The sequence below is a fragment of the Ochotona princeps genome, chromosome 10 (assembly GCF_030435755.1).
Source record: "Ochotona princeps isolate mOchPri1 chromosome 10, mOchPri1.hap1, whole genome shotgun sequence".
In the NCBI taxonomy this organism is placed as follows: Eukaryota; Metazoa; Chordata; class Mammalia; order Lagomorpha; family Ochotonidae; genus Ochotona; species Ochotona princeps.
The window spans coordinates 19,109,686-19,253,864 of NC_080841.1; positions in this window are offsets into that span (position 1 = coordinate 19,109,686).

Genomic DNA, 144,179 nt, shown 5'->3' on the forward strand with positions numbered 1-144,179 from the left:
GCATCTCAGTGGATGCCTAGTCTTGGGAGTGGAGCGAGAGTGGGGCAGGTTGGGAGCAGTGAGTAAACACTTCACTCCACGTGGATCAGCAGCCGTGTTCTGTTTCACTGCCGTTGCTCATGGAGTCTCAGTGGCCAGCCAGAAGAAATCTGCAGGCTGGTCACATTCATCACCAGGAAGAGGCCTGGATTTTCTGCTGCTGTTGTGCTTGGTGGCTCGTTTTAATTAGCGTCTGGAAAATTGATCAGTTTTAAGCCTCCCAAGCACAGACTCAGACTTAGGGTCTTATTGGTCTTATCCCTTTCGCCACCATTATAAAAATTAATTTTCTACAATTCTTCAGCTGCATCAGCACTTTGACCCCAAGTTCACATGAATTCCAAACAGCTGGCCAAGTTGGTCAATACAAACAGGAAAATTCAGAAAATGAAGTCAAGAAAAATCACTATTTCCATCAAAAAGTTGATCTTAATGCAATAAAAGTCAAAAGCCTACCCCTTTCACCAGAAGCAGAGGGCTGTGAGGAATTTATTCTGAAAGCATCTTATTTCTGTGAAGCAAAACCTCAGATAAGGAGAACGTTTTTTAAAATGTCACTATCTCAACACCCTGAAGAGCCGATGGCACAATTCCTACGTGTGTCCTTTTAACAGTGAGTGAGTTTGGCATTCTCTAAGCACACGTCTGTACTTCCGCTCTCCACTCCAGTACACACACACAAAACAAGACAAAGCCCCTAGTTCCAGATGCAAGGATGGCCCTCTATCTCCAGCAGATCCATTCCTTGTTTAATGGAATCTGTTCTTGTGGTAGCAAATTTTTACAATGGCATCCAGTGTAACATTGACTGGCCTTTCAGAAAGCACAGCAATGCGCTTGGCCTAGAATTGAAAACCACAAGGAGCAAGAGAAAGAGAAGATGGATTGAACAGGAAAAGGTCTTCTTGGATGATGACAATAAAACTGATATCATTTGTAAATGACAGCCAAACAATTTCCCAGTCCTTTATGAAGTTTCTCTGATTACAGACTAGGAGAGAATGTTAGAAGACACTAGCAATACCGTGGTTATGCCTGGCATGTTAGAAAGAGAATCCTGGAGTGTTACTAAGGGACTTCACATGTGGCCTTGGTGCCAACCAGCCTTACGGGACACTGACCAGGCGCCATGCCCTGTTTGGACCTTGCCTTCCCCATCTGTAAAATCAGCAAGGTCATTCACATCACACTTGCTCAAAATGTGTTTGCCAGAACTCTAGTCCACAGGATGGCGAGAGTAGGAGGTGAAAAAAAAAGCAGACTTGAATTCAATGAAACGTTGTCAAGTCAAATGAAGTAAGAAAATACTGGTTTAACAAAGTCAAACAGTTGTCTTTACTGCACAGCTTCTCAGCTTCCTGGCACTCCGTATTAGATCCCACTGGAACAATCCCCCAACACATACCAGAGTCCTGCGTGTTAAGATCACCCACCTTCTCTTTCTAGTGGGACGGTCAGCGCCATGAGAACCAAGGCCTTGTTCTCCTTGAAAGGTTGCTATCCTGGTGAGTGACCTCAACAGCTGGCCAGGTCCGCATGCTCAGAAGAGCCCCGCACATTGTCCTGTGTCCTGTTGTTGCTATCTTGAAATTTGTACCAAAAAAAAAAAAAATTCAGCCAAGGACCTCTGGTTTTCATGTCCCACCTTCCCCGAGGATTATGTGGCCTGCCCTGGACTTCTCGAAGCGCACCGCCTTGAGAGCCAGAGCGCTTGCTTCAGACACCCCAGGGACCTGGTGACTTTTGGTATGTCCCACTCACCTTACTAGCCCTCAGTTTCCTCATCTGTTATTTGGAGGGTGACAATGGTAAAGCATATTCATAGGACAGTTGCCACCTTTAGTGTTGGTATAGCAAGACACTTCAGAGAGGGTTTGTCTGGCCCACTGAAAGTATTATAAGCACCTTAGTAACTGAGGCCTGGCACCTGCCACCTGCTATGGAGAGTCACTGGTATACAGTAACACTCTGCAGATACTGATTAATTTAATGAATACATGGCCCACAAAGTTCATGAATAATCTCTCCAATAGAAAGACAGGATCAATATTTGAACAGTATCCTTCCACACTGGAAACGGTGCTGTCTCAGACTCCAGATTATATAGGTACAATGAAGACGTCTTTTCCCCAAGGTTTTCTGCTAATTATATCACACTTTTCCCTGGAAAGATCTAATGTTGTTATTAAGATTCTTAAGTATATTTTGGATGTTCCATAACATCTACAGCAAAACGTATCCAGCCATCCCTCCACATCCACGAGGGATTTATTCCAGGACGCCCAAGGTTGCCAACATCTGTGCATGCTCCAGTCCCTCATAAAAATTTGGCAGAGCATTTGTGTAGAACTTGTGAATATCCTCACATAAACACTAAATCATCTCCAGATTGCTTATAAGAACTAATATAATGTAAATGCTTTATAAGTAGTTGTTGCATTGCATTGTTTAGGGAATCAGGATGTGTTCACTACAGACACAGCCATGCTAGGGCTACCTGCTTGGTACACAAAGCCGAGATGCAAGGTGAAGCACTCGCGACAGCAGGTGCAGAGGGGAGACAGGATGCGGACGGCAGGAGGCTACAGCAGGGCCTGTCTGCACATCCATCACTTCGTTTCTGGAGATTCAGCGTGGTGCCCCATGTGTGGCAAATTCAAGTTGTCAAGTTTGGAACATGCTGGAATTTCTATTCTGAATGTTTCTATCCTTAGTTGATTGTATGTGTATAGTATATTTTTATATGGAGAATAAATAGATGTATGCATGCATGAATGTGTATATACATACATATATATACAAGTATATATACACATGCACATATATATACAAGTTAATATATGTATTATATATTCAATTTAAGATCCAAGATTATTTATGGATGCAATGCATCACATGATACAGACCTGGTATCACTTAATGGAAAAGTCACCCACTAATGGGTATTCAGATCATTTCTAATCTTTTGATATGGATAATGTTGCTTTACAGACGTATCCATGTGTGACAACAGCTACAGAATGCATTTCTAGAAGCAGAGTGTACAGTCGAGGATATACTGTCCATGTTGGCAAGCAGGATGTTTTTTGCCAGCTTGCTCACACTGAGTGATGGAGAAGTTTGCTACACTCTGCCAACACAGCGTATCTTCAAACTTCAACAAACACAGTTTGAAACAGATATCAGTTAATTTTAACTCACATTTATATATAATATTACATATCTTCTATGCTTAAGGGAAACCTTTGTATTTCTTTTTCCTTTTTTGTGTGTGAATTCTTTGTTCATATTCTCTGCACAACTTCATAGTTGAACTACTTATCTCTGATTTTATTATTAAGTTCTATGCATTATTTACATACTTGGAGAGCATGCCTTTGTGATGTGAATTGAAAATAACCTACCAGTTCATTGGGGTTTTTTTTTCTATTTTCTTTATTTCTAATAGTTTATCACATGCACAAGTTTCCACTTTCATGAAGTTACACTGGGACTTCTCACTCAAAACCACCTTCCTCTACAGTTCATTTGGCACATGTTGTGTTGAATAGGCTAAGAAGCATCATGTACTATCATCATGAGTAAGAGACCCTTTTTCATGCCCAGTTGACAGATGGGATAAACGAGGCTCATAATGTATAAGGACCTGGCCATGCAGTCAGGGAGTAGCAAAGCTCACATTCAGCCTACATCCTTTTCATTACAGTCCATGCGCTTAGCTTTGTGGTCATGTTATCGCCTCGAATACCACCCCCCGCCTCTGTTTTTTGGTATTGTCTCAGTACCCAACATGGCTAGGCACATCGATTTTCAATGATTGATGGACTGCCCCCATCCCCATCACTACCTCCACCTCTCCCTCTTTAAAAAAAAAAATCAGCTTTTACAGTAGCTCATGCTAACTTCCTTTCAGCCTCTTGTATTGATTTTGAAGAAATCCACAAAGTCCCCAGATAAGAGAGAACACACAGGAAGGCAAACACCAGACACAGAATAGCTGAAGGACATTTGCTTTTAGAATAGTCTAGGGTGGCTTCATTTGGCCAGCTAAATGTTTTCACTTTAATGGGAAACAAAGACTTTAGCTGCACACAGACAACTAGGTTTCCCATAATTACACGTTCACTTCTGGAAAGCTGGAGGCCTAGCATGGAGCCAGTGCCATTTTCCAACACAAAAACCCCCGATCTGGAAATCCCAGGCTACGGGCCATGGCCACAGCCCCTGGCTGGAAGGCAGTCATTCCTGCTATCTCGTTTTGAGCATAGCCGTGGCTTCTCACCAACACCTAGGGGCCCTCCTCCACCAGGGACTTCCAGCCGCTGCCACTGTGTATTTTTTCAACACCATCCATCAAATAGATGGGTGTCTATTCTCACACCAACCAGTTCCTTAACTTTTTGGTCACCAACTGGGTGTCCTTCAATCTGAATCAATCCTGGTAGCAACTGCTGTCACTGGTACAGCTGGGAGCTAGTGCAGATCCACAGTTTGAGGGCTTGTGTTGCCACCTGTGTTGGGAACAAATTGGTTACGAGCTGGGCTCCCACCAACTCAAGTCCAACAATTTTCTGCAATGGCTTAGGAAATTCTTCTGACCAGTTCATCATAAAGGATCCAAGTGGACAGTCTGAAGGAGGGATCAGGGCAGGGACCCCAACACAACAGCTTCTGTTCCCAACGAGTTGGGAGTATACACCTTATATGCACATGTTCAGGGTTTGGGCTTAGCTGGAGGTTCCAGTAAAAAGACAGAATCGCTGGTGACTAAACACCATCTTCATCTCCATCTTCATCGCCTCCTCCCCCAGCCCACGTGCCCTCAGGGACCAAAAGTTCCAGCCCTCGAATTCTCAAGTTCTCTAGGAACCCCTAATAGTTGCCTCAGTAACATACACAACGGTAATGGTTAGAGGGGCCTTGTTGGAAAGACCTACGGTGGCTCATCACCCCCCGTCATTCAGGAAGTTATGAGAATTTAAGGCACGCTGGGCCAGGGATCAAAGACCAAATATTTATTTCTTCTTACAACACAAGTGACTAGCCTGACTAGTCCTTGGAAGCTCAGCTATGCTGTATTTGCTGAATTCACGGCCTTGGAGAGAAGGCAGAACCTGGAAGGCAGTGGCCAAAAGCTTGGTGCATCCACACCCCCCCACCACCCCGGACCCCCAACCTAAACGTCAGCCCCACAGAGAGATGAGCCAAGGCAGGGCCCCTGTGCAGAGACACCTCAAGCGTTCCGCAGGCAGAATCACCGTTCAGCGCCCTCTCCTGGAGGGAAGGGTTTAGGGCAGGGAGGATTTTCTATTCTGGCTGCAACCTCCTGGGCCTCCCCGTCAGACCTCTGAATGCTTACTAATCAGAGCCTGAAAGGGAACAGGGGAAGCAATCTGGTATTATGATTACAACTGTTTATGCTTCTTAATATTATCATCATCATGCGGATCATTTCTGTTGTTATTCTTATTTAATGTCTAGGCGGCCCACGGGGTTCCGGGATGCACACAGAGGAGCTGCCAAGGAAAGCTGCGGTGGTGCCTGAGGTCACACCCACGGGCTGGCAGAGGCGGCGGTGAGAGTCACCCCCTGTCACTCTGCACCACCGGCTTCCCCCAACAGCTCCTCATTCCTTATGCCAGTCCTAAGTCATTTCCTGGGGACTTGAGGGAATTGCAAATTTATTCTCCAGCCGCTAGATGGCAGGCAACGCGACGTGCATTTTCCAAGCAAGATCTGACCGGCAGTCAGAACCGATCTCTCTGTCTCCAAGCACGTACTCCTGCAATAAAATCAGTATGTCTCGACCTCGCATTTCAGGTTTTAAGCCCAACTTGCTCTGAGAGCATCCCAGGCCCGTGTCTGCCCTTCAGGTTTTCATAAGCCCTGATCATGCAAACCCGTGTGTCTCCTGCGTGTTAGAGTTTACATGGGACTGGTAACCTCTTCTGCATGCAGGATCTCATTTAACAAGTGGATGTACATTCACACCAAGAGCAGCCTTAACGCAGCTTCATGGCAAGGGTGAACACTGGCCTACCGAGCCATTTGCACCTGCTTCACAGAACAGTGGACACCACCAGGCTTCAACGGCAGCGAGTTAAGGCACTCAGCAAAGAACAGGCCTCGCGTGAACCCAGCCTCTCTGCGACCGGAAGCTGCACCTCCACTGGGAGGCAGCAGCTGAAAGGTCAAAGCCATGGGATCATTTGACCTGGGTCTGCTCTGTTTTCTCCTCAAAAGTGGAAACCAGCCACCTCTTGCCATTTGTCAGCAGAAATTAAGTCACCCTTGCCCACCAGGAACAACTGAGTTCATTTAACAAGAGACTGCATCGCATACACACTTGTCTGAGGTTATTTTCGACCATCCCAGGGTTTTATCATTTGGTCTGTATTGACAAGGAAAGGTTGTTCGTTGTAGAGACACCAATGGCACACAGCACATTTGTAGCTCATGAAATCAGCATCAAAGCCCAAAATGTACCGGCTTGAGGGATCAATTTGTCCATCAGTGGAACATCTTATTAGTGTAGCTATCCAGCTGTGGTGGGGGAAAAAAAATCACTGTTTCCTAGTAATTAAGTAGCGCAGGTGAGTGCTATGACTCCCACATTAGAAGCTGGTATTTACATATTGCATATATTTTATTATCAGGCTGGAGGGAAATGAATTTTGCATAACTTTCTAAAAATGCTAATGGAAGGGGAAGGTTCCAGAAAGGCATGTTTGCTTCTGTAGCCTGATCCTTGGTCAAAGCCCCTCGTGTACCACCAGCCCGTCAGCCTACCGTGTTCCATGTTTGAGGGTCACTCACTGTACCGGGCCTCCCAGCCCCACCCTCAGGTGCCTTTCACAGCAAGGTGCATGGCAGGTGCGACTCTGGTGATGGGATTTGCAGAATGGACAACGCAAAACCTCGCCAGTTTCATTTCATCTGTGCCCCAAGCAGACTTTATAAAGCAATAAAGACTCAATGTCTAAGGAGTTAAAAGAAATGTGCTGTGTTATCATCATCAATTTATGAAACTCCCACAAGGAAGCAGACATGATACAAAACACACAAATTGTAACGGTTGCAGCCTCCGGAAGTTTCCATGGCAAAGAACAAAATGTCAAAGTTGGATATTACTTTTGCTCTCACCTCCTCTTTCCGGCTTGCCCTCCTTTTTCGTTTTCCTTTCCCTTCTGCCTCGCAGTTGAAGGCTTCCCTTTGGCAGTTAGAGCTGGCAGGAAGATGTGAGTGAACGCACTGGCTGGGAAGACAGTGAACTGCTCGCAGCCAGTTGTAAACACTGGGAGGAGGCAAGGCAGCAAGAGTGAACTATAAAAGGTGTGTGTGTGGTGTGCAAGCATGTGTGGTGTGCATGCATGTGGGTGTTGTGCATGTGTGGTGTGTACATGCATGTGTGTGGTGTGCATGTGTGTGGGTGGGTGGTGTGCATGTGTGTGTGTGGGTGTTGTGTGCATGTGTGGGTGGTGTGCATGTGTGTGGTGTGCATATGTGTGTGGTGTGCATGTGTGTGGTGTACATGTGTGTGGCGTACATGTGTGTGGTGTGCATGTGTGTGGTGTACATGTGTGGGTGGTGTACATGTGTGTGTGGTATACATGTGTGGGTGGTGTGCATGTGTGGGTGGTGTACATGTGTGTGGTGTGCATGTGTGGGTGTTGTGCATGCATGTGTGCGGGTGTTGTGCACACACGTGTCCATGTGTGTGTTGAAGGAAGGTCCAAGTTACACGAGCACAAGAAAGCAGGGAGAGCTGTTAACTGGGCTGTGTTCACTGTTGGTATGACAGCCTTGCTCCCTCCGTCCAAGTCACTGCCTCTTCCTTTGAGAGCTATCGGCCTTGGGCCCCCATCAGGATCTCTGTGCAGGACCATGACGCTCACACTGCCTCCACAGACACTCCTGTGTGGGGAGTTGTGGGAACACAGAGGAGCAAGGTACACACAAGAAGATAGGTCCATATGTTCTAAGAGGACTTCACAAAGTGCAGTGGGCAATGACTCTCGGGACAGCCTCAGGGGACGGTGTGTCCAACAAAGAGCTGAAGGCACTCAAGGAAGTTTGCAGCATTCCTGGCTCAGAGAAGGATGTACACGCTGCCGAGAGCCGCCCAGCCACCTCCTGCGGAGGGCAGACCCCGGCGAGGACTCTCAGAAGCCGGAGGTGTGGAGCTGAGGTCTGTGTGGACTGTGTCAGAGGCTGCAATTAGCCAAGCCCATTAAACTGTGACTTCAACTTAGGTTTGGGGCACTTTTAAGGGATATTATTGCAGAACTAGTAAAGTGTCCCAGGAGACTCAGAAACAGAAATACACATACATACACATTTAAAAAATAAACGCCGGAATCTTCTAAGCATCAGAAATGACTGGAAGCAGAGGCTTGAACATGGTCAGTTGTCCAAAAATCTCCCTCCCCATTACAAATTCCGGCTGCTCTCTCTGCAGTGTGCCTCCCTCCCTTCCCCGCCCCCTCCTGCTGCACCTCTGTGTTCTTTTGAGACAGGTTACTTTGCAGTCCTAAAGATGAGAACCATGACGGAAGCTCCACTTTCAATCTGGCCATCCACGATCCGAAGGCAGGTTGGCATCTCACCAATGTTAGTGCCAAAACCCAAAGCAGATTTGGATTGATGCATGTTTGCAGAGCTGGAACAATCTGCTATGGACAAGGGGCATTAGGATGTTTGAACCAGCTTGACTCAGATGCCAAGTCCTCAACCAGTGGCATGCAAATGGGCACTGGGGTGAGTTGTGGTAATAGGGCTACTTTGTGGCGGCCTAGAGATGGAGACAGGGCCAACCCCTAAATAAAAGAAAGGACCACCGGGCCAGAGACCCCAGATTCTGGTCGAAGCACTAGGGAAATATCACCAGCTTCCAGGAGTCAGTAACACTGTGCTCCCACGAGATGACAACAATTCTGCTTGCAATTCATTATAACATCTAATAACTTTATTGTCAGGAAGTATTTCTTTACAGCTGACCTGTTGTGGTCTGAACTCCCTTTAGAGAATATGAATTAGTCACCTCATGACCACAGACTCAAAGACGGCTACTAAGTGCTCCTAAAACTTGTCCCCTCTAATCAAGCACTGCTGAATAGTGGCATTCGGCTGAGTTCTGGAGCTGTAAGGGTGAGTGGGGTTCAATTAATGCTGACAAGGGACTGAAGCCTGCAAGGCAAACGCAGCTCCCGCCAGTTAGCATCCGGGAACCTGGTTAAATTCCCTTGCACCCTTCTGCAGACACCCCTCTGGGGGGTTAGAACCACCCCTTCCCCCCCACCACACACACACTTGCCCACCCCAGGCCAGCTTCCAGCAGCTTCCATGCTGGCTGGGCTGGAGAGCCCCTCCCCCACTAATAGGTACTCCACATTTCACTGGGGAAGTTCCCTTTGGCTCCACTTCTCCTGTGCCTGAATCTACAGTGCCCTGGGAAACCTGAAAACCGGGACGCCTTGGGTCGCAGTCACAGGAAGGAAGAGGCAGGGAAATAGCGCTGGGAAACAGAGGAACCAGAAAGGGCAAGGGCAACCAAGCTAGGCCGATGCTACATCCGCTCGATGCACGTGGGTGGCCCTTGCTGTGAGCTCTTCTGGTTCCCGCTGTGACTTGGAACTCTACCACCCCAAGGAGCAGGGGCAGGTCCAAGAGCCAAGGGCTTCAGCAACCCACCTGCAACTATAACCCAACCAGCTGAGTTAAAACAAAGTCCTTGCCCTTTGAAGCTGTGGGGGGAGAACGGAGGCAGGAGTTGGCACTATTTTCTCCACAATGGCCGGAATCTGAAAGCTTTGTTTTAGCAGAGGTGGGAGCCTGAGCACTTGGCAGAGGTTTGAGGAAGACACCAGCGTGGTCCTTGCTCAACATGAGCTCAGCGCGCCCTCTGGTGGTCGCTGTGCTCCCTGCAGGGCGCCGGACACAGCTGGCCACCACATACAAATGGACTCTGCGTAGTTAAGCTGTCAGGTCTAATGTATTTATTTGACTCTCTGCTGCTAAAATGATTTCTCTGCAGCACTGCAGTTATTTACGACTATTGTCAGTACAAGGCGATGAGAAGGCAGCAGCAGAACAAAACAACAGCAGCTGAAGGAAAGGTCCTGTCTGGGGAGGCCGAGGGGCTTGGTCACAGCCTTGGGGACAGTAGCGACCGCCTGTTTGTTTAGTCTGCAGCTGGGGCGGAGGGCATGAGGCTCTGCATTATAGATGAGTGGGCTCTGAAAGCAGCTCTGAAGAGCCTCTGGCGCACCAGCTCTGGCCCAGAGAGGACACTCCGTGCTCTCCTGGGTTTTAAACAATTTCACAGAGACCCACGGAATGACCCTACTGCTTTGCTATAGCCCAGGTCAAAGCCTTCCTGAGACAGCAGCAGCAGAGTCTGCGGCGTGTGGACCTAGCACGGAGGCATCCTCCGACTTTCCCACGTTCTAGTTCAAGTGACTGCTTGACTTGCAGCAGCTGCTCCACCTGGGAATGATCTAGGAGTGTCCATTCAGAGCCCAGATGTAAGGAATGGAAATTCTGGGTGGCAATCGGCCTCCATGTTGTGACAGGTCCCTCGGGGATTCTGATGCAAGTTCAAGTTTGAAACGCACTGCTGCAGTGATCTCAAGGAAAGAGTGCCCATGAGTTTCCAGGAGGAAATGACCCAGGGTTCCTGTCCCCCACACCTCTGCTCCCAGAGGCCACTTGGGTCCCAGCCTCCCCTGCAGCTGATTTGGAAAAAGGTCTTTGATTTTAGGAGTGCTTTGAGGTCAGCCAGCCAGCAGGGTCATGGTTAATAGCACTGGTCCCACACTGTGTATCTGTGCATAGATTTGAGGAATGCTGCCTGCCAGCCACGTGGCCCCAAGGAAAGGTTCACCATGACAGCCTGATGGAGAGGCAGAGAGAGGCTGTGTTAATCCATGCTAGCTGCTCTTGCATCCCCGGTTCAGATCCAGCTCTGAACTGCGGGTGGTGCTCCACGCCGGTACTCGGCCTCTGGGCTCCTGGGCCTCGACGCGGGTACTCTGCCTCTGGGCTCCTCGGCCTCGAGCCCTCGGATTACACCGCTCAGCGTCTGTGTGCCTCAGACTGCTCTTCTGAAAATCAATACCACCTCAAGTTTTCCTATAAGTTATGCTACTTACTCCTCACACCAGCCTTTACTCTAAGACAGGGCAGGACTGTTAGGATGCCTGTGCGTCCTACAGCGACTGGGTGGAGGAATTGAGCTGGGAACGCATGTCATCTTAGTCCAGGTGGAGTGAGCGTGAGAGCCCTCGGCACCTGCTGCGGATTCTCGTCGTTGTTTTGGAAGGACGATCAGAAGAAAGGCATCTCAATTTCTGAATATGTATTTGAGAAATTAAAACCAGCAACCAGACTTCCTCCCGGACAAAATGAAATCAGTAATACATAAAAGAAGGAAAGGAACAGCAGCAAATACAGTGGACGGCATTCTGCTACGGAGACTAAATAGCAAAAATAAATGGAGAGATGACACCGGCACTTCCCCTCCTCGGGAGACACACCTCTGTTCAGGAGAGGCACAGAACTGACAGCAGGAGCTCACGGCCTGTTTATCCCGGGACAGGGAGCCTGGTCTGTTTAGCATTTAAATAGTGCTATCTCCCCTCCACGGGCCACCCCTGGGAACATAGGGCGCCTAGGTGGGTCCCTGAGCAGCACCTAAGGGTCTCCCAGCTCCACCAGTCCTTCTCTGAGTGATGAGAACACGTGGGGAGCTTCCGGAGCCCCAGAGGAGCCTCCCCATGTCACTCATTAGCCGGGGATTCCTGGATCGGGAAGCCAGGAGGGGCCGAGCCCCCCACCGCTTCCACCCCCGAGGAGGGGCTCCCTGCAGGTGGCTGCCCTGGGAGCTGGGGCCTTCTGGAAAGACCTTCCTCCAGCCCTTCTCCAGGGAATTAGCCCTAAATCTCCAGTCCAGCCCCACCTCCCCACATCCTCCCTGGACTCCTGTGCCCTGCTCAGCCCTTCTCGGTTTCTCCCCCTCCTTTCCACTCCTGCTCTGTTCTAGTCTGATCCTAGCTCCCTGGACTCTCAAGGGTGATCTTCACATTAGTTGCTTCCTTGATGGAGTGACAAGAGCAGGAGACCCAAAGGTGAGGGCCTCCCCCGAACTTCCCAGTGTGGGCCCATCAACCATACACCTCTGGGCCCCTAACTCCTTCCATGTCATGGGTTCTTCAGCTGCAGGATGGTGGTGGGGAGGGACGTTATGGAAGTCAAAATCCTAGGGCACCTGCTTTGTGCCATTCTTTGGCTTCTTAGGAGTTTTTCCAAAGATTCCATCCTGCCCTGGGGGACAACAAGACAGGTTATTTTTAACCAGGAATGCCAAGAGTTCAGAGTCGGCTATTATCTTTAGAAAAAAGACTTTCCCATCCAGATGAGGGTCACTGCCTTGTGCTGTATTTTTTCTGGATTTCTCCCTGGCCATTTTTCAGTGTGGTGAGACGTTGCAGTTCATGGAATTCCCCTGGCTCTGCAGCTGAGCTGTGTCTCTCACTGCTCTATAGACGAAGGGAGTTATTTGGCAAAGGATCCAAGTAGTGATGGGAAAGGGAGACAGAGAGAGGGACGGAGACAAGAAACAGCAGCTGGGCTTGGCGCCCTGGGCTGTATGCACCTGCCTTCCTGCTTTGCTCACTCATCTGCCGGGAGCTCCGGTCCTGGCAGGTGCCTCCCAGGCTGCTCCTGGTTCCAGCTACCTTGGGCAGACTCTGCAGTGCAGCCTGGGGAGGCAGGTGGAACGCCTGCAGCCTGAGCTTCCTGGGCTTCCTTGTGTTGTAATGACCTCCGTGTCAGCAGTGAGCTGGGAGGGCTGCTGAGCTGCTTCCTCCCCGACCCCTGACAGGCCCACCATGGGGCTCACTGTGACAAGGAAAGGGAGGCCCACAGCAGAGGAGGGAAGATGGAGGTCATGGCCGAGATCAAGCAGGAGTTTCAAGCATGCAGGCTGGAGCTGGGGTAGGGGTGAGTCAGAACAGACTGCTGGCTTGGTCTTACCCAACCCAGAGAATAACTCAATCTCCAGCAACCAATAGAGCACCCAGCTACCAGTAAATATAAATCCCTATTTACTGTGCTACCCCAAAGCCAGGTAGCAACTCCCGCCACCCTGACTGGTCATGAACCCCTCCACACACCAAGCACCCTACCCAAAAAGAAAAGCAAGAATAGAGGAGACCAAGTTTCAGCACATGCTGAGCCTTACCTCCAGGGAGTGTCTAAAACCACAGTGTGTCTCCAGTTCTACACCACGGTAGATTAAGCATACATCTCTTAACCACCACTCAAGGGACCGAGGGCTTGGAGGGAGAGCAAAGGAGACAGAGACCACATTGGCTGACTGAGTCATGGCTAAGGAATCGCCACGCAGCCAGTGACTCGACCCCACAGAAGCTAACCTGACCTTCAGCTCCCTGCACCCATTGCCTCCTTGGTACCTGGGCAGCTTTCATCCCGTCCAGCTGCCTCTTGGGCTTTCTGGCATCCTCATCATAGCCCTGTGCTTCAGGGGCCATGTCTGAGCCCTCCACCCTCACGAGAGGCCCTCCCTTCCCTTCCTCGTTTTCTTCCTTCCCTTGGGATCCACCTGTCAATCTCCGGCAATGCCTGTGTGCATCAGGCACTGGGGACACTGGGGACCTCAGACAGGAGGCATGTCCAGATGAGCAGATGACCTGGAGTCCCACTGCCCCTGGAGGCGGATGCCAGTCACACAAGCATACATGGTTGCTAATGTTTTGCACAAAGTTGATCCCTAATCAACATGGTTTGAATGAGTGAAGGACAAATTCTACTTTCTTTGCCTCTGTGGGTTCTTCTGGGCAGACATCAGGCCAAGCAGCACACACACACACACACACACACACACTTCCAACAGGGCAGGAGACAGTGAGCCTCCCATCTTCACACTGGGCTGCAGCAAGTACTCCAACTGCACCCCTGTCATCGCTTCTCTCTGCTTCCCAGAGCCACACAGTGGGGCTGTGCTTTTGTACAAGGAGCTGAACAGCATAAAGTCACTGGTTGAGTGGCTTGGAACCCCTACCTTTCAGCCCAGGATATTTTTCTTCCTGGTTGATCTCAGCGCAGGGGAATGAAGAAGAGGAAGATGCATTGTGTAAGATTCCGCTTTGAGGCCTCCCGTCCACCAATCCATTTCAAGGCCTGGTGACTCGTCCCTTGGTAAAGGGGTGCATTTTGGGGATTCGTTCTTCCTCTCCGTCCCTGTGTTCCACAGGTAAGTCCAGGTCTTCACCCTCGGGAGTGCCTCTCCGGGTTTCTATAAGAGATCACCCTGCCCCGCTGCACTCTCCATGTCCCTGCAGGTTCACAGTCACCCTAACCTGGTTCATCCCAGTGGGGACAACGAAGCCTGGCACTGAGGGATTCTGGGTCATCAAACACTCTCAGCTCTCCCTCCTGGACACCCCACCTGGCGTTCAAGCAACTCTACTCTCAGGCCCAGGTGACCTACCCTGGTTGGAACCCTCTACTCCAGAGCTCCACACCTCTTTCCTGTCCATGGGGGCCAAGATGATTAGATGATTCCTGTCTGAGACAGGGAATGCCCTGTCCTGGCATACTGCCCGTTTCCTCCTGCCCTACTTCTACCATCTTGACATCATCCACACTTGGGCAGACCTTAAGAGGCAGTGGTGGGCATCCACACCTGGCAGCCCAGTCCCGCTGCTCCTAAGAGCCTGCTGATCATGTCAGGTCGCCATCCCATTGGCTGCAACACTCTCCATTCCTAGCCTGCGCAATTCTCTTGCTCTCTCACTGCTACTCAAATCACGTCACCCCTGCTGCTGCTGCTGCTGCTGGGAAATTCCCTGAAGCCAGGAACTTCTCATCTTTGTAATAATCCTCTTTTTCAGTGCCTAGCACGTGCAGCACCTACACCTGCGTCATATAACCAGTGTCCTCTGTACGTGTGCTGCACAATACAGCCGACTTGGCAACGTCACTCTTTCTAAGTTGTTTTAATTTCCTTGTTAACTGGTTTTTGTCTTTTTTTGGCGAGGGAGGGAGGGAGGGAGGGAGAGCGAGCGAGCGAGCGAGCAAGCGAGAGCGCCATTGGTAGGTTTACTCTCCAGATGTTTCCAGTTCTGGCCATGCAGGTGGGGAGACCTACACCAAGAGCCGGGATTCTCATCCTGACTCCCAGGAGGCAGCAGTAGCCCCGTCACGTGAGCCAACACGGATGCCTCCCCGAGTCTGACTGTGATTTTCTGACCTTCAAACAACTCAATATTAGTTTTCTTGCGATCCTTCAAATCACACACAGGGTCAAACGCCTGCTGGGCGCGAGCATCAGGAGGATGTTTGCAGCAGACTGCCGTCTTCCACAGACATGGGAATCGCAGTGACGGACATGCAGGCACAAGCTGGTCACGCTGAGGAGGACTCAGCAGAAGGGACGGCACAAAGCCGTAAGGGCCCTAGACTTGCGGGCTATGCGGGACTGTGCTTGCGTCAGGGCCCAAGACAATTCCTGGGGGCTCAGCTCTGTCCCTCGGTGGATGTTTTTTGCTCCTCATGTGTGACTCTATAGGTTCGCATCCCCAAAGCTGGATGAGTCCTACAGAATCCCCAAGCAGGACGGAGATTCGGATATAGAAAGATGCGGTAACAGCGAAGACGTGGTACACACCGTCATGACCCACAGCAGGCCACGTGCTCCCTGCAACCTGGTCCGCATCAGTCCAGCAGAGAGGACTCCATCATGTTAGCTTACTGATGAGGAATCTGGGGCTCAGAAAGGTTAAGTAACTCACCCAAAGTCATGTGCGTGGTGAGTGGGGGCACCAGAATCATTAGCCATCTGTCACCTACAAGTTGTGGGTTCCTCCTCATAGCTCAGGCCATAGAGAAGGGTCAAGCTTTCCGGAGGGGGCCATGCTGCAATGCTACCCAGAATGCACCCTTCTATCCAGAGGGCATCACTCTACTCTAGGGGGACCAGTCTACCTGAGAGAAGACTCAAAGCAGGCAGCTGATGGCTTCTGAGTGACCTGTGTCTCCATTCCTGTCCTGCTTTCCGGGCCTCTGCCATGCAGGACTCGGAGCACACCTGCAGCCCGTTTCCGTGAGAGAGCACCAGCTCACGACTTTCGTTGAAGTGTGTATATTTTTGGAAATGGGCTGGAGTAGGAGTGCATAAAAGGCTGGGTCAGACCTAGCCTGGGGCTCTGGGCAGGGAGGAGACCTGGCACTCCAAAGGCAGCTGGAGCAGCAGCTTCAAAAAATGGTTTGATATTTTCCCCCTGATTTTGATCTTAAAAATGTCTGGAGCCCCAGACAGCCACAGGCAACTCTGGCCAACGGGGGCTCCGAGCAGCGCGACCTCGCTGCGGTCCTGTGAAGGCTGGCCATGAACAACTCCTGCGTGTGAGGGAAGGGGTGAGAGACAGCCGACTGCTGCAGCCAGCTTCAGAATCGTCAGTGTACAACACCCCGGAGACAGCGAGAGATGCCCAGGCGTTCCCTGTGACGGGGGCCAAGGGGAGCGTGTCCCCACAGCCGGCCCTCGCACCTGAGGGATTCTAGCTTCATGCCTGAGCTGCTTTGCTTTTTCTTGGACTGAGAAAGCCGCCACCTCCGCTCCGCTCCTGATCTCTCAATCACTCCGTCTTTGACCACTGACAACATGGCATTGATGAGTTCCCACAGGAGGCCAACTCCTGTCGAGTGATTTTTTATTCTTTTTTTTCTTGTTTCTATTTATTACTTCTTCTTTTCTGAGCAGTGGAGACAACAGAAATAGATATCATGATTATCCAGCCACCATTCAATCCCGTGGGCCCCATCTGAGTGACACCCAGGAGGGAGGAGTGGGGGACTGCTGGTCCTCTCCTGCCAAGCACAGCCTTGGCAGCGAGCATAGACCTCAGCAGGCTGGGGCGAGTATGTGTTGACCCCCTCATCTGAAATGTCCCTATGTCTTCTGCCCTTACACACACACACACACACATACACACACACACTATATGCATTCCTCATGCCAAGGATTAGTTCAGTATGCCTAAAATCGACTTCCAAAACCTCCTATTCGAATATTTTATGGTGTGGATATTTATCTGCTCACCCCTTGCTTTGTAACTATACTAGGTTATGGTGTTCTAATCCCACGTGGGAAGATCTGCGTTCAAATCCTGACTATGGATCCTGAATTTAGCATTCTGACTCCAGGTACACCCTGGGAGGCAGTAAGGACTCAACTGGATCCTCCCACATGGAAGGCCTGGACTAAATACCTGACTCCTGCTTTGGCCGCAGCCCAGCCCAGTCCCGGTCACTATGGGCATTCGGGAACTGAACCAGCAAATGCACTCTCTCTTTCTACCTCCTTATAAGTTAAATAAAATTTTACAAAATGGCTTTATAATGCAACGTAAAAATAAATATTAATCTTTTTAAAAAGGACTGGAAAGTTCCATTGAAATATAAATAGTTTTGTCTAGGTGGAAGATTCTCTTGTGATTTTTCTGTTCAAAAATGTTTATAATGAGAATATTTTTTTAATGTGAGTTACTTAGATTTTTAAAAAATAAACAACTCAGGCCTGGCAGTGTGGCCTAGCAGTTAAAGTCCTCATCTTGAACGCACCAGGATCCCATATGGGTGCTGGTTCTAATCCCAGAGACTCCACTTTCCATCCAGCTCCCTGCCTGTAACCTGGGAAGGCAGTCAAGGACAGTCCAAAGCCTTGGGACTCTGCACCCGTGTGGGAGACCTGCAAGAAGTTCCTGGCTCCTGGCTTAGGATCGGCACAGCACCAGCTGTTGCAGTCACTTGGGGAGTGAATCATCGGATGGAAGATCTTTCTCTCTGTCTCTCCTCTCTGCATATCTGACTTTCCAATAAAAATAAAATAAACCTTAAAAAAAAATAAACAACTCTAGTAGGAGTAATCTGTTAATATCTTATTAATTTTGTGGATATGAATACTATCTGGAAAAACAAAGGCTCTACTAAAAATGTGGCATAGTGGATAAGGTCTGAAATGCTGATATCCCATATGGGTGCCAGTTCGAGTTCCAGCTGCTCCATTTCCAGTCCAGCTCCCTGTAATGTGCCTAGGAAGCAGCAGAGGATGTACAAGGGCTTGGGACATCGCGCACACATGGAAGACCTGGGTGAAGCTGCTGGCTCCTGGCTTCAGGCTGATCCTGCCTCGCTCATGGCAGGCATCTGGAGAGTGAACCAGTTGGGGAAATATCCCTCTCTAACTCTGACTTTCAAATAAGTAAATAAATCTTTTAATAAGTAAATACATCTTTGAAAAAACTACTGAGAGTACCACATGTTCTTGGGGAAAGCAGAAGTGTGCCTGAGATAAACAACTGCTCACCGACATTTCTAGGAGAACCTCAAGGATTTACTCCTCTTTGTGGAAACTTTTATTTGCATCCTTGAAAGGCAGACAGAGCCCTCATCTGCTGGTTTACTCCTCAAATGCCTGCAGTGGCCGGGTTGTCCAGGGTCCAGAGCCAAGAGCAGGGCACTAGGTCCGGTCTCCCATAAGGGTGCTAGAGGTCCAATTACTTGAGCCATCCTGCCTGCTTCCCTGGGTCTGCATTTGTACATAGTTGCAGTCAGGAGCCAGATGCAGAATGAAACCCAATATGGGATGTCCTAACCAGTGACTTCAGCCATTAGCACAAGTGAGTGTCCCTAAGTTTGTCTTTCTTAACATAAATTTTCTGGAGTTGCCCTCTAGGCCCTGGTTTTCATATCTGCAAAATGAATGCCCTTTATTACAGGATCATGAATGTGAATGTGATGGCTAGAGCTACATTTTCATCTGCCTTTCATGTCTTGAACCCCCACCTTTGCTTGAACCCCTCTCTGGAGGGCAGCATTGAGTCCTCCAGATCTCACAGCTCCTGGGGAACAGTGGGCACCGCAAGGGCACCCCAGCCTGGCCACAAGGACACGGCACAGGGAAGTGAGGCTTCCAGAGCTCATCGTGGCCATTTGCCTGCCCCCTCTGACAGTGAGCCCATACCACCAAGGCCCCATCTCCTTCCACTCCACCACTCACATATACTTGCCAAAGCATACTGTCAAAACATTTGAGAGCTTCTTTTCAGAACTTAGATTCTAGAGAGACAAGGGAGGGTAGTGAGCAAATCCCAGTCTTTGGAATTGGTCAAACCTGTGCTTGAATTCTAGCCTGGTCCCTTGTCAGCAGTGGGATATTAGCGGCATTACTCAACCTCTCTGATTCTCCATTTTCTCTTCCTAGAAGTGCAGGGACCGATGCCTCATGTAAACTCGGCTGTGGTGTATTTATGAAGGCAATATACTGGTACGTGGCAGGTGGTACATGCCTTCCCTCTTCCTGATAGCTTCATTCCCTCGTGTGTCCACAAAATCCCATTTCCCTTTTTCCTTAATGTCAGCAGATACTGACAATCAACACATAGTCTCTCAGGAAAAAAATATTTCTATTTTCCCCAAATTCAAGTCCTGTAGGTCAACATCACTGATCAGAATTGACATCCAATTCCTTGAGTCCCAAGTAGAGAGATCCTCTGGATCCTCTTCTTTCTAGGCTGTACACACACACACACACACACACACACACACACACACACATTCATTCTCTCTCTCTCTCTCTCACTTAAGCTATACCCACTCCTCACTACCACAAGGTTGACTAAATAGCTAAAGTCCACCCCGACCTTTCACCACTGGTTAAATGTCTTCAGATGTTGCCACTTTGATTATAATCCCTGTCTTCTCTTCCTATTATCTCAGATGCCAACCCCAGGAGACACATTAAATACATAATGCATTTGGACTTGCATCTGGGCTGTGCTGTCTGGTGTGGGGAGGTTACAGCAGGAGCATATGCCTGCTTCTTAAAATTCAATTATTCAAATTCAATTTCTTCCCTTCTCCCAGTCTTCACCAGCGTGTAGTCTGGGCTTTTCATCATATCACTCAAACTGCTGGCACTGGAGCCAGCAGCTATCGGCTTCTGTTCAATTTCATTCAGTGGGCGCTGCCCGTCGTTATTGTCACTGCACACTGTTCTGGGCACTGGGGGGTTCAAAGGTGTCAGAGACAGAGAAGCAACCCAGAAGAAGCTAGGGGCCTTGTAAATGGGGGAGACTTCTAAGTCTTTAACCCCTATAGTGTATGGCCAGGGCAATGTTAACATAAAAGATAAGGCAATCTAAGAAAGCAGAGGAGAAAACAATTAATAATTTCTGCTATGAGAGTAAAGGATCACTCAGATAAGATTTCTTATCGCCAATGTGTGTGGCAGAGAACTATACGCCCGCAGGAAATAGAGATTAGAGCCAACCAGAAAAGAATTAGGGGGCCATGCTGTGCTCTGAGCAGAGGCAGGGTACCAGGGTTTCCTAGGAATAGGAGCCACCCATGGCCACAATGAGCTGCTAGCCTTTCTCGGCTTTGCCTCTGGGCTCACCCCGCACACTGCCCTCCTCCCTCGGGCCCATCCTGGAAGCCGTTCTCCTTCCTCAAAGCTCCAACCCATTCTCCTCAGTGGGTTCTTCACCACTTGCTGTTTGGGGCTTTGTCAGGCCAGGTGCTCCAGCAACACATCAGGCTCCACTCTAACGCCACTCGTTAGCAACTGCTCTGTGTTGGACTGCGGGTCCTGCTGAAAGCCAAAATCCTATCCTGTTGCTATTTGTGTTCACTTGCTTGGACTCACAAGTGCTTACAGATCGTGAACACTAAATAAATGTTCTTTGTGTTGAAAAAGAACAAATGCTGTGGCAAACTCAACCCCAGGGAAGAACATATCATGAGATTCTAAACATGGGCTCGGCCGAATTATAATGAGTATTTGCCATCATTCTGAGCTACAGGAGTCTTTGTCGATTGCCTGTTCAAAATGCTCTTGGTCATTTCAAAGATGCCTCATGCTGAACCCAGGAGCCCCTACCTGCCAATGGTAGTGATGGAAGGTGACATCTCTGCTTCTTGCATCATGTCGCATCCTCTGGGCTCTATTTCCCAAAGCGTTCCAAACTTCTGTCTCCAAAGCCACTTCCTGTTCCCAGGGGCCAGGACCTCTCTCTTGAAATACCCACACAGTCTCCACTGGTCTCCCTGAATCTCCCTCCCACGTGATGCCAATCCTTCAATTGCCTCACATCACTCTGGGGGTAAAGCTAGGAGCCTCTCCAGAGACGTTCAGTTTTCCTAAGGGCTTGTCCGGTGGTATACAAGGCATAATACTGTGTGTTTTAGGTTTGGGGGGTGCTGGACAACCCCAGCGGCAGTTCCTCACCTTCACCCCTGTAATTCAAAAGTGGCCATCAAAGGTACAAAAACACATGTGCATGTCTGTGTTCCAATAAAACTTCTAAAAGTAGATGACAGACTAGATTTGGTCCTGGGCTGCCGCTGGCTGGTGCGTGATGGCCACTCTAGTTCCATGCTATCACCCTTGGTCATTCGGCTCTGGCCACACAAGCCTGCTGGTTACAGCATTTGGCCACATCTCCTGCCACAAGGCTTTGTTTAGGCTGGTCTTCTTGTTCTTCCAGATGTATAGTCTGTTTGTCCTTTCTTCCTTATTAACTTTCAACTACTGCTCCTTCGTATATCACGTGGATATAATGTGCCTGCATCAAGACCCAAGCTCGATTCTCTGAACCCCTTCCGTCTCAGCCCTCACAGATGCATTTGTGGGACTAGCACTGGAGCGCACATTCCATGTAGACAACTCCTTGGCCCTACCACTTGGCTCCAGTTCCTTCCTGGTGCAGTGTCTGGTACATAGTAGGCCTTGTCAATGAATGAGTTAACAGATAAAAGAATTCCAAAAGCAGAATGCGTGGCTATGAACGAAAATTGGCAGGTAGCAGGGGAAAGGCAAAAGCTATTAGGTTGTTACAAATTCCCCTAGAAACAAAAATACCCTTATACCTTCAAACTCTTAAAAGTGTACACGGAATTTGATTTCATAACCTTGCTTCTCAAAATTTCCTTAAGGAAATGTGAGTTGTATAAAGATTTATGTTCAGAGATTTTGATCTTACCTTAAAAGGTCGATTGATTATAAACACAGGGTAAACCCTCCAAATGTTTGAAAAGTCATAGGAGTTATGTCAAATAAATTCATCCAGGGAAGTCATTTACCACACAGATGTAAACTTCTAAAATCTTCTTTATGGAACACAGAAGATTTTGGGGGGTAAACTATTCTGACAGATGAAATAGTGGGTGTATTTCATTCTAACTCACAGAAGCACAGCACCAAGAGTGACCCCTAATGTCCACTGTGGGTTCTGGGTGATGGGGATGTACAGATGCAGGGTCATCCCCTGGGACACACGTCCCACTGCGTGTGATGATGGTAGACTGCGTGTGTTGGGGTGGGGAGGGCATAAACAGGAAAGCTCTACCTTTCACACAGTTTTGCTACAAACCTTAAATTAGTTTTAAAACATACTGGCTATTGAAAATACAAATAAGTTAACAGTAAGTTACATTTAATGACTTAAAATGACCACATATATCATTTAGTCAAGGCTGCAAGTCACACAATTTTCAGGGCCCAGTGGAAAATAAAACTATGGGACCTGAAGCAAGAAAAAAAAATTACCTTGACTTTCATCCATGGTCTCCTGCTTAACTTGAAATCATCTTTTTAAACTGCTATTTAGTGTTGCTCTAACTAAATAAAAATTAAATTTAAAATTATTAGCATGGATTGTACCATTCGTCTTTCTATTGTGTAATGCAGGTTTTAAATTTAATAAAACCATTCAATTCATTTGCAGAATCACCAAAAGTATGTCATTCCTGTTTCTAAGTTCTTTAAACACAGATTTCATTCTTGACAAAACTGCATAAATACTGCACAGAATGAACGTAACTGAACTGATGCCCATGCAATCTCCCAGTACTTTCTAGTTTAGGCTTGTTGGTGAGCAGGGAAGTAGAGGGAGAAGGAGTGAGGGGCTGTCCTGTCTCTCCCTCTCCGTCCAGCACATCAACATGAGTGTATGGCTAACACTGAAACGACTTTAGTAAGAAAGGAGATGTTGGGCCTAGCGTGTTGGCTCAATGGTTAAATCCTCATCTTGCGAGTGCTGGTATGCCATATTGGTGCTGGTTCATGTCCCAGTTGCTCCACTTCCCATCCAGATCCCTGTTTATGGCCTGGAAAAGCAATAAAGGATGGCCCAAAGCCTTGGGACTCTAAACCCATGTGGGAAACCTGGAAGAAGCTCCCAGCTCCTGGCTTCAGATTGGCTCAGCCTTGTAGGGAGTAAACCAATAGATGGGAGATCTTTCTCTCATCTGCCTTTCCAATAAAAATAAATAAATCTTACAACAAATGAACAAAAAAAGGAAATGATGGGGTGTCTAGGCAGCTCCTGTTTCTCGGAACAGCATCACCTTTTCTCCTCCTCAGAAGCAGAGCCAGGTTCTAACAGAAGCCAGGGCCTCTCTGGAGGGTTAGCAGTGTGGGTGTAACACATTTACCTCGTGTCTGCTTTCAGTCTCAGGGCAATTCTCTCACACTGAGGACTCCTTGGAATTCCATACTCCTGGATGAAGCCAGCCCTGTACTAAGTGGAACATCGACACCTTTGCATCTTGACTTTGCTTTGCAATTCCAACACACACACACACACACACACACACACACACGAAGGAATCTAAAAAGACAGTAAGGATACACAACAAAATGTCAGTGTGAGCTATTCCCAAGTTTTATGAATGATTTCTATTTTTGCTTTGTGTTCTGCTATGCTTTCTAGAGTAACCCTGCTTGTTTGTGATAATTAAAAGCAGCATGTTTATAACACAGTTGCTCCGCAAATCATGCTTTATACAGTTAGAAGAACCATGGGCAAGCAGCACCCCCTGCACTTACACATCTTCAAGGAAGGGCCAGTTTCATGTCACCACTTGGAAGCATACTCTCTCTCTCTCTCTCTCTCTCTTTTACTCTCCTCCCGCCCCCAGTAGGGACAGAGGTTGTCAGATGGTAGAGTAGCTTTGTAGTTTGCTGTAGTTCCTTTATGACAGCATCATCAATTTTTGGGACAGTTTAGGCACTCAATATTGTGTCACCTTCTAGTATGCACCAGTAGTGTCATCATTTGATATCAAAACAATGAGTCCTATTAACACGGGAATTTGCTTTATAAATGTGCTCCAGCAGCCAGCTTGCTTGACTGAAGTATTTATCTTGCTTTTCCAAACCCTCCTTTGGAGCCACAGTGAGAGAATTGCACAGTTTAGGTTCAAGCAGGTGTCCAACCTTCCCCATCCATCCCTCTACCCTCACCCTTCTTGATGGACAGGATTGGTTTGGGAAATACTCCTATCCTAGGGGATGTCAAAGCATGAGTTCTGCATGTCCAGATTCCACTACCTGTTGTGCCACGTGACTCAGCATTTGGATTCAAGGAGACTTACAGAGTCTCCAGTGTAGTAGATGCTCAGTAAGCGAATGAATGAAGCAGAAGCTCGCTCAGGCAGAATGCCTATTTAAAACTTCTCCCTTGCAGCCCCAGAGGCAGAATCAACTTTAATCAAGGACAAACTAGAAAATGAGCTACATGGTGGTGTTTGAGCAATAGTGCCACTCAGCTCAGAAACCATCTACCAAGCAGCCCGGTTCCAACAGCAACAGCAACAAACGACTCGTTCTTTCAGGACAAATCATGTTTGAAATCTTCCTTTACGCATAGGAGAAAAAGGACGAGCTGTTTACTCCCCAGTACGTTCAGCCTATCAGTTAGGCGGTGTTTGCCTGTCAAACAGGAGGGAAAGGAGGGTCAGGCACCCTTTCTGGTGCTGTACAGAGCAGACCAATGGCTACTGCAGAGCAAGAGGAGAGTAACAGGGAGCACCCTGGGGACTGGAAAAGAGGGGAGATTTGTAAGGTTCCACAAAAGGGAAGGTGGATGTTGGTTAAAAAAATAAAATGCAGTTAAATAATTTTCACCTATTTAAAACTTCGTTCTACTGATGTTTCTTTCTATTAATCACACCTGGAGATGCCCCAAATATTGGCCCTTCACCAAGGTCTAGGCCTCTTGAATGAATGTATCCTATTTACCATATGTATAGTATCTGAAAGGGATGGAGGGGAGGGGGTGATAATGGGATGATTAAAAGAATTACTGAACCATTAGATCTACATGGAGTCTGGGTAACTCATCTAGGTACTCCAAGAGGGCATGAGATTCCAGTGATTTATAGAACCAAATAAAGGAAAATGGAACAGAACAGAATCAGACTCAGTGGATCCCAATTGAAAGGGGCTTTGTCAACATTTTACAAAGACAGTGTATAATTTCAGCTCCGTCATCAGTTTGTGATCTTAGCAGTAAGTTCTAAGAGTTAAACATCCTGAGAATACATCATAAAGAAGAAGAATCAAGCATTTCAAGTAAAAAGACACATCAGCTGTCTGTAAGATTTAGGCTCAGGAAAAGCTAGGTTATTAATGGATATTGGCTCTGTGGCAATTAAATAATGTTCCTCTCCTTCGATTTGTGTTTGCCTAATGCACAAGTTGGCTGGGCAGCACTACCAAAATCTCATGATAAAGAGAAGTTTGAATTCCAAGAAACAAGTCCCCCACCCCCTCCAGTCCATGTTCCTGCCAAACCTAGTCCACCCTCCAAAGATGTGAGAGGTGAAAAAAGAAAAGAAAATAAAATACGCTGTAATTTTCTTAATTGTTTAATCATGAAAAGTTTGCTTTACCATACTTCCCTTTTACAGGGAAAAGAAAAATGTTCAACTTGCTCACCCGAATCATTTTCAGACTGGATTAGAGCTAGGCACTTTGCAAGCAGATTATCTGATTTGACAAAAGAAAAAAAAGGGGGAGGGAATTTAGATAGCAACAAATAAACTGCATTGAAGGCTAATTTCCGTGCCCTGCCCTTGGCACCGACGGAGCTGAAACAGACTGAGTTACTGCCTCACTTGGCTCCCTTCCCGTCCTTTAGGGCTTACTCCATGGGACTCCTGTTCCTCTCACAAACACACCTGCCCCACCCACTTGCTCCACCTACTTAAAATGCATGGTTACTGGCACCCCGCAGGCGTCACATGATCAAATGTGTCTGCTTGTGCCTTCAGGACACAGCCAGACTCCATCAGGTGCCCTCGGAGTCACATACAGGCCACTGCGGCCTTCACAAACCTCCTCAGGCATTTAGCTCCTGCATGCATTACTTCGGTCAGCTCCTTTGTCTCTCAGCAACTGCCAGCCTGTGTTTCTGAAGAAAGCCAAGTTTGTCTCTGACTTGTCCTGCCCGAGCTTCCCGTCTTTCTCCACTTGCAAGGTCCCTTCAAGTTTGTCCATCTCCCTGTCTCCCACCAAGAGCTGCTCCAGAAAGAACTTGCATCTGTTACCTACACTTCCATGTGGAGGTGGTGTGGCGTCCACCATTTGGACTTCAAATCCTATGACAACTCTTCCTTTTGGCTCCAAAGGCCTTTCAAGCACCAGCAATGAGATGGAGAAACAGGTGCCCTGGGGCCCTGAATCAGACCTCTCCTGACAGCTCTCCTCAAAGCGGGGCTTGAGGTCTGTGCCCAAGACAAACAGCTGGCATGCTAATTGATGTGCAATCGGCTGGATCAATTCTTCTCTCAGAAACTGCTGAATAAAACTTGTTGGGATGAGTCTGGGATTCTACCCTTTCATGAAACACTGGGATGACAAGCAAGCCCAACAATAAGAGGAACTTCTAACTCTGGGACAATCGATTTACAACTGAGCTTGTCCAAACCCCTACCTTCTTCCATGCCCCCCCAACCCCACTTCCACGTTTTCCAACTGTGACCTCAGTCCAAAGCCACTGCCTGAGCTACCAAAAATCGCATAATCAGTGAGCACAGGAGAAAGCACTCTTTATGACCGCAATACCAGGACTTGGTCCCTTGTACCTCCAAAGGAATTGAGGACAGCAGTGGCATTGATCAAGAGCCTACTCAATGAAGTGACTGATGGAAAGCTGAAAAGAAAGCAACATCTTTATGACAACCCACACTGTTCAAGTGATCAGGAAAATATTCCTAGACTTAACATGGAAGCTTGAGGCAGAAGTGTGGAGGCAGTTTCACCCAAGCCTTCCACCCATCATCCAATCTGACTCTTGTGTCATACTGGGGTGAAATCCTGAGCCTCTTGGCTTTGGAAATCCCTTTACCTTCATCTACATAACAGTAGTTGGTCAGGACAGCAGAATCTGTCGGAATGTAATCAAGACCGGAACAAACAGGATGGGAATTGTGGCTCAGTAGGTTAAGCTGCTGCGTTGCATATCAGAACTGAGATAGCTCCTAGCCTCTCCACTTCCAACAAAGCTTCCTCCCAATACAGCTGGGAGGTAAGCAGATGCTGGCCCAAATACTCTGATGGGATTTCTAGCTTAAAAAAAAAAAGACTGAAAGAAGAAATACCACGAACTACAAGATTACACACTCTAAAGGTCCCAGGAAAGGCCAGTTTGTGCCCAAAGAGGCCAGGCTGGGCTAGGGGAGTAGAGGAAGATTTGGGAAATGAAGAGCCAATAGCAGTGGTGGCTTAAAGGTCCCCTCTATGACGAGCGGAATGGGAAGACTCAAGGATGCTAGCCTCTGCTGGCAAGCAAGTGGCAACCCCTTGTCAGAGGCTGAGTTGGTGACCCATCTTTTACTGCCAACAGTGATTTCAATTCCAGGCAGTATATTTTATCTTCGGATCTCCCAACATTGAGAAAGTGTCCTTTCATGGAAATGAAACCATCCCCAATCTACCTGAGGAAAATGGAGCACGAGGACAGGAGAGTAGAAACCACATGAATGTCAAATTCACAGGCAGTGAGTTACCAAAAAGAAAAAAAAAAAATCGCTAATGGGAAAATCCTACAAAGTAGCCGTTTCAAGGGTTTTGATCTTGGTTTCAGTAACATCCAGAGAATGTTTGCCAGCCCACAAGATTTTCCTCCTTGTAAATTGTAACAATTCTCCAGGGGGCCATCTCCTTGGGCTACAAAAGGCTCCTCAGTCATAATGAACTGTAAAGGCGACGTACAGACTCTTCCTCACATATAGAAGCATCACAGATGAAAAGCAAGTGGAAATGTCTCGTTTTGTTCAGCCAGGAGAACAGTGCAGCGCGGCTCTCCAGTGGGCAGCAGGCCATTCAGGAGGCCTCGGCTTTCAAGGCCACGGGAAGAACTGAGGGTAGGGCAAAGACGAAAACGTCCTAAAGGTGGTTCCCACGCGCGGGAGCTTCTAACAGGACCCTGGAACCCCTGGTGAGATAACATTAACCTGCCCAGACAGGCTTTTCAGAGTGGGAAATGTGGCCCATTTCTAATAGCTTGAGATAGCGCCTCCATGCAAAAAGCCACGATCTCTGGAAGTCATCTATTTGAGGGTGGCTTCCACAGCTATTTCTTCAAAGCCTAGGAATGGCTTATTTTTTTTTTTTTTTCAAAAATCATAGCCCATTTCCCACAGCTGGAAGTGTGCGGGAGGCTATGAGTCTTTCATCCAGGCGAGGTTGGCAGACAAAGGAGGGAGACACATCCTCCACGGGTGGACTACACGGGGAAGTTCTGTCTTCTGGTCCCAACACACCAATGCAGGAAAGAGCCGCACAGCCCCACAGCTGAGAAAGGCTCTTCCTAAGCCTGGGAAATCGAGAACATAATCTCTACATGAATAGAAAGTAACAGGGAGGCTGTACTCAGCTGAAAATGGATTCACATTCAAGGAAAGTCTCAGTACTTCAGGGCTGTACTACTGCATTCTAAGCACCCAGACACTCCAACTCACCTGACCACCACATGCTGACTTTAATAGGCAACCCTCAGGGTCTCCCTCAACACCAGTTACTTAAGGCAAAGTTCACTAATGCAGTCCAACATCTAATGTCCTTCTCCAACATGTTGCCCTAAATCATAGATCTTCAGAATGATCAGGGTGGCAAGCTATCCTATCCTTTCTCCAAACTCCCTTGAAGGACTCTTAGTAAAAGTACTTTAAGACATTAACTGTAAAGCACCCTACAAGTGCAGTCACTGTTGAGATCTCGCCACTCTTAAACATGGATAAGCATCCTTTTAGAAACATTAGAGCAGGAAGCACCAGCTTTACGGCCAATGCACAACACACGTCCCCCCACCATGTCTTCCCACTCCTAACGCTGAAAACAAGAAAACAAGAGAGAAACCCCATAAATGACATTACAATGCTGCTTTGAAATGAGAATTGGTAGTCTGGGACAGGGGGAGACAGATGGAAAGGAAATGTGTCTGGAGAGCACGATTTTTGTTTAAATAAGTTCATAATATGTGAAACGCACAATGGAAACTGACAGGGGAAGTGGAGGATCATTGTTTGAATAGCAGCAATATAAACACAGATGCAAAAAAAAAAATCAGCCTGGGAGCTGGAAGAGCCTAGCTTGAATAATGTTACCATACCAATAAAAAGCATAAAAGGGGGGAAACAGCGAGAGTAGGGGATTATTTCTGGGCTGCTTGAGGATACACACTTCCTCTGATATCCGGGGGAACAGGAAATCCAGGTCTTGGCTGTTTTTGTCACCATTCATAATCCTTCCAGGTTTCACCAGATCGTTGCTTGTCCATCTCTGTAGCAGCACATTGAGCAAATCTCTGTCACAGAATGAAGGGAGCTGCATCTGGCCTGTCCTGGGAAACCCAAGACAGGGAGGTGCGGCGTGTGCACAGGTTCAAGGCCATCACTGCCAGGTCAAGAGACCTGTGTGGCTGACACTCGGGGCCAGCGGGGGACGCAGAGCGTCCCACTCACACGCAGCTGACCATCCACTCTTGACATGCTCTAGAGAGCGTCTCACTCCCTGGGCCTCCCTGCCTCCCTGCTTGCCAGGCTATGCTATTCTGGAAGAGAGAAAAAGGCGTCTGTTGGCTGCGCAGCAATATTTATCAAACAGATTTTGGTAGAAAGAGCAAGATCTCCCCAGGGGCCCTTGTCAGTGCTCCACAAGCCTGTCTGGAAATCTCCAGATTGGAGACATAAAAAAGTAACCTTGGATGATGATAAGAACAGGCAGCCAGCATGAAGCCCCATGTATACCTGGCGGGAACTCGGCGAAGTGCGTCCTGCCCATCCTCTCGCCAAATCCTCCTGACCACCTGTAGAGCCAGCTGATGAGCTCCATGGTAGAGATGGGGAAAATGAATCTCAGAGAGTTTAACAAGCTGACCAAGTGGCAGGACCCCTAGGGACAGCCAGAGGATGAAGGGCTGGTGGTCTGGACCAGTGGTTACGGCTGCAGTCCCATGCAGAACATTCCAGGAATGATGTGGACAAAATTCACCCTGGCCTTCTTAACTGACATGTCACCGTTAAGAATTCAACATGGTGCTCTTTGCCGTGAGGACAAAAATTGTTCCCATGATGAGGCCCATCACAGTCCTACAGGGACTGAAGTTCACTTCCCTGGGGGCTGTCAAGGTACAGGAGGGGCCAGACTTGGATGGGTTGAAGAGCAGGTGGCCTGAAGACAGAAGACAGGCCAGGTGACCTCCAGAGGGGCATCCACGCTGGTGCCCAGGGCACCAGGCTCACTGATGGGCACTCCAGCCACAGCCTGCTGAGTCAGACACACCCTGTCTCGGCTTCATGCCAGTTATCTGGCATGGAAGAAACACTCCTGACTGCAAGCAAAGCGATTCCCACAGCGCACTCTCCCCCACACCCTCACCAGCCAGGAGGAGGAACAGCTGCAATGACGGGCTAGAGCCTCTTGTTGACAATCAAAAGGGGCAGACGCGTCATCAAAACTGACAAGGCACCGTCTCTCCAGCAGGGTGATAAGACGCGAGCCGATCTGAAGAGCAGCCGCTCTGGCAGTGCTGTCTGAAGACAGGCAATGCATTACGAGGCTCGCGTGGCATGCGGAGCAGGCTTCTTCCTCCAAATCAAAATATTATTTTCTTCCACCAGCTGCAATGTGCAAGCAATGATGGGATTTTGCTTTAAATCCATTTTCTTCATCACTTCTCTGAAAATTCCTAGAACATGCAGGTCTCACCCCCATGTGTATAGACTTATTTTTAAAGAAAGGCAGAGAATTGCAATAAAAAACAAATCCAAGAAGCCCTTTTCCCTTGCTTGACTGCAAGCTTTTGAGGAGTCACTCAGCTGCCCTGACTGCAGAGCTAACAACTGTCACTACCCCAACCTTCAGGAACTTGGCATTGGCTGTGCGCCTCCTGGCCCCCGGACGGGGTTGGTCCTCTTTGATGTGCACACCAACAGCCCTGTCTATTCCAGTGCCCCACCCTGCCCTGCCTAATGGGAGATAACAGATTAAGTCGCTGTCTGCAATGCCAGCAAGTCACTTAGTCGCCAGTTCAAGTCCCAGTCCAGCGCCCTGCTAATGTGCCTGCGCAAGAAACAGAAGATGGCCCAGGTCCTTGGGCCCTTCCACCCACATGGAAGACCCGATCAGGCTCCTGACTTCTCCCTTTCTCCCTCCATTTCAAGCAGACAAAAATCAGTTAATCGATAAGAATTTTGTGAAAACAGCATTGGACACAGGGGTGAGGAGGATCCTAGGGACACCACATCCCATATTGCACTGCCTGGGTGTAGGACCAGTTCCACTTCCAGCTCCCTGCCAACATGCCCCTGGGTGGCACACATGAGGGTCAAGCACTTGGGTCCCTGTCACCCACGTGAGAGGCCTTGGTTGCATTTCTGGCTCAGGGCTTCAGTCTGACTCAGTCCCAGCTGCTGCTGCAGGAAGATAGAAAGTAAACCAGCAGATGAACGGTCTCTCGTACATGCACTTTTTACCCTCTCTCTTTCAAACAAATAAAACTGAAAGCGTAACAACAAAAAAAAGTCCTCAGCAAATATTATCCTAGATGGTGGGAGCCATTGTTAAAAGTAGAAGTTCTTCAGTGAACCAAGTTGATGTAGGCCGAGATGACTGGCCACCTGTTGGTCAGGGCAGAGTGAAAGGGGCTCTCTGGGCCACACAGATACACTGTGTCTCAAAAGATGGCAGCTCAGGGCCACCCCTGTTCATGGCATGGGACTCCATCTTCCTCTCCTGCTAAAATCCATGCCAAGGAAGAAAAGGAGCGGGGAAAGCCAAAAGCGAGTCATCCAACAAAACTGGATGCTAACCCAGTTACCTGCAAAGCTACCGCACAGGACTCGCTTACGTTTCAGCAGCAGGTAGAAGGAGGGTTCAAGTTCAGAGACTAAAGTTGCCTTTTAAGAAACCAGGGAAACACCAGTGGTCACCTGAGCCTGTGCCAGTGAAAATTCGTATCCAACCCACAGGTTCTGATCCGCAGAGACATGTCCACTACACAGCGATCACAGGGGTGTGCATCAGGGCTTCCCAGCAGGATGGTCCGAACCCCATCACTATGCCCTGTGCTATCAGCATTTCTCACACGAACTCTTCCGCTCAGAGATAGCATTGCTACGGTAGAGTCAAGTTGGCCTGGGCCACCTGCAGGGCAACTCCTGCCCCGCCCCGCCCCGCCCCTGCTTAGGAGTCTTACCCCAATGCATTATGCAAATATCTTCTTGATTATTAATAAAAGCATTTAGTGATGTTCCTAAGAACTTGGGAGATGAATCTTTTTGACTTGCATTTAACTGGTGGGTTGTATAAGCACTAAAAAGTACATGAGCAATAGTTGCATAATTACATTTTATGAATAGCAAAACCCTGGAAGGGGTGTGGAGAGATTCAATTGACATTTAACAAGATAACTACAGCAAATTAATTAGGAATTATCTGTTAAAATATGAATTAACTTCTAATAATATTGCAACCAGCTACCCTAGGATGCTAGTGTCTTCTTACTATTGCTAAAATATCTAAATAAAACACCCTGCTAGCTAAGATGATGGTACTAAACTGGCCCCCGGTCACCCAGTGTTATGGAGATGTACTGTGCAATCGGGATGTCCTGGAGGATGCGAACCAGTGTGGCGCTGGCTCCAGTCATCCAGGAATGCAGAGCACGAAGGACCGGAAGGAGAAGCTGCAGAAGCTCCCATGTGATGCCAAACTCACTCACTTCATCTCTTTATTCCTCAGTTTTCTCATCTGTACAATGGAAAATGAGAATGTATCACTGAAGATTTCCTGGGCAAGTGGCTACCTCCGTGCTCAACACTTACAACTCCTCCCACACGCCTCAGCTAGCTCTCATTGCTTCTTCCTATGGGTGCCAGGGAACGCCATTCACACAGGTGCAAACACACGTGCTCTCTAAGCTGTTTGGGCAAAGCTGTGTGTGTAAACCTCATCACGGCAACGACCTCACATGTGCCAGAAATAACAATCAAATAATGATGCTTTAGATTCATGTGCCCCAATTAGCCAAAGTGAGGCTCAGCTGGGCAACTAAAGTGGAAAGACATCCAGTAACTTTACATAACATAAATAATAAACATAAGCTACCATGAATCTCTTTAAAATGTACACATACAACAGAAATACTACATATTCTCCATGGAAATCTACACACACACACACACACACACACACACTCGCATATACACATACGCAAATATACTCAATGGATGAGGGATCCTCAAAAAGTTTACCAAAAGCATGTATTACAAACTACGCACAGATTTTTTTAAATGTTCACACTAACATAGCCTGTTTAATTTCATTTTCTAATTTGCATGTATATATGGTTGTCTCTGTGAATGTATGCAACTATTTGGAAATATAATCACCCTACAGAATTATTAGAAGGAATCAGCTCATGCAGTCCTGGAGGTTAAGTCCAAAGACAGTACCAGCTCGAGCATGGACACTCAGCAGCCCTCAGCATCATGTCTGACCTCACACGTAGCTGCCCCTGCATCCAGCCACAGAAGCGTAAGATCGGCCACCGCTCTTGGCATGTTCTCTAGATTTGCTCTGCTGGGCAAGGGCTGTGGATTTACCTTGGCCCCCTCCCTTTGAAGTTGCCTTCCTGGGAGGAAGGTGACAGCAGGAGAGCAAAGAGCACTCTACTCTGCCTCACGTGGTAGCCTGGTCCCACAAGCCTCAGACAGCGCCCGAGGGATCCCCTTTCTTGGCTGTGCCACAGAGGCTCATAGGCTGGACTAGCGGGTCGAGAACTTTCCAACTCTGAGATTCTTTGTGGCCTTAATAAGTTTGTTCCTTCCGTCTTCTTCTCTTTTCCTACAGTGTTGGAGGAAGCTTCAGAGCTCGGTAAGAACAAGGCATTCATTCTGGCCATTTTGCTTCTTCTCCAAATGAGGAGGCTATTCCCTTAGGGGTGTAGCAGGGCACCGTGTCTGGGAACACAGCCTTTGTCATTTGAGCTAAATCGCAGTTCTGCCAACTATCAGGTAGGTGACCTTGGGCAAGTTAGTTCCTTAACTTTTCTAAGACTCACGGAATTTGCAAATATAAATATGCTAATGTGTAAACAGCACTTATGACGGTACCTGCCAGGTGGTTAACATCCAATAAGTTGACGATAACAGAAGGCAGACCCATTTCACCTGTGTCAGTCACTGCCTACATCCAGTAATCAGGCCAGCTGTTCTTTGTTGCCATCTAGTGGCCAGTGATAATACTACACCACACAGGTCAACCTACTCAACCGAATATCAGAAGACCGAAATTTGGGTACCTGAATGACAGAGAGATAATAGGCGAATGAAACCTTTACCCTTGAAGTGTGAATTTTAGCCTCCTGCTCTGAGTGACAAGAGTAGCCTCATGATGCACAATGAGATGAGCACTGTTGTAAGCTGGGAACTGCATTTTATTATTTTTCAAGAATTTACAAGGTTAGTAAAATGCATGGATATAGGTTGAGAGAAAAGCATGTGTTCTGATTAAATGGGACACAGGCTGGTGCCGAGTGGAAGAGAAAAGCTTTAGTGACTGACTCTCGAGGCCCCACATTTGATTTGCAATGAAATCCAGGGCCAAATGCCTTAGGCACACGGTGTTGAAGTTTTTGCAAACCGACCAGAGAGAAAGCTCCAAACTCACCTCACCTCCTTTCCCCTCTGACTCCAAAACCCCCAAAAAAGACATGGGTAGGGGCGGAGGGAAAGGGATAGGCAGTCTCTTTCCACTTCTCCAAATGTCAAACTGATGTCCGACAGAAAGCAATTAACAGATGTCTACCCGACAGAGAGCGTGGGAGTTCCAGGCAAAAATGTGTGCAGGCATATCTTAGCATATCTCAGGGTGGCCCCATTCACTCCCCATTACCCAGCTAAAGATAGTTCCCTGCCTCCTTAGTTTTCCATCCTTATCTGCATCAGTCCCAACAGGTTAGCTCTGTCTGCTTGAAAGCTTCGTTAAACAAGTGGCAAATCAGAAAACTAAAAGTGCATGCTGCCCACACAAACCTGCCCCTAGGGAGTTTCCAGACCATCCCCAGCAGAGGGGCCACCACCAAGAATCACCCCAGCCAGCCAGCCCAACACCCAAAATGTCCTTGGGGAGGATGAAGGGGAGAGATTGTGTGGGGTTTGGCTGGTAAGAGCTTATTTGTGACATTAAATGAGCAAATCAAAAAGGCATCTAAAATGATTAATTTCTCAGTGGAGCTGTCAGTGAGCTGTCAGCAGCTGACAGTTCTGTCACAGGTGTCATTTATAATGTCACAAAGTCTATTCACCATCAATGTCATTAAACAAGCACACTTGGTTTAAAAGAAAGAAAGGGGAGGGCAGGGGGCTGCGTGGGAAGCAGCGTGCAACGCTTAGGCAATTACACACTTGGCTGTACCTGGGTGGCAGTCCCCCTCAACAATTACATCTTCCTTGATTTGTTCATTTAGGCAAATTATCAATTATTTGGGAGCATCAGTCCGGGTACTATTTTCCTCTTCACTGGCAGCAGCCACCGTGCCCTGCCAGGCTTGAATGCGACAGCATGGAGCCAGAGCTTTGATAATGAACTCATCTCAGTGCCTGGGCCTGATCCTGTGGGCTTCTCGCTCTTTCTGTTCTGCGTGTTTTCTTTGCCGGCCATTAGCATATGGGTGACACCAGGACTTCTTTGAGCTCTTGAAATAAGGCCTGCTCCCCTAGTAAGCAGCCCTCTCGCTTCCTGTTTTATAGCTCCCTTCCCCTCCCCCTCTTCACCAATCCCTTTCCTTCATATGATGCTGGGTCACTTGGATTACACTGGCACTCGTGTCCCGTGTGTCTGCTGCATGTCTGACTAGGAGATGGTGCCTACGATGCCAGTGTAAAAGATCCTTTCTGATTCCCACGTGGCTTTGGTCAAGAAACAGCTGTAGGGAGATGGACACGGAGGGGTCTAGGAAGGATGAAGACAGAATGGCAGAGTTTGTGGGGATGAGCAACAAAGACACAGGGAATCCTCTCCCACTGGAGTCAAGCTGGAAAGGGTGAATTTTCTTGCAAGAGTCCAGGAAGCGGGTCAAGGAAGGTCTGGAAATCTTACACAGAACGCCATCTGCACAATGGTCACCACAGCCCCGGGTCCTCCTAGGACTCTGACTGCTCTGTGCATCCCAGAGATGGGTGCATATCTGGATCCAGCTCATTCTCACGGTTTCCACTTCTTGCTGGCATCTGAGGTGGACATCTGTTGTTTATGTCTGCCAACATCTCTCCTCTCATGGAAAGAAGATTCCAATTTTTCCCAGCAGAATCATACTTGGTTCATGCTCAGACTTTGTCCAATGCCCACTGCTGGCTCCAGGGATGGTCCCAGCCTGAGACACAGACCCCAAGAGCCTCCTAGCCCTTGGCTGAGGAACTCAGTACAGAGAAGGCAGACTCCCGGTGATACAGTGAGAGCTCACCCTGAACTTCTTCTGGTCTTCAGGATATGGAGTAGCAGTCGGGAGATGCTGGGAGTTGACTGGCCTGTGCGGAGAGCAGCAGGAACAGCCTCGGAGCCAACGCAGCCCCTGGGCTTCTGCAACACCTGATAAGCTTGAGCTTCACTTAACATTTGTACAAGGTGCATTTCTGTTGCATACCACCAGGGCAATCCTGAATAATACAGCTTTTTCTGTCTTCTCCAATTCTTTCTTCTTGTGTTTATATGCAGTTTGTCCTAAGGCATCTGTTTCCCGACTCCTTACCTAATTGTTTTCATACTGTTCTTTTCATGTAGCTTCACTTTGCTTTAGGGAACTGTCCAGACAGTCTCTCCCTCTATATCCCTGACTATGGTGGGGAGTTACCCTCTGAGGTCCATGGACCGCCAAGGTCCATGATGAGGAATTATCATCCACCCACCTCTCAGAAATCCCACCTTAGTATTTGAAAGCTTTCTCCCTGGTTGGCTTGGGTGAATCCAGCTCTTTGAATTGAACTCTGACGGTGGCTAGGACACATGTAGCCATGATTGAAACATGAAACGAGGGAAGAAGTGGGTAAAAGAGGGGGAGAGGACTAGAGGAAAGAGAGAAAGTTGGGGGTAAGAATGGGCAGTGGTAAGTCCCTTGCCCTCACATCCTCCACAAACATGAGTTTGGGCAGTTGGGTATTCCCTTTCTGAAGCCATGAAGAACTTCAGACCTTTCCAGACGGTGCACAAGCTGCCTGAGCACTGCTCACCTGCCAATGGCCCGGCTCAGCTGTTTTTCCTTCCCCTGCCTCACCCTATTCATTGCCCATCAGTTTCCACTCCTCTTCCTTTTCTAATCCTCAGGCTATGTCAGTGACATATCACATCGTTTCCACCACTGTCATGTCGCCCAGTTCAGGCTACAAGGAGTCTCCAGGCCTTACAAGATGGCATTTAGGAAGCCACTATCTGACACTTCACTCAGAAAAGCACCAATAATGTGCAGGTGCAGGGGCCATGGAAAGAGAGAGCCTCCCAGGGCTGGAGCTGGCCTTGGGTTCCATCTGGTGTAGCATTTGATCAGGGTGAACTGGCTGCCAAACAGAAGCCTGACGGAAAGAGTCCCTGCTTCACCCACAGCCCACCCGTGCCACGGCAATCTGCTGGACTGCCCAGCTTGCTGGCTGAATTGATAGGCCCTGTTTGTCATCTGCTAAACTCAGGAATCATTTTCTCTTGAGCTCCTTAGTTTGCAGAAGATAAATACACACTGATCTGAACAATAGAGGAGAATAAACACATGTGTCATCTAGCTGAATTTTGCAAACAGATTCATACAAAATGGAGCAGGAGAGAGAGAAAATGACATGCAGAGAAAGGGGACACACACACACACACACACACACACACACACACACATACACAGAGGGGGGAGATGGCCAGTCTGCCTGGACCTCCCGGCTGTGCCACACTAGAAGCCCAGCTCTGTCCTGCCCTGGCAGCTGTGCTTGGGGCCCAGGTGTTTTTGGAACACTGAAGTGATTCAGTGGTTGATATCAGAACTAACGCCAGGGGGAAAAAAAATCTAAATTACATTTAAAAGGAATCTACCTTTTTATCTTTTAACCTTAGGCCTTCCCCAGCCATGCAGAAAAATCAATCTTGGTTAATCCACTGACCAAGAAAAAGGGAAAAGAACAGACGAAAACCGTTGCATTAAAAAGTTGCTTGATGTTTAAAGAGGGATCAGAGCGAAGGTGATACGAGAGCCCAGCAGCAGGAATGCAGGTGCAAAGGGCTGAGTTTGGGGATAACTTATCTGTATCCCATGGCTGGTCATTAGCCAGCAAGACAAAGGACACGGTTGCATTACATTTTAGCGTATAGATCTCAAACCAACAGCAAAGTGGGCCTTTCCTAAGGCCTTGCTTTTTCATATCGCTTTACTGAGAGCTGGAAAAAGTTATGTCTTCTCTGTCCTTGATAGAACAGAGGAATCAAGATCATGTTATTGCCACGGCGACACCACAGCAAATACAGCTAGCCTATGTCTTCAGCTGCAGTCACAGAACATCGAAACTCCTCCTAGCGGTCCAGCGCAATAGCCTACGGCTAAAGTCCTTGCCTTGAATGTGCCAGGCTCCTACATGCGCCCCAGTTACAATCTCGGCAGTCCTACTTCCCATCCAGCTCCCTGCTGGTGGCCTAAGAAAGCAATCAAGGACAGCCCACAGCTTTGGGACACTGACCTGTGTGGGAGACCCAGATGAACTTCCTGGCTCCTGGCTTCGGATCGGCGCAACTCTGGCTGTTGTGGTCACTTGGGGAGCTAATCAATGGATGGAAGATCTTCCTCTCTGTCTCTTCTCCTCTCTGTATATCTGACTTTGCAATATAATTAAATCAATCTTTTAAAAATACCTCATAATTTTGCAAGCAACAGGAGTGTCTCATTCTCCAAAGAAAATGACTTCTTGGAACCTATTTGAGTTAATACTAACAAGACGACTCCTGGTAGACTCATAGATTGTTTCATGGGAAGGGCTGGGCATCCCAGAAAGATCAAGCACATAATTTTGTGAGTTGCAAATGATAAGTCCACCCTTAAACACCACAGGGGAGGAGGGATGGGATACTGAATCCAATCACATGATAAATGTTGTGCTCCAATGTGTCCCCTTCAAAGTCGGTTAATCCAGGACCAGGGGGTGAGGCACCTGTCTCCATGAGGACGACGCACCAAGCTTCTGCCTTTGAGACCCTGGCAGAGTCACACGGGGTAGCTCTTCACTTGACTCCTTTATAAAAAGACATGAATGGTACATGTGGCACTTTTCTGGGTGCTGTGAGGTTCTTCTAGAAAATTATCAACCCTGAGATGAGTTGTGTAGAATCTTAGATTTGAAGCCAACTGGACAGAAATGTGGGAAACCTAAGACCCTACTTGAAGCTGGCATCTGAAGAAAGGGCAGTAAAAATAGCGCCCAAGACCTTTAACTTGTTGGTCCTGATGCTAACTCTGGGAAATGTCAGGACTGAATTGAACTGCGTAATACCCAGCAGGTGTCAGAGAATTGGTGTCAAAATACACTACACATTCAGCATTCTCGATGGAGGAGCAAAGAGAAGGACCAAGCAGGACAGAGACGTCAGATGTCAGCTCGACTGATACATTTCTAGCAAGATGACAATTGACAGGACAATCACTTGGTCTAAGGGACAAAGTCCATAGATCTGGGGACTGGGAGCTACTGAGGGTGAAGTTCATGCTTCATTCTGCAGCAGACTGGCCCTGTAAACCCCTCCACAGCAGGACTTCTGTGCAGTATTTGGGAATGCCTACTGCCTACTGCCACAGCCATATGTGCCCATCCAGCAATCACTCCCACTCCAAGCTTACTTTCGGCTGGAGTGCTTGTTAGCACTCTGCGTGAGCTGTGTTTATGCAGGTCTCAGGAAGCGAAGAGGGAGAGACCACAGAGGCTGCCCTCCAGTGTGGTGGGCAATGAGTGGACAGCTGCAAGGATCACACTGTGACCATGATCATTCTAATGATTCTGAGACATCTCACTGCTGTGCAAGCACCACCCCTCGTCTCCAACGCTCCCCCATCTCCCCAGCTGGACCCCTTTTCCTGGTCCCTGGAAATCACCACGCTGCTTTCTTTGACCACGAATGTAACTGCCTTGGACCTATAAGTAGAACCATAGTATAAGTCCTTCTGCAACTGGCTCATTCTATGTAACACAGAGTCTTCGAGTGTTAGCCATGCTGGAGTGTGCGTCACAACTTCCTTCCTGTTTAAGGCTGTGAATTCTTCCATTTCATGTTAATATTACACTTTGAATCCTCATCCATTTATTATGAACACTGGCAAGTTGTGTTGCTTCCGTTTTTTGGCTGCTGTGAATGATGCTGTTAGAAACACATGCACAGCACACCAACAGTTATTTAAGCCTCTGCCTTCCGATCCTTTGGGATAGACTCAGGAGGAAATTGCTGCATCACAGAGTAGTTCTGCTTAACTGTTTGAAAGATGACTATATTGTTTCCCCAGCAGCCACACCATCTTCCTGACCTTTGCAACAATCACATATTGTGGGGGCCAGCACCAAGGCACAGCAGGTTAAGCATCCAACCTTGGCACCAGCAGCCCATTTGAACACCAGTTCCTAACCTGGCATCTCCACTTCTGATCCAGTTCTCTGCTTAAGGCCTAGGAAAGCGGCAGAGGAAGGCTCAAGTCATCGGGCCCCTGCATCCATATAGGAGACCCAGAAGAAGCTCTTGACTCCTGGCTGTGGATTGGCCCAGCTCTGGCCATTGCGGCCATTTGGCGAGAAAACCTGTGGATGTTAGGCTCTCTCTCCATTTTTGTCTTTGTAACTCTGCCTTTCAAATAAAGATAATAAAAAAATGTAGATATTTTTATTTGTGCTTTTCATTGTTGATATAGTCACATGATGAAAAACACAAGACTAACAGCAAGATTAACTGCGAAATACCTGTTCTCATTCATCTCCAAGCCTTTTGGTCTTCCTCCTGGAGGCAGCCAATGCTAATACTTATCATGGTTACACGACAGCACCCCATGTCACCCCAATATCCAAGAAAGTTCAAGATCAAAGCTGTGGCTGCCCTTCCTACCAGAAAGACTTTAGAAGGACCACTGGCTGCTCGGAGGGAGTTAATGGAAAGCAGACGGCTGAACCGCTCAGCACATAATGAATAACAAATACCCTTTTAAGATGAGCTTTATCAAAGCACCAACATGTTGTTATCCAAAATGTATAAAGTGGCTTTCTCTTCTCTTTTTGGCCCTTCCTACTACATTGAAAGCATTACCTAATGCCCACTCCAAAAGATTAGATCCCTCTGAAAGCAAAGTCAACATGCGTACCATCACAGCACCATTCTGCCTCCTCCTCATTTGTGTTCGCAGCTAGACATTCCCTAGTTTAAGGGGAAAGATCATTTGCAAAATGACTCTTGGGACTTAATCGGTATTTCTTGCTCTTGCCTGCCGGAGTAATCCAGGAGAGAAGATGGCAAAGCAATTTAAGAACATTAGCATTGTTCCTAAATACCCACATCCAAGGTTAGTGAATGCAACTGGAAAAGCCCAAAGAGCACCTAGGGAGATTAAGGGAGGTTCTGAAGCAGAACGCATGATTCTAATGAACTTGGGCTCTGCCTTACGGAAGAAGAATCTATCTAAATATATTAGGGCCAACGGAGCAGACAGCAGACGGAGAGGCAGCTACCTAAATGCAAGAGAGAGGCTGTTCTCAGTAAGTTGTAAAACGCTGCAAATAGATTTGGGTGAGTTTGAAGCCCTGACTTGCTACAGGGTGTTAATTATGAGCTCTATACTGTTGGCAAGAGAGATGTTCCCCCAGCAGGGTGCCAAGAGCCACCACATACACACTCCAGCTGTCCTCATGAACATCCCTCAGGCCTCGGGCCTCACTCCCCTAGTGGCAGCATTGGTAGAGGCCCCTGCTTGGTTTCTTCTCTTACCACACAGATGAATTACTTTGTTTGGAGACTGGACAAGCGTTTTTGGAAAGAAAAGAGTATATGTGTGGTTCCTACCAGATGCAAATGGTTTTGCAGAATTATGTTTTTCCTTTCATTTCAGTACGGTGTTCCCTAACCCATCAGATGCAGAGGGTCAGAGAAACCACAGCATCCAAAAGCAACCTCAGGAACTAAAAGATATGATCAACTTTAAACACATTTCCCATTTGACTCTGACACTGAAGCAGTTGTACTTGGCCTCCCAGTCATCGTTCCGGCCGGAAGAGGCTACAGTGGCCCCGACTGCAACTTCTCTGCACTGAGTTCAGCTTCACAGGACAAAGTTCCCTGTGAAACCCCTCAACTCAGAGAACAGTCCTTCCTCACACTTCATCCACTGGCTACAAATACAGGGCTTCTAACTGTTCCTGAGACTTCTGCCATTTGCTAGGAAAATGCTCAGAACTCAGAAAATAATGTATTTATTAATATAGTTGCATTACTGTAGAAGCATTTAAAAAATGCCAACCAGGGCCCAGCACGGTGGTCTACTGGCTAAAGTCCTTGCCTTGCAGGCACCAGGATGCCATATGGGCACTGGTTCTAAACCTGGCAGACTTGCTTCTCATCCAGCTCCCTGCTTGTGGCCTGGGAATACAGTTGAGGATGGCCCAAAACCTTGGGACCCTGCACCTGCATGGGAGACCCGGAAGAGCTCCTGGCTCCTGGCTTTGGATCGGCTCAACTCTGGCCGTTGTGGTCACTTGATCTTCCTCTGTCTTTCTCCTCCTCTCTATATATCTGACCTTACAATAAAAAAAATAAATCTTTAACAAAAAAAATGCCAATCAGAACCAGACAAATGGAGACAGGCACACAGGAATTCAGGGAGAACCCCAAGGGTGGGGCTTTCTGGTTCTCTCCCCATTCAGCAGGAGTGCATTTCCCGCTGACACAAAACTAGGCAACACCGTAAGGCATCGCCAGCCAAAGACATACAGCTAAGCTTGAGCTTGTGTGTCCATGGGCGTGGCTGAATGAACCATCAGCCACATGGTGCCATTTCCAGGCGGTTGGCCTGATGGCAAAGTGGCTCAAAGCCCCAACCGGCTGAGCTTCTGATTGGTCTTTCTGAAGAGGTCAGCCACCATCCTGAGTCTTTCCCTTAGTGTCGGACGCAAAGGGCCCCATCATGAATCATAGCATAAGCTATCAGGGTACACTCTTAACAGCAATAACACTCCTATTCCTCAGGGAATTCCTAGTCAGGAAGTTGTCTTCCAGGAATTGGCAACAAAGTTCAGCCCAATTTTTTATTTATTTATTTTTTCTTAGATAGGGGGCAATAAGGGCAAGAGAACACCAAGGGCCGGAGGAATGGGAGAGGCTGCAAGTAATGAGGCTACACAGCAAGCAGGAGTTCAAGTTCCAGGGAGGCTTCCTTATGCTAAGCCACCTACCCGTCCTGGTTGAGGCTTGTGTCATCCTTACTTACAGCCACCACTGCTCTAGATTGAATATTCGTCCCTGGAACTTGGCACAATAGTCTCTGCAGTCTTTCACTAACAGTCCTAGAGACTAGGAAGTTGGTACAAGGCGGTGTTTAGAGGTGTGGTCTTTGGGGAAAGTGATTCGATTGGTGTGGAGCCCCCATGACGGAATCCTTGTGGCTTTTAAAACAGAGAAGACAGAGAAGATTCCCTGACGCAGAATCCCTGGCCCTTGCAATTGATTTTCTGCACTGCTTCGAGACTCTTCCTGCAATAAGGGCCCTAGACATAGTTACTTCCAGTAACATGAGTCAAAGTAGCTTCTTGTCTTTACAAAGCAGGCTGCCTCAAGTATTTCATTATCCTAATGTAAAGCTGACTAACAGAATCCCCGATACCATTTAGTGAGTGCTCACTAGGCACCAGATGCTGTGCCAAGAGCTTCCCCTGCTTAATCTCATTTAGTCTTCACAATAAACGTATGGGTTTTGTCATTTTGTTATCTCAATTTTGTAAAGTACAGAAGTCACTGATATTTCACAAGATAAAAATACTTTATTCAAATAAGTGGAGGAGCTGGCACTTAAATACAACTGTGTGTGCAAAGTTGCATTTCTTAGATCGCCATTCTTCACACTACACTGACAACCTTTTGTTTGACTAACAGGCTTACTGGAAAAATAACTGAAGCTAATATGTGAATTATCACAATAGAAAAAGAAAAAACCTTATAATGCAAGATGAGATTAGCACTGCTATTGTGTCACTGATTATGACTATTAGCTGTATTATTTTATTCTTATGCTTTACATAAGTCTGTCTACTTACTATGGAAACATTTTCTCTTAACCATGTGAATTCCTTTTATAAGAAATCTTTCAGGAAAAAAGCACGTTTTAAATTACATTTAGCAAAATTGAATATGGTTCCCCAAACCCTACTGTGTCTGTGCGTCGCTGTTCTGGCAACTTGGAAGGCTTGGCAAGATGGGTTAGATAGAGACGTGCCATTTAGACAAGCAGACATAAGATAACAGAACTGAAGTTATCTAAAACAACTGGGAAGTCCTCTTCTGGTTCAAAAGAGAGGAAAACAGCATGTGAGTATCCAGGGATTAAAAATAATTTCCTATCTATCGAATGAAAGGTGGATAGAATTTTGATGGACTTGGAGGGGGGAAAGATGGTTTCCTGAAGAAATGAGTCTGGGCGCACAATCAAGAGATCCAATTCAGAATGTCTTTAACGGCAGAAAATGACTGTTCCTATTATGGGACAAGTCAAGAAATCAAAATCAAAATTCTGGTTCCCTCAGAATTTTGTTTAGCTTTATGATGTCGGGCAAAGCTCTGGCTCTTTCAGCACTACTTACATAATTAATAAGTGAGGACCAGGGACAGCGGTTTGACAGAGCAGTGAAGACCCTGGTTGGGAAGTCCACAGCCCACAACACTGCCTGGTGTATGAACCAGCCCCACTCCTCATTCCAGCTTCCTGCTAACGCACACCCTGGGAACAGCAGCAGGTGAACACGTGAGTAGTTGACTCTGCCATTCGTATGGGGACCTGCCTTGTACTCCCCACGCCGGAACTTGGCCTGATCCAACCCCACTGGTCAGGGGCATTGGAGGAGTAGAGCAGCAGACCATAGACCTCTCTCTCTGCATTTCAAGTGAATGAATACAGTTCTGTAATAAAGATCTCAAAGAAATTTACCTTAACAAAGTATGACTGTAAAACTTTGATCAAATCATTTTCTATCTTGTATAATTACCCATGTAGGGATGGAATTGGAACCTAAAAACCTTTATTTTTAATACTAGGATTAACTATTTTAAATTACTTAATTATAAAATTTCCAACGATGCAAAATGTGGAGAGGACAAAATAATGAATTTTTATATACCCTTCACCTGTATTTAACAATCAGGGAGATTTTATAATGCCTTCTACATTTATTCTTTTTTTCCCTCATCTTTTTTAATGTGGTTTTTGATTATTCATATCTACTTTTATGCTTTTAAAAATGCATAATGGCTTCCTAGAAATAAGTTTTGTACATTTTGTAGGCTCATGAACAGATAACTTGTGGTTGTTGTTGCTATTGTAATAGAGTGGCCTTCTTTATTAAAATCTGTAGCTAGTTACTGTTTTTATTTAACAAGTTTCTTCATTTCTATTAATAGACATTTTATCCTAATATTTTATTACCAGTGTTTTCACCAGTTCTCTTGAGTTTTCCACGACAGGGACCAGCACTGGGACCATCTTCCTCTGCTCTACCAGGCACACTAGCCGGAAGCTGGATCAGAAATGAAGCATCTGGGACTTGAACTGGTGCCCACATGGGAGGCCCGCATTGTACGTATTGGCTTAACCTGTGCAACCACAACATCAGTTCCCAACCCAAGACTCTTAATGAGGGGTTCAGGATAGGAATTTGGCCTAGTTGTTAAGACACAAGTTAAGCTGCTCACATCCACAATGGAGTAGCTAGAGTCAATACCCAGATCTGGCTCCTGACTCTGGATGTTGTAAGAATTTGGGAGAGTAAACCAGTAAAGTGGAGTAATCAGTACCTCTCTCTCTTTTTTTAAAATGCAGACAGTAATCATATAAAAATAGAGTTTTTATTATTTCTGATTTAACAGCAATTTTGGGTTAAAAAAAACCTGGCTTATTATTTTTCTACTTTCTGAAAATACCTGAGGCTTTTACTCCTGTGTATTAATACTTGGTGTTAATGGCCCCAAAATGGCCCATAAATGGCCCAAAAACACTTTAAAAGAAAGTATATTCTTCAACATACATATATTATTCTTTATTGTTCAGAGTTTAACATATACCTATACATACAACTCATTTTTTTATGTTTTGTGGAGGCTAATATTTTTCTTCCTGACAGTTTAGTTGCACCTAAATTTATGTTTATTTATTTATTCATCTGAAGGGCAGCGAACTGAGTGGAAGCCAGGAACTCAACTCAGTCCAGGTGTCCCAGGTAGGTGACAGAAGCCACACCATTCGAGCCACCATCATTGCCTCCGTGGTTTGCCTTAGCAGGATGCTGAAAACAGAATGGAAACAGGGACTCCACGTGGGATACAGGCATCCTAACCCGCATCTTAACCGCTGGGTCAAATGTGTGGTCCATATTACATTATACACTATTATTATTATTCTCAGTAATATTACATTATACACTATTATTATTATTCTCAGTAATTTTTGAAGATCTATTTAAATTTAAAAGCCAGATTTACAGAGACAAGGAGAGACAGAGAGAAATGGAAACCTTCAATATGATTGTTCACTCCCCAGATGGCTGCAACAGCCAGAGCTGAGTCAATCTGAAACCAGAAGTTAGAAACTTCCTCCAGGTCTCCCAAGTGGGTTTAGGGGCCCAACAACTTCAGCCGTCCTCTGCTGCTTTACCAGTCCATAAGCAGGAAACTGGATCGGAAGTAGAGCAGCTGGGACAAGAACTGGTGCCCATATTAAATACCACTGCTACAGGCAGAGTGAGCCTGTTGAATCACTGTGCCAGGCTCAAGTCTCCACTGATTTTTAAATATCTTTATCTTAAAGGAGGAGTAACAAAAACTTATTATTATCTGTCCATCTCATTATTTTTATCATTTCAGAAAATGTGATGCCTTCTGCACAGCTATTAGCAAACAGTGATTCTTGGCTGTCCCACACGCTTTCAGGTTTATGAAGAGGCTTCATCTCCCTTGGCGTTTGTTTTCTGACATTCAGATCATGTCCTGCACTCTATTTTTATCTTTACTTGACTGTGTATCTTTATTGTTTTCATTTCTGAGCCACGTTTTTTTCTTACATGTTTTTAGAGTAGCCTGGAGTTGGATTTTATTAAGATCCCCAATATTTTTCTCTTATAAAGAGAAAAATAGGCTCATTCACACTGATATAATCAATATTTTTTCCTCACTGATGCAGATTGTTTTAGAAGTTAGTTCATTGTTCAATCATGTGAAATTGCTGATAGCCTCTCATTTATGACCTTAAAAAACATTTCAGTCATATTACATGCACATTTGTACATGTACTTGTAACTTTTTACGTATGCAAATACAACACACCTAAGCTCCTTTGCTTTGTGATTTGTCTCCTACTTGTTTCTTGGGATATTTAGAAAGGTTTCCATTTACGTTCTAGCAGTTACATTACAAATGAGCTCAGCCACTAATCTCGTGTGATTCCTTGTGTTATTTCACTCTTTTGTCTGACAATAACGATGTCTTATAAAACAGGATGCTTGGGCCCGGCGGCATGGCCTAGCAGCTAAAGTCCTCGCCTTTAATGCGCCGGGATCCCATATGGGCGCCGGTTCTAATCCCGGCAGCTCCACTTCCCATCCAGCTCCCTGCTTGTGGCCTGGGAAAGCAGGAGAGGACGGCCCAAAGCCTTGGGACCCTGCACCCATGTGGGAGACCTGGAGGAGGTCCCAGGCTCCTGGCTTCGGATCGGCACAGCACCAGTCATTGCGCTCACTTGGGGAGTGAATCATTGGATGGAAGATCTTCCTCTCTGTCTCTCCTGCTCTCTGTATATCTGACTTTGTAATAAAAATAAATAAATCTTAAAAAACAAACAAACAAACCAGGCTGCTCTCTCTGGCTGTCCCTTCCCCTCTCCTCCTCCTACAATCCAGCCTGTCACAAACACTAAGCACACTTGGTAAGGAAGTTCAAGCTTCAGCCGCGCCAGCTGTCAGCCTCCAGCCATACCCTTATTCCCACCTCGCACACACCAGTCAGTCTGTAAAACTCTTCTTTCATTTGCTCCCCTCTTTCCTTTCCCGTTTTTGCTGGGTTTATACTTTGATGCTGTCAAAGCCTGTCATTAATATACTCCTTCTTACCCTTTTTGCCCATTTTAAGTTACTGCACAGTTAAATATATTCATGCTAACCCCCAAGAACCTACACTGAAGCTTCTGGATGACTTCTTGATTGTCTGAAGCTACTCTGTAGCAAGAGCTGTGTGAGTGGCATCCCATGAGATCTTACAGTTCTAATGTTCACGTCTTTATTCTCTGGCAGCTCAGAACTCTCCCATCTTTGTATGAATCTTTAAAAATATTTCTCTTGCTTTCTAACAAAAAAAAAATTGCTGTTGGAAAGTCTGATTCCAAGCTGAATTTCTGCCCTGAAGTGAGTTGGTCTTTGTCTAAATTCTGCAGCATGTACCCTCCTGATCTTCCACACCCAGTCATTTTACTAGCATGCCCTGGATGCTGACTGCTAGGGGCTGATTTTCCAGCTAAATAAATATGCATGTTTTAAGGCTTCCCTAGGAATATCTTCATGACCTAGCGTTAGCTCTGCTTTATCTGCAATATGGGCTTCTTTGGTAGACCATTTTTTTCCTTTTCATTATTTTTTTAAAATAATCTTTGCCTCAGGCTTCCCACTCTCATTTTCTCCTAAGTCCCTTGCTCTTATTTCTGTTTCCTGGTTTGCACACTGCATTTGCTAAGGTGTCTTTCTCTCGAGTATTCCTACGTCTTCGCCTTGAGTTCTGCTTTGTTGTTATCGTTTGAATAACTCTGAGGTTCCCCAAGTTCTCAGTTCATAACCACTGGCTACTGAACAATCAACTATTTCTTATTCCCATTGATTTTTTTTTTTACTCCTGTCTTCTTAATTTCTTTGCTCTTGTTTTGCTCTGGCATGTCATGATCATTGTCTGATTTGTGCCCACATTTTGCTGTTAAAATTCTTAGGCTTGGGCCAGGCGGCATGGCTCAGCAGCTAAAGTCCTCGCCTTGAATGCCCCGGGATCCCATGTGGGTGCCGGTTCTAATCCCGGCAGCTCCACTTCCCATCCAGCTCCCTGCTTGTGGCCTGGGAAAGCAGGATAGGATGGCCCAATGCATTGGGACACTGCACCTGTGTGGGAGACCCGGAGGAGGTTCCTGGTCCCGGCTTCGGATCGGCGCGCATCAGCCTGTTGCGGCTCACTTGGGGAGTGAATCATCGGACGGAAAATCTTCCTCTTTGTCTCTTCTCCTCTCTGTATATCTGACTTTGTAATAAACTGAGTAAATCTTTAAAAAAAAAAAAAAAAACAATTCCTAGGCTTGCTTGTTTCATTATCAGCTTCTTTGCTTATTTCTGTTCCACATTTAAATCTGATGGCTTTTCCTACACTACTGATAGGATGTTCTTCGGGTCACCAGGGCCAGAGGGTAAGCTGGGTCAGTTCTCTTAGCTTTAAAGTGCATACTTCCTGTTCTCTGGTTATTGCAAAGAACTCAAAGACTTGTTTCGTGGCTATCTTCCTAGGATCTGATGCCTTTGGGTTCATCATCCTCTCACGGCAGCCCTGACCACATGCTGTGGTTTGGATATGGGTTGTCACTCAGTTTCGAGCCGTGGAGGTTTGGTCTTCAATGTGAGGGTGGGACCAATGAGATGTAGAGCCTCATGAGAGGTCCTCAGGTCAGTTGGGGATGTGACCTCAGAGGCAGCTGTGGGCCTGCAGTCCCGCTCTGACTTCCCACTGGGCAATGGGATCTCCGGCTCCTACACTTGATCCTCCGACCATTCACTAAACAAGCCTTTCAAAGGCTGAGCTGATGATGGTGCCATGCCACCAAATCTGCACAACGGGGAGCTACATAACCCCCTTTTCCTTATAAACCTTCCCGTTCTACATCTTCTCTACGTTGCTGTAATGTAATACCTATGGAAGAAAGTTCCATGAAGTTTTTTTGAAGACTGTTGATATTTTCCTGGACTCTGCTAACTCTCTATTTGGTTTTCAGGAGTTCTGGAAAGACTCAGAAAGTACATTGCTATCACAATCTCCCTAGCAGTAGAATTTAGGATCAATTATTTTTTGATAGAATGTGGAGGAATGACATTTCCACAAAGCTTTTATAATTCCACAAAGCTTTCATAATTCCCCAAAGCTTTCATAAAATTTTATAATTGCAGAATATGAGTTCTTTAAAAATCTTAAAGATCACAGATTCCATTACTCCCAAGTAATAGGAAAGATAATTGAGAGGCTCAGAGAGTGAAAACTACTTCCTCAAAGCTGATAGTGGGACCAAGTATTGCTTTCGGTCTTCCTGTAAGAAAGGACTTCAAACTCCTGTGTCCTATCATCCTACACAATGCAGAGATTGCCAGAGAGGGGGAAACAGTATTTACCCTGAGCTGTTGGAAGGGTGGTGGTGTCCAACTCAACGAGGTGCCCACTTCTCTTTCACTTTTTTTCTGCCTTGAAAAGTACAAAATGGTGCAAAAAATGAATGCAAGATTCTATGGCTAGGGTTCCCTTCAAGTTAGAGGCTGGCTTAGAAGCACTTCTAGGTTGATTTACTGTCTACGTTGGAAGAAAATCCCAGGTTCATCCAGTTCAGTGTGATTCACTACATGCCTGGTAGCTCATCCCATCACAAAGCGCCTGAGAATTCACCCTAAAAAAATGACACACACACGATTGCTTGGGGATTATATAGTGTTTTGCAAATCTAAGATCCTACCAGATTTTCGATGTTGAACTCCACTTTCCCTGTACCTTCCAAATACTCTTCTATTTTGTCCTCGGTAGCTATGCAGAACAAAAGTTGTACTTTTCAACCCTTGAAGTGTTGTAACACAGCTGTGGGGACCCTTCCTGGTGGCTCAGACTCGGCGTTGCCCAAGACGAGTGACAGAGCCAGCATCTGTTTCCCTCCGGCATTCTCCACAATACTCTAGCAACCAGCCTTCTTTGAGCGTATTTTGGTTCATGGATATGTGAATAAGGAGCATATTTTCACTTAAAATTCCAGTAATAAACGGAACAGGACTAAAAGTTGCCTCAGCTTCACACTCGTATTAGCACAGCCTAAGATGGCATTAGTTATTTTGACATCTCTTCTTATATGTCTGAGTCACACAAAGCTTACAGGCAGTTGAGAACACCTGGTCTTTTTTCATGTGCTCTAGCAAAACAGTTACCCCACTCTCAGTGGATGACAGCTTGGCCAACAGCAGCACAAGTGTTCTCTGAACCCAAGTGGCTGGCTGAACCTGTGAGCCTCAATCATTCTAGAGCGTCACGGTTCTCTGCGATACATTCTAAGATTTTCCAGGGACTTAATCTTCCTTAGCCATGGGTGTTCCATTCCTCTTCACTTGAAGGTCATGCTCCTCAATAGAGAAGTTGAAAGAAAAATAGATTGAACAATCCTCATTTCTCACTCTTAGCAGTTTCCCATCACTTGAGACCACTGCTGTTTCCTCCTGACCAGCATCTATAGCAGAAGAGCACCTGGCGCCCAGGCAGTGGGGTATGCCCTGCTTGTTCCTCTGGTCATTATATCCTCAGTAAGAGATGGGGATGGAGAAGTGGGGAGAGAATCACTAGGAACACAGAAACTTGGATGATCTATTTTGACCCTGTTTAAGGGAAAGATGTCTATTGTCAGAATACTGTATTAGTCTTCTCCATTTATTACTCGGAATAATGCCTGTATAGTCTCTCATACTTACATTTCTTTATTAATGAAATAAGGATACGTAGTGATGATTTGAATTCCTTTGACTTTCGAAGGTTGCAAATAATACTTCTTTATCACCTCCCTACTTGCTATAATAGACATTATCCATTGAGACAGTACATGCAAGATCCTTATGGTGTAGGGAGTTTACCTTGTGGTTAAAAGTCTCAACGAGATATGAGATTTTAAATGCTGATTGACCAGTTCACATTAAGACCAAACAAACCACTAGTGAAGGCCTTGAAAACAGGCATGCCTCAAAAGAAATATTTGGAACGAGAATAAATTAAATTAATTTTAAATTAGTTCTATCACTTTTCCTGAAAGTGCCCACATTCTTTGTCACAGTCTTAGCATAGGCAAGGAATAGCAAAAACTGTAGGACTAAGGGATGAGAATGGGGTATAACATGCACACTTGGGCTAAACTGCTCTATTGGCTGGGATTTAAACACATTTCCTACTTGCAGAACTGTTGTGAACATCAGGAGGTCAGGAAATGTTTCCAGGAGATAATGAGGATATGTATTTTCATTTATATTCATTATTAGTAGACACATGTTTATATGCATATACACGCAAAAATACTTTTAAAAGTTTATGAAAAGCTAAAATTGAAAGAATTTTAACACAGTTTCAAAATCCTTGTCTAATCTTTTCGTAGACACATTTCCCATGAGTTCTCTGAAGCTCCCCACATGTGGGCATCCTTGAGTACACCTGTTATACATCCACCTGTCCAGACTTAACCTTGGAGCTATCTTTGTAGTTATCACCACTCATTTGGTAGTTATCATCATCCCTTTCCCTGTATTCTCAGAAACCACTTGTCTGTGTTTTCCATTCATCTACCCCTTGGTGGTTGCTTATCATTATTATTTCATTATATATATTCTTGTTCCTAAACAATGTATTATGTAGCATTGAATGCTTTTAAATGATATAAAGGCAATGGCATTGTATATGTTCCTTAACTTTTTTGTAGTTTATCCAATTTCAAATCTGTGACATTTGTTTAAGTTGCTGTATATTGTTATTCACTATGCTTTGATAGTATATAACATTCCATTTACTCAGCAATACACTAATTACTCCATTGATGATGGAAATTTGGACTGTTCATAATATACTGTCAGCAACAAGAATGCTAGTTTAAACATTCTTACTTCCATCTCCTAGGGCTACATGAGTCCTTTTGTCTTTCTCTCTCCCTCCTTTCCTCCCTCCCTCTCTCTATCAGTATACAACAACCAGTTCAAAATGTTTTCAGTATTTTTAAGTAAAAGAGAAATACTCAAGTTTTGAAAGAAACATTTACAATTTTCACTTTTATATATGATATGAAAGAGACTTCATTCATTTACAATCCTGTTAGATCTAACATGTTTGGACTTTCAAAAATGTTTTTAAATCTATTTTTTACTTTTTATTATTGTTTTATGGAATTATGTTTCTCTAAGAAACCCTTTTAACCTCACATTGCAAAAATCTCTTATTGTGTTTATTCCAAAATCAACGCAGCTCTAGATTTTAATTTTATATCTATTAGTTAATTATTTTGTATGATAAAGACTTGAGATCCATATTTTTTTCAGATATTGAGATCCATTTGTTCAATTCTAATGATTGAAATAGCCTTCATTTATCTATTCGATAGCTTTGGGCTTTTCATCCAACTCAGTTGAAGCTGTAATTATAGGTATATTTTTTGAATTCTCTCTTCTGTCGTGGTAGTTTTCATCCAATATGTCATTAGAGATTTTTTCCATCCCATTGTCTATGTCTTGTCCAACTCACTGGCCTGTTAGGCTGCCCGAAGTTGCCACATAGGTCTCTGGAGCTTTGCTTCCTTTTACTCAACATCTTTCTCTCCATTTCTCAGGTTTTGTAATGCCTATTATTCAAGCATGTTTTATGCTTTGTTCTGCCATCTTCCATAACTGTTAATCCATTCAGATAAGTTTTCACTTTAGTTATGACTCTTTTCTGTTCTAGAATCTCTACTTTGGTCTATTTAATAGGAGTTACTTCCACAGTTGTATGTCCCATCTGTTTGTATGACTGTATCTTCCTCCAAATCCTTGAACACATTTATAACAGCTGCTTTAAAAGTCTCTGTCTCCTTACTGCAACGTGTGTACCACCTTGGAGTTGTCATCTATTAACTTTTTAAATTCTTGGCAATGGGTCCCAAGTTTTTTAAATTTCTTCCACTTGTCTATTGATAACTGACAAGTCCTGGAAACTGAAAATCTTATAGAGTCTGTAATCTGTGTGGACAAACTGGACTCCTTCAATGGACAGGAACTAAATATCAAGTTCTTCCAGCATCCACTGTTGTGTTTGTGTGTGTGTCTGTCTGTTTATCTGCGTGTCTGTGGGTGTGTGTTTTCTGTTTGTCAATCCTCCTCCTTGGCCTTCTCCTTTGCAAGGAGCACTAATAGTCAGCCAAATATTAGAGTGGTCTATATGTAGATTTTGGGATTCCCTCTCTGTGAATGCCTACTGTCTAGGATTTCTCATCTGCCATCCTTTTTTAATGACAACAAATTCCATTCTCTAACACATAACAGCAACAAGATTGCCTACTGGGATTGCTGCATTGGAAAGTCCACACATTAAAATATCTCCTTTACAATTTTTTTTTCCACTGCTTACTTCCCACTGTTCATCTGTATTTTGAAATTCTCCAGTTCCTCTAAAAAGTTGGATAAATTTGAAAATATTTTCCATATTTTCTAATAATCTAAGGAAAGCCACACTACCAAAAGCCAGAATAAATGACATCTTCATTTTCTCAGTGTTTGTGGCTGGGCCTCTGTGAATGTTTGCTATGTTCATGGGAAGAACATGGTTTGTGTAGCTCACTGATTGCAAGATAAAAACAGGCTGAAGAACACAGGACACTGGCCAGCACATCCTGGCTGAGGCCTGGGGCCTGTGGCAGGGCCATCACAGCTTACCTGAAGCTGTCTGAAGCAGAGCTGTTAGCAAGGTAGTAAACGTTTATTATTAGATGCCACTGAATTTGGGGAAGGTTTATTTTGTAAAGATAGCTAAGTGACACAGAAATGCATACCTAGAATTAAATGCTTATGCTAGCAAAAATCTGAACTCTACGGGCCTGGCTCAAGGAAGCTATTAAATGAAGCTTGAAAATGGTGACTTGTGCTATGTGATGGTGAAACATTTGGTAAATGTTTCCTGTGATAATCTGGAAGACAAAATGTACCTAATGAACTGGCTGAGTGAGAAATTTTGAGGCAAAATGTGGAAATATAATCTGGCTTCTGCTGATTGTGTGTAAAAAGATGCTATAAGAGAGGAATGAGTTCAGAAGAGAACTGGCTTGGATACAAACAGAATTAAGAGGAAATACAGTCTAAAAATTCCAGAACTTGAAGTGCTGGAAAATAAAGTTCTTTCTAACCAAATCAAAATGTGACCATTATGAAGGAATGAAAAAGACCCAATCCAGGGTGCTGCCAGAGCACACGGCCTCATTTCAACTTGATGCTGACACCCTTTGCTGAAACTTCCCACAAGGGCTTCTCTAACTAATCTTTCTATCTGGACACAAGTTTGCTGGAAAATCTAATTATGCATCCTTATGGGAGGGCCAATTGCTACATTAGGATGGAGTACAGGGTGGGAAGCAAATTGTGCATCAAAAACAATTGCTATTCTGGTTTCTAAGTACATACATTTAACTGAAGTTGAATATAGAAAAAGATCATGGTGCTTTTGAGGGAGTTGTGTAGTGAATGTGTTACTAGCCTGAACTCAAAGGGTCTGAGATTGTGGGAGCTGTCCTCAGATCTCTGGATTTCTGCATTTCTACAGGCAGAGAGCATCATGCAAAACACTGTTCAGCTTTCAAGAACGGGCCAAAGAGCCTGGGTCTGTCTTTTTCAGGGATTCATCTGTTTCTTTAGAGTCTACGAGCAAGTCCAATGGACCCAGGAGTGGAAGCAGCAGGCTTTCTGAGCTTTAAGAGTAAGCCTAATTTCTATCATTGCCTTCAAGACTGTAGCATTGCTCTTGGCAGGAGAAGGACCCCATTTAGAGAACTTCACTTGGCATTCTCCATAACAGTAGCTCTTACCCAATTAGGCCTGTAAGATCCAGAGTGCAGGTTGCTGCAAGTGCCAAGTGCATCAGTCCTAGTTACAGACTGAGATACTCAGACACGGGCCCACTAAAGCCAGACTGAACCCTGGATCCACTCCTTGGTCTCTGCTGGTCCCCATTCATATTTGGGGGACAGAATAATACTTTGGTTCTGTGAGTATCAACATCAACTCAGTCTCCGACTGGTAAAACCTGATGCTAAGAATTGTCCATGAACTACACACACGGCCTGAGGCCAAACAGAAATTCAGTCTCAAAACCACATATTACCACCTGCTTTTCTTGGACCACCTCTATTAATAGCTGTGTCAGTTTGGGTTCTCCAAGGGACAAATACCAAAACAAATGTTAGAAATGCAAGAGATTTCATAGTGATAGCACCTATGAAAGATAAGGAGAGAGGGAGCAAGAATCAACATCACTGGCCTTCAGACACAAACATGCGGTCATGAAAGCAGGGGAGAGAAGGAAAACTGGATGGAAGAACAGGAGGACAGGATAGGAGGGGCCTCAGAAGAAGGCAGTGCATCTGAGAGATGTCTGGACCAGCCCCATACTCAGCAGCAGTGGTGAAGTCCTCTTCCTTATCACACACACAGCCTCATGCTGAGTTACGGGCTAGAGCACTTGAAACAAGCTATGTGTTAATGGAGTACCCTTGCTGACCCTCAAAACCAAGTATCACAGACGACTGGCTCACAACATTCCTCCTGGAGATCTCTTTCTTGAATGGTGATCTGACTACCACCCTTCTGCACCTGACACAGTCCTCCAGTAGAACAAAGCCCAGAAGGCTTCCCATTACTCCATATCAATGAAATTACATACACATCCACATTTCCATATTCACTGCAGGCCTACTATACGTCAAATAGTTTATTTGTTCACATTGATATATTCAAATGACTAATGTACAGTCTCCCTTGTTACTCAAAGTCAACAGAGGACGTAGACACAAAAATATTCATTATGGCACATTGTTGATATTCATGAAGCACAAGTACATATAAAGGTCTTGCCTTGCTCTGAATATCCCCCAAAAAATCCATATTGAAATTTTGTGCCCCTTGTTATTAACAGGGAAACTGAACAATGGAATATGCAGATGGAATCTTTGGGAAGTCATTATGGTTCAGTGAAGCTGTAAGGGTTGGGTCCTGACCCAAAGAGATGTGGTTTTCCACAAAAGGAGGGAAGACTGAGATCAGAGACTCTAAAATCAGAATAATAGCACACACTGTGGCACCTGCCCTAGAATCTCCAAGCTTTCAGAACCACAAGGCCACCTGGTCACTAGTCATTATAAACGACCCACTGTGTGATATTTAGCTATGGCAACAGAAAACAGTCCTAAGGTAGATTTCTGGAAGCATACATGAGGTTGATTCCTTCTGTCATAGTCAATTTGGAAGGCTCCTTAGAGGCAGGGTCATTAAGTGAAGTGCAGGGCTTTGGCTAGCAGGTCATGAGGAGGGCTTTCCTGGCAGAGGGAACTGTGTTCTCACAGTGCACAACACAGTCATGGGTTCTACACTTTATCTTAGCCAAAAGGCCGAGAAGTACAACACCACAGTCATGGGAAAAGACAAATGGCCACATGCTGAATGTGAGGGTTTTTGTTTGGTTTAACTTTCAGCTTCTATGTATCTTTTAAAGGTGACATGCTTTATATATAATCTTTACATAGTTGTTTAGGGTACAAAGGGTCAAGGGTTACAGGAAAGTGGTTAAGAACATTGCTTCCACATTTTTGTGTGTGTGCATCTGGGGAAAAGAGGGAGATATAGGGAGAAGCCACACCTGACCTCCCACCCCATCTCAGGGTCCCTGACAAGGAGCATGCTCTGAGGGCACTGCTCAAGTGGTTTTGACAGTTCAACAGTTCAGAATTGCTGCCAATCTCACCATTCTAAGCACAATAAAATCAGAATCCACTGGCTTACAGAGTCCACCTTAGAGTCTCGGTTTGCCCAGATCCTCACTGCCAACACGTGGCTGGGACAGATGATCGATTTGTTCTGTCTCCCGTCCTCTGTTGCAGTACCAGGTGTCCTCTGCCATTTCCTCCATGTGCACTTGGATATGCTGTCCACTGCTCTGTCTGAGCCTCTGAGGAGGCTCAGCTTTGACTCATGCACTGCATGGTCAGACCATGGAAACTGCAATTGTCTTCATGATTGGGGTTCTGAGATCAGCAGTTCAGTTGGAGGTATCCCAAAAGCAACTTCTCTAAGGTGATCCCAGGTGATACCAGACTTGATTCTTGTGTGTGAATGCCAGTACAGGGCCCAACACCATCCGTCGCCCCCAGTCAGCTTATGCATATGCTGGTGGTTGCATTTGCTGGGTCGGTTCTGTTTCCAGACCTGTCTTCCACACGAACCAACAGGTGTTGCAGTCTAGCCTGATTTTGCCCAGCACACACTTGGCCCTCTCACAAACCAGTGGAAGCTGTAGCCTAGTCGGGGTGACTTCCAATAACTTCCAATAACCCCCCAATAACTCCCGCCTGCCCCCTACCCTGGTTTCCATGCTTGCCAGTATGTACAGCAGACTTCTCCAGTCTGTCCACATCCCATTCAGCTGTTCTACATGTCAATGGGCATTGAAGCCTAGTTCAACCCAACCAGCCCCACTCCAGCCCACACATATGCTGTCACTCTGTCTAGCCACCCATTCCCCTGTCCTGGTTTGCATGCTTTCCAGTGGCAGTGGTAGCCCAAGAGGGAGGGGCCCACTTTTTCCCTACTGGGCCACTCCCACTCCCACTCATGCTTTCCGCAGGTGGTTCTGCAGTTTAACTTGACAGAATTAGGCCCCAGTGCCAGCCTCTGCCAGCTGATGCTGCAGCAACGCCCAACCAACCCTCACCCACTCTGAATTTATGTTCGCACCAGTAGGAACAGTCAGCCCAGCCTGGCTTTTCCCTGATCTAGCTTACATGAGGCCCACAGCTGTTTTAGCCCTGCCTGGTCTGGTCTGCCCCCATCCCAACTCATGCTCTCCAGTGGGGGTGGCGGTCCAACATGGGGAGTCCTCCATATTCCCCCTACCAGTTTTGCCTCCTACCCCCTCCCTGGTTCTCACATGTGATAGTTGGGCGCTTGGCATTTGCCAGTGGGTGCTGTAGCTTGGCCCGGCCCACCCCCAATTCCAGCTCCCGTCGGTAGGGTTACAGCCTATCCCAGCCCAGCTGACACCCTGTCCCAGCTGTAATGTACACTGGTATGTGTTGCGACCAGACCTGGCCCAACCCAAACTCTATTCTAGTGCTCGGATTCACCAGAAGGTGATGTGAACTGATTCAGCCTGCTCCGCCCCCGACCTATGCCAAATGTATTTCAGTGGGTATCTTTCTCTGGCCTGACTGGGCTGCTCCCTATTGTGGTTCTTCCTCTCACCTGCAGAGCCTGTTGTCCAGGCTCCTCCATCAAAACCTCTCCCATTGCCAGATCTTGAGCATACCGGTGGGTCTATGGACCAACTCTATTTAGCCCACCTCCTGTCCTGGCAGTAACAGTGGTCTTTCCTGACTTGCCTTCACCCCATTCCAGTTCTTACTGTTGGATGCTTCAGCCCAGCCAAGGCCCGTCCATACCCACACACAGCTCATACATGTCTCAGTAGGAGCAGAGACCTAGCCTAGTCCACCCTACATCTACCCTGGTCCTCCAGAGCACCAGATGGTGCTGGAGTCTATTCTGGCTCAGAGTACCCAGCCCCAGTCCACACTTGTGCCAAGGTATACTGCAGACATATCCAGACCAGAATGCAGCCCCCACTCTGGCCCCTGCACTCACCAGTGGGAACCCCAACCCAGCCAGGGTGTTCTCTTAGCTCCCCAACCAGCCTGTTCCCAGCCATAGATCATGTGCATGCCAGTGGTTGCTCTGACCCAGCTTGGCATAGCCCTTCATCTGTCCTAGTATCCCTGGCTCATGCAAACCAGCCAGTGTTAAGAGCCTAGCTCAGCACAACCTGTGCTCCATCCTGATTTCTGTTCTTGCTTGTGAGCTAAGGTTTGCTTGGCCCTGCCCAGTCCACCCACTTCCATAACCAAACCACACATTAGCCAGCCTTTGGAGCTTCTATGCCCAGCTTGCCTGGCCCCTAGGCCTGGACCATGTGATCATCAGTGAGAGTTGTGACCCAATAGGAGAGTTTTCCAAGTTCCCCCAGTTGACCCACTCCAAGACCCAGATCTCATACATACCAGTGGGTGTTAGGCCAGTGCCCAGCATAGTCTGCCCTTCCATTTTGGCCTTGTATGAGCTGGTGAATGACGCAGCTCGGCCCACCCAACACCCTGTTTTAGGATGCACATTCGGGTGCTGCTAAGCTATCTGCTACAGAAGTTAATTCAAGTAAAGGTTAGAACCAAGGTACCAATCATCAGGTGAATGGATAAAGAAAATGTGGTATAGAATATCATTCTGCTATAAAAATGAATTAAAGTCTGCCATTTGCAAAACTGGACATAATGGAGGACACCATGTTGAGTGAAATGAACAAGACACAGAAAGACAAATATCACATGTTCTCCTTTATATTTGGAAGGCAAAAATTTTAAAAAGAGAGAAAACATACCCCTGAGTAATCTGGGATTTCCATTTTTCTTTCTTGTACTCCTATTAGCTACATCATAATATCTTTAATGATTAGAGTATTAAGTTTGTGACTGTGAAGCAAAAAAAAAAATACTAGACTATAATAATTTGGGGAAAGAAATAGGAGGAGATGGGGAAAGAGGAGGGCATATGAAGGAACAACACTCTAATGGTTATAAATCTCTATCGTGAAACATGAATCTACTCTGTATAAACGTGAGAGAACTGGAAGATGCTCCTGGCTCCTGGCTTTGGATCGGCTCAGCTCCAACCATTGTGGTCACTTGGGGAGTGAACCCGTAGACGGAAGATTTCTCTTTGCAAATCTACCTTTCCAATAAAAATAAATTCATCTTCTTTTAAAAAAAGAAGAGAACATTATAGTATAAATGATCTGTGATTACTGGAAGATGAAAGGCTCATTTTTCCACTTGATATTGCAGAGACCACTGCTTGTATTCCTAGTAAGGTAGCCTCCTTCTGCTTTTTTACTTGTTAAACTTCTTACTTGGCGAAGGATTTAGCCCTTTCACTGCAATGTTAATTTAAAATATGTTATCTCAATTTTTTTTTAATAAAACGAAGGGATAAAAAAAAAGGAAAGTAGGAAAGAGAAAGGGGGAGGGCGGGAGGGAAGGAAGGAATATTACTATGTTCTTGGAATTGTATCTGCAAACCCTATTGAACCTGTGAAAAACTAATTGAAATTGCTTTTAAAATTAAAAAAAGAGCTTTTGAAGGATCCCAGGAATTTTATTAAGTACAACTGGGTCCCAAGGGAATTATTAAAAAGAACTGGACATTTTTTCCCATATTGAAATAATTTATCTCTGCATGTCTTTGCCCTGCGCAAAGGCCTCTTCTTCCTTGACCTGTCCATACCACTGCTTCCTTTCCACTAACAGCACCCTCTGCTGGCCACACCCTGACACAGAAATGACCACTTCAAACTTTTAGCTCACACGATTCAGCTCCAGCACTCCCCAGCAATTACCAACAGACTCCCAACTTCTATGTTCACTTATTCAGCAAAGTCCACAACTTACTCTGACACGTTAAAAAAAAATCAGATGTACTGATGGACTGCAAGAAGAACAGATGGATGGATAGAATGCTAAAATTTTCTGAAAATGCACTGTTAACCATAGAAACCTGTGATGGGTTTATTGCCATTTAGTAAATCTTCCAAGTTTTCTATAAACTTGATTTTTCTCCATAATAAAATTATACAGAAAAAGAAAAACATCAGACTCTTGAAAGAGTGAGTGACTGGCTCATGCTATCTGTGTGCTGGGCCATGTGAGTCTCGAGGGAAGGCGTGAGTTGGCTGTGTGCCTTTCACTCAGTGGTTCACTCCTGGCTCAGTCAGCCATAGCCATGAGAAAGAAGTCACATGATAACAAAAAGCTGCTTCCGCCGGGGCTACAGGGGCAGCCACCACGGTGACACATGCCTCCCTAACAGACTCCATGGAAATAAATAATACTCAATGGAATTAGTTTTCATCCTACTTGGAATGCGCAAACCGTGAGTTTGATGATTAAGGGCAGAAGAAAAGTATTTGCTCCTCCAAGTGCAAGGGAAAAGGGAACAGGTGCCCATCCTTTCCCTGCACTGCTCTGTGCTCCTCTCCACCACAAACGCCACCTTGGGTATCAACAGCAGGCAGACTGCTTTTATCTGCTAGGATGGGTGAGCCTTGATTTAAGGGTCTTTTAGATAAGGCAGAGACTGAGATAAAAGCAAGGCCAGGGTGAGTGGAGAGGGTACCAGAAGGCAGGAGAAACACGCAGGATAAAACAATTTCTACCCACTGACACAATATAAACGACAAACTCAGAAGTTTTCCACCATAATAAACAAGAAGAAGAAGTGTGAGAAGTGGACATATAACTTTATGACCTGTGAAATTGAATTGCCTCTTACGGATTTTTACCTTTTGGTGGACAATGAGGAACTTTGTCATCTCAGGAGAAGATGGGTCATAAAAGCCACTGGCAGGAGAGGAATCAGACCTGTCTGATTAGAATCCAGGAGGCCTTGGCTTCCAAGCCAGCCTTTATAGATCGGAGCTGCGCCTCATGGAAGCCATGAGCTCTGTGAATTACAGTGCTGCATTGCCTCAGGAGCCCCGTCTCACCCACTGTCATGAACACCAGGCAGAGTCAAGGCCGCCCTCTTAAATCAGTACTGGGAGAGGCCCCCTGGCAAACCAGGTCTGCAACTGACCAAGATTTGAAATCCTGCTGAACTTTTACTCACCTCTGACCTCTGCAAAAGAAGATATTTGGTAAAGCAACCAGTCAAAGGCACTTGGTTTCTCTTACAAAACACAAACATACCATCCTTCTTCTTTCTGTCCTAGCTAGAAATGGGATGAAGTAGAGGTGAAAGGGGCAGAAAACATGGGGGCCCCGTGGAGTAGCAGTCCATTGTTTTGTTATTTTCTAAACATTTTTTATGCTGTCTATTCACTATGTCCTTGAGCCCTCTTGCTCCCTGACCACACTGCCCTTGCCTCTGACCCACAGCACTAGGCTGATCAACTATTTCCTTGGCTCTAGAAAGACTTCTAAGATATATTCTGTGCCCTCGTGACAGAAAATGTTTGTAAAGGAAAGTTGGTGAAGGCTCCCCTCTGCCAAGCTTCCTTCAGTAGATCCCATTTTCTCAAAGATAAACCTGTAGCTGGCTGTTGGGGCAGTCCCAGCCTTGTGTGGGCTCCTTCTGGGAAGGAGCTTAGTGTGTTCCCTTCCCCTGTGCTTCTAGAGGAACAGGACTCTGACGCAGCAGAGCGGTCTGCCCTTGTACCATGGAAAATTTCCAAGCTTGGCAAAAGGGAAAAAGATACTGTTCTCCTTAATTTGGGCAGAAGGAGCTGACACATGACTAAAGACACAGGTAGAACCAACTGAAGGTTCAGAGAGCACTCATGCTGCATAATTGCCTAAAGCCTTTCCTCCCATTTGCAACCAGCCAGTTGGTTATTTAAATAAACATTGCCCTAGAGCAATGTAATTTAGGTTCCCGGGTGCTGAGATTACTACAGGGCATTTCTACATGAATCTACTAGAAATGCAAAAATTTTTAAATAGTCTAGAAATAAAGGGACTGGAATTTGAGGAAAAAAATAGAAGGGAGGAGTCAGAAGCTGCATCCAAAGTTACCAGTCAGGAATAAATGTGATGGGAAGTTGTCAAGAGCCAAGAGACAACTTGTGGTCTTAGGCAGCTAGTTCAGGATCATGAGCTGAAAGCCACACCTCCCCCACCTAGATGGTCCTTTCTGCTCACCTATCAACACCTGGAACCTGAGAGGAGACAGTATTGCCTGGTTGCATAATCACTTCCCTCCCACGTCCCCATAAAGGTTCATGATAGGGAGGGGCTCACTCTTTTTGTTGCCTGCTTCCACTGCTCTTACACTCTGATTCATGGTTTCCCCAGTTCCTGCTATTTCTCTGGCTTCCCATGGGCAGACTCTGAGGACAGGTAGGCTCTGAGCATGGCCCCTGTGTGTCTGTATTCCTCATCCTTTTTTCACTGCTTGGGTTGGACAGTAGATAGCAATGCTAAGATGCTTTCTATTTCTAATTTGTGTACTTTTATGAGTTCCAGGAAAGGTGAGGCCTAGCAGTAATGAATATGGACAGAGAAACCAGGAAAAGGTGAATGTTTGCAGCTCTGTAAATGTGTCCAAGTTGTTTGCTGTATGTCTCTTAGAATAATTTATATTGTTGGGGGAGCTGGGACATAGGTCTTCAGCTTAATGGATGGGTTTCATGGTAATAGCCATTTGTTCCTCCCAGGGTTTCGATTCAGACGGGATTGTCACTGGATTTGTGACTTGCTAATTTTTAATGGACACTGCCATCACCAAACTTGGTTAATAAAGACTCCTTAATACATCCTAGACTTGTCTGGCGTGATCTCTCTCACACCCCACACCAAGCTGTGTCTCATCTTTAAGTGTAGGCAGAAAACGAGCAAACGGGTGCTTGAGAGCATCCCAAACAACAATGGAAAGTAAGCAATGTCTTAGGAGAGGCAAAAATAGTTTAGGGTCTTACTAAGACAATCCTGTCTAAAAATCATTTTTCATGAAATTAACTAAATCTTTAGAACCACTTGCATTGGTCCCTGAAAATAAGTTTTATTTGTGAGTTTATACCCTTACCCTTGTACTAGCTTCGGGCTCCGTGCTATACAGATCACCTCCACTTTTGAACATCACCATGCTAATAACTTAATAAAGTTAGCCCATGCTTTCTATCTCAACAGAGCAAATAGTTACTCTCCATTACGGTAAATCCCAAGATAGAAGCCAATCAACACTTGACTGAGACTTGTAGGCACAGGGAAACCTGCACATCTAAGCAAAGGAAAGGAAATAGATAGACCCTTAGGAACATCCTGCTTAACAGGAACAACAGTCACCTCCAGGAGGACATGGTCATCAAACAGATCAAGCGACATGGCCTAAATATCAGAAATGAAAATCGAAGAGATCCAATGAAGGGGTGACTGTGTGTGTGTGTGTGTGTGTGTGTGTGTGTGTGTGTGTGTGTTTGTAAGAAAAGGGGAAAATAGAGAACAAAGATGAAAGAGACAAGAAAGTAAAGGAAGAAATGGAGACACAGTGAGAATACATGTAAATCGATGATTCAGAGGAAGAAAGACAAAAGGATAAAGTCAATTTAATTTTAAAACAATGAACCGCACCTGTCAAATAAATTTCTACTCTCTTTCAGCAAAAGAGGCAAGTAGAATAAAAAACCAATCTCTCAAAAATCTAAAGAGATGAAGAGCAAATCCTAATAACAATTCAGCAGAACAACAAATTCTTGTCAGCTTGGGTCACAGTGGCATCAGTCCAGAGACCTCCAGCAGCCTGGGAAGAGAACCCCATCCAACATGCACATCTGTGGAGGCGTGTGTGTGTGTGTGTGAGTGCGTGTGTGTGTGTAAAGTAAGGCTGAAATACAATTAGATCACATGGTTACCTTGCATGTGCGAGTTGAGATTTGAGAAACACCAGGGAGACATGCCAAAGCTGATACATTTTCCTGGATCTGCTAATCGGTTGCCTGAAATTTCATCATTAGAGCGGCATATTGGAGGTTAAACACATTTTTTGTGTGAGCTCCATTCAAATGGTAAATGCCCTTGATAGGATCAATACAATAAATTCTTCGCACCTTTCCAGAAATTAAAATGTCAGATGACATTCTTACAGAGATCTGCTGGTCTAAATTACCCTCAAAGTGCAGTGAAGACAGAGAGTGGAACATTCCAGCTGGTCGAGTTTTTGTCTCTCACATATGTGTGTATACACACATGCCAGTTAGAAAAGTTTCCATACTGCCTTATCCTCCTAAGACCTATTTGGTCAAAGCAGTCCTGGAGTATTAGCAAAATGGGTACTGAGAGGACACCCAAGGATACCCGTCTGGCAGGTGACGGAGCAGCCACCATCGCATCGTCAACCATGAGGAGTTGCTGAAGCTTGTCCTTGCTGCTCTTAGGGTAGCAGTCACTGGAAAATTGACAAAGTAGTGGAAATCAAAAAGCAAAGTCTCGTTTTCGTTTGAGCATTAGGAGAGCAAATAGAAAAGAGAGAATCAAAGGGTTTTATTTGAGATGCTCGATTTTGAGGAGGAGGAAAATATAGGATATCTTAGTCCCCTTTCCAGCTCAGTGGTGGTGAAAATAAAGCTCTGGGATGATCTATAATGTAAAAGTTGGGAGATTACTTTGTTTCAGGGGAAAAACAGCCCCGGAACTTATGAATGTCAGGCAGTCTCTCAGATTGCTCACAGGAGACAGAGGCTTGGCATCACCATTTCTCAGCACTTGACAGGTTAATGGCAAGTAAGGAGGGGGATGTACACTTGGAGACCTGGCAGAATCCTTCATCAGACACAGGACCACCATGTGCAGAAGGGAGTGGCACGTTAAAAGCCCCACCCCCCCCGCTATGGTAAAATAGAAAGTCTGCATAGCAGGCAACCAAACAATTGGTTTCACAGTTGGGGGAATTGTGGGTACCCAGAAAGAGTGGGAGATGGGCATGAAGACTCAGATGAAATAGATGTAACTGCAGGAGAAGCAACATTTGACTCATGGACTCTCAAAACCATCTAGGACTTTCTAACTTCATCTAATCTCCTCATTCTACAAATAAGAAACTAAGCCCATATGTAATGAGCATGTACTATCATCTTAAATGATTAAAAACATAATACATATAAATTATCCCATTTCATCTTCATCATGCTTCCATAAATCAGGTGTTATTATTGAAGTTTCACAGAAAGCCAAGTTTCAAGCAAAGTTGAAATGATTTATGGCTTATACATGATGATTCACTTGTAGACTCACACGGATCCCAGCAAATGCACTCCTAACTTCTATTCCATGAGACTCAAGAGGGCATGGAAATTTGGCAGGGGACTAAGCTAGGCTCCAAAGCAAAGCGTTCCAATCCCCAAGGTGGTGCTTTTAAACCACCAATACCCATTGCTTCCTCCTGCTCCAGAAGAAACATTCTCAGCTATTTCTCCAAATAGATCATTAATACTGAGCCTCTTGATCCACTCAGAGTTGCCCTGGAATCACCTGGATGTCTGAGGAAAATGGATATTTCCTTGTACTGGTTAGAAAGATTCTGTCATTATAATGAGGAGCAGCAATCTATCTCTGAAGCCTGGACACTTATCCAGGAGCAAGGTCTTCCAGTTCCCAGCTGGGAATGTGCAGTGAGCTGAATCCCACTCAGGGAATACATTTTTCTGGATGAATAAGTATGAAAATTCCGGGTAAAGAATGACCTTGAAAAGTCATGTGGCCTGTTGCCCTTCCTCTAGGCAGGATGGCATTTAAACTATCTTTGGAAAGCGATCTCTTTCCTTTTTTAAAAAAAAATGAAACTACCAACAAGGATTACCATGATCCCCGTGGTGCAAAAAAGTTTCACTCTTCTTGTTGAAAAGTTCTCTTAAATATCTAAATGTATGGCAGAGAATGCCCAGGCCACTGGATTCAAGATTTAGTCAATCTACAGCATGCTGATTTTTAAACTGACAATTTTATATGGCCTACAAATGATGTTACATAACTCCAAACGGCCCTTAGCAGAAAGAAAGGTCCCCACCCCTGTTATTATACCAAAACTTTAAGAAGATACAAAAATACTTCTTTAATTTACTGAGTTGTCTTCAAGTACACAGTCAATTCCAAAACTAAAGATCTATCTGGTTTTGACCTTCCTTCGGCAATAAAAATTATTCAGGCATCTTGGATCCATGTGGTCACTGGGGGTGGAAAGAATTGCATAATTAGTGGTCACTAGCCTCTCCAGCATCATTTGTGAAGGTGAAATGATGTTCAGCTAGAAACCCAAACCAAAACAGAATGCGTGTAGGTCTCCCACAGGAGCAAGTTGAAGGAAGAATTCCTGACTTTCTAAATACGTGTTTGAGGTGGGGATAGCAAAGAGCATTGAGAAAGAGTAAGCATGGTTTTAGGAACATATTCCAAAGCCTATTCCATATACACATAAGCTAGCATCTGGCTAGATTATAAATAAAGCCAGGATCCAAAATCCGCACATGCTAAATATGTTTGTGTCTACGTTTTAGGAGTGTCTCACATTGTCTCCCTGAATTGTCAAAAGCATGACAAATTCTAGTCTGGTCTAGGTTTCAGCAGAGAAGAGATAAATTCTCTCCTAAGTCCAGAGAAGCTTCCTTGAGCAACGGAGAAGGATGATGGGAAGAGGAACACACCTACACCAGACCCTGCTGTGTAAGTGGGTGAATGTGGACTTCGTAAGGCAGACCAAGACCTAAGCAAGGCCAGAGGACAGAAGACAGGTATCAAAGAAGCGTCATTCTTCTTATGACCTTTTAAGACATGTGTCCTCAGAGCAACAGAAAGACAGCAAGGGACAATGTTGTAATAATGTTTTGTTCTGCAGTAACATGCAGAGAAGCTCACAGAGACAAGCAATCATGTAACCATGTGCAGACCAAAGGAGAACAGAATGTTACAGCCAGACAGAATTTAGATGGTGACTCTAGTCCAATGCCCCTCTTTGATTTCATTTCTCTCTAGTCTCTATCAGTGATCTCATAAATATGCTCAGCCCCGAGACCACCTTAATATGTCAGTGACTCCTGAATCTGTGTCCCAGACTTTTCAAAGCAACTTCACAGAGGTAAGTCATTTTTGTCCACATTGATGAATTCAATATTGCTAGCTCCCCCTGGGCAGTGAGAAAATCGGGAGCTAACTTACATACCATATCCCTTCGCGTGGGAAAAGCAGATTCTTCAAGGATGCTAGTCCAGGCCTTAAAAAATCCTGATTAACTGTGTCAGTCCTATGACAATTCAACTCTCCAGGGACCTGAACAATCACTGCTTTCACATTCGAGCCTTCGTCCTCTGGATGTGTTAGAGGAAACATTTTTATGGCCCTTGGCACTCTTTTTGTCAGCTTCACCACAGACCCTCTTGTGAAATGTGTCACATGCTATTTTAACTCACATCTTCTATCTATCCATATGTCTGTCTGTCTACTATCATCAATCAAAGAAAATATTCTCTATTTCACTGCTGAAGAAAATGATTTTCATCGACAGTAAGTGACGACATAAAACCCAAAAACCAGCAGGGATTTGAAGCCAAATCTATGTTTCTGTTGTCATGCTTTTAACACCAGGCCAGTCTCTCAGGAAAGAACTGGCTCATTTAATCGGGTTCTACTTCCCGATTTTCTCCCACAAATGGAGAATCACATATATGATGTATGCATTTTACTGTTATGTCTCTCAAACATTTTTAAGATTCAGTTGAGTAATAGTGAAGAATATGAAAGTGTTGTAAGTGATTAGCTAATCTTTCCATGTAAGACCACAAAAGCAAAAGCTCAGAGGGGGCATTGTTTTCCATAGGCAGTCAGGAAAGCTCAGGGGACAATCTCCGGTTCTTGCCATTTGTAATGCTGCATTCTCTGTGCCTGGGACCGAATGAGCAGCTTTACCATGGCCAATGCATTCTTCTTGGGAAGGGATGGCAACATTTCACTGGGAAGAGTAGATCTATAAGGACATATCATGCTTATTCCTGGATCTAAGGAGCATACAGAATTGGATAAGGGTGAAAGGAAACAGGATTAACAACAGCAACAGGATTACCTCTTCCAGCCCTGGAGAGGCAATGGGGCAGAAAGAAAGAGTGCAATCTTTCCCGATGTCAATATTCCCCTCTCTGCAGGCCTGTGGTTACAAGCACCTCCACACTGCCACGTCCAGCAACCACTCCTTCATTAGTGCCTCAGCTTGCAGGACAGTTCAAAAATTATTTCCCTACTCTATGCTGGATTCTGGGAAATATAGTTTCTATCCATCCATTGCTGCCACATTCCCCAATTACTTTGCTCTTTGATTTCTATGTTTGTTGAACAGAGGTTAGGGGAGAAGAGGAGATAAATGTGTCACAGAGCCATCATATTTACTCAAAAGGCCTATGGTCAAGTGACAGATTTTCTTTTCTACCTTGGATCTGAGGATATCTCTGAGATGACTAGGGTGTCTCATGAATAAAAATGTCAGCCTAATATCCCCAACTAATGAACTAGAAGGGAGGCTTAATGGGACTTTAAAAGATATCATTATGATTCATAGAAAACCTTCCTGATAGGACAAGTATGTAACGTTCTGGCTCTTTATTTATAAGAAATCTCCTCAACCTTATCTAGGGCTGTAGTCTATTAACTTGACATTTGAGACACTGCCCCAGAATTTTCTGTCTTCAACTAAAGAGCATTCCCATTAGCTACAATGTCAAGTCCAAATTCCCCAGCAAGCTGTCCTACGCCTTCCATGGTTTTCCTGCAGACAACATGTTAGCTACCAGGAGTGTCCCTCTGAAAACTGACAGTCATGCATCACTGCTCCTCCCACACTGAACATTTTATTACCTTTATGCCTGCTCATGGGTCTTTCTCACCCTGAAATATACTCCACTCCCTCAGCCGGCCAAATTTCCACTTATCAACTCATGTCACTTCCCCTGCAGCCTCCCTTGATCAGAACCATTCCTTATTCTGATGACTCTGTAACACATTTCATACCTCTTGTCAGAATGTCGTCATCTGAGCGTGGCCTGCAGTTGGCTAGAAACATCCCTTTCTCGTTCCGTGTTCAAAATCCTGGTGGCAGACATGAAGGTAGTGCATTTGGTTTACACTAAATAAAGGTTCATGTAACTCTGGTTTTTAAACAGATGAACATATTTGTAGTGGGAAGTGGGTTAACGTATGAAGTCAGAGTTTGGAAGCACAAGAAGTTCGTTTTGGGGATTTTGTTCCAATCTGTAAACAGTGGTAAAAAAAAAAAAAATTGTAGAACAAACTTGTTGGACTTCAGTAAATTGACAAATTCCCTGTTTCAGTTCTGTCTGCCTGATGAGCATTCGTCCACTCTTCACTTCTCTGAAACAACATCTCTGCTGCTGACAGTCCTGCTCAGACATAGCTGTATCTCCTTTACATATCAAAAGCATGCTCCAAAATTCCATTTGCGAAAGAAACAGCCACCCTGTGTTTTAATGGCCTCGGTGCCTACCCCATGGGGCAAGGAACTGCACTTTCTTTAGACAGGATGTCTTGTGCACAGAATTTGAATAATTAGAATCACCATTCAACACCAGGCTCTGCATGGTCCCACCATTCAACTTTTGGGCTAACCTAAGTCCTGTGTAGCTATAGTACTGCACAGTGCTGGTTTCTGGAACTCTTACGGCAATGAAACCTACTTCCCGTCCTCAAAGACCTAACAAGTGATGTTTCATGTTTTTCTATCGTCAGAACTTACCCAGCCCAGGGTAAGTGCTTCCCCTGATGAATGTATTCCTCTCATTGAGCACCGAATGATGGAGAGCCCCCAAGGGTGCAGTTGTTAGATTGCTGAGTTTTTAGAATGCTTATCTGTTCTATCAACACATTTCTGAAATTCTCATTTATCCCTAAAGACTTAAATACCATCACAAAATAGTCCTTAAACTCAGCCAATACCCTGAACTCCAGAATTAAATATTCAACTTCCTCCATGAAACCTCTACTTGGACACCTCACTTAACCTGACCCACCATCTCTTGCTTCCCTCTTGTGGTCTCCTATTTTGTAGCTTGAACTTGGGCTGAATTCCCTATCTTCATCCTCCACCTCTTTTTCTTGCACTGCCTTAGTTCATGCACCAAAAATCATATTGGTTTCAACTAATTATGTGTTTGTTAGTTCATCATCCGTGCCGTCCATGAGAAATAAGTTTAATGAGTTAAAAAATTTTGTCCATTTTGCTCCTTCAGTAACCCAAGCACTTAGCATATGACAGGTATTCAATAAGTGTTTGTTGGGTCAAAGTAAAACAAATAACGGTGAAATAAAGAACAAACAAGTACATGGGATCTCAGGCTATGCTTTGTAGACAAGTAACCTTGGATAACAACAGGCACTCTATTTCCATTCACAGGAAGCCAACCAGATTGCTTTCTGCTAAATTTTATAACCCCAAAGTACATTACTCCTGTAAGAAGAAGAAAAACAAACAAGGTTGTTTCTATATTCTCCTAATAAACAATATCAGAAGCATTCTATCTAGAGTGATAGGAGTCATTACAGCAATGAAATTACTCTGATTAAATATTCTCATTAAGTTTGGGCCATGCTGCAAAAAATAACACTATCTATTGTTTTTTAAAAAAGTTATTTTTTTCCAGGAAAAGCAATACAACCCAAGTCTGGAAATCGGGACCCATAGCACTATCTACACATCTCCTTTTTTCTGGTGACATACATGGTAGAACATTAAAAGGGACACACAGAGAAACTAGAAGTGATCCTTGAGCTTCTCCTGTGGAATGTGAACCAAAATTGGGTTATTTTGGTATGCAAAAGTTAAATGATACTATTATAGACTGTGTATTCCCAACTTCCCTAGATGGAAGACGTGTTACAGTTACTAGAATCTGCCCAAGTCATTTCAATTCCTGATCTGGGGAAGAGAGTCCCTGATAAACAAAGCTGATTCAAGGACTTGAGCCAGTATAATGTCTCCATGACCCCACAGTACTTGAAGGAATCTCCTGGTTATTTCACCAAAAGAAGGCTACAGCCTCTTTTCAGCACTTATAATCTTGTGAAAGGAATAGGGGAATCATAATTGCTCATACAGATAACATTGCCATTTTACGTCTCTATATGGAATCACATCTGAGACATTTATGATCTCCCTCGGAGTGATTCAAGAGGCAGGTTTAACAATAAATGTCAACTCCTGTTACCTAGAGTGCCGTACATGGATCACATGGTGAGAGGCAGAAGCAGCACGTTGCACATTTCTGGAATAAAGCGTCCTCCGCAAACTGACAGAAGGTTCCAAAACCAGGAGAAAAAGCCAGGCACTCAACAGGTCCTCAGGCCCTGCTTTATCCCGTAGGCCCATTTTCAAGTACAGAACAGACAAGGCCATCTGAACCCCTGGAGGCCAGTTGAGTTCTCAGTTCCCAGAAGATACAGTTCTTGGGTGCTTTAACTATGTATGTAAGCATAGATCCTCTGAGAGGCAAACAGGTGAAATTGAACATAGTGAAGGAGTTTTAGAAAATAGGAAGGGAGACTGGGACAGTCATTAGACCATTATGCAAGCTTCAACTTCAAAGGGAAAAGACAGACAGGAAGGTTGGATAGAAGTATTCCGGATCATTGTGCAGCCTCAACATGGTCATCAAGACAAAATCAGAGGAATATCTTGGTATGCCTTGGTTTCCAAGCCAGCACTAGTCATTGCCTGAGTGCCCTCTGTGGGAGCTATGTCCCAACAGGAACACAGCTGTAGAACTCAAAACCCAGCAGCTGGGGAGTGTGGCTCAATATGCTCCCGCATGTCAGCAACTCACAGAGGGATTCTCAGGCTTGTAACACTAGAGCACCGATACCAGACAGCAAAGAGAGCAGTTCTGAAGTATGTGACGAAAGTTAATTCTTTATTATAAGGAATTAAAACTCCCAGAGAGCTAATTAATGATGGCTAGAAAAGTCTGTCTCCTAACTCCTGGTCCTGGAAACTCTGTTTCTCTTCAGTGAAAATTACTGCCAGATCTTTGAACCAAGTTTAGCAGCAGGCCACCCTTGAACTGCCAGCCTCATTGGTGAGCTTTAGAGCTGGAAGCTCATGTAAATTATCCCTGAACCCTCAAACGTGAAGCAAATGCATTTCCCTGAGCATTTGGCAGTAATCTATAGACTTGAAAGTTAAAAAGGAAGTGTCACTGTGTTTTAAAATATCTGGAAACACATGTGAGGTCTGGCTGTTTGAATGTCCAACCAATAAGAGATAACCAAGGTTTCCTATGTGGTACTGCTCATGGAATGGGAATAGCCACTGGTAAAGGAGGGAAAAGGAATTCCAAGAGTTTAGAGAGAGGTGCACATTTAAGGATTTTTTCTTTATGTTCGATTAAAGAGAGTCTGATTATCATTTGTCGTAGTGAAGATTGCTTTTGGTCAACTCTGTTGGGAGTTCTGTGCCCCAACTGGATGTTGTTTCCTAATTTTTTCTCTAGACTAGCTGACTAGCTAAGTTTTCCCTTGTTATTTCATTGAATACACCTTTAATCCCAGTTTCTCTCTCTGTACCTTCTGAGACTCCCATAACTCATATATTTGGCCTTTAAATACTGTCTTTCAATTCTTGAATACTTTTTTAGCTTGACCCAGCTCTGCTTCCAGCTTTTTGTTTGTTTCTTCATAGTGACAGGAAATATCTTCCAATTCTGAAATTCTTTCTTCTGCCTCCTTCATTCTACTTTAGAGACTTTCCACTGTACTTTTAGTTTGCTCCACTGCATTAATGCCAATTAAACTCACAAGAGACCTCTTGCAGGATACTCTACAGGCCAGAAGAGAAATGGAGCAACATATTCCACATTCTAAAAGAAAAAAATTGTCAGCCCAGGATAACGTACCTAGTAAAGCTTTCCTCTGTCTTTGAAAATGAAATAAAATTCTTCCACAGTAAAGAGAAGTAAAAAGAATATGCCTCTTCCAAATCTGCTCTACAAACGATACTTAAAGATGTCCTCTTGACAAAGAGGAATAGCATCCACTAAAACCAAAGGTAAATGTGAAGAACAACCCAGTAAAATAATAACAGAAGACTAAATCAATGAACAATCCATTGCTAAAATGACAGAACCAATTACCATCCATACATATTAATCCTAAATGTAAATGGCTTAAACTCATCAATCAAACGTCACAGATAAGTAGACTGGATTAAAAAACAAAACCCATCTATTTGTTGTCTAAGGAGACACATTTCACCAACAAAGATCAGCAGAAACTATATCTCATGGATGATTTTTTTGCTAGTTTCATCTCTTCAAAACACTTCCTTCTCATTAAATTCTTCAATGACTCAGATCATACAGTAGCAACATTTTCTTCAAGAAGGTTCCTAATTTTCTTTTACATTTCTCCAGCGACACATTAGTCATTGAGTAGCGTGTTATTTAACTTCATGGTGTTGTTAATTTCTTTTTTCTTCCTGTTGTTGATTTTGTGACTTTTCATTTCAGCAGATGTATAATAACTGTGTAATGGAGACCATCATATCTAGCAACATGTTATTTAACCTCATGGTGTTGTAAATTTCTATTTTTCTTCCTATTGTTGATTTTGTATTGTAGCTTTTCATTTAAAAGGATGTACATTAACTGTAATGGAGACTAACATATCCAGATGTGAGGATACAATACAGTACGCATCACTACTTCCAGACTGAAGATGGACTGCCAATAAAACTGTTTACTATTTCTTGACAATAGGATGCTGGACTCTCTGCCATTGTCCATGCCCGTAATGATGGACATATGACTGTGTATGAAGAACTATACTTTAGTAATGATATAGGGGAACTCAGTGCAGAGGGGGGGAGATAGGGGAAGGGATGAGGGAAATCCCAGGGCCTATGCAACTATATCATAAACTGATGATGATGATGATGATGATGATGATAAGTAAAATTTAAAAAATAGAGTTTAGAGAGAAGGTTTTCTTTGAGTGACACTCTCCAGATGGAAGCAGAGGAGAGGGAGGGAAGTGAGCTGTATGATCCATAAACAGCACTAGTTTATAAGACTTGTGGCTTGATACCAGGTGAGGGAACAGAAATCTGCCCATGATCATTGTACTCCATGTGTTTGTCTGTAGGGGAGACACAGAGAGGGGGGGAGAACACACACATTCCAGTGGAGCAGAAGGTTCTCCTCCCTGTATATTCTAGGACAAGTCCAATGAGGACAGTTGCCTAGCACACTTAGGAAGGGCATCTGTATCTCTGGATGTGAGTTTCAGGATACAAAGTGTGGTGATCATTAAGGTCAGAGTACAACCAGGGATCCAACCCATCAGGAGGCTGAACGGAAGGTCTCAGCTCTGTTTCCATCTCCCCTGGCCCCTTTATTGCTTGACTAGAAGCTGGACATGGAGCCAGAATTAGAGACTTGGAAAACACAGGGCATTCTCACAGCAGCCAATCAGAGATGTGAACACATGGCATTCTCACAGCAGCCACTTCGTGAATGAAATTTCTTCCAACCTCCTCTTTGTCCAGCTCAGACTGCAGCCAGAGAGAGCCTGCCCCCTTGGGCTGCAATTTCCTAGACTGGTTCAGACTAGAACACAAAAGAGCTCCAGCCTGCAGAGCTGGAGAAAAGCTAAAAATAGTAAACAAAACAGAGATTCAAACATCATTTCAGATGACAGCAGAGGATAAAGGAAGGCAAAGTGGTCCCTGGCCACAGGGGAGAAGAAGGATGGGGACAGATAACGTGTCACCTGTTAGTGCTGAAATGTTTACCAAAATCCGGTTATATTTTTTAATCATGTTGTATTTTAGGTCTTTAAAGTACAAATATGGATTTCAAACATATCAAGGGAACAAATTAACTTAGAAAAATGGTAATGCTTTCCAAGGTTGCACCTGCCATGAAATTGCTCCAAGTTTGCATTTTCCCCAGGTCTCCCGTGTGTCATTAGGCCAGATTGATTGCCCTCCTCCCCTGAACAGCTCCCCCATTAGAGAGTTATTGTATGGAAATTAATGGGAGGCTGGGAACATTTTTTTGCAGCTGCAGTAGTTGGAGTCAGTTTTGATTAAGGGATAGAAACTCGGCAGACAAGGGGGATCTCTTTGCTCTAGCTGCCTTCTCTATTATCACTGGCACCAAGCTCAGCCCTCGCAGCTTATCCCAGTGTGCGTCCTTTGCTGCCCTTTGGATGGGCATCTTGACTCATCTCGGTGATTTTTTTAATGTTTCCCAGCTCGACGTCTCCATTAGTACACCAATTTGATATGCAACTGCAAGACAATCTTTTCATTTCTCATTTTCTATCTCCCAGCTTAAGCCCCTCTCCCACATCCTTGCCCCATCACTGTTTTTTTGGAGATGTAAGAATAAAGTGGTAATAAGCCTCACCCTCTACCCATCCCCCTTCTCCTACTATTGAAGGAGTCTAAAACAGCAATCAGAGCAACAATGGCCCCAGGGGATTTCAAGGTGCAAATTAAGCCTTGGACTGGCTGCTCTGAGAGCTGCCAAGTGAAGGTTGACAGTTTGCCTCTCCTCTGCTTCTGTCAGGAGCTTGCAAACGTCCCAGAAAACCTGGAGCTTTGGCAGATTAAGAGTTGATCTGTTTGTCATGAAGGGTCAACATCAAACTATGGCAATTGAGGGCAATAAGACATGATGGAACAGGAAAGTAAAGGAAGGTTTAGGTGCAAATTGCCTGCAGAGGCCTGGAGGAAGAGGCAGAGGTGGGGATGTGCAACAGCATGACCTACTAAGGGCCTTTTTATCCATATATTCCACACCTTGCATGCAAGGCTCTATGCTTTTTCTACAACCATTCATGCTTTCACTTTCTTTTCCTGCCAGTGAGTGTAAGGGTACTTACAGAAAAACTAGAGAAAAATGAATCAAATATTTATGTAAAAATATCTTGAAATCTATGCAGTGAACAGGGTTCTTTTAAAAAATCCATGGAAAACACATATTATGAAAAGATTATGTAAGGATTTCAAAAGTCTTTGCACAAAAACAGATTTGTCACTTAATTCCATTTTCCATATTTTGTTATTTTTGAGGAAGACAGAGGCAGATAGATTACCCATCCATTGGTTCATTCTTTCGAAGGCCTGACGGTGTTAGGTCTAGGTGAGGCTAAAACCAGGAACTTGGACTTTGAGTCACACACAGGGAGCAGGAACCCAGCTACTTAAGCCATCACCTGCTACACAATAGCAGGAAGCTGGAATTAAGAGAAGAGCAAAATTGAGAATTTAGGCACTCTGACAGAAGATGCAGGCATCCCAACTGGCATCTTAATCACTAAGCTAAACACCTGTCTTTGTGTCCTTTTGAAATAATTTCTGAACACCCCTGCCAGCTGTTGTGTTAGATGCTACCTAAAGCTGAAAGAAATATACGTGAGAATAGTTGCCCAGTGCAGTGGAGAAAACATGTAAACAAAAAAAAAATTTACAAGATAATTTGCATAATACAAGTAAACCTTCTAGCAGAGGACAGCAGAGGAAACAGCCAAATTGATCTGAATTGGGAAGGCAGCATTAATGGTAGTAGAGCAGGCTTTGGAATGAGGTGACCTTGGAATTGGCTCTTGGACCACCCCTTGTTAGAGTAAGGGTGCAGGAGCTAGGATTCCTGCAGAGGAATTAGCATGAGCAAAGATGTGAGAGAGCACAGCACCCCAACATACGCTGAGCTTTCCAGTAGTTGAAGAACCTTCAGAGCAAAGTGATAGCCTTGAGGATGAGCAAGAGAGTCGGAAGCGGATTATGAATAAGTTTCCAGGCACACTCAGGAACTAGAAATACATCAGCTGCAGACAATGGAGGTATTAGAGCAAAAAGGTATTTCACTCCTTGGCTCATGTTCAAAGTGCACACCAACAGCTGTAGGAGGAGACCAGTCAGGGGCATCCCAGTGGTCCAGCAGAGAGCCACCAAACCTCTAATGCATCAGTCTAGCCCAAGGCCTGTGTCCAGGCTTTCCACCTGTCAGAAAAGATCCCAACATTCTTTCAGAGCTCATGTGCCAAGGACAACATTGTTATTGTTTTTAAATTAACTTTAATTGCCATCCAGTAGTTTAATAAGTTCTCTGACACACTGAATAACATTTCCTGCATCCAGCAGAGTGAGGATGGGGTCAGCTTTAAATAGATATTTGCCAATAGTCAAGATGGACTCTTGATCCCACGCTTGAATGATGCCTCCTAGACAGCCTCTGAATGGGTTGCACAGCCCACACCATTGACCTCATGAATCTTCTCCTTAATCCAGGAAGAAAATTACCTACAGCATTTGAAGAGTGGCATCCAGCCCTGGAGCTGTAGGGCTTGCAGAACAAGAGCAGGCCTGATCTATGGTACCAAGATTTAGTCTCAAACAGGCAGCTCTGGTTGTGTTCCCCAGTTCTGTTCCACACGCCCCTGCAGGCGTCCACCCACATCACTCATTTATCGACATGCCACCTTTCACATTCTCCATCACCAGGATAAGCGGCAGCTGTTGAGCACCTGCTGTTATCAGAACACTGCAATAGCCAGGTGACCATCACTATCTCAAATTCCTCCTGCTTAAATCAGTCTAAGGATTAACGTTGGACAGCTCCAAAATGATATAGCGGGAGCCAATTTCTCTTTCCCCCCATGGGCAGACACCTTCCACCTAGCAGAGTAATCCTCAAAGTTCATTTGGGAATCCAGCTCATCTTGGACCCTTTAATAGCCTTATAGGGACAAGCTGAGTCCTGGGGGTTGGTAATTTATGTTCCTGATAGCATCCTCTTGGAAGCAGAAGGGGAAAGCTCCAGCTAAGGGCTCCCACCTGCTGGGATCTTTGGCTACACTTCTTGCCTCTCTTCTTTCTATTCTTTCCACCTGTTCCTCCCACAAACAGTGAAATTCAAAGACAGTGAAGTCGTGTGAATGTTTAACCATTCATAGGTATTGTTGCAGGGAAAGTTGTGATTACATCAGCCCCTGAAGTGCTTGGGGTGTTTACCAGGGTTGGCTTCTAAGATATCTTAGTGCAGTAAGTGTACTGATTCAGGGTGGGCTGATTTTACGGTTTTCAGATATTAAAGGATAATTTCAAGTGTGTTTGCAACCTGAGCTGGCATTCACACCTTTTTTGATCAGAAGTGTTCTAAGTGTAATTCTGGTGGAGAATACTTCAGAAAGCCTGCCAATGATACTAAAGCTTCAGTGATTTTTAAGTCCAAACAACAAGTATAACCAGCCCAGCTGGAAAATTTAGGGTAACTCTAATCACAAGGGCTCCAATAGCCCAAGAAAGGGACATGATTCAGGCACTTGCCAGGTGGACAAGGGGTGGCAGTTACAAAGATTCTACAACCAGAAATCTCAGGCCAAGACAGAAGGGGACTTGCTAAATCTGATCAGAAAGTGAACAAAGCATGCAAGCTCTTTCTCCCAAGACAAGAGGAAGCCTGGGAAATCCTTAAACGACAAGAGTTGCTTCAAATGTTTCCACCTAGTCACCCACTTGGAGGTTCTTCTAGACTTGTGGCACTTAAGTCTCATCTGAGCACAAAGATCTCTTTAAAAATAGGGGACATAGACTTACTTGAAAATTGGGAAAAAGAGTTATAAATTTCCTTTTTTGGAAAAAGAAAATTCTAATGGGCCAAGCTCTAGAGCTCAAAACACCAATTACAGTAAGCCCTGCATCCCATGTCAGAGTGCCTGGGTTCCATTTCTGACTCAGGCTCCCAATTCCAGGGTCCTGTGAATGCACTGGTAGAAGACAGCATGTTTGAACTCAAGTAATTGGGACCCAGCACCCATAAGTGAGATCTGGATTGAATTCCTGGCTCCTGAATCTGGCCACAGCCACTGCAAACATTTAGGGAGTGAGCCAAAATGGAATCTCTCTCTCTCTCTCTCTGCTTTTTGTAGCTGTTTACCCTCTCAACTCAGCCTTCTGGTAGTGTCCATAAATCCCAGCAAAGCAAAAGCCTGGGTATGACCATGTACAAGTCTATAAATCCAGAGGCCCACCAAAAGAGCAGAAAAAGAGAATGATGCTCTTCTAGGAAGTAGAAGAGGTGACAATTGAGGACCTGACATAGGGGTGCTACCAGTTAGCAACCTGAGAGAACAGCAGCAGCACAAGTGACGCTGTCAACCCAATGAAGAACAACTGTACGCAGCCATGTTTGGGAAAGTCAGTGTTAAGACTGGAGTGACAGTATTAGCTTTATGGGCTACCTTCCAGGAGGTACAGCAGACAGTGGCAGAAGTTGCTTGATAACAGCAACATAGACAGTCGGCACTGCTGCTGATGGATGAAGGAGGAGGTTGGGGAATACACCAACAGCTCTGCTCCCATAGACTCACAAAGCTGTGGCCAGGAAGACACTGAGGGCCATAGATGGGCAGTGATGGCAGGAGACTGAGCCTTGCACTCAGAGTTCCGCTGGGCAAGAGAAATGTGAATAGAGATGATTGAATTTCCATAAGCTTGTATGTAGAAGCCCTCAAGCTGGTTACACATTGTAGTGCCATCTCATTTGCTCAACAGCCTGGTGCACCCTGCCAGCATTTCGATGATGGCTGTACAATATCACAACTGATGCCCACATTTCTATCAGCCTGTAGGATGTGGACATCAATCAGTAAAAGCAAACCAGCCAGAAGATGAGACCAGGTTATAGAGGTTCTTTCCTGTGCCAGGTGTTAACCCTTACTAGTTAAATCACAAGAAAATCTAGGAAAGTCCTAAAGGAGAGACCAAGATAACCAAGACTCTAAATGGGGACAGTTCACCTAGAAACTGAGAGTAATGGTTATTTACTAACCACCTGCAAAATTCCCCCCACCATGGTCATTTATTTGTGTTCATACCTTATCAGCAGTCTTTAATCATCCCTACGTGGAATAGTAAAGTCTTTTGCGCCTACACTGAATCACAGCAGTGAATATCAGTGTTACACAAAGTAAATCAGACATATAAAGCACTCCTTGAATAAATACCACTTGAGCAGTGCAGTCAGCATAGGCCTTAGGTTCTCATTAGGCAAAGATATCTCCAATAGCTGGTGAAAAAGAACGAGTCAAGCTGGGTGGTAAAAGAGAATCTCATTCTAGAAATCAGAGGCCTTGGTTCCAACCTCTTCACTCTCCCTGTGACTTTAGACATTGCTGCTCAAATACAAAAGGTTCATAGAGAAGAAGACATGGATAATAGAGCATTACAGACCAAAGATGACGGTGGGTGGCAGGCCAAGATGTGTGAGTTGTAAATCCGCACAGCAGAGGAAGGCAATATCACCCATGGGAGGGGTGGGATAAGAATGACAAAGAGAAGGCAGGCTTCAAGTTCCCCAGCAACATATTTCCTGAGCAGGTGTTTGGCTAGAGATCTGAATGTTGTTATTGTCATGTGGCCAAAAAGAAAATGTCAACAGCAACATTTAATAGCTTTGGAAGGCATAATCTAAGAAATCTATACAGAAGAAGAAATAGCAATAGTTTGAGCCCTGTCCAAGTGACTGCCACCTGCCAATACAAGGAAAAGGAAAACAAGGAAGGGAAAACAGCAAGTCATCCTATGAAGGCGAGAGAAGGCTATCCATGAATGGGCTTGGTCACAGCCAAGAACAGGGGGCAGGAGAGAGAAAAAAGGACCAGCTGAGTACAAAGCTTCAGACACCCCAGGTCACAAGGCTGCAGGCAGATGAGACCAGATATTTGAGTATTAGATACATGTGGGAAGCAGCAAACATAGCCAAAGCTCTCGAGTTTATCTTCTCTGCTCTACAGTCTGGAAGGAACAGGGATAATGTACATAGCCCTGCCTGAGTGACATGAAGAGTGAAGGAATGAAGATCAGGCCTGCCAGGCCGTGCCTCCGATACAAACGTCCCCTTCAAAGTTCTTTCCTCCTCTGAAGCTGGCTTCAAATACCTCACACCCAGTGACATCATCCTTCTCTGACCTATTACAACATGCAATATCATAAGTTTGATTCTAACACTTCTCTGAATACTGTCTTGTAACACTCTTGAGTTTTGTCCATGGGCTAACTAAATTTCCCTACTCGTTTCTAAATTTCCCAGTAGCATTGGCCGGGGGATTTGCGCTATTTGATGGTTCATACTGCTCTTGTTTTTCACAACATACGATGCTCAGTAGTAACCTAGACAGGTATTGGGTAGCTGACTACTGAAACTAACTTACATAAAATTATTCACTCAACACTTATTGGACAGACATTATGAATGGGCACGGAATCAAGGCAAGAGAAAATGTAGAGAGTGGAGCACATGGCAGCTGCTCAGCACATTAAAAACAAGGGTACTTCAAAAAGTTTGTACAGAATGGAATTAAAAGAGAAGTTTATTTTAGGACAAACACTTGAAATTCACAGAAAGATTTTTCATACTATGCATTTCCATCAACTTTATGAAGCCTCTTCATATATGATCCGATACTGGAAATCCCAGGGAGCCAAAAAAAGTCTAAGAAACCTTCTAACTCCGATTTCCCTGAAGAGAAGAAGCATCAGAAAATACTAGCTTTTCAAACCACCATCACAAGATGCATTGTTCCAGGAAGCAGTGATCCCAGCGACCATCACACCACTGGGAAAAACAATCAAGACTACTTCAATAGAATTGATTGTACATCAAACCCATTTAGCCTCACATCTCTCACACTCTCTAGCCTAGCCAGAAGTCTCCAGAGAAATTCAGGAAAGGGGGGGAAAAACCTATAAAGCAAGACCAAGATCCTATGAAAAATAAAATCATAAGAAAACTATTCGAAACTGAAGGACTAGACAGTTTCAAAAAATGTAAAAATTAAAAGTTAAAAAGAGATGGAAAATTTAAGAGACAATCAGCCAATGTGATAGATATAGACTTGACTAAGAGAAGTTTCAGAAATTTATAGAATAAAAGGACAGATTATTAAATACAGAAAATATGTTCTAGGAATATAATAGACACAGTCTCAAAATGTAAGTTCCAAACAAAATCATAAACAGTTTATGTAAAAAATAAAGGCCCACACCCAGATACAACTTTTTGAAATTTCAGGGGAAGAAAGTATTCCCCAAAGGATGGGGGAGCACAATAAAACAGGTCATTAATAAGACTCCAAATGACATTAAGCTTACCATCATCAACACTGAATGGTAGAGAACATTGAGCACTACTGTGCATGGTCTCTTTTACTTCCACTCCAACCCTACGGGATGGCCTCACATAGCCATGGCTTCTTGCTTCTCGGGCTTCCCTCTACATGGAGGGACAGTCAATGTGCAGGAAAACATACCCTGCCCTTCTCAGGGAGAAGAAATGGCTCACATGATTTGTGAGTTAGACTTTTAGAACCATCTCCTCCTTCTGCTTCCCTTCCAGCTGGAATCGTGCTCACGCTCTGACAGACTATGAAGCAACCTGCTCTTTCCCCTTAAGAGTAACTCTGCTTAGTTCTGTGGTGTGGTATTTGGAAAACTATTTGCTTCCAGAAACACTATATTCACCTCCTGCAAGGCATCTTCAATAGAAGCTAGTATCATTATTCTATGTGCCACAAAAAAAAAGAAACATGCCGGCAATTAAACTGCACATTCTGCTCTATCACTTCAAGTTTTTCAAGATTCACTAATTGATTTGTAAAGAAGAGAAACAAAAAGATGAACAGAGAGAGAAGAGAGAGACAGAGAGAGAGGTCCTCAGCCTGCCCACTCACTCTCCAGAGGAGCCTAATAGGCATGGCTCAGCCACGCAGCAGCCAGGGACCTGGAACTCCACGTAGGACTCTCATACAGGAGACAAAGGCACAGGTGTTCAGGTCATCTTCCACTGCCTTCCCAGGCACATTAACAGGAAGTTGGATTACAAGCAGAACAGCGAGGGCTCAAGCTGGCACTCCTATGGGATGTTGACATTGTAGACAGCTGCTTAACCCCTGAGCCATAAAACCACCCACATTTTGAATTTTTATTGCTTATTAAATGCTGTTTATCTTAAGCATCTATGATTGTGATCTATCCATCTTGTACCTAGGAAGAGGAAAATAACTGACTGCTGTGCTTCTTAAAAAATTGCATTCAGTATCTAAGTATTTCGAATCATTTTTGACTCAGTTATGCATCTCTGTGATAAAACATTTTCTTCAGTCATCAAGAACTAGAAAAAGCTACATTGCTCTGAAATTTTCTTTCAAGCTGAAACATCCATTCTGCTAGCACTTTATCTTTTAGAAGGTGTCAAAGAAAGGGCTTTAGACAATAACCAGGACTTATATTACTTCTTTAAATGGTCCTTAATAGCTTATTGATAGAAACATCAGGAGGTGCCATGACCTGGTTTTACCACCAGGAATAACCAACCTTCATGTGTATGTAGGCCTTAACAACTGCGTCATGATGGCAGCCAGGCCAGCAACAACTGTAAGATGCCACTATGAAAAGGCATCCTCAGTTCAAACACATTGCGTGAGGACAGAAAGCACATATTAGAATTCATAAAATACAGCAAATACATTCCTTAGTATCAGCTTAATCAAAGAAATGTTCAGGCCCTCATCTGAACATATTATTTTACTGTTTTTCCATTTATTCAAACCTGAGTGGGAAAGAAGGCCATTATTGGCTATATCTATTTGAATCCCCAAAATAAGTTCTATTATTGTCCCTGCTTGATAGGTTTAAAAATGAGCCACAACAAGGTTAAAGAACTTTCCCCAGCATGTACAACATGGGGTCTGAACTACACCAAATCCTGGTCATCCATAGTCCAGCACTAACCACTAAGCCTAGAGACCTTTGTAAATCACCTGGTGAAAAGAAATTTAAAGGCTCAATAAGAATTCACTGAAGAGACAATTCAGACAGATGTAGCCTTTTCAGGACCCTCTAAGGATGTCCTGTCTGCTGGAAGGTAGGAGGTAGAGGAAAGAGCATGTGTGAAGAGAGACCAGGAGGTAGCAGTGCCCTTTGCAAGGATGATGGGCAATTTTATGAAATAGTTCCTTTTTCTCCCAGATTAAGTATGATTGCTCTGAAAAGTCTTCCCTGCCCTCCAGGTCAGGAGGCTGTGATATGCCCCCCTATGGTAACTCACACTGCTTCAGTCTTAAAACTTGGCACACTTTAATGTAATTAAAGATCCCACCTACTAACTATAAGCAAACTCTGTGAGCAGAGGATGAAGTCTGTATAGGTCACCCTTGCCTTTCCACGGGTCAGCATGTGGCTTGGACACCACTGGTACCCCTAAAGTGATTAAAATACAAACACATGACCCAGTTAACAGTAGGCATGGGCTATCCAGTCAACAGAAACCACTGGAGCAATTTAAAAACATAGCATTCAGCATAGCCATTGTTGTATTTTAGAGTGATATGAACAGATTGGAGGGAACAGCAGGCAGCCAGGAAGGCACAATGACTGTTCTGTAGTGATCCGGACATGAAATCCTGCAGCAAAGATGTGGCACTGATGAGATATCCCTAGCATTCACCTAATACATAGTCAAATTGATGAGAAATTTCCATATGATGAGGACAAAAGCAGAAATCAGGGGAATGCAAATACTTAAAGAATGAATGGGTTACAAAAGAGACCTATGTGAAGTTTCCAGAAAAATACAAAGAACAGGAGACCATTATGACATCAGAGATACTAAAGGAGAACCACATTTTCAGGAGGGGGATATTCCCAACAGGCAAGATTTTCACGCCAATGGAAACACAGGCTATTGTGACCTTGAATGGACACACAAGGCTACTGCCCTGGGTTGAGTCGCTGCTGAGAAATGAGATTCTGCAAGGTAACAGTGGGGGAGGTTCCATTTTCCGGGAGCTACACTGCAAAGTGAGTGGAGTGACTGTGAAGCAAGGAATGGTTGGCACAATACAGGGCAAGTTGCTGCTATTACTGTCCGGGGACTGAATACAGAAGTGTGTGAAGAAACTTGGGATGTGAGGCCATCGAGAGGGAGAGGGAGGGGGGGAGAGAGAGAGAGAGAGAAAGAGGGGGGCATGAAACAGTGAAGTCTCCTACGAACTGGAAGATGCAGTGTTTGTGGAGATCATACACTTCAATGGCAAGGCCAACAGAGGCCTGAAGTGGTGATGTTGTGTGGTTCTGTTCTACTCAAGGAAGTCAAGCCGAGTAGGGAGAAGTAAGGGGAGAGGCAGGCAGAGAGGAAGACAGAAGACAAAGAAGAGAGAAGTGTGTATCACTCCTATCAATCAGATCCATTACTTTTTTACAAGAAGACCCAAACGAGGAGGAGGTAAAAAGAGCAGAAATATCCTCTTCATGGTCCTTCCTTCAGGGATGTGCAAACAAGTCCCCTGCTTACCACAGAAACAGGAAGCACAGCAAACATGAACTTGGCCTAGTTAAGCCCACTGGCAGAGGCTAGCAGAAAAGTCCAAGACTGGGCTAGTTTGAGAACTTCACAGAGCGGAAGAGAATAGCTTCTTGGAAGAGTCCTATTCCATTCATCTGAAGAGGCTCAGAGAGATATCTCCACTTTGATGTGTGGGCCAGAGGAAAATCAGTGGGCCCTAACAGGATTCAAAGACCAACGATCCAAGCATCCATAAGCTGGGTTGACGGACTGATCATTGAAAACATCTTACATTCCAAACACACACAATATTTGGGACTCCCAGCGCACTTCTGCAAAGTATTTGATCTCACTTGGAACAGGATGCTACAGGAAGGCACGTTCTCCATGTGAGGAACACCCCTTTGTCTCTTGCTTGGCAGTCCCCCATTCTCGTAAACTAGGAACCTCTTCCCTGTCACCCCTCCCTGGGTAAAAGAAACACTTTTCAGCAGCAAGTGATCCCTTGAGTTCTCATCGCTTATTTCTTTATTCATTGCAATTCTTATTCCCAGGCTTTGCTCCATGGTTCTAATTGGCTGTGTTCAACTTCCTTTTGCCCATAACACCACAGACCACAAAGGCAGAGATGGATCCCTGGTGAACTGGAACGGGCTTATGGCTTCCGGAAAGCAGTAAGATATGCATATTTTATCTTATCAGCCTTTGAGTATAGGGCAGTCAAGGTTTCTGCCTTCCTAAACAATCTCTCTGCCTAAATACTCGTTGGTTCTATAATTAATGGTACAGCTTACATCTGCTGAAATTCAAAGGCCATGGATGGGGGAAAACAAGTCTGAAACCTCCCCTTGATTGTGACCCCTTTCTTCAAATCACGGATGAAATGCCGAATTTCTGTTGCAGAACAAGAACTCAATTAAAGCAGTTCCTAGACATTGCTGCTGGAATAACTTTTGAATGTCCCTGTCCTATAAACATATCATATTATAATATTAATGTGAAACCTGCTCACTTTATTGCCTCAGTCCCTTCACAGTTCATTGATTAACCAGATGCCAAGCACACATCCCTTTTATTGTGTGTATGTGTTTTATCATGGGAGATGCATTATCAATCCCATCCAAAGATCCTCATTGAGGTTTTTTCCTATCAATTGTTTCCTTATGGTTCGTAGCATATGGACAGTTTATTCTCTCATCAATCCGCAATGGGCCATTCCTGTCCTTGATAATAATAACAGCATTAATGGATGTGTTCCCATTTCAGGATACAGCATTATCTTGAGCTAATTTAATTAAGCAGTCCCACAGAATTTTCTCCCTGCTTCCTATTGTTTATCATCCTGTTCCACTCACAGTCCGAAAGAAGACTTTTCTGAGTTGAGATGGGTTTGAGTGAGAGTCCACAGACTAAGGCTGGTTAAGGAGAGCAGGGTCACTACGGGAAGACAGGAAAGGATTATGAAAAAGAAATGAATGTTTTTTCTTACCAAGAGTTCTGTGGGCTGCTAAAATGAGTGTAGACAGAAATTGATTCAAATCACAGACCTGCTATCCACTAGCTTTTAGATCTTGGAAAATTTCAGTCCTCTGAGTTTTGATGTCCTTCTCCATAAGAGGGGAACAGGAATAGATTTTTGATATGGCTTTTTAAGAGAATGACTACTCTAATGTAAGTAGGACCCCTGGCAGGTTTAAGCAGGGACTCCAACCATATTTCAGCTTCTCCCTGTCTCTCAATTGGATTTTCTGCAGTGGGGGCTGCAAGTGTGTGTTGCTCAACACAAAAGGTGTGCTTCTAAATAAAGTGTAAATTAGGTTGGAGAATGAGTCATATTTTAAGTAAAATGGAAGGTGTACTGTTTGAAGTTCTTTTGTGTTGCTTTCTTTTGTAACGCAAAATCTTCCCATTACCCATAACAATAGACTACTGCACAAAAGGATTTGCAGACATCCTCTTCCATATGGTCACTGAAATGAAGCTAACACTGCTCAACAGCACTGAGAGCTTGCCATGTATACAATGTTAGTGTTTTACACATATTCCCTACATTTTCTGTGCAATAGATACCCTATTATCCCCATACTATCAATAAGGAAACCAAGGCTGAAAGATCCATAGTGAGCAACGAGCCAGCTTGAACACAAGGTAGTCTCACCTTCCCAAGTCACTTCAGGTGAGGGGCTCACCCCAATGGGATCCCAAAAGAAGTACTTACAAAACTGTCCTCCCTGACTCAAGACTCCTTAAGAACTAAGCTATACACTATATTCTTAGCAATGGTGCATTGTGGACCTGGCACGGTAGCCTAGTAGCTAAAGTCCTTGCCTTACATCCATCGGGATCCCATATGGGGGCCAGTTCGTATCCTGACCGCTTCATTTCCTTTCCAGCTCCCTGCTCGTGGCTTGGAAAAGCAGTGGAGGGTGGTCCAAAACCTTGGGACCCTACATCTGCGTGGGAGAACAAGAGGAAACTCCTGGCTCCTGGCTCAGCTCTAGCTCACAGCTTCCCTCCCTCCCTCTCTCACTCTGTAGCTTTGACTTGCAAATAGAACAATAAAATAAATATTTTAAAAAGTCATATTTTCAGTAATACCCCAACATCAGATTTCACTCAAAAAATGGGGAGATGGTTCTTAGCTTCCTAAAATTGTTCATGTTGGGGCACATCCAATCAGCATGTCCTCAATATTCCCATCACTCTGAGTAACCCACTCCCACTACACTTCACAGGATGTGACTCCTTATCCTCAAAGATACGACAGCAGTAAGAATACAATCTGAGGAGTTATAGGATTCAGTGGGTTGCAAAGATTCACCAAGTTGCGTGGAATTGCAGACTTGGAGAATACAGTCTTAGTGATGCAGAGGGTGTAGGCTCAACATAGAATCCAGGCTCCAGCCCTCAACTCAGGCACTTGCCTGAGTAAATAGCTGACCTCTGGAAGTACGAGATTCCTAGGTGACGGCGGGGTGCCAAGACAATTCTCTTAATTTGACCCCAGAGGAAACATAGTTCCACTTCCATCTGTGCTTCTTCCTAACGAAAGACCAGCGACAGGCAGGATGTGAACATGTAATTAGAAAAGCACAACTCAGGCTTCACTGAAACCTTGAGAAGCCCTTCCTACTACTTCTGTTCTCCTTCTAAGGACTACTGAGACAAGTAAGTAGAGACTTGATTCCCTGCAACGAACCTGGTACATTTTATTTTACCTAAGTGGATTTAAGATTTTTTTTTTTTTGAGTTAGGACTCCCTGGCACATTCCTAAAGACCTGAAAATCTTGGGTCACGCTTGCAAGGGGCTAACCCCACTCTCCTGTCGGAATAGGCCCAGTACCCACCTTGGCATCAGCCTCACCCAGTCATTCTTCTAGAGACAGCTGTGCCTTCCAGGAAGTGCTGTTGATTTCAGCAACTGCGGGGCCCCTTGACATTGGTAGTAGCTTCTCCTACCAGCAAACTGTCTGAAGGCTGGACAACACCTTGGAAGATGCACTCAGCTGGCCAGAGCCAAAACTTCAGTTCATTGGACAGTTTATAACTCGCATTCTATGGTCCTCAACAGGCAGGACCAAGTTTAGGAGACATCATTCACGAAAGAAAAGGAAAAGTTGTTCTTTGACCAGGTTACCAGGTTGAAGCGATGCTATAACAAAATATTTGACATTGGTAATTCATAAAAAGCAGAAATTTATTTCTTGTAGCTCTTGAGGCTGGAAGTCTTACAACAAGCTGTTAATGGGTTTCGTGTCTTATAAATATCCAAACTTTTTCCAAGATGATACCTTAAACATTGTATCCTCCAGAGGAGGGAGAAACACTCCTCCATGCACAGCAGAAGAGCAGGAGAGCAAAAAGCAGGTCCTCTCTGCACAGCCCTTTTGTGAAAACATTAAACCTACCATGAGGGCAGAACTTGCCTGGCCCAATTATCTTCCCAATGCTCCACCTCCCAATACCATTACGTTGGCTATTTTTTTTAAAGATTTATTCATTTTATTACAGCCAGATATACACAGAGAAGGAGAGACAGAGAGGAAGATCTTCCATCCAATGATTCACTCCCCAAGTGAGCTGCAACGGGCCGATGCGCGCCGATCCGAAGCCAGGAACCTGGAACCTCTTCCGGGTCTCCCACACGGGTGCAGGGTCCCAATGCATTGGGCCGTCCTCAACTGCTTTCCCAGGCCACAAGCAGGGAGCTGGATGGGAAGTGGAGCTGCCGGGACTAGAACCGGCGCCCATATGGGATCCTGGGGCTTTCAAGGCGAGGACTTTAGCCGCTAGGCCACGCCACCGGGCCCCATTACATTGGCTATTAAATTTCAACATAAAGTTGGGAGGAGGCAAGCATTCAAACTGTAGCATGATGCTTGCCCTCAGAGTCGTGGGATGAATAGGTGTTAATTAGATGGCAATTCGACAGGGAGGAAGGCCAGCAGGATATGTGGAATAGAAGAGGAGGGCAGTCAGAATGTCCCTATTGCTGCGCACTTGGTGAATATCACCCAGAATGTTCTATAGTATGAATGTCTGCATCCTTCCAGGCCCTGGATATCTATTGTAAAATGATTAAGTGTTCCCCATAGATAGAGTAACCAGGTGACTAATTAACTTCAGTCTACTAGATCAAAGGCTTGTGCAATGCGTGGGAATATCCCAAGTCTTCCTTCTGAGCCTGGACCAGGTTTGAAAACCCCTGGACTGGAGCTGAGGGCCTGCCCCGTGTGAAGAAGGGCAGGTATGTTCTCAGTGCCTCCCTTTCCTGCTTCGGTTACCACTGATGTCTTCTCTTATCCTGTCTCCTTCCTTTCCACAATCTATGGCCATCTTGTGTATGAGCACACCCATACACACACACTCACACACAAAATGCCCAGCTCTGTGCTCAGCAGGACTCCCTCTGAAGGGCTTTGAGTCTCTGCTCTCTCCTGCGCTGTGCCCAGCCTGAGGCCTCTTCATGGTCTTTCACTGGGAACACTGACCTATACTGCCTTGTAATCCCTTAGGAACTTACCATCAAACAATCAATAGTTAGTTGTAGTTCCTGTTGTTAATTTCTAAAAACAATTTCAGATCACCATAATGATAACTCATGTATAAGGACACCCCCCTATGTGGTATGATAACTTACAAAGACATGTTTGAACTCTATCTCATTTAGTATTTCTGGATGAACTAAATTGTTATGTAGCTCTATCCATAGTCAAAATTCATACTGGACCCATCAATCATGGGCCAAGTCAGGCAAGTAATAACTTGCCCTTAAAACAAAGGAGTGACTGGTCATGATTTTTTCTTAAAGCCTTAATGGGGTACCACACAAGGAGACAGGAAGTAGTGCTGTGGCATAGAGCTTAGATACTGCCTGTGAACCAGCATACCAGATGGGTGCCGGTTTATGCCCCAGCTGCTCCAGTTCTAATCCAGTTCTCTGTTAATGGCCTAGGAAAGTCATGGAAGACGACCCAAGTATTTGGGTCCCTGCACCCTTCTGAGAGGCCCATTAGTAACTCTGAGCTCTGGGCTGGTCCAGTGCTGACCACTGAAGCCATCTAGGACACAAACCAGTGGATGGAAAATCCCTCTCTGCTTCTGTTTCTCTGTGACTCTCACTAAATAAATAAATCATTTATTAAAGAAAAAGCCTTAATGTGGTGGGACTGGGAGATTCAGGGAGAATTCAGAAGGACACTTTCAGCAGTTCTATACAGAGGAAGTAATACAGTATAGTTAGGAAATAACAACAACACATCCCAGCTTTTTAATGAAAAGATCTGAGTTCAAGATGCAAAGTCATAGAGCGAGAGCTGTACAGTCTTGCCTCCAGCTACCTGATGTCTCTACAGCTTCATAAACTAGATGTGGAGTGTTCTCTTTGGCAGCTCATACTCTAAAATGAAACAAAACTAAGCACGGGGCCAATGGTGAGACTGGTTTCATCAGACAGTGTAAAGCTTACGTGAGCTCATATGCCCAGGCACCTTAGAAAGTGCTCCTGCGGCTGCTGCTAAACACCATTGGTGGTTGCCTCTCCTTTGGTAAGACTAGTCTTAGAGGCACAGTCAACAAAAACAAAGGGGATTATTTTTGTGTGGGAAGAAGGTGGGGGGTATAAGGAGACAAAAAAGAGGGGTCAAGAGAAGATGGTGCCGTCCTGGGCTCACCCATGTGGCCCCCTTACAGCTGTACCAGTCCAGGTAGGCCATTTTCCTGCCCTGCCAGAAGGAGCAGAAATTGAACTATGGTCTGGAGAGCAATCTGTTCTGACCATTAGTCAAACACCAGGAGCTGGTTAGATCTAATTGTCTTTGGAACGTCTGAAAACCAAACACATTTTTGGAGGTCAGGCTGTGTCGCTGAATAGGAGGCAGAGGTACCCAAGATGGAAATGAAGGCATAATAGGTTCATATCGTTGGTGTGAAAATTAGCTCAAGGGGGTCTTCTTACGTGGCTTTCTTAATGATGTGAAACATAATAATGGCTTTGGCCATAATAAAGATGAATTACTTTTTTTCCCCCTGAAAAATAATGAAACTTTAGTAAACATCCCAGGTTTATCACTGAATTTATCCCCTAGCCCACGGGGAAAGAAATAGACACCAAGACAGAGACCTCTCCGGAACCCAGCCCCCATTTTTAATATTCCAAGCTATTAGATTTCAATAACCCACTCTCCTGCATGTGTGTCTCATTTCCCTGGACAGACCAAATAGGCAATAACAGGCTCTCGGTTAGAACACTAATGTTGTAATTTAGAACTTCTGTCAAGATGAAAGATCTCTGCTAGGATCCTCAGAGGGCCCACAGCAGCACTTCAACCCAGGCCCGGATAATGAAGTTTTCATTATTAAATAAAGATATTTTAGGAATGTCATAAACCATAAATCCGCTGTCTTCTATGGCCCTGCCACCTTACTGTGTTGATTTCTAGTAAAAAAAAAAAAAAAAAGTCCATCTCCTTTCGACTGCTCCTAACTCCTCCAAACTTGGCATTTCTTGCCTTTCAACTCCCTAATCCCACAGCGATTCATTTACGTTGCTATGGTGATATGAGAGAGTCTTCTCCCACGTGGAGACCCACAGGCTAGGAAAGAGGAAGCAGTGTAGGAAGGGGTGTGCTCCCTCTCCCTGCCAGCTCGCCCCTCGTCACCCCCCAGCCCGTCTCCCCATCCAGCTGCGAGACTGATCCCAGGCAGCTTTATCTCACCTCAAGGAAATGCTAACACATACCTTCAGGTCTCACTGTTCTTGACAGTTTCTGCACAATCCGTTCTGAATGTGAATATAGTGCCAGTTGGAAATATCAGACTTTGGGTCCTAGGAAAAGACTCCCCGGTTTATCTACTTGCCAAATGGTGGAGTGGAGGCATTTGCCTGAACCTGCTTTCACCCCAATCCCATGAAGATGACCTTCCTAGGGCTGCCTAGGCCAAGCTTACGAATCCTGTCCCACTTCACCCCACCCCCATTCCTGCTCCTGAAGATTGAAGCCCAGGTTGGATACTGAAGAGGAAAAGAAGGATGGGAACTCTTGACCCAAGGCCTTGCGACAATGAGACATCCAGAGGACAGAGAGAGCTCAGACAAACCCTCGAAAGAAGAGAATCGGAATCCCAACATCTGAAACAGAGCAAACTCAGCCCCTGCAACCTACTGTCACAGAACACCTGACAAACGAGCTGCCTTAAAGGCTCCAGAGCAGCTCCAGTCCATCACAGCGAAACAAAGGAACTCTCATTTGCACCTAATCGGAGTCTTTGGGTGGTGAGTTGGACCCTTACTCAAAGGACACTTTGTTGATAACTGGACATGATATGCTATCCGATGGGTTTGTACCTACATACTTGTTTATGCTCATGATCCGAACAGAAGCAAAAACACTATCATTACATTTAATTTTAAGAAAGACTTTGTGGATACATCTGAAAACAAAGAGGAGGACCCTACATGGCTTCCAGATATCTCTGTAATTTCTTCCATCATAGTAAGATTTCCCAATAGATTTAGCTCTAATATAAAGCTCCCCATGCCCCACCAAAAAAAATAAAATAAAATAAAATAATTTTAACACTCCCCTGCTCAACATGTTTCAGGAACAGCTGGTCCCCTCAAAAGCACTCCTTTCTAACTGAAAACATGTGAGAATCCAAATTATGAATATACAGATATATGTCTATGAGGTGTGAGTGCATGCGTGCACATGCGCACGCACATATAACCCCATTTAGGGACATATTTCAGTTTGTCTTATTTATTGGGGTGGAGAGGGTACAGCAAACCACAGAATGCTATCAGCCTTGAATTAATTGAAAATAAATTTCCCCTCCCAGCACTAAATAAATGAGGAGCTTTTTGTGTGATAACACTCACACCCGCCTGTAATAGGTTGCTAAGATTCCACTAATTAAAAAAAAAAATCTCATTTGAAGATAGTTAATGGTTTCTGCATTTCTACAAAGCACTACTCAGACTACATTTCTCTGAACTTCAAGGTCTGCACTGATTACTACTCAATTAGTTTTGATTCAATTCACTGAAGAAAAATGTCCATTTCATTAGTGTGGAGAAATAACCATTGGACACAAAATATATTTCCTAGCATTGCTATGGCAACTGTGATGACACAGCTGAGCTCAGAATGTTAATGCCTTTCCTGAGACTGTGTTTTTAAGTCTGCGTGTAGCTATTAGGCTTTGCTGGGTCGGGGTGGCTATTGCCACATCGCTGCTGCAATTGGCAGGCAGAGGGGCCCACCAGAATCCCACGAAGGCGCCCTGCCTGCCACTCATCTCCCCCCACCACTCCCCTGTGGGTTGGGCATATCAACAGCAGTATTGATTGCTGTAAGTCCCCGGCACCCCTCTCTGTGTGACAAGAAGAAGTCCAGCTGGAATGTGAAAAATGCAGTCCATCATCCAGACGTGTTTTTCTCCATGTTGCCTGCACTGTGGAGATGTGTGGCTGTCGGGGTGATGGACTGACTTTTGAGCTCTTCATTAACACATTCCAACAAGCCCAGGCTGCCTGTGTTGACAGGAGTGAGCTGAGTGATGGTGGTTGCCCAGTGCAGTCAGTATGGTCAACGGCTTGGAAAACTCTGCCCCCTGGAGGGCAATTTCACTCTTCCCCTCCTCCCCCGCAGACAAGGAGGGGCAAGCAGAGAGAGAGAGACAGGTCTGCTTGCACGGAAAAGGGGCCAAAACACAAACACCAGTCTTCAAGAATGAGAGATGTGGCCATTACTGGAGCCTTAATTAAGGCAGATAACTAAATTAGACCATAATAGGAACTTCATTTGGAAGACTAAATTTTCCAGGTTAAATGGATAATTGTCCGTATTTTCCCCTAAACTATGTCAGCATAATCTTAGATGACCAATTAACAATCAATGGCTAAGTGTACCATGTTTGAGGCTCTACGTTTGGAATAGAAAACAGAGAGAGACAGATACCAGGCCCTCGAGGGATAGCTTAGCTGGAAGACAGCACACATGCTGCCAAAGAAAACTACCATGTACTGTATGCCTATGATTGTATTAAGTATTCTAGATGCACTACTTTACTAAATACTCCTCCCACTGTATAACCAAGTATGCTGAGGCACAACAGAAGTACTTGTCTTACTCTGGCACTAGCTCAGCCATAGCAAGTGTTTGAGAGACCTAAATTCAAACACAGGTCCGTCAGACACCACAATTATGTTAACCTACACTCACACACACACACACACACACACACACACTCTTCTTACACACAGGAATAAAAAAGCCAAGCGGTAAATGTGCAATGCACAGCGTTACAAAAGCAAATATCTGATCTATCCAGAAAGCAGCAAAGCCATATCATATTTAATACATTTCATTTCCCTTTTTAAAATTCAGCTTCAAGGGAATGGACAAAACCAGAGTATCCCATTTTCCCCATTAACCAGATGTTCCACACACAGCTGTCCTGCTCCTTCTGTAACCACGGGAAGAGGCAGCATGCACAGTGCTGCCGAAAGGCAAGGCTCAGGAGCCCCTTCCAACACAAGACCAAGTTCACTGTCAATTCTTATTTGCTGAGTCCCAGGACCTTTGGCCTGACGCCTTCCCCTGAGGATTTCTTGCATCTGAGCTTGTCTATTTTGAATCACCATCATGTCACCATCAAAAATATTTATTGAGCTTCTGTATATATATCGTTCCGGTCACCCCCGTTTATTCTTGCTCTGTTGGCATGGATGTAATTTTCACTTTATTTGTTTGCAGTTGCGTGAGATGATTTTATGCAACATCAGACACAGTGCTAAGACATCCAGACTATGGGAGTGGGTCCTGCCCTTCTTTTTGCTAGATTGTAGAAGTAAAAACATGTCTGGGTGACGGGGGACCTTACTTTTTGGATGGACCTCAATGGCAGTCCCTCCCAACCATAGTGGGAAGCAAAACTGACTGACGTAAGGAGTGGTTAACAGTCTAAAGTTATGTTACAGGGGAAACATGCAGTGACCACACTTCACTCCACAGATGGGCCTTGTTTCTTCTCTGAAAATCTAGCCCCTTGGAGAGTTAAAGGATGACCCCAGTGATGAAGCTCCAGATGCATTAACCCCCAAATATTGTATACTAGTATTTGAGAAAACAGCCAAAGCAGGTAGGTCTGTCTCCTGTAATGATCCTCTAAATGAGAAGATCCTCACCCCAGAGGGGTCTCCTCCCTGCACCTGGAGAAAAGGAATGAAGACACACAGAAAGATCTGGAAAAGGAGGAGTCTTATTTCCCAGCTTGTTTATTGCCATTAAATAAGAACCTTCTGTCCTCCCATCACACTTCTGCAAAAACAGTCCAAAAAATACATTTTCCCTGTTTCTTTGACTCTTCATTTCTTAAGCTTCCCTTGCCACATAAAACTTTCATTAATAAAAAAAATATTAAGCAAATGTATAAGCTTCCTCTTGTTCATCTATCTTTGGTCACAGCAGTCTCAGCCAGGAACCTAGCAAGGAATGAAGGAGATCGCATATCCTGGTCCTTTCATGGACCCTGGAAAGTTAACCAAGTTACTTGACTCCAGTGGTTCCCAAAGCTCTTCATATGCTAACGTAGTGCCAACTCTCCAAGTGAGAACAGAAATATTCTCCATCAGCCACAGAACCATTTTACCCTGGAGCACTGAGGGATGGATGTGTGGCAAGCTCTGGAACACACTGCAATGATTCACCCCGCAGTCCTGTTTACATACTTACACCAGAAAATTGGGAAATAAGATGGTCCATTTGGACGCTTCACATGAAAATTCCTAAGCATCATAGAAGAAATAAATTAGGAGACTCGTATGTGAGCACAGGATTTAAGAAGTTAAAGAACAAAACAAATATCACCTGCTTTCTCTGATATAAGGCAGCATTCATGTAAAATACAAACCAAATATGCATAAGTAAATTATGTATTTATCTATGCTCTCATAGATGAACTGTATGATGCAGACCAGCGTGTCGAGAAGTGAAGATACATCATAAAGAGAGGATTCCCAATGAAACTGTTAAATAAACCTTGACAATACTAGATTTTCTACCATTGCCTACAATACCATAATATACTTAAATAACAGAATGTTGGGCTTGTGGAAGTTGCTGAAGGACTATACTATTTTAACAATATGGGGGAAAATAGTGGTGACAGTGGCAGGGGGCTGTGGGGAGAATGAGGAGGGAGGAGAGGGAGGTGAGGGTAATACCTATACCTACAAAACCTAGAAAATCATGCAATATAAAATAATGATAATCATAAAGAAAAGAAATTTAAAGAAAGACATAATTTTTTGGGCTTGGGGTCCTTTTTCTCTTTCTTAAAAAAAAAAATGGTTCCAAATCTCCTTCAGAAGAGACAAGTTGAATGAGTTGCAAACTTGTCATCCTGTGGCAGGAATCAGCCATACGCTGTTGTTTTACTTGTAGGAAAAGCCTCCGTATGATATTAGATGTTTTCATCATCTCATCTAATAAGACCAAGGCTTCCACAACGAGATTCTCTGTGATTCACTTAGCTCACACCACACTCAACTGCCTCCTTGATTTTGTTCTTTCAGTTTACTGGCCTAAATAATTTCAAAGGACACACAGAAGGCTCCTTTCAAAGTCCTTCAATACCTAGAAACATCTTTGTTTTACCCTCACAGTTAGTTGTCAGGTGTCTGAGTCTCGACTAGAAGTCTAGATTTTAAAATGTTCCCCATTCAAAATATGGAAATACTTCCTCCATTGCCCACTGGCACCCAGTGATGCTGTGAAAAAATCTAAAAGAGAAGTCTATTTCTCTTCCCTAAAATGGGATTGGCTCTTGGATTATCTTTTTAACCTTTATTTTCAGAAAATTTTTTTAATATTCTTTTTTTATTATTTTTAATTCATTAATTATATTGTATTATATGACACAGTTTCATAGGTACTTGGATTCTCCCCACCTCTCCCCAAACCCTCCCACCATGGTGGATTCCTCCACCTTGTTGCATAACCACAATTCAAGTTCAGTTGAGATTCCCCCATTGCAAGCATATACCAAACATAGAGTCCAGCATCTTATTGTCCAGTCAAGTTCAACGGCTTCTTAGGTATACCCTCTCTGGTCTGATATTTTCAGAAATTTTGCGTAAGTCTAATTTGAACTTTCATTCTTTTACCCTATTCTGGCCCCCTTGGACTTTTTGATCGTAAAACGTGATGCTTTGCTCAGTGAAATGTTTTGCTACTCTCTCTTTTCTATAGTGCCCCTTTCTGAAACCTTTTTCGATGCACAGAATTTTTTGAACAAATTTTTTATCATCTGCACCTTCTCCTATTTTCTTTTTGTCTCTATAATCGTTCTATGTTCTAAGAGATTCCTTCATCTTATCTTCCCACCCTTGTATGTGTCTGAAAAATGACGTCTTGCTAGTTGCATTAGTGAGGAGACACCAGAGACTGCCTTGATAAACAAACCTCCAAATTTCAGTGAACTGTGATCCTGTACCTGCTGAACAGCAGGTGTCACTGAACACATCCTCCTCATGACAAGATTTGGAGATTTGAATTCTTTCGAGGTCTGGCTCTGCCATCGCTCAAGGCCTCACAGTCCTGTGTATTCAACCAGAAGAAGGCAATGAGGAATCAAATTTGATTGGCAATGTGCTTGACATGCCAACTGCCACATATGACTCCTGCTCTCATCCCATTGATGGAAACAGTCATTTGGTCCCACACCTCGATGCCAGGGGAAGGGAACAAGCAGCACTGCTAAGACATGGCTCCTGGTTGAAGCCTCACAAGACAATACCAGATTTTCTGCAAGGAAGGTATTACGACTTCCCTGTAATAACCATACATTTTGGAAGCAGGAACACGGATTTTTGTACTCAGTTGATGACTATTGGCAGGTTTATTTTATTTTTGCTTTTTTTGTCATAGTCATATTTTTTATTTGTAAGAGCTCAGTCATGTGCCCCAGCTGTTCCTTGTCCAGATTATACTTTTATCTTTTGTTCATGAGCAATCACTCTGTCCTTTGTGTTTCCTTGCAGTTAAAGTACGTTTTATTTTGAGCCTTAGTTTCTGGTGTCCTGAGTGTTCTTGTCAAGTCGTCATTCCCCACATACTCTGCGAGATGGTTTATTTATAACGAAGAGTTGAGTTGGCTGATTACTACCCACTGATGGAGTGGATTTCACTGACTGCGAGTGTGTAGTAGTAATCCTCCCAACGAGCCACTGCTGAGAATGCTGCCAACTTTGTGCACAAGTGGGTTGTGCACTAGGAGCTTTGCTCCAGGCTGCATGGAGCTGGCAAGGGAGACTCAGTAACCATGGCCTGTGATCCTCATAGCAGCCAAAGCAAGGATGGCTGTCCTCTGAGACACCACATCCAACCAGAAAGCCTGGCTGGTCCAGAAAGGCCCTCTTTAGAGAAGCGCATCTAGAGAGGCTGCCTGCCATTGTGTGAACAGGACAGGAAAGAGCAGGGTGGGCGCAACTGGCTTTCCACTGGTAAACCTTGAATGAGTCTGCCTGTTGGCCAGGATTCCTCCTGCTTCTGTCCCCTTACCAATAACACCCAGCTGTCCTCATGACTCCATCCTGTACGAGAGACTAAAGTCTATCAGCTGATACGCCTGCTTCCTCACACTTCTGCTACAGGCTGCTCATTGTTCTGTATTCTTTCAAACTGTCATTTTGATGAGGTTTTATGTGGAGCAATCTCAGCTTGCCATCTTTAGCAAAATTAGGAAAATACTTGTAAATGTCCTTGGGAGAACATCATCAAATGCATGAGAAAGGAGAGCTATACAGAATAAAAAGTAATAGCTGATAGCAATTCTGGAAGTGTCTTGGTCAGTTGTGGAAGAAAATGATCTCTCCATAGCCAGACTCCAAACCTTTATGTATTTTTTTTTCCTTTCAGTAGATACTGGAGATTTATGTTCTATCACAGCCTATGTGGGACCACAGGCCAATGTCCATGAACAGAATGTTCTGAGTCCCTGTCTTCAAAAGACTTAGAATTTATGGGTGAAATTAGCATTTGAAACTTGAATTTGTTTCTGCACTATTAGTTCAGGATGCTACACAAGCACATTAAGAAGTCTCAGAAACCAGATTGTCCATGTCATAGAAGGACTACTGATGAAGGAAATCAGAGAGAGAGGACTGAATCACCCAGGTTAAACATGAGGTCCAGACCACTTGGGTCATCTGTATTGCACAGCAGAGGGCCTGGCCTTGACCCTAGCTCTACTCCCAACTCCAACTTCTTGCTAATGTACACCCTGGATGTTTCTGGCTTCAGCCTGGCCTAGACCCAGCTGTTTCTGACATTTTGAAAGTGAACCAGTGAATGAGATCTCTCTCTAATTAAAATGGTTTTTTCAAATGGTGGATTAAAGTGGGAATTAGTGTGACAAATAGAGGAACGACATGTTAGAACCTCAGAAATGGCTTCCCTGCCTATATAAGTTCTTCTCTAACCGCATATATGATTAACACAAGGTAAAATCTGAGAGCTGTCTAGAGATAGATAGCCTAGTCTACTTTTTCTTTCCAAGACCCTGTTGCCAATATCTTCCTTTTAGTGATAACATTCACCTGCTGATGTTAAAAAAAAAAAAAAACACTAAGTGGCCTCTGGTAGGTCTTAGGTTTTGAGAACAGCTCTCTCCTCTCAGGCAGTGGGGATGTATTCAGTTCTGCTGCTCCTACCGACCACTCCATATACTAGCAGTCAATTGCGCCAGGATCAGCTCAAAGGTTAAAGGCCAAAGGCAGTTTTCCAGTTGCCTGGGGCTGTTACATATGTACTTTACTTATAGCAATGCTTTCTTTTGTCCTTTTTGAAGAAATAATCCAAAAAGTGCACATTCAGTGAAATATTAAATATTGAATTTCCATGTCTTATAAAACTTGAGAAGACACAAATGACATAAACTATAGCTGTACCTATATCAGATATCCATAAGACATAAATATTCTGAGGATGCATCAGCATCTACTATCAAAGCTAGTAATTAAAAAAAAAAAAAGATTTACTTATTTAAAAGACAAAGTGACACAGAGCAATGAATCTTCTTTCTGCTGGTTCATTCCCCAACGCCTGCAACGGGGCTGGGCCAGGCTGGAGCCAGGAAGCAGGGACTTCATTCAAGTCTCCCGTTCTGGAGGTGGTGACCCATTACTCGAGCCATCATCTGCTGCCCCTGAACTCATTAGCAGGAAGCTGGACGGGGTGCACGGAGTCGCCGGGACTTAGACACTTGAAAATGGGATACACGTGTCTCAACGGGAGGCTTAACTTGCTGTGCCACAATGTCTACCCCAGTAAACAAATAATTGAAGACTACTCCCAAAGGGGTCAGTTTCACAAGTAGAGCCTCAAAGTATCATTGAAGGTGCTAGGAGGCATGTCTTCTCTTCTGCATCAAGCAGTATTTTTCTAAGTTGATTTCACTATTGATTTCAAGTTTTTTTGTATTATTGTACTTGTGTGAAAGATGAAGGGAGAGCTGGTAAAAGCATTATCTCTACTAGCTAGATGGTACCACTGAAAGATGTCAGCTTTACGTTACTGTCTGAGACTTTAAACGGAAAATCCATGAATCCCAATAATGACTTGAATCCAGTTCATGAAATCAGCATAAAACTTTTTCAAGTTCATTATACGCTGGTAAAATATTTAATATTATTATAAATACTATTATAAATTTGGATAGGAAATGCGAATTTGAATGTGAAGTTACTTATATGTATACTGATTATATGAGATAAATTTTGGTACAGTGCGATATTGCAATAAAATTGAGAAATTCTAAGTCTGTGCAAATAAGAAATCTTCAACAAGATCATGGAAAAGGCATGCAATGAAACTGAATGAATTCAAAAACATTTTGTACCAAAATCAACTTATTTTTGATTTCCACAAATTCTTTTGAAGTACTTGTATATCTTCCTATATAATAACTATTTGTAAGCTGATAGATACATAATTCAAAAAATTGTGACTGAAATAATCCTAGCCTTTCCTCTCACTCTAATGGCTTGACAATTATCCCACAAATAAGTCTTATTCCCCACAGACCAAGGGTCAGATTCTCTCCCTGTAAGAAGGAAAGCCTTCATCTCCCCCCGTAGCTGTATTGCCTGAAACACTTGATTCAGGGACCACTCAAAAAGACAAGACACACTAGCTGCAGCCTCACTCTAGATTTGAGAATGTGAATTCACTGAAATAAAACTCATCATCTCACTGCAACTTCCAGCCCTGGATCTACACAGCACACTAAAACAAAAATTCTTCAACTCTTTCTCAAAGCACCAGTCTTAGAAACTAGAGAACCCACTGTGAACCAAGGCATCACATAGTGCTATGCACCATGTGTTCTCCACAATTCATTTCACTAGTTCCTAATGAAATCTCCTTCCCCCGCCCTTTTTCTTAAGAGTTAAAGATTTACAGAGAGGACAGATAGAAAGATGTTCCATCCACTGTAATAAACTAGTAATCAAACTAATATTTCCACTGGGCTTTGTTTTGTACTTACTCATACCTGGTTCATTTACTCAATAAATATTTATTTCGTTGAGTTTTAGGCACTAGAAATATATCAGTGTGCAACTTCTAATTCTTGTAGATCTGAGATCCTGGTCATCAAGGAATCTCACAGTTAAGTTCTGACCACTGTCTTGTGAATGGGTGAGGTGGGTCTTACTTGTAATTCACCATCCCTCATATATTACAGAGTTGTATAATCCATGAAACTTCACTCAGCAAAGAACACCGGCGGCAGAGGCAGCATAGAATGCACTCATTTGGACGTGTCTCTTTTTTTGAGACAAAGGGAGATCCTCTATGTGTTGATTCACTCCCCAAATGCCTACAGTGGCCAGGTCTGGAGACGGCTGAATCCAGCAGCCAGGAAATCAACCCAGGCCTCCCACATGGGTGGCAGCAGTCCACCTACTTCAGCCATCACCTGCTGCCTTCCAGCATCTGGATTAGCAGGGAACTCCCACTGGGAACAAGAGCCAGGACTCAAACCCAGGCACTCCGAAAAGTGACATTGGTAGTTTAACTGCTAGATTAGACTGCTAGATTGAGAACCCTCTGTTCTCAACATAAGAGAACGATGTACTCATCCATTCTCCAGTTCCCCACACACGAAGCACATGCGCAGGTACACACAAGTGTACGCCCCACCACCACCTTCCTAGTCTGTCCCCTCCCAGGGCTGTGTGAAAAATTATCACAGTGCTGTGTGTCAGGCCCTTCTCACGCACTGAACACCTGGTCCTCATCTTGAATGATTTCTGGCCTTTCCAATAACCACAGGGATTGGAGGTCACTATCCTACACTTACAGATGGCATGCACACACACACACACACACACACACACACACTGCAGTCTAAAAGATGACTTTACCCAAGATCCCTTGACTTGTTAGAAGCTGAGTTCAGGTACAAATGCGTGCCTGTCCTGGTGCTGTCTGCGTTTCTCACTGCACCATGACTCAGGCAGTGTTTTCTGGGCTCATGTCTCCTCCACCTTTAATCCATTCTCCACAGCATCACCAGTTACATTCTCCAAACTCAGGTTGGATCATGTGGTCACTGTTACAAGCAGGAAACAGATCACCCAAGCTTTTACAATGAAAACTGGAAACCTCGGCGTAAAACCCAGAGTCTTCTGTCCGGAGCTGCAGGCCGCCATTCCCCACCACACTGCAGGCTTTCTCACGGCTGTTTGTGCACACGCTTCTCCACCCCAGCCTTTCATGTCCACTTCAGAGGGGCCCTCCAGTGGGAACCCTTCTCTGGTTTCTCCACGGACTCAGTCCTTCGACTTCTGCAGCCCTGTTGTTGTGCGTTAATTTTAAAGGCCCTTTTCACGTGGGTTTGTCTACTTGTCTTCCTTCTTCTCCCTTCCCCTGCCATCACCTACATCCCCCAACCCCTAGGACAGGTCCTGCCCCAGCAAAGCCTGAAAAAAAGTTCTTAATGAAGGGAACATGACTGTTTCTTCCCATTTTATCTCAAACCCAACAAGGCAGGAAGAGGAACCCAGCTGAAGGCAGCGAGGCCTCCTGCAAAGAACACAATCTTACACGGTGCTGACCCATGGCCAGCCACGGAGTTGTTATCCAGCAGAAGTGTGATTTCCAGAGCGTCTTGGTGTGCCCTGATACTGCAATAACTAACTGCTTGCATAATGTGAGACAGTCGGAGGATGAATAGGCCAGCCTCAGATGCGAAACATAAACGAAAGCATAATCGGTGTGGAAACGCAAGCATTCGTTTTTATTCCTAAAGAGCTGAAATCAAACGAGCTCTTCCCCCAAAGCTATCTCATGCTCTCTCTCTCTCTCCTTTTTCTGCTAATAAGCTCTGAGCCATTTGGAGGAAAGGTGTGATATTGCTCTCACAGATAAATAATAACAAAAAAATCATAATGTTGATGTGATTATATCTCACTGACTACCAGGGAATTAAAGGTAAATTCTTTTTATTAGTTTACTGATCCTGGCTACCCGACTCCTCATAACTGCTCACTATATCACGCTAGTTAATCATTCTTGTCATTATCTTTAATGTCTTATTAGCGGGCTTCATTCATCTAGTTTTTATCTGTTTCACTGGAAGCAGTTTTAATCTCATTTCGGTGGCCCTGATAAGCCTGTTAGCTTGCACAAATTGGTTTTGGTGACAACGTGTAGATAGCAATAATGTGTGATTTCCAATTGGAAGAGAGAAATCTATAGAGATCCAGAAGGCAGGCAGAGAGAGCCAAGCAGGTGAGAAGGGACAGAGACGACAGCCACAGTATCCTAAGCATGCAGAAGGTAGAAAAGAGTGCAACAAAGAGAAAAATCCAACTGGTCAATTCAGAGAAATTACTACTCACCTCTCCCCTCATTCAGCCCCAGCTGGGGAATACCAGTGGCGATAGCTTCATCTGACCACCAGGTGGCCTAATTGAGTCAACAGTGTCACAAGGCCACCTTGGAAGAAGGCAGTGTTTGGCAGTGTGAGACAAGCACTGTGCGTTTTGCCCCTGATACTGGGGTGCCTTATTCTTGGATTCAATTCTGAGTCTCCTGCCTTGCAGATATGGGGGTATCTCTCCTGCTCAAGAGGAACTAACATAAGGAGGTTGCCTCTGCCATCTAGCCAGCCAATGCAGGTAGCAGCAGCCTGATTACTTCTATCCTACTAGGTTAGCCTGATGTTCAGCTTCTTAAAATCAACCTACCAGGTTCAATGATTTCAAAATGCACTAAGTGCACAGGTTGAAGACTGCTTCCTCGGATTCCCAGAATATGAGTCATCTTCTGCTTGGGGAGGAACTCAACATAGGGAAGGCAATCTGACCCAAAGGAGACAGCACGGACACTCTTGGAATTGCGTGATGCTACCAGCTCTGTTCCACCAGGTCCTGGTACAGAACACCAGGAAATAAGGTCTTGTGTCTATACAGCACAGGCCCCGCAGTGTGGGGAGCTCTGGTCTAGGGATAGGTGTTAGAAAAGATTTTAAAGCCACTCACTCTCTACATGGTCTAAACTCTACCTTACTTCATCCTTCACAAATTAACAAGAAAAGGGAAGAAAATGTGTCTCATCATAAGCTTCAAAATCACTCATGTAGAGGCAAACAAATAGCATCAAATACAGTCAATTGTCTGGTGGTGTTTGAGGTGGGAGGTGCTAATAATATTCCAAAATCCCAAACTGCCAAAACACTTTGCAGTTCCATTTTCAGCTCCTTTGCTTTTCCAGGAACGCTGGGTCCATGTTTGTCTGATTCATTCTCACAGCTCCAAATGTTGATGTGCAATCTGCTTGTGAGAGGCTGAGAGGGATGTTTTAAGAAACTTGGAAGATTGTGTTGCCCCCAAACCTAAGCAAAGTGTCGACTCTCCTCTATTTTAGACTCTGCAACTCAACAGACATTTCAGGTGCTCTGGGGTTCAACCTCAAGATCCCTTCACACTTTCATCTGATTTCCCTGATTTAAAAGCATATGTACCGGGGAGCCGAGTCACGGATCAAGTTTAACGCCTTGCTTCAGACTGAAGCCTCTGGGGAGAAATGGAATCCCAAGACCACACAAAACTTCCAGGAGTAAGTAGATTTCCAGCAGCTGCTTAAACACACACAAGGGAGAGCTGAACCTTCCCTCCCAATTACGCTGCCATTGGACAATCCATGCCAGAAGTAATTCTAAGAACTCACTCACCCAGCTAGGCCTGAGTTTCTTTGCAACTCTTGTCATTCCTTCCTATGGAAATAATAGCTTAGGATGACTATGCACCACCCAGAGCCATAGGGGCTTGGTTTCCACCAATTACCCATCCCAAAGAGGGGTGTATTTGTTATGCACATGGACTTTCAAAGCCAGATTTGGTCTGAGCAATTGAGGATTTGATACTAAGATCTAGCTGAGACCACTATGATACTGAGATCACCAAAGACAGCCACGCAGCGTGCTGCTGGGCCATCTGCTGGAAGGGACTCCCACCCGTGTCTTTCTGTCCCTCTGTAACTCGTATCACTGAATCTTTGGGACAGAAGACTCTACCTGCAGGCGTGATCCCTCTGACAGCCAGTACACACCATCTGTTTCTGTCTTTTTCACCTTGCAGTTCGACGGAAGAACTCAAGGCCTTTCAGTGACCAACCTCTCCTGGCTCATTTCACTTTGGCATCCAGCTCCTGAAAGTCACAACATAAATCTCTGATTTATTTTCTGGTTCCTCGAGCTGCCGCAGACTGCACTGCTCAGTGTCTACACAACAGAAGCCTTGTGAAGACTCAGTGCCAGTAGCTCAATGCCATCCTTGGACAGAGAGGCAGTGCCCATGGCCCGATAGCAAGACCCTGGCTCCTCTGCTCTTCTCAATCCTAATGGGGATAACCGAAAAGCCTCAAGTGTAAGGTGACAGGTCGTCCACGTGCAGGACTCAGTGCAGGAGAGTCGGTTTTGCTAACTGTTCAATCCAACTTCACAAGGCTGTTGGGAAACAGAAGCCAGGAAAAGCAGACATGTGGCAAATGGTCCATCTGCTGGTGCCAAGAATCCAAAAATTACAGACCTGATGTCAGGAACACAGATGTAACTGCTGACTTGGGCTCCTGCCAAACTTCCTCAAAACTTTCTACTGTACAGCTGACACCTATCTGAAAGCTTCTCCCTCTTCCTTCCCAAAGAGATCATGTCGGTACCTTTGATTTATGTGCACAGGGAGAATTTAAAAAATGAACTACGTTGTCTTACTCAGACTTAATTGGCTTGTTCTGTGGACACCACGGAGCAGTGATTTAGGGGCGCTGTCTCAGTGTGGTCACAAATTCCAGGTGGTGTCTACTGGTCCCCTGCCCCCGGGTCCTCCACGATAGCTGCTGAAGCCACGGATGCTGGTGTGCAAGGTGTCAGTACCTTAGAGGAGGCATTCCTTCCCCAACCCCTTGCTACTGAAGGAGGCTGCAGTGCCCGGGAATCCATGCTGCTGCCTGCTGCTGGGAACTCATAGTGAAGCAGATTCTTTGGTTGTGCCCTTTCTTCTGTTGCAACGCCTCATCTCGAAGTTGGGATTTATTGTAGGTTCTGGGTTCCTTCTTCCTCATGACAGCATTTTTCTTGACCAAGCTTATACTTCTCGATAATCTTTCTCTTGAAAAGGCTCCTTCTCAGCATATCCATGCTATTTCGATAAACAGACATATGAGTAAGAAGGTGTCCTTCAGGGCTCAGTTTTAAAGGCATGGGTCCCAGAAAGGACTGCCCCTAGCCCTTGACTTTCTCCTACCCTGTAGAAACCCATCCCAGGGTCCAGGTCACTTAGGAACATTACTTCCATCTCCACTTGAGCACATCTGTTAAGATTAATCACAATCCATTTAGCATTTGAAGAGACACATGCAACGTGATTACAACTGAAACCAAGTCATGGCCCACTCTACAAACTGAGCAACATTTAGCGAAGTACAGCTGCTTCCACTTTTTTGGAGAATTTTAATATTTACTTGAAACTCATTAGAAGTAAGAAGAAAATTAATTCTCAGTCCCTAGGGAAAAAACTTAATTTCCGGGGGGTCAAGGGAGCAGGGAAAGGATCTGTGACCTCTTCATCAGAAGTGTACACATATCAATGTTGCATTTCAAAGGACTTTTAATCACACACCTCTGCCAGTGGATTCTGAGTCAACTGAGAAATAGGCAGGAGAAGATAAACACAGGGAAACACAAATATAAATGCATCTGTGGATAAAACTGGGCTGGAGAACCTTTGATCTATGAACAAAATCAGGCCTCTTGTACTCAGATCAAGGAGAGGTCTCCTGAAGGGCCAACCACCTTACGAGCCAGCTTCCGCCAGGAGCCTGATCTGTCTCACATCTCCCTGAGCCCAGACAGCCTGAGACACAGACGGACATTCCGACCGTCCTCTGGAAGAACAAGACTCAGAGGAAGGGCTTGCCTTATGCCTCCAAGGCCTGGATGGGCTTGAGCCATCACCGCCCCTACCCTTCATCCTGTCTCTAAGGGCGGATAATTCCTTTGCCATGATGCAATGCAAAAAAGAGGATGCAAAAATTCCAATACTTACAATGTGTGTGTGCATGTTTTTAAATCCCAGTACTTACTAAGCTATGCCATAAATATGGGAAGAGGGAAAAAGCAATCTGCTCTAATTAATAAGCCCTTGTTCACGCCCACTAAGGCCTTCTTGACACGGAGCTTTCAGGAGCTTGCACTGTCTTTCCTCCTTTGAGTTCCTTTGTGTGGGAGTCCTCACATAAAGAGAAGGAAAGTATCAGAAGAAGTGCTTCTGATTTTGACTCTGTCGCCAGCAGTCTGGCTTCCAGGCGGCGTTCACCTCCAGACCCTGGTCTCAGAGGCAGCAGCCCTCCTCTCCCTGCCCCCCTCCCGGTACCGTGGAGCCGCCTGAGTTACAGCCCCAACTCCCTCTGGTAAGGGAAGAAAGAATCCTCCTTCTCAGCCATTTCATCTGAAAAAGAAGAAATGAGCCACCAGGTGTGGGTCTGTGTCACCGAGTGGCTGGGGAGCGTTAGAGGGTCTGTGACTTGTCCTCAGGAGCTAGGAACATCTCCTGGGACACAAACAGCCTTGGCCCAAAGCTTGGGTCCATGGCTGCATAGCTGAGCAGCAGCTGGCAATTACTTAACCTCTCAATTTCTTCCTTTATGAAGTAGGGAATATCAATGGTACAAGCCTTGCAAAAAATCTGTTTGAGAATTAAACGAGTTAATGTATGTAAAACACTTAGAACAGCGTCTGGCAAGAAAGAATTGACATGAAGTATTAGCTTGTCAACATTATTATGGTTTAGTCAATTCAAGTACAGAAATAAAAAGGATATTATAATGTCATCTCAATCATTTTATGCATGCTTCTAACAGCATGGAAATGCCTGGGCTTAATTGTTACATTTAAGAGTTAGAATTAAAATGTTTACATGCCCATTTGGAGCCATGCTTCAAAATCATAGCAAATATATAGAATAACAAAACACTAACTGGTTATCTTCAGTAGTCACATTAGGAAAGATTTGCATTTCTCTTTACGTCTTCATGCATGACTTTTCCCCCAACAGTATGCATTCATGTTAAAGAAAAACATTTATTTTAATATTCTGAGTAATTCTAGTGTCTACAGTGTATGTACCAAGCCAAAGATTCTCCAAAAAAAAAAAATTGCTGCTCTTCCAAACAGGGATACCACACATCACACAGACAATAAATTCTACTTCTCATAGCACAGAACATTCCTCTGTCAGCAATAAATCACCCCACCTCGGCCTCCCACCCAACCCCCAGAAGTCCTAAACGGCTGCTCTTGTAGGTGTTTCTCCTGGGGCTGCATTCCACAGCTCCTCAGCAGGTGTCAAGTTCACCTGCTTCTTGGAGGGCACATCCATTCCCACAGACAGCTGCTGCTCCAAGCAAGAGGCTTCATGAGCCCAACCTGCCCCGCCCCCATCCAGAGGCACCAGATCCACCACAGCTGAAGTATCTGCTGACAGAATGTGCCAAAGGCCAGAAGGGACAGCCCTGCCGACCTGTTGTGTCAGTCAGCTCCCATTCCCCTCTCAAGGGAAAAGACTGTGGGGAGTCTGAAGTCTCAGCCTCCAGATCGCTGAATTTCTGGAACATTCTGGGGAAAGGAAGCCCCTACCTTGTGTCTCCTTTTGGAACTTTATGGCCAATTTCAGGGGGTTGGGATTTCTTCCAGTGTTTTGATGAGTTTAGGTTTCTAGAAGGCAAAAGAACTTCTCTGCTTTAGCATCTCAGGACCCAATTTGCTGGCTTCAGAAGCCAGCCCAAAGGCAAAGCAACCACCTAGACAACCACTGTCGTCAGAAATGTAAACCCTGTTGATGGCAAGAACTCCCTTGTGTCCATTTCAAAGCCCAGCAGCCACCGGCCAGCTGCACACAGCTCTGTCTGCCTTGCCTGGTTTGTTCTCCCATCCCTTGGCCCTCCTTAGGCCCTGCAGACTCATCCAAGTCACAGGATTCTACAGCTGACAGAGGTTAGCCTTGCCCAACCAGGCACCCATCACACAGCTAACAAGAAACAGTAGCAGCAGTAGTAACAACAGCGACAGGTGGCATTACTCGTGACCAGGCACCATCCTAAGGTTTCAGCCTGCACCACAGCCCCGTAAGGCACCCACCGGTGTTGTCATGCCCATTTTATGGATGAGGAAATGGAGGCTGAGGTCACACAGAGTCAGAACGCAAGGCAACTAGATTCTTCATTCAGTGGTTTTTCCCAGGACACCAGGCTATTGCCTGGAAATGAAAACTAGCCAACACACCTCAAAACCTTCCTCCTGAGTTTCCTGGGCTAGAGAGAAACTAAAAATCACCATCAATATCATCATCAGAGAGGTTAAAAGAAAGGGAGAGGGGTCCATTTAACTTTGTCACAAACATTTTCTGACTACCTGCTCTGTGAATAAAAACAGGGGACTGCCACTGCGTGGGTTTGCATCTCTCCTCCAGTTCCTGGTTTCACCTTCTCCTCGTGCAGAGCCTGGGAGTCAGCAGCAGGTGTGTCTTTAGTGGGGTCCCTGCCACGCAAGTGGGAGACCTGGAAGCCTGGTTGGAGTTTGCAGTTCCCACTTTCTGGCTGGCTGAGCCTCATCTGTTATAGGCATGTGGGGAGTAATCCAGTAAATGTGAGTTTTCTCTCAAATAAAAATGAATAAATTAGAAAAAACTGGGTGCTGTTTTCATGCAAATTAAAATACAATGGAGGATAGAAAAATGAAATTAAGTGTTGAGTATTGACTTAAGTTGTAGGGAAGGATTTTTTTTTTCGTCTCTCATTTATTTCTAAGAACCAGGCACTCACGAACATCAACCTACTGTGAAACAAAGAATCCTGGTCTTTCCAGCAAAATCTGTTTCATCAACACCAACCCTCAAAGTTAAGTCCCTCAGCTGAGCCTGTCATTAGCAAGAGTAAGGGAGGAGAGCTCGCACTAGTTGATAATCCCAGCAGTGCCCGTAAAAAGACCTTGGGAGGATGCTAGTATTCATCCCATTTTACAGATAAAGTGGCTGAGACTCACAGATTATATCATCTGCCTCTGAAGTCACAACGCTAACATACTGCACATACTTGGGTTTGGAACTGAGCCCTGCCCCAAGGCCAAGGTGCCTCCTGCTGTTTTGCACTCCCTCTCTGCACTTTTAACCATCCCCAGACACATCTCTCTACAACCCTTTACCCATCGGTCCCATTTGGTGAGTGACTGATGAGGATTTCTGTGTGATGCCAACCCTTCCCCCCAGGCCCGGCTTGGTCTGGCCTGGCTACTTCGCCATTCCAGAACAAACACACATTTGATCTACGAGGCTACTTTCTTGTCATGAAAGAATGTGTCTCCCAAGTGACCCCCTCCTTGGCTAGCAGGAGAATAAGTGTGATAAAAAGCAAAAGCGGTGTCCTTTGAAGATAATTCCTTACATTGGCCAATAGATGCAATCAGGTAGCTTAAGAAAAAATCAGTTCAGGCCACAAGCAACTCCACAGGAAAGGTATCTGTGTTTAATAAAACTAATAAATCAAATGTTGCTAGGTGGCACCTCCTGGCTATGTTTTAGGCGAGTAATTGGTGCACACAGATAAAAACAAGAATAAAAGGCTGAGTCAGCAGAGAGACCAGTAGCATCTGTGGGTCCCCCGAGAATTTGTTTCTTTGGCAAAGTTTATGGAAAGGAGAACACTCCATCTAGGGAAATGCCAGACTACTAATTTGTGCCCATAAATGCGGAGCAGGCCCTCCCTCCAGGGACCTGCAAGGACAACAAAAAAGTCAGACAGGGAGGTATAGGAAAGGTCGGAAGGGCAGAACCGTAGTGACTTGTGCACTTCGTGTGTGCACTTGATGTTTTCTGAGCTGAGCCCCACAGCATCCCTGCGAAATGGGTGGCTGGGATATCTGATGAGATCCATGCCTGGCACTTACAAGCAAGCATGCCTTTCAGCAGGCCACAACGTCCCTGACCTTCAGTTCACTTTGTCACATGGAGACAGCTATAATTTGAAGTATCTGGGCAAAGCAATAAATGAAATGATGTATGTAAAATGCTTGGTAAACACTATGATGCTATCAAGCATGAGCATTGTTACTGCTCCTCCTTTCTGGAACTTTTTATGCTCCTGTGCAGTATGGCTCTGAGCTACAGGAGTGGACGAGCTGACATAACTGTGGCCCCTTCTGACCACCGGAAGTAGATGATTCAAAACTTGGAGACTAAGTCAGGCTATTTCTCAGAATCATTAGCTTGGTGGTTCTCAGGAAATCTTCGGCAGAAAATAAAGATCCCCCATTCTCTAGTCATTCCCTGTGGAAGTTCTCCAGGACACAGTCAGGGCCGCCTCTGGCAGAGACAGAGAGCCACGGAACAGAGTCGGGGCAGGTCAGCTGCCCCTACCACAGGAAGACAGCTAGGATGAAGGGAGTGGGGTGGTTGGAATACTGACAGGGATTCATGATTCTGCACTCAAAGAAACTGGCCTTTCCCAGAAAGGCTGTTTAATGTCACGAGATTCCCTGTCACCCTCTTAAGAGGAAAACTCAACAACCAGAAGACTGCAGCCTTAATTATGTTAATAGCCTTATTAGTACGGGACAGATGGCTTGAGGTCTAGTCCCTACTCTTCTAGTAGCTTGCAAGACACATTCACTTTATCTCTTAATCAATATTATAAATAACATTCTTCTTTCATCAAATGAGAGATAATATCACTCTCTAATGATACAACTTCAGTTTCCTGTTCAGAACGGGCATGGAGAGGTGGGCTAGGCTCAAAAATATTAACAAACACACACGTTCAAGAATATAGAAATGGAAATGAATAGACACCTGTGCCATGATGATGTCAGTGGCAGAAGGGTCTGGATTCTTATTTCTAGTTTGTGTCACCAGTGAGAAGCTCCAGCTACTCCAAACTATCTCCCTATATTCTCAGTACTTTGAAAGTACGTTGCACTGAAATGCTTCCTGGGTTTTAATAGGATAATAGTATTTTGGCTTTTTGAAAGACATTGATACAATTTGATACATTTTCTTATGCTTGTTGTAACCAAGAATCCTTCATTAGCTTTATTAGGGTCAGGCATTTGGTCTAGTGGCTGACACGTTCTCACTCAGCAAGGCAGCATCTGGGTCTGATCCTGACTCTGCTCCTCACGTGAAGCTTCCGCCTCATGCAGACCCTGGAAGGCAGCTGTGCTGGCTGCTTGGGTCCCTGCTGGCCACAAGAAAGACCCGAATAAAATTCCCACCCAGTTCCAGACTTCCCAGGCCAGGTCACTGTGCATATTTGGGGAGTGAGCCAGCAGATATGAGAGCTCTCTCGCTCCCCTCTGTGTTTTTTTCTCTCTCTCCTTTCTGTCTCTCTCTTTCCTCTCTCTCTTCTTTATGTGAATGCTTCTTTTTCTGCCTGGCTCTCACCCAGTCTCCCCTGCTTCTCTCCCTCTCATCCACCTGCTTCTATCTCTCAAAACAGTCCTTCTTTAATTTGAAGTCTAATTAAAATCATGTCTACATTTGTTAAGAAACCTCGTAGATTAAAGGTTCCCCGCACATTGGCCTAGCATAAGAAAGATGCTTTTGTGTGTGAGAGACATTAGCTCAGAACCCACCGAGGCATGACCCTGGGGTCTCTCCTGACCCGAGTCTCGGGCATCTCTTAAAGCCTGCTAAGTCAGAAGTTGCAGCTTCGCTCAGCCACCCTCCCTACCCCTGGCAGTCCCGTGTGACCTATCACTGTGTTCCATGTGCGGTGGAACCTATCTACTTCACCCCACACTACCACGGAAGGAGCTCAATGTCAAAATGAACAGACAAGGTCAGGGTGCAAGTCACCAGCGGTTAACCGACGTTTGCCAGACTGCGATGGTTCAGAACACAACACAATCACAGGCACGGATGTGCTGAGAAAGCCCAGTGAGAATGCTTATGAAGCCTCTGGGATCCCCGCAGTATTTTGTCAGCTGTGGGCAAATGCACTGCTTGCAGGACTTTATTATAAAGTCAATTAACATCTCAGTATTTGAAGCAATTTTCCATTAGCCTCTTGGCCATCCGACCTCAGTCTCAGCCAACAGGAAATTTCAATGCCTAGTAAAGCCTATTGTGTTAGGTATGGCTAGGTACTTTAACTTAACTTTCAAAATATAATATTACAGTCCTTTGCATTGTGAAACTGTTTCTGCTTTGAAAAGAGTATTTCTGTTTGGGAGCTATTTCATCTTCACAGGATTTATTCACAGCAGTCATTTCCAAACAGAACTTGTTGACTTCAGTTTATGTAGGAAGTAGCGGAGGTCCAAGAAAGTCACTGAAGACCACATGGAGTCCTGGCAGAGGCAACCCCTGGGACTCAGGACCATCCACCCTGATGCTGGAGGACAGACAAGAGTGTCAGCTGCAGTCTAACATCACACTGGGAGGACGTGACCAATGACTGTTGACCAAGTGTACATGAATCCTTGGAAGAAAAGGTATTATAAAAGTACAACACATTAAGCTAATGAGCACCTGGGAAAGTCCTTGAGCATGTCATTTCAATCTGAAGTTCTCTTTAGAGTTCCCCAAACAGCAGGTGGCTCCGTAAAGACATGCTTCTCGCTGGGAAGACTTCATACACATGGCTTAGTTATGTGGCCCATGGGCTTGGGACAGAGACCTGGACTGCTTTCCGCTCCCAGCGAGTTGGATCGTCAACTGAGCATTCATCTTTAACCTGCTCCACTGTAAACAAAAACCTGACCTTAGTCAGGGGCAACCCTGTGGACTGACAAGGACAGAGAAGACCAGCAATGATCCTGAATGAACCTTGCACATCTCCTAGCACGTATTACTGCACAGTGCACAAGGTTAAAGATGACTGTATTCTTTGAACATGTGAGGAGTAACAGTCTGCTTCCACTCCCAAGTATATCTGAGCCAAAGGCCCTCACAGCATGCATTCTCAAGTCTAAGCCAGGCCAGCCAAGGGAATGAGGCTCAGAAAGACCTGAATGAAGTGTTCCAGAGGAATTTACTCCTGATCTTCCTCCTCTCCCATAGGACCTACTTGGTGGAACATGATAAAACAGAAAGCACAGGCCCTCTTGTTCAGAAATTATCAAGAATTTCAAGACAGCGACAACAGAGCATGAACCTGAAGACTGGACACTTGTACAGCTGTACTGACCATACAGACAGGAGAAACCAAATGCCATGGGATTATGGACAAACCTGGAGACAGAACCTCAAGGGTAAAAAGCATGAACATGCAATGCACAAGAGCCTCACACCCCAAGATGAGCCTTCTATCACACATGCACGCGCGCACACATGCACACACACACAAGTACTGCCTGGGAAACTCACAGATTGAAACTGATAAAAAAAATTACACAGCAAGGACCGGGGGCAATTGTAATCCTTTTTCTAATCTTGGGAAGATTCAAAATAGTGTGCTAGTGATACAGCGAATGAGAGAACATCACCGCTATTGCAGCTGTCACTTGTATCTGCAGCCGGGTGAATTATAGAGATTGGCCACATCTGAGAATTACTGCACTTTTTGCATGGTTCTGTACAGGGCTTGATCTTAAGGTGGAATTGCTCAGGTTTGCATCCAAGCCTCTAAAACTGGTTTAAGGCAGCTCCGTGCTGCCACCCAGTGTTCAAAAAGCAGGCCCCCAAGAAGCTGCAGAAAGCCTGGTGAACATCATCCGCACTAGAGTGGCTGGAGAGTTCCCAAAGCTGCAGGGAACGCAGTAAAGCTTACCCAGGCTGTGGTCAAGTTTCCTTCAGAGGTTGAATCCTACATGATATCAAAGAGGATCCACTTCCCACACTCAACACATTTACATGTAGGGAAGAAATGAGTTGCTTTTGAATTGGTTGATATGCTTTGTAGACATTCACTTAAGCATTCATTTTAACTTCACAGCTTTCTTTCTGGCTCCTGGGTCCAACATGTTTATTTCTGTCATTGTTGCTGGTGTTTTGTGTGGAGAAGAGCTCTTTAACATTCCTCTAGGTCAGAAATACTGGCACACCTCCTCCACCCCAGCAAACAGCCTTCAGTGCCTGCTGCTGTGGATGGGCGGGAAGCAAAGTCACGGAAGAACTAACAAATGAGGGAGATTTGGACCTGATCCCCTCTGACAATCAGTGCACTGCGAGTGTTAGCCTCCATCTGTTGGATTTATCTAGAACAGTCCCTGGCAAACCATGGCCAGGATCTGCTATGGAAGATGTGCACCAAGATTTCATTGTAAAAGAGCAAAAATGAAAAGCCTGTGCTCAGGTGAGTGATTCTGCACAAAGGCCTCTTGGCAGCCCACAGCTCTGAGCGATTGCTGTTAACAGGCAGGAAGCCAACGTCAAGGGAGAGGCAGGCCCTTTCTTTCCTGAGTGCCCCTGGGGATGGAGAGGAGAATGATGACAAAGGAATTTTAATTACAGGACAGAACAAATGCTGCAGCCCCTTGCACAGCTCCTAGAAGAGAGGCTCAACATGCACCTGTGGATTCCCCATCTCTCCCACTGAGTCACGCCTCTGGCTGGCAGGGTGGGCCAACTCCATGGCAGAGCATCAGTGAAGCAAAAGCAGAGGATGCAGAAACAACCAGCTTTGTGTACACACAGACTAGGCAGGAAAGGAAGCACCCAATCCACACTGCAAAAGGCCACAGAGGGCGTTTACTCTATTCTCTCGGGCAGAACTGGAGCAAGTCTCTTTTGGTCACCTTGTTATTTACGGACTGAATCTCCATCCCGCACCTTCATGGATTTAGACTTTTTGCAGAGATACAAGAGGTTATACTCTGTCCATGCTCCTCCCCTCGCACATCCAAGTCTATTTATCAAACTTTTTAATTTTATCATCGACCACGCTGGCCAAGATAATAGCTCCCCTATTAGCTAACTGTTTGTGACCACATTTTACTATCAGGCTATAGCAGCTAGCCTATATATATATATATGAATGATGGGATCATACAGTTCTGAATTGGCAGAGCTTTTGTGAATAGAATCCAGCTCCCTCTAGAGCCAGAATCTTCTTACAAGTCTCTTTCAGATGCTCCCTCAATATTCAACAGGATGCTTCAAAAGCTTGTGGAACTGAAGCTGAGTTTGTGTGATGCAAAAAAATTAACTTTGCACAATTTTTTTCATAATGTATATTTTGCATTAACTTTTTGAAGCCTTCATATGTAGAAATTTCTGAAGTTTTGCATCAAAATAAACTTGTCTTGAAAGATTTGTATTGATTTTATTTGAGAAGTAGACAACATTGAGATGGGGAAATCCCCCCATCCACTGACTCACCGCCCAGATGCCTGAAACAGGACATCAATTCAGGTCTTCCACATGAAAGGCGGCGACCCAAATGCCTGGGCCATCATTGCTGCTTCCCGCCGCACACATTATCAGGAAACTGGAGCTAAACCCAGGCTCTCTAACATGGGACGTAGGTGTTTCGTGAGGTGATGCAACTACTGTGCCAAACACCTCTTTTTAACTTATCTTTAAACTACATTTTCCCAAGAACTTGCAAAGTACTCTCAGCCTTTTTGAACAAGCACTTTGCAGATTTCTGAGGCAGACAGATTTCCCTAAGTGAAACAGAAGTTTGCACAAAAGTTCTTCCTTCTACTATCCCTTTTCATCACAGTGAGTGGGTTTAATATGCCTCTCTGCCTCAGGACACCAATGGGAGCCCTAGAAAGCCTTGGGGACTCCACAGGGAACTGGCAGCAGTCTATGGAGTGACACCCGTAAAAGTCACGGTCTCTGCACCCCCTCCAAAGAATTGTAGACTTTGGCGAAACAGGTTAACTTAAGGACTCTAGGAACATGTGAGCATAGAAAACAGTGGGGAACCTGCTCTCTCACCTTTGTGCTAGGGCTCAATCGTATTCTAAGACCCTGGAACTCTTCCTTGTAGAGGCCATTCAATGGCATTCTTAAAATGTATGAACCCAAGAGCCTATAAAAAGCCTACATGTATTCTTTCAACAAGTCAAGTATTAACCTAGATTGCAGTGCCATGGTGATTGGCAGTTTTAACTGCACTTAGTTATGTGTCCAAATGCTGACACCCCAGTTTTGGCCACATGAAATCAGGAAGGAAAAAACCACCCAAGTGTGGAGAGAAGATCGTGGTTGGTTTATGCTGTACACCACTTGCAGCATAAGAGAAGGAAATCAGCTCTGTGTTCCTGTGTCAGACCAAAGCTGTGCCTAAGAGTAGAGAGTTTCTTGGAGGATTGACCCAGGTATCTTCAAAAGCTAGTGACTGTGGGCTGAGGGGTGGCCAGCTTTGGTGCCAAGTGTTAGCAATTCAGGGGTCCCAAAGCAGGCACAGATCCTGGACAGTTTAAAGAGAAGGGAAACAGTGAAACATGCAAAAACATTCTCAACGAGCTGTGGCTCTTCTCACAGATGGTCTTTTGGACTACTGGTGTTGATGCCCTTTCCCAGCTTGAACAGTGATCAAAGGAAGGTTCTCCAAGAAACCAAAGCTCTTCCATGCCCCTCACTCCTACTCCATGCTCAGCAGGACCTCGCTGTGAGTGTGGTGTAGTGGTGCTGTGACCAGAGAAATGAGGTGGAAGGTTAGAGGACTTCTCCAATAAATCACCACAAGCTTTATCACCTCTACACAACTGAGGTCTGAGGTCACACCCAACTAAGATGAAAGTGTCAGTGGGAATGTGTGCCTTGTAGAAACTCAGAGAATTCTGTGCCCTACCTTTAGAGCTTCTAGCAGCGTCCCACACTCCTATGCTGCTGGCCTCTTACTCCATCTTCAAAGTCCATGGCATAGCATCCTTGGTCTCTGTGACTCTGGCCCTTTTAGAAGGACCATGGTTACTGCCTTCCCATCTCAGACCCCACATCCTAACCACACCTGCAGAATCCTGAGCATGTAACCTCACATGGTCACAGGATTCCGGAAGTAAAAGGTGGACATTTTGGAGAAGCGGCCATTATTCTATCACATTCTTAGGTTTCTTCATCAAGTGAATTTTTAAAAGAAATCTATTTTTGATGACGTTTACATACATGAGAAGGATGTATGCTCATGTGAGTCCCTGATTAGGGTGGAAAAGATCAAGGAATGGGGAAAGTGGATGACAGAATTGCTTCCGTTTTTTATTCCTGTATTTGGGGGAAGGGAGGTGAGGAGAGGACCACTCACAGAGTCTAACCACATCAGTATCCAAGGATGTGGAATGGCCACACGATGCCACTCTAGAGTCCCCAAATGCAGAACATATTCCAAGGGTACTACTCAAGTCCACCTTAGAGTCTCCACTCACCCAGATACTTGCTATCAATGCTTGGCCAGCATAGTTCTGCCCATGGTCCTAGACAACTTCTGCAGGCCTCAATGTTCTGTCATGTTCCCCATGTGGATCTGGGCATGCCGTCCACAGCACAGGCCACAGCAGCTGAGGAGGTTCAGTTCTGACACGTGTAATCCCGTGGTTGTTTTTTCCCTGTGGTTGCAGTCTGGAGTCCAGCAGTCCAGTTGGCAGGGAGGGTCCCCAAGGAAACCTCACCAGTGGTGACCCCAGACTTGATTCCTGCGCCAGCCAGTGTGGGATCCAGCTCCATCCGTAACCTTCATCAGCCCATACCTTTTTTTTTTTATTAATTATTTTGCATTATGTGACAGTTTCATAGGCTCTGGGAATCCCCCTCACCCCTCCCCATGCCCTTCCCCCATGGTGGATTCCTCCACCTTGTTGCAGTATTACAGTTCAAATTCAATCAAGATTCTTTCTTTGCAAACAGATACCAAGCATAGAGTGCAGCTACTTGTTGTCCAGATGGATTGAACAGTTTCTTGCGGGAGACTATTTAGCTGCGATCAACCCCAAATGGTTTTAATATTTCTCCAGTTATAAATCACTGCCAGTCTCGCCGCTCCCAGCTCGATGAGGTCGTTGCAGAGTTCACTGGTTGACACAGTCCATCATAGAGTCCCCATTCGCCCAGTTTTCGCTGCCAACATATATCTGAGGTGGTTGATTGATCCATTCCGTCCTCTGTCTTTTCTTGGCTAGGGTTCTGAGTCCAGCTGTTCATCGCCAGAATCAGCTTGTAGTTGCAATTCCTGGGCTGGTTCTGTTTTCAGACCCGACCTGCACTGGAACCAGTGGGTGTTTCAGACCAGGTTGGCTCTGCCCAGCACGTACTCGGCACCTACATCAGCCAGTAGGAGGTGCAGCCTAGTCAGGGCGACCCACAATGACCCCCACCAGACCCACCCCCTATCCTGGCGTGCCTGAGTGTATAGCAGACTAGTCCAGTCTATCCCACATCCCATTTAGGCCCTGTGTTTGTCACTGGGTTTAAAAGCTTAGTTCCATTCTAATTTATGCTTGCCCCAGCAGGGGCTAATTTGTTCAACCAGGCTTTTCCCTGGTCCAGTCCCCATGCAGCGCACAGGTGTTGCAGCCCTACCTAGTGTGGTCTGTCCCCAACCCAGCCCACGTTCTCCAGTGGGAGCAGCTGTCCGGAGAGGGGACCAGCCCCTAAATCCCCATGCCGGCTCTGCCCTTCCCTTCCTGGTTCTCACACGTGCTGGTTGGGCGCTGCTGTCCAATCCAGTACAGGCAACCTCGCCCTGACATTCCATATTGTGCAATGGTTTTGTCGCATCCAAGCCCGGCCCGACCCACACTCCATTCTGGTGTCTGGATTTGCCAGTGGTTGACATGTACTGATTCAGCCTGGTCCGCCCCTGTCCCGTGCCAAATATATGCCAGTGGGAAACTTTCCATGGCTTATTCTGGGCTGATTCCTATCATGCTTCCTGCGCTAACCTGGAGGGTCTGTATCCTACCAGAGTTGCCCATGCACCTCCCTCTGGGCCTCTCCCATTGCCAGATTTTGCGCATACCAGGGGGTTTTTGAGCCAGCTCTTGTCAGTTCACCTCCTGTCCAAGCAGGAACAGTGGCTTGACCTGGCTGGCTTTCACCCTATTCTGGTTCTTGTTGTAGGATGTTTCAGCCCAGCTATGTCAGTCCATACTTTTAAAGATGTTTATTTTTATTGGACAGGCAAAGTTAAAGAGGGAAAGAGAGAGAGAGAGAGAAGGAGAGAGAAAGTGAGAGAGAGAGAGAGAGAGAGAGAGAGAGAGAGAGAGATTCCCTCTACCAGTTCACTCCCCAAATGGCCACAATGCCCAGAGTTGAGCTGATGCAAAGCCAGGAGCCAGGCGCTTCTTCCATGTCTCCCACATGGGTGCAGGGTCTCAAGTACTTGAGCTATTCTCTGTTACTTTCCCAGGCCACAAGCAGGGAGCTGGATAAAACATGGAGCAGCCAGGGCTAGATTTGGCTGGCAACCATAAAGGATGCCAGTGTCACACGCAGAGGATTTACTCAGTGTACAACCTCGCCCCACCACATTTTAATTTGATTTTCTCACAACCTGTGAAGTGCCTTCATATTTTCTATTTACATCTATTTTGTTAATCACTGCTCTATGTCTTTTTTATATTAAGCACTTAGGGTTTTCTTCACAAGTTCTAATAGGTATGTATGTTAACCCTATGCCATATTTCCTACAAACAGTTTTCTCTGTGAAATGCTTTTTTAAAAGATTGGTTTATCATTTATTTCAAATGCAGAGTGATGGACGGAACAGTTCCCAGGCTGAAGCCAGGAGCCCAAAAGCTGGAGCTCTAAGTCCTCCTACGTGGGTGGCAGGGACCCAAATAATGGGCCATCTCCCCCTGCTTTGCCAGACACATTAGCAGGAAGCTGCATGGGAAGCAGAGCAGCCGGAACTTAAACCAGTCCTAATATAGGATGCCAGCATTGCAAGTGGTAGCTTAGCTCACTGTGCCACACCTATCTAGCTCAATGCTTTTTTTGCAATACTGCATTAGTTGCTGAGTTTTTATTATACAGTGAGTTTTTTTCCTTCCTTCTCATTGTAGTGAATCTATCAGGCATTTTAACGCACCTACCTTAGGTTTCATGCTCAGTGTCATGGCTTGACAGTGTTGTAAGGAATGCCTTGCATACGTAATTTCTAGCAGCATTGTGAGCTCCTTTTTTTTTTTTTAAAGATTTATTTATTTTTATTGGAAAGGCAGATTTATATAGAGAAGGAGATATAGAAAGATCTTCCATCTGTTAGTTCACTTCCCAAGTAGCCAAATCAGCTGGAACTGAGTCAATCTGAAGCCAGGAGACAGAGCCTCTTTCAGGTCTCCCATGTGGGTGCAGGGTCCCTGCTTTTCCAGGACATAAGCAGGGAACTGAATAGGAAGTGGAGCAGCCAGGACATGACCCAGTGCCCAGATAGGATGCAAGTGCTTGGAGGTAGATTAGCCAGTTGAGTCACAGCACTGGCCCTATGAGCCCCTCTTCATTGTTTTGCCTAACATGTTTGTGAGTGCCAGTTGCCAAAAGGATCCTGTTAAGGCAACCACTTGAAACACGGAGATGCAGCCCCTGGGGGTTGGCATCAGGCTCCAAACAGCAATATTAGCATGTTGCTGTGCCACAGTCCTTGTGCCTAGTCTAATTGGGATTCTGAGTGAGGCCCTAATTCCTCATACTTTTTTTAAACAGAGAGCATCACCTCTTTCTATCTGGTTGACAAAATACAAGCTAGCGCCTGCCTTTCGAGATAGACCAGTTTCATTAATTTCCATGTTAACTTATTTCCCCTGATCACTGGAACACGAGGTGTGGACACACTTTTTCAGATGAGGTACAGGCCCATGGAGTTCTTGGTTCCAGTTGTGCTGTTTAAGGCTAAATCACAGGAATCAGCTGATGAAAGGCTTAAGCAAGTAGAACTTAAAGATGTTACTGCGTATAACCCACTGCCCAGGGCAGATGTAGCTCTGGTCACACTCCCCAAGGTCTTCTTGCTGAGCTGCTGGTGCTGCTAGAAACCCAGGAAAACCAGACTGTCATGAAGAAGCTCCTCCCAGACTCCAGTGCATCCCAAAACAGTAAAAATTTGATGAAAGTATCTGAAAATCTGAGTTGCAAAGCCTTTCACTAAATAGAGGAATTATATGCTAAAACAGCCACCACCCTGCATCTGTCTGCAAGCACTAGGGCACAGAACCCACTGAGAACAAGCCACATGGCTAAGAAATTCTTTTTATTTTTTTCAAATAAAGATTTATTTATTTTTATTGGAAAGGCAGGTTTATCAAGAGAAGGAGAGACGAAGATCCTTTATCCACTGGTTCACTCCCCAAGTGGCTGCAATGGTGGGAGTTAAGTTGACCCGAAGCCAGGAACCAGAAGTTTCTTTTAGACCTCCTATGTGGGTGCAGGGTCCCAAGAATTTGGGCCGTCCTCAACTGCTTTCCAGGCTATACACAGGGAGCTGAATGGGAAGTGAAGAGCCAAGACATGAACCTGTGTCCATATGGCAACCCAGCAGTTGCAAGGCAAGTATTTAGCCACTAGGCCATCTTGCTAAAGCAGGGAAGGAGGTCATGTTTGCTCTTCAATGAGTGGTTACTGAGGGCCTATGTCCCTTCTTTTGTGCTGCAGTTTCTTCTGCCTCTCTACCTTCCTCTGCTCCCAACCCATGAATTCAGCATTATTAAGGTCCAGTTCAATACTTGCCTCCTATCTCTGCTTCCTCTACCTCCCCCTTTAACCCCCTACTCACCCACTGGTATAACTGAATAGCTTTGGAACCAAATGAACTTGGATTTAAAACCAACACTTCTACATAACTTTTACATAATTTCATAGTACATTTGGAGCTGTCAGTATATTGACTTAACAGTCGTGAGTCACAGCTTTTTCATCTAGAAGATAAAAAGACTGACCCACACAAAAGTGTGGTGTGTTGCTTAGTGAACAAACCGAGATAACATGTAAGTAAGGAAAGGCCTTTGGTTTCCATGTACATATACTAAATGGTTGAAATCATAATATGACACAATATCACTATCATAAAAGGGGTGCAGAATGCTTCGTTCAATATAAAGAAACAAGAGAGCCTGTCAACCTGGAGTGGCAGGAAATGGTCACCGAGAGGGAGCAGTAAGCCTTTGGAAGTTGGGGTGAAAGTCCACCTCGTAAAGCCTAGGGGAAAGGCAGGCCTGACTGAGGGAACTGTGAGCCCAGGGAAAAGGAGGAAAAATTCATTGCTGTTCAAGGAAAAGAGAAGACCACATGAGAACTGTTCACAAAGCAGCTTTGTGAAGCTTTTAAACCAAAGATCTCTGAGCCTGAACTGACATTACTAGAATCATCTTTAAATGATCCGCTTGATGATAATGCAGCCCTGTTTAGAGGATATTTATTAACTAGCAAAAATGGTGGTGCAATCATCCATACTTAACAGAACAGCCTTAATTCTGGAGCCAATACCATTGACCCAAGCTACATCTTGAGCAAACATGAGGAAGGGGGTGGTGACATCAAAGAGGAGCTGTTCTCTGTGCTTGGAATACAACAGGACCTTTAAAAGAAACATACACCATAGAGAATGATCCCCTTTTAACATACTAAGATGGACAGCCTAGGAGGAATTAGAACCAGGGAAATGGAGATCAGACTGGTGCTCAAGATAAAACTTCGGGATTAAATAAAGCCATGGAGGCCCAGTGCAGTGGCCTATCAGGTAATCCTCCACCTGTAATGCATTATCCTATATGAGCACTAGTTCATATTCCAGCTCCTCCACTTCTAATCCAGTTCCAAGCAGAGGAGGACTCAAGCTCTTAAGCCCCTGCACAAACATGGAAGACCAGCAAGAAACTCCTGGCTCCTGGATTCAGGTCAGCTCAGCCATCTGGGGAGTGAATAGATGAGACCTCCAAAGTATAGGAATGAGATAAGACAAATAAACTTTAAGTGATATCTACATTTGAATAACAGGAATGAAAAGTAAGACCATGATAAAACAGTATCATATCTGTGTATATTTATCCTTTATCATTTACATTCTCTGCGGTTCTCTTATTTAAATCACTATCATTCTTCCAAACCTAACACAAGGGACTGGCATTGTGCTACACTGCACCAGCTGCAATTCTGACACCCCATGTCGATGCCAGTTCCTGTGCTGGCTGTTCCACTTCCATTTCAGCTCTCTGTTAATGAGCCTGGGGAAGCAACAAAGGATGGTTCAGGTTCTTTGGTCCCACATCCATGTTTGAAACCCGAAAGAAGCTCCTGGCTCTTTGCCTCAGCCTGGTTCAGATCTGGCTGTTGCAGCCATTCAGAGTGAACCAGAAGATGGAAAATGTTTGGTTCTCTGTCTTTCTGTGACTATGTTACATTTTAAATAAACAACCTTAAAAAAAAAACAGTTTTCACATGAGCAGTTATTAGAAGCCAGAGTTTGCTGAGCATGTGCTGGAAGCTAAATGTAATGCTAAGCACTTTACTGTGTCCACTATAACCAAATGATGCAGGTATACCCATCATCCTGCTTTACAGATAAGAATCCTGACTCAGGGAGGGCTTAATGCTTTACCAGGGTTTAACAGGTAACAAATAAATTTAGTTTTCTGGTTCCCAATGGCAAACTGCCTTTACTAATCCCCAATATATTTTGAGTAAGCTACAAAAAATTCCCCCACCCTCTCCCCCTTTTTTTAAAGATCCATGAGTAACCCTAGGAGCACCTGCCTGGGGAATCCTGCTGTCTACTGCAGTGGTTAGCAGCAAATCTGGCCTCTTCAATGAATACACAACTCCTGGGTCTCAGTTACCTGTTCTTCAGTGTGGGGATGATATGCTCCAGGATGCAGGTTAAGTGAGGAAGGCACGGATGAATCACCTGGGTGCCGCTGTTACTGCTGTGGTTGGTGTTGCTAGGCACAAGCCCGCCTCCTCTGCTGGCTCCCTCCACTCCCCATATCCATTCCAAGTTACTCCAAGTGAGCCCATGTTCGCTGGAAGCTTGCACCTGTGGTATTCCTGATCCCTAGGGAAGCAACAATGACTACCTATGGAGTGACAAAGAAGCTTAAAGACATACAGAGAGACAACCTTGATCCATTCTGACCTTGGCTAGGGAGCCTGCAGCTGATGGACAGAACTGGGCTAAGTTGTCATTCTTCTTAGCTCTGCTCTATCTTCCCAATGACTCCTCTGCCCTGATTTCTGTTCCCACGGGAGGTGTGGTCTGTTGACTTCTCAGTTCCCAGCAAAAATGCCATCTCAGCAGATATTTTCCCATGAGGGCCAGCACCTTCAAGGCCATGGCCAGTGGTGATGTGTTGCGATACCCATTTAGGATATCATCTGTGAACAAGGCAAAAACTTCGAGGCAGCACACTGTATCCCAAGATTTTCCCCTTGGATGGTACCGTGTGTGCACCTGCCAAATCCCAGAAAAGCATCTGGGCTGCTATTTTTTGCCAAAACTCATCAGAGAGCAGAACTGAGTTCTCATAAAAATGGCATAGTACCTGCTTCCCTTTCCTTGCTGACAGTAAACATGAAGCTTGAGCTCAGGGAGCTATCTTCCCTGATGGAAATATTTTTCATTCAAATTCAACCCCTTTTGCTATCATTTCTCACTGGCTCAAAAACCCTGATCACCAAGGGAGAAGACTATAAATAATCGAGATTATCATTCTGTTGACAATTACATTTTAAACACAAATATTTCCACTGAAATCCATTTATAATTTTAGACCTTGCCTTACAAAGGTGGAAAGGAATCCACAGTCCTTTAGTTTCTATTTTAGCTACTCGCTGAATGAGACCTAAAAGTATTTAATTATTAGATTTATGCTTCAAGATAAGTTCAATAGTAATTACAGGATGTCTTTTTTTATCCTGATTCCAAGTCATTAAATCCCAAACACATTGGATCATTAATGATTATAATTAGAATAAAGGTGTCTTCTATTTGACACCAAAGTTGGGCTTTTTGTTTAACCTTTTCTACACCTCATCAAAGGGGAATGCTTTGGAAAGAAATAGGTTTCAATCACTGTAACACTGCTTTAAAACAAAAAATTTTAAGCAATGGTCTGAAGAGAGGTTTTTCCACTGCATTATTGACAGGAAGAAGTGGGCACCGAGCTCTCTGCTTGCCTGAGAGTCCCAGGCATTTTGCCTGTTCAAATGCTGTTTGTCATCCTTGTACAAAGAGAACACTCAGAAACCAAGCACAAAGATGAGAAAGTTACATTAAGAAAGTCAAGGCTGGGACTGGCATTGCAGTGTAATGGGTAAAGCCACCTGCTGCTGCACCTACATGGCAACGGAATCCTACATGGGCAACAGTTTGAGTGCAGGACCTGGCTGCCACACTTCCGATCCAGGTCCCTGTTAATGCATTTGGGAAAGCTGCAGAGGATGGCTCAACTCAAGTGGGAGACCCAGAAGAAGCTCCTGTTCCAACAGCCATTGCGTCCATTTGGAGGGATTGAATCAGTGGATGGAGCAATCTCCCTCCCTCCATACTTCTCTTTCTACCTTTCAAATAAATAAATCTTCAAACAAAAGAAGACCATTAAGACAATGAAGGGAGAGGATATGCGAAATGATCTGCTTCTTTCCAGGACCAATCTGTCAATTCATCTGCAAATAACATTTACCAAGTGCCCCTATAAAGAAAGAAAAATAAATGAAGGGTGGCTGGGGCAGGGTACAGGCTGTGGAAGAAGTCACAGAGAGATCAGAAAAACTGAAGCAGAATCCCTAACATCAGTTCTACACCTGAGGCTCAAAAGGTACTTAATGATGGGGGTGAGAGGGACTGATAACTGTAAGTAATTGGAAAAAATGCTTTCAAAAAGCCCTACAAGGCTGGCTCCAACCACACAGGAGTTTAGCTCTCCATCCTGTAGACATCTCTGCCCAGGCTTGAGAATTTGGGAAGCGGTAAGGGTGGTGTTTTGTGGTTTTAAGGAGGAGTTGCAGGGTGGGGATTCAGGAAGGAGAGGAGACACACGTTTAATAAACAAATAAATAAATAAGCCAGAACCTGCATGTCTTCTCCTACCACAGAGACAGAGGGGAAAGCACTTGCTTATTGGAAAGCATTTGAAGGCCAGGCAGGTGAGAGTCTGGAAGGTGGAAAGCAAGAAACCTATAAAGAGAAGGCCAGAGAGCAATCATCGTATTTAGAAAAATGTCACATGAAAACCTGAGCTGCCGGTGTCTGGAGGGAAAGGAGTTCCAGACAATAGCCGGGGGAGCAAGTTGAGTCTTGTGTTCATTCCTGTGGTTAAAGCAAGCCTGTACAACCACAAGAAAATTCCTTTCGCCCCAGCCCTTAACTCCCTGCTTTCCTGAGCCACAGGCGCTGTTTGCTGAAAGGCCACTGAATGTTAAAACCAGCAATGCACAAAATGCCCAGGGCCCACCCACCTTCACCTTTCTTTTATGGTGGCATCCTCACATCTTGGAAATCACCTCCTTTCCCTTGAGGGGGCCTTGCTACCTAGTTGACCAAAGCATAAAGAATGAAGCAGCATCAGGAAAGGGACCAATGTCCTCTGCACCCTCCCCACCTACACCATGCAGAGAGGCATTCAACTTCCAAACCCTGAGAACTACGGATGGCAAAGAGGACAATTCACTAATCCAACTGAGTCTTCCTGATACCTGCAGGGTTTCAGGCTCCATTCACTTTGACATGTAGAGAACAGCCAAAAGCAAACTATCCTAAGGAACAGCAACGGCACAAGAATAGGACATTCCCCATGCGACCAGCTAACAGGTGCCAGCAATGGCTTACCAGGGGATTGCTGAATGGAGTCTATCGCCTTCTTTGGGGGAGTTTTTGTCAGTTTACTGACAAGTGGGCTGCCTATGACAGTCCACCTGAACATCAGAAATCACAACACCTGCTGTCTCTCATAAGAGCTTGGGTCACTTTGCTCTGGCGACACTCCTGCTGAGAGAAGGAGATTACCAGTGATGGTCCTGTATGCAAGGGAGGATGGAAACCAAGTTCCTTGTCTCCAACAATCCCTTGAATTCCTAATTCACGAGGGTCTGATGAACACACCCAGCAGAGGAAGAATCCTTCTGGGAAGTACAGTCAGTCCAGTCGCCTCCCAGTGAAAACCTAGCATTCAACAGCTAAGGTCCCAGAAAGGAGGCCAGCTTGGACGACAGTGGCACTTCACGAAGATTCCAACTTATTCACAGTCAAACTGAAAAAGATCTGAGACTCAAGAGGTCTTCTATGGCTCGTCTTCAAAACCCCTGAGTGATCCCCCGCCTGCTGCTCCCTGCGGGTGTTTAGTAATCTATAAAGAAAGTCACAGAGCCAATCAATGCCTTCGGAGAGCTTACAGCAGGGAAGCATCGCTAAGTTTTAACAACCAGTTCTCCAAGGGGAAAAAAAGCTCTGCTCCTTAATTTTTTGCTTATGTCCATGTAAATATTCTCTCAACAAATGATGTTAAAGTGCCAACCAACACAGTGAGCTCCTGCTGGGTGGTCTGAGCTTGGTTTCCAGGAAACCAACAGCTAACAGTCGAATCCACAGACACAGAAAAAGGCAGATCACAGGAAGTCTCCTAGGCCATGCATCATATGGCTTCAGAGTCAGATCTTTAGCCAAGACTCAAGAGAGCCCAAACCACAAAGTGGACAACAGTCACTGAATGTGTCACACCTCCTGGTTCCTCACAAGCATAGAGAGCCATGGGAGCCCGGCAAAGAAAATTAAGACCACCTCTCCGCCCACCCTTAGAGAAGGGAAAACTCAGGCACACAAAGAGTAGAGTGACTGCTTTCAACACCCCACTTGTGTGGATGGCTTCAGCTTTCCCACCATTAGGCTAAGACACTGAGTAGGAACCTTATAGATAAACTAGATGGAGAGAGAGAGAGAGATCAGAATTTACTGGGGCCCTGCAAACACATGCAGAAGACATGTGACCAACGGCTTGGCTGATGGAAAGTAACTGCAGGTACAGCCATTGTGAAGGATAGACTGCCGGCTTCTGTCCCAGGCACCAATTTCCCTGCAGAACAGAAACAACTATGCAAGTCTGCCAGGATCTGTCCTCCTTAACCTTTGAATCATTGGTGAGTAATAAGCTCTTTGTGGAAGAAGAGAAAAAACACATTCCCTAGCAAAGAGTCCTAGCAATAATTGTCTGGGCGGGAGAACTACCGTGGCATCCTCTGGGCAGACGGAATGGGATGGCGAAGTCTCCAATGCTGAGGAAGCCCCAGCTCCTTGCTGCCTGCAATTCATGATCCCTGAGACAATTATGAGCAATGAAAAGGCCTAAGTCAAAGGAACATTGAGTGAAGTTAGATTAAGGAAAATAACACATTATATTTAAATATCCACATATATTTAATCTGTGTTTAATAATGCAAGGAATGCATTTGTCAAGTTTGGGCAGATTACACACTGACATTAGTTCCAGAGCAGCCTGGCCCTCTGAAGTTCCCCAGCCCTGGTGCCACGGGAATGAAAACTTATGGAGGACTGGAACATGTCCTTACAAACCCAGGGCACTGCAGAAATGCCAAGGCAGGATGGCAGAGGTCATCACAAAGTCAGGCTCGCTGCAGAGGATGAAACACAGGGTGAAGGGGACACAGAAGTAGCCCCAGGCCCTGCACTGTCTTTCCAACTGCCCCACTGAAAGGCAGGGCTGAGGAAGGATATGGGGCACCACCGTCCTTCTTGAGACTACTGGTTCATCTCAGACACTCTCTTCTAACCTTGGGCTTTCATTGCAGATCACCAGATGGAGAATGGCTCCCCAGGCCTCAGGGGATGGCAGGATGCATCCTTGGGGAGCAACAAACCGGCTCTAGCTGGAAAGGAGAAGGAAGGAAAGGCAGGCCAGCTGAGCCTTCAGTGCAAGCATACTACTTCCAAAGCCAGGAAGTACCACTGGAGACAAGGACGGCAGATGCCAAACGACATCTAAGACAAGAAAGGGGAATGGGGGTGAGAGGCCAGACTTCCCCAGACACAGAGGAAAATCTCCTACTTATTGTGACCATGGCCCAATACAACCATCAGAAAGCCCCAAGCACTCCATGCTTGTCAGAGCTCCCTTTCTGCACTGGAACAGGTCATTTCCCAGATCCTCGGGTCCCACGCTCTGCGTCACTCTCTCCCACATGCAAGGTGGTCTCAGGAACAAAGCAGAGGAGGAAAGCAGCTCTGAGGCCAAAGCATAGAGCATGAAATGAGGAAGAAGAAACACAGTTCAGGTCAGTGACTGGATATGCCTCGTGCTTGGAGGAAGAAAATTGTGCTGAAATTCCAGGTGTGGTAAAGATGGTGGTACCCTTTCGACTCCCCTGCTGCGCACCGCAACGACTCCTACATTCTAGGAGATACAAAACATTCCACGCTGTTCCAACAAAGAAGGCCAATGATGCTCTCCCTACATGCACTCAGGATTCCTTTAAAGACTACAGATTCAAATGATCTAAGCTCCCCTAGTCCCACACAGGTTCCTCCCATAGAGGGAAAGCCAAATTCACTCTGTCTCTTTAGGTTAAGCACAGCTATAAGGAGCAAGCTCATTCTAGCAGTTGGAACTTGAAAAAAAATGCACAGTGACTCATCCATCATTTTGAGCCAAGTATTTTGAATTTGCCCAGGACAGGAAAATGGCCGGGGGGTGGGATGGGAAGGAGAGAGGAGGGTTCCCACAGATGACGGTTAAGAGTGATCCGATTCTGTTCCAAAAAGGCAAGTCCACTGGAGATTCTCTGAGCATATGCTCCTGTTCTTGTTGTCTCACTGCCAGGAGCCTCCTAAATCATTGTGAACTGGCTGCTTTCCTCTGCCTCCATCATGTATTATGGGGCATTAATAAATAATGGGAGGTTGTAGGACCCAAAGGCGGGAAAACCCAAAGGGAAGGTGATGGAGAGGCATAATTTAGCAAGTAAATGAAAGAAGCTATTAAATCATGGTTAAATTATGCTGGCACTGAGAAAAAAGGCAAAGATTTCCTGCTGCAAAATACTTTGAATAAAATATTGAAATTTCTCTCCTGGCTGACAGAGGAATCTCCCAATCGTAATGATTGGAGTCTGTGGTCCGTGGCTCCCATTAGATTCCAAGTTCAGGCAGGAGCCTAACAGTGGGATGTTTAAGATTATCTTCCACATATCCCCTGCCGGAGACACATTTGCAGTGACCATTTGATGTTCTTTCTCTGTTCCAGCTATTGCAACTCACCGCAGTTGTCAGTTTACCCATTCTATGACTACCCGTCCGTGGGCACGGCTTATGGCATACCTCGGGACTTGAAGAGGAAATTGGGATGTGCAAAACTATGATTCAGGAATAATCCTTTGACTGTATTTACAGTGGTTCTAAAAGTACTCTCACATGTTGGCATTTACTGTAACCTGTCAAGTGAGAACCGAACCCTTTATCAGAGAAGCTATACTTTATTCACCTCTGTGTCCACAATCTAAGACACATGTACATCCAGTTGAATTGGATGGGTGAGTGAACAGATGGAAGGATGGATGGGCTGGGTTCCTGTTGGATGCATTTTGATAGAATGGCTGGATGGATAACGAGTGAATGGGTAGGTGAATAAATGGAGAGATGGGTAAAGGAATTAATCATAGCTTACAGCTGAGAAGCTCAGAGAGGTTAAGTGACTTGCCAATGACTGGACTACATGGTTCAGAGGCAAAAACTAGCTGCAAAGCTTCCAGAATCTCAGTCTGTACTTGTTCAATGCAACATACTGATTCTCTTCAAAGTCAAACAGCAAAGTCAATCAGATCCAAAAGCCAGAATCCCCACAAACCCACACAAGCAAAAAACAGGCACATTTCCCCTGCTGGGTTTGTTTCTAACTGTGACCTGGGGAAGCATCTCTGCTTCTGAAGGAACTGCCTGGCAGCAGATCCCCACAGAAGCCAGGACACTTCACCACAAGGCTCTCCCATTCTTTGTTTCCAGGGATGTTTGCTTTGGTCTTGGCAGAAAAATGTGCTGCTGCTCAATTTCTCAGACATGCTCAGGCCCCAAGCCCCAGTGGGAGAAGAATGTGTACCAACATGCCAGGGGAATAAAGTCACAGCAGAGTAGATTTGTTTGGACAGGCAGGCTTAGTGGTCTGACAGGGTGTGCAAGACATCCACCCTACCCCGCATTTTAAAAAGGAGTCACTTGGCAAACACATTGTATGGTTGAAGGACAAGTTCATCTAGGATCCTAAGTGGTCAGAGGTGCAGACACGGTCAGAACACCTATCAGGCCGTGGACGGGTCTCTGAGACTCTCATCAATCTCAACCACACTAGGCTCCCTCAGAAGAATCTTCGGCCCAAGCTCCCTTGCAAGGCCTGAACCCACATGGCACAGCAAGAAGAGAATCTGCACCTGAGGCTTTGGAATAAGAATTTACAACTTTCTACCTACATAATTTCCAGCAACTGATTGAGCCTTTTCAGGGCTCACTTTCTTTCTCCCTTGAATGGGACTATTTGAACCCACTGCATCCATCAGTATTCTATTCAGGTACAATCAACTGAGACTCGGAAACTCCGAGTGACTTCAGTCAGATGCATAGGACAGTGAAACTACTCTGCAGGCGGTTCTGGACTGGTATGGTGGCTCCACACATCAGAGGCATCCAGGCTCCCAGGACCTGGATATTCAATCTTTCTCCAACACAGAGGAGTATTTAGCCACACGGCTCAGGATGACTGCAAACTTCATGCACTATCCAAATTGCAAGAAGGCAGGGAAGGACCTTGTGCCATTTCCTTTGCAGGGGTATTTCTCAGAAGTTGTACCCAGACCCTTCCCCATATCTTCTACAAGCTGGAAGTGAGTCACCCAGTCACACCTTCCATGCAAGGGGAGGTGGGGAGAGGTCAGCTGATGTTTTTATCACTAGTGGACATATGCCCAACTAAAGCTCAGAGTTTCCATTTCTTATTAAAAGGGAGGGATAAGTATTGGAGGATAATTAGTCTGCACTGTCTAATTTACAGGATAAACTGAGATGACGTGGGGGGAGTGTGAATCATCTCCTGCAGAGCCTGGCACGCTGCTGAATACTACTCATTAAAAAATGGTAAGGCCTGCCATGGCCAAGGCTGATGTCCCCCAACAAGAAATAGAATTTTGTGGGAAATCTTGGCATCATTCAACATTTGAATTCATCTCCAGGTTGAAGTATAATCCTGGCAGATTTATCACTGAAATCAAAGTCAAGGGCCCAATGAAGCCAAACAGGGAGCTTGAAGAGGGCTCAGAGGAGAGAAACAAGATGAAGATGCTGCATAGTGCCCTGTTTTGTGGGATCCAGGAGGGACAGATGGAAACTGTTACAAGACTCTCAACTAGCAATCTTCAAAGCTGGGAAAGTCTGTTTGTCAGTGACAGCTGCCATGCTTTGCTTTCCCTCCATGATGGCGAAAGCAAAGAAAAACACTATGAAATGAGGTGAGAGCAAGGTGATGGGGAGGCTTCTCCTACAGAGACCTTCATGCAGGGAAGAGATGGGAGGATATGTGTATGTGGGGTGTGAGAGGCTGGCAACTGGAAAAAAAGGGCTGTTACGTGGGCAACTAGTAGATATCCAATATTTATCTCATAAACAAAAGAAACTGTGATCTTTCTGGAGGAATAAACTATGAACATAAACACTGCTTTAGTTAGTTATGGTTCTCTCCAGAGAAACTAACTCTGTGTGTGTGTGTGTGTGTGTGTGTGTGTGTGTGTGTGTGTGTGGTGTGAGTAAAAGAGCAAGAGAGACAATTTTAAGGAACTGGATCATGAAGCAATGGAGGCTTCCGTATCTGCAGGGTAGGACATCAGTCACACTACAGACTCAAGCAGTTATTGCTGCAGGATGAAGGAGCTTGCTGCTTGGAGAGCCCTCTCTTCTTTGAGGAGCGTCTTTTTTTTTTTTTTTTTTTTTTTTTTGATGGCTTTCACTGCACTGACTGATACCAGGATAGGGAAGAAAGGCTGTCAATTGGAAAAAATGGCTCTTAAATGGGCACCTATTGGATCTGTTTTGCTCACAGCCTACTGATTTACGTGTTAATCCCCTCATCCAAATACCTTCCAGAGAGCCAGCTTGGAGCCTAGCAGTTAAGATACCAGCATCCCACATCCTAATGCCTTGGTCTGACAGCTGGTTCCTGCTTCTACCAGTACCCTGACAGGCTGCCATGAAGGCTGCAATAACTGGGCTCCTGGCACTGGATGGGGTTCCAAGCTCCTGCCTGCTACAGCCTTACCCTACCTCAGTCACTGTGGGCCAGAGGGCCTGAACCACCAGATGGGAGCTCACTGTCTCCCTTCATAAATAATAATAATGAATTTTAAATTCCTTCACACAAACAGACACGTTTAACCTAACAGCTGAGTGCCACAGCCTAGACAAGCTGACACATAACATAAACCATTGCAAAAACCTTCAGAGTCTTACCCAACCACAGATTCATGTGTATTTCAGGAATTCATTTTGCTGTTAGGCTTTGTTTACTCAAAGAAAAAAATCTCTGGTAGACAAATAGATTACTGAAAGAAATTTTTTAAATATAAAAGTGCACTATTGAGTGGGTTAGGTTTGTGGAACAAGGAACAAATTTTCATTTCAGGATTTAAAAAAATTAAAAACAAAAGTGAGGGTGGTGGGGTAGTCTGGCATTCAGATTGGACAGCAAAGAACAACTGACATAACAGGAACTGACTGGAGCCACAGAGGTGGCTGGTGAAGAATCTGACAGATGAAAAGCCTGCTCCTGGCTAAAGCTGTAGACGGATCTTCACAGAAATTAATTAAATTTTTGCCGTTACTGTTCCCAACAACACTAGGGTAGCTGGAGGAGGGGATGAGTAGGTACATGGAATGTATATATATGCTGATGTTGGAGACATATTTAAGTGGCAGTGAAATAGGAAGAAGTGAAGAATATAACTTTTTATGAAACAATTGTAAGAGGGTCTTCAAAGAAAATCACATATTCTCTTTTAATTTCACTTTCTAAAGATTTATTCATTTACAAGAAAGAGAGACAAAGGGAAAAAGAAGTACAGGGCCAGCCTGGCGGCACAGAAGGCTAAGGCAGCTTGCTCATCACTATTACATATAGGAGTGCTGGTTTAAGTCCCAGCTGCTCCCCTTCCAGTCTGGCTCCCGGCTAATGCAACTGGGAAGGCAGCAGCAGATGACACAAGTATACGAGACCCTGACACGCATGTGGGTTGTCAGGAGTTCCAGGCTCCTGACTTCAGCCCAGCCCAGACCAGGCTGCTGCAGCCATTTGGAGAATAATCCGTTAATGGATGATAACACACACTCACTCACTCTCTCCCCCTTTTTTTTTTGCTCTCTCCTTTTCTTTTTCTCTTTCTCTCTTGCCACATCATCCTTCCAAATAGTCTTAGAACTTCATGAAAACATATCTTATGAAAAAAATGCACACATTTCAAAGATTGTTGACCCCAAAATTCACTTATATTTTAATTCTGCTTTCTATGAACTTTCTGAAGTCTCCTGACAATTTTGAAACCCAGAGTAATACAACACATGAAACCTGAAACTCCAATGTCCGTCTGGACTTCCCACGGCCAGCAAGAGAGAGGGGACCTGTGGCCGACTCAAGGGGTGCTTCCTTCTTGTTAGATCCGCCGACCAAGGCAAACTCTGCCCTCCTCCAGTAACTGCAGCAACCATTCCTTTACTTCCAGTTGTAAACCTGGAGGAATTGGGAGCTGGAGCAGAGATCAGTCCCTGGTGCAGGAGGTGCAGGCCCCCAGGCTCCTGCAGGGCTCCTCAGAGCATACCCAAGCCTTGAGCAGAGCTTAAGCCTGACCAGACTGATGCCTCGCTCAGCTCAGAAGAGCTTCAAGGCTCCCATGGCTACACACTACAGAGCCCCAACCTTCCCTCGGCCTTACCTGGCTCAGTGCCCCAACTATGCCCCATATTCTCGTTCTGACTCTCTGGAATTTCAACATTTGTCTGCCCCTGTGTGTTTCCATGGAGCTTTCCAAACCCAGTCACACACTGGCTTCACCATGAGGTCCTCCTTTTATTTTGGTTGCAAGGATGGATTTATTGCAAAGAGATATTCAGTCCAACTAGGAAGGTCTAAAATAATACACATAGCAATACCATACTTCCCACCACAACTACTGAGAATTATAACCCTGTACCAGGTGCCAGCATGTCAGGGCTGTGGGCATCCAAAGCCCTCTGACAATTGCATTCAGGAACTGGATGAAATCTCTCCCCTCTTAAACACACCAGGCTTTTGGTTTTGCCTTATGATGATCTACCTTCTTTCGCCTTTGTATGTTTACCTCAGTTGATCTTCACACCAAGCCTTTGCAGTGTAAAAGGCAATTTATGGGCCTGGCAGCATGGCCTAGTGGCTAAAGTCCTCGCCTTGAACGCGCCGGGATCCCACATGGGCGCCGGTTCTAATCCCGGCAGCTCCACTTCCCTGCTTGTGGCCTGGGAAAGCAGCCGAGGACGGCCCAAGGCTTTAGGACCCTGCACCCGTGTGGGAGACCTGGAAGAGGTTCCTGGTTCCCAGCTTCGGATTGGCACAGCACCGGCCGTTGCACTCACTTGGGGAGTGAATCATCAGACGGAAGATCTTCCTCTCTGTCTCTCCTCCTCTGTGTATATCTGACTTTGTAATAAAAATAAATAAATCTTTTTTTAAAAAGGCAATTTATTTCTGGGTCATCTATATTTCCCTGTTTCAGTACTTTAGAAACTTCTCTTCCCATCCAGTTTATCTCACTAAACTTATAGTTTGATCCTCTGGCCCTTATTCAGCTAGGAGCTTAAGAATCAGAAACAAATAAAATGAAGCCTAGCTTTCAAGGAACCTAAAGTTGAGGCATTCTTCCTGTCTCATAAAAAAAAAAAAAAGGACAGCTTGTAGAATTGTTAAATACTAACTCCATGCAGGCGAGATTCTGAGACTCTGCAGATAACATTCATTTGAGCTAACAGTTGCTTACCAGAAATATTTAAGATGAGCACTTCCAAAACAACTTATTAAATATAAGCAGATGATACTGAGCTGAGAGGGGGTTAATCTTGAAGGCTTTTGCAAAGCCCCTGGAGGAATGTGACTGAGGCGGGTAGTGGGAACACCTGGGACATTATTTATGATGCACAGAAGCCTGTCAACAGCATTCTTCTGGAGAATTTTGCCTGCAAGGGGAAGTCATTAAAAGAGGAGGTAGCGCCACACCGGAATGGGTAAAGCCTCCCAGCTTCTTCTTTAATCCCCCTGCCCCTGGAAATGAACTTTTTTTTTTCTGTTGATCTTCCCCGGTCTTCAGTCTTCAACCATTCTTTATATTTTCAGACACTGTAACAGATAATGATGAGGTGTTGATATCAGATGGACCAAGCACCGACACTGGAGGGCCATAGCAACGGGGAGCCCAGATTTCCTCATCTGTAGAATGGGGATTACAGCATGCCATGCCACTGAGAGGGCTGTCTTGGAGACAAAAATTAATTGCAGTTGGGAAATGATCCAGCTCAGAGACTAGCCCAAAACAAATGCTCTATAGATAGGATATTTTTCTTGCTATGTTCTTGCCTCTAACTCGAGCATAATCAGTTTAAATAGGGAGAGAACCCACTGCATGCTTCTCCCAGAGCTTTGCTGCATTTATCACAACAGGAGCATACATTATCTGCCACTGAGCTTTCTGTCTTAGGAAAAGCCAGTGCGGGAGCCCCTTGGCAAGTTCACCATGATGAAACCAGTAAGTGGCAGGATAGGTTCAGTGGCAGCTAGAGGATGGAAAGAAGATGTTCCCCAAATATGCTCCATATGGGCTTGAAATCCATCATCCAAAATTCAGCTTCTTTAAGTTTTTTAAGACAAAGCTGAATACATGAAGAGATGGTTATATGTTTGTTCCACGAAAAGATCCTGGGCAGTTATGTGATCTAGAGGCTAAGAAACTTGCATTCCACATCAAAGTATCTGGGATTGATGCCTGTTTCTGACTCTGGCTGCCATCTCACCCCAGAAGACAAGAGATGAGGACCAAGAAGTTAGGTCTGTGACATTGGTGTGGAAGGCATCCATTAAATTCCCATTTGTCCTAGCTTTGTCCCAGACCAGTCCTTGTCATTGTAGATATTTGGGGAGTTAACTATAAGGAGAGAGTTTTCTCCCTTCCCCACCCTACCCCGCTTCTCTCTCTCCCCTCCTTCCACTCCTCTTTAGTAAAAAAGGAAAAAAGAGAGACAGGCAAAGTGGCATAGCAGGCTAATTCTTTATCTGTTGAAGCAGGTATGAGAAAGCAACAAAGCATTGGACACCTGCACCCACGTGGGAGACCTGGAAGCAGCTCCTGGCTCCTGGTTTTGGACCAGCACAGCTCCGGCCATTGTAGCCATGTGGAGAATGAACCAATAGGTGGAAGATCTCTCTCTCTCTCTGTGTAACTCTAACTTTCAAGTAAAATAAATAAATCTTTAAAGAAGGGAAAAGAAGATACCTATATGAAATGACATGCAATATGCAAGGAGACAAAGCTATAGTTCATGAGAAATATGGCTATGACATAATGATTTGAAATCTTGAGAGAACTGCGCTCAAATCTTGATCCCAAATATTTGGAAGGGATATTTCTGCAAAGGTGGTATGAATAAGGATAATTTGTTCCAGTTTCCTTGGACCTTAAAAGCATATTTTCATACCAAATCTCATTCTATGTACTGTACACAAGATTAAATGTCGGAGAGATGAGATCAATATTGAAGCTCTGAGATCCTATCTCTTTAATACCTTTCTCATTTCCTTTAGTGATGGAAGTAGAGCTAATCTCTATCTTTCAAGTCGTTGTTTTGCATTTTTTGATCAAGGAGAACTAAATTGAATTAGGCAGGTCTGGAATAGTTATAGGATCCATTACATTTGGTATAATGGACATACCTAGAAAAACATTTGCATAAGAAAATCAAAGCTGGACTCATTTTTTTATCCAGTACTCCGACTCTATTGGAGTTCTGACAAGCAGGATTTATCGAAATAATTCCTAAGATGCTACATACAATAGTAAAAAATGCATCCCCTAAGATGTCTATATAAATCAACATTTCCTTTGCCTGAAAGGAAAAAAAACTGACCACCCAACATAAGTTTTTTTTATTATTTATTTATGGACATACTTTCCATTTGGGTCCTTATTTGAATTTTAATGTCATTTACAATATAATTTGATATCTCTGTCATTACTATCAACCCTGGCAATATTCCATGAAAAACACCAATACAGCACAAAATCTAGATGTGGAGTATGTTATGACGTCATATTAAAAGAAAGAAAAAGAAAATTAAAATAAGAGACTTATCTGAAGTGATCAGAAATGAAATTCTCTTTGGAAGAAAATGGTCTCTTCCAGAAATGCAACCATTTAAAATAAGATTAAAGTGATATTTCATAAGAACTAAAGCAGAATACCAACTATCTTTCCCCCACATGAACTCCAATTTGCATACAATGAAGGGTAAATGAAGTAGAGGGCATTTTAAAGCAATTAGACTGAATCTTCTCCACTTTGCTTGGCAGTTTCTCAACACAGGCTCTGCGTTGAGAGTATAACGGGCCTATGTTAATGATCCAAGGGCCCCATCACAGCAGAATCTGACGATGTTGGGACAGGGAGATTCTGCATCTTAAACAAGCTTCCAGGTCATGCTGGAAGTCATGGTGTTTGAGAACGTTTGCTTTTGGAGGGACCTCTGGGAAGCAGAGGTGGACAGGCTCAGAATTCAGAGCATGTGTCCCGTTCACCAACTCTACTCAACAGTCTTGCCTGTGTTGCACCATCACACTAAGCTCTGTGTGCCTTGGTTTCCCCACTTGCCTTGATTCTGAAGGAAGCCATAGCTTTCTGTGAAATCACTGTGATTAAAAATCTAGTCCTTGTTAGGATTGTTGCTCTGTGGCCACCAGGGGATCAGATTTTGTTTAACTAGCAACGTAGTCCACTTGTCAAGGAAAAACAGTTCTCAAACTATATACAATAACCAGCTAGTGAAATTGTGTGGAATAATAAAATATGCATTGAGAACACAAATAAATCAACTGGTTGGCATGGAGGAGAGATGAAAATCATATAGACGGGAATGGCAAGGTGGAATTAAGATAGCAAGCTATTTTGATGAGGGAATGATTAGGTCAGTATGGCTATTGGGAAATGTGTGGTTAGGTTTCTCAGACATCAGACTGGAGACTCAGAATGCCAAATCTATAGAAATTTGTAAAAGCTCTGAAGACAAAAACCAGAGAGCAAAAAGGAAATTCCCAAAGCCTGCTATCTAAGTTGAAGAAAAGAAGTAGAACTGGCATTTAGAAACTGTGGCAAAGAAACAATGAGGAATCCTGAAGGTCAAATTGACTCTAAACTAAATTAGCAGATCTCCACAAAGAACAGACGTTTGCAATGTTTCCATGGCCACAAATGGTAGAAATGTGATCCTGCCGGAGACCAGCTCCAGCCGAGTTCGGAACTCACGAAGGGTGCGTGGATGAGGCGCGAAGAGAGAAAGAGACGGACCACCAGGATT